At 42.0% G+C, this 144,179-nt stretch overlaps 3 protein-coding genes across 3 annotated transcripts; 1 reads left to right on the forward strand and 2 right to left on the reverse strand.

Moving 5' to 3' along the window:
* Positions 1 to 39,083: 39,083 nt before the first annotated feature.
* On the forward strand, positions 39,084 to 76,910 carry LOC125889457 (rho guanine nucleotide exchange factor 26-like). The gene is made up of 15 exons (XM_049577485.1): positions 39,084 to 39,431; positions 39,942 to 41,514; positions 42,317 to 42,368; positions 42,523 to 42,665; positions 45,413 to 45,469; positions 45,984 to 46,144; positions 50,051 to 50,203; positions 50,397 to 50,526; positions 51,064 to 51,138; positions 53,229 to 53,318; positions 53,709 to 53,863; positions 61,990 to 62,199; positions 74,881 to 74,951; positions 75,143 to 75,247; positions 75,628 to 76,910. Exons 2-15 carry the CDS (start codon positions 40,015 to 40,017, stop codon positions 75,768 to 75,770), a joined length of 3,045 nt encoding a protein of 1,014 aa, XP_049433442.1. The 5' UTR covers positions 39,084 to 39,431; positions 39,942 to 40,014; the 3' UTR covers positions 75,771 to 76,910.
* Positions 76,911 to 78,095: 1,185 nt separating this feature from the next.
* On the reverse strand, positions 78,096 to 115,360 carry dhx36 (DEAH (Asp-Glu-Ala-His) box polypeptide 36). The gene is made up of 26 exons (XM_049577484.1): positions 114,874 to 115,360; positions 109,492 to 109,646; positions 109,213 to 109,326; positions 108,858 to 109,068; positions 108,412 to 108,450; positions 108,053 to 108,223; positions 107,760 to 107,839; positions 100,080 to 100,154; positions 97,854 to 98,020; positions 97,663 to 97,744; positions 97,405 to 97,545; positions 96,352 to 96,457; positions 91,133 to 91,220; positions 89,070 to 89,125; positions 88,883 to 88,947; positions 88,162 to 88,305; positions 87,596 to 87,713; positions 86,469 to 86,567; positions 84,437 to 84,610; positions 84,202 to 84,288; positions 84,033 to 84,116; positions 83,795 to 83,894; positions 83,579 to 83,669; positions 81,754 to 81,874; positions 80,174 to 80,326; positions 78,096 to 78,661 (listed from the first exon to the last, which is right to left on the reverse strand). Exons 1-26 carry the CDS (start codon positions 115,123 to 115,125, stop codon positions 78,428 to 78,430), a joined length of 3,207 nt encoding a protein of 1,068 aa, XP_049433441.1. The 5' UTR covers positions 115,126 to 115,360; the 3' UTR covers positions 78,096 to 78,427.
* Positions 115,361 to 121,089: 5,729 nt separating this feature from the next.
* Positions 121,090 to 135,420, reverse strand: LOC125889459 (probable G-protein coupled receptor 149). Its single transcript, XM_049577488.1, has 5 exons — positions 134,140 to 135,420; positions 132,419 to 132,599; positions 131,782 to 132,284; positions 125,774 to 125,917; positions 121,090 to 123,656 (listed from the first exon to the last, which is right to left on the reverse strand). Exons 1-5 carry the CDS (start codon positions 135,106 to 135,108, stop codon positions 123,144 to 123,146), a joined length of 2,310 nt encoding a protein of 769 aa, XP_049433445.1. The 5' UTR covers positions 135,109 to 135,420; the 3' UTR covers positions 121,090 to 123,143.
* Positions 135,421 to 144,179: the final 8,759 nt, after the last annotated feature.

A 144,179-nucleotide genomic window follows, 5' to 3' on the forward strand; every position in this document is an offset into this window, starting at 1 on the left:
GGAACCACTGCTCTAACAGACACAGGACTTTGACCCTGGAGACCGGTGTTTCAGACCAATACACAGCAAAGTTGGTTGCAGCATTTGCGCCACTCACAGCCAGGTGTTTTGTAGCAACATGCCGCTGCCTTTCTGGCTGTGTTAGTGACATCAATGGCAGGTGTTTTGTAGCGACATCTGCGTTTTTTCCTAACCATAACTAGTAGTTTCTTGCCTAAACCTAACCTTCTGCGTCAAGATAAAATGCAAAACCTGCCCCTGGCCTCATTTTTCACAATGCCAAGGCTTCTGCCCAAGCTGCAAAATATGACAAGTAGGGATGAGATCATGTTGTAAAATAGCTAATTTCTTCTTAAAGCAGTTAAGGTGGGAAACAAGTTAATTTAAGTGCCACTTCTTTGTAAATATAAGTATCACTGAAGTTGTATTTAAGCAGTTTAAAACAGGTGGGAAATATATGATAATGCTAACTTACCTGACATTATCAGGTAGTTTAGTGTCATGTATGTCATAGCCTACATAAGCAAGCTAACGTTAGCATTGTCGGCTACACCTGTTAGTTACGGGGTCATCCCTGTGTTTCCCGGGTTCTATGTTCACCACTTAACCCTGCAAAAAATCCTCTATGTTCCCCGCTTACACAAAAAGGGTTCAATGTTTCCTGCTTGGTTGAGCGGGAAACATCGAACCCGGGAAACATAGAACCTTTTTTGTGTAAGCGGGGAACATAGAACCTTTTTTGCAGGGTTAAGTGGGGAACATAGAACCCAGGAAACATAGAACCCTGGAAACATAGATACGCTCCCCTAACTACTGGCGGTAAATACTTACAGCTGATCTCCGTGTAAGAACAAGTTTCTGTGTTGCGAGCAGTTTGAATTTTGTGATAAGAAAATCTCCTAGTAAACACAGTTATAATAACAATAGGCTCAGTTTTAACTAACTGGTAGTACTGGTGCAACTGGCTTCTGTCTTTCTATGGACACACTGCAGTAGGACAGGATGCCTGGTGTCAGTGGGGCTTGAAACCTTGGCCTTCTGGTGTAAGAAATCTGTCTTCACTCACTCCATTATTATTTTGCTTCCTGCTTCGTTCAGAGTTGAACTTTTTCCACACGTAACTTGCAATCAGCTTCATCTTCCTGCCCTCCTTTCCTTTCCATCCCCCCATCTGGTAGATCTGTGGTCAGAAGAAGGTTTGTGGCATCCTCCAGGGCCTGATCCCAGGTCATGTGACTGCCTCCCACCACTGTGGCGTTGCCTCACTGTCACCACGGCAATGTCAGCATTCTGACTAACGTGCTGTGACATCCGTGACCTTCCTCCCCCATTTGCAATTGCATTTCTTTTTCTCATTCCGTCATATTTTTCCCCATGTACTGAGTTGCTGACTGTTGTCATCATTACTATTTATTCAGTCATTCCTGTCACTTCTCTCTAACAAGTTGGTTTGTTATGCCTCTCTAGGAATTTGTCACTCCGTGCTTTCTCAGTTGAGGGTGTGCGTTTCCCTCGGTGGGGTGAGAACTGACGAGGCTTGAAGAGAGATGCCATGTTTAGGTGTGTTTATTTAGTTATTTACTCCTCTTCTGTCTCTATCCGTCTGCCTCCTTCCTTCCCCCAGTTATGAGTCCAGATTCATCATCAAACTTTTCTCCCGAGGCAGGGTTATGCAACATCTCTTTTATAACCTGAGCAACCAGGGGGCTGAAAAAGAACCTTGTGGGAGAGAGCAGCTACAAAAAGAAGAGCTGGAGTTTTCATATATAGTGAGAAGTATGTGTGTAGCACTTCACTGCCTTACTTATGTGAGCTCTGAGGCAGTATGTGCTTGTCATCTTGTCCTTATCTAGGGACCGATAGGAAGGATATTGCCCACATTTTCAACCCAACATGTGGTGATAATGGCCTTGACAGTGCTAAAGCGTCATGTTCTTAAAACCATGCTATTATCACAATCAACAAATAAGCACATTCACACAGTAAAATACCCACTGGCCTCCAAAAAGGCTCTTATTTTTGTGATTTTCAGATAACATTCAAGTAAAAAAAACCTAGATGTTGTCTGCTAACCAACCAGCAAACACACCCTTACATTCCATGGAAATGGAGAACGTAATATTTCTTCAGAATTTGTTTTTTTTTTTTAATTCTCAAGGGTTTCTTATTTGGATCCTTGCAAACACATTCCAGTCAGGCAGTTCATCTGGGACAGTTCATAAAGTTGCGCAATTAAAAAAAAAAAAAAAAAAAAAAAAGTAAAAATATGATATGATAATTAGATTGTTTTTTGGTATCATTTTTATGGCTTATTATTGTCATTCTTCAATCATACTGCTGGTAGCCAAGGTGTCAGAGCTTGTTTATTTACCTTTCGGAAACATTTTCCAAATATGGTCCTTAAAGGAAGTGCTCACGGACAGATTGGCGTGTGGCACAGCTGACGGTTCCCTGAGTGTGCCTTGTAAAATTACACAGCAGCCCCACCCAGAATGCCAGAGTATCTGTCTCACAGGCCAACACACTGCAGCAGGAAGTGAGCGTGACGATGCAGCATTCAGGACCAAACATTCATGCCTCCACAGCCAAATCACTGTTAACACATAACACTGGGTTATTAGGACATGAGTCACATATTGGTCTCTTTCATTTTCGCTGATACTACTGTGATATTTTTGTGCTGACATGGTACAGTGTGTGCGCTGGGCAATGTGCGATTATACCTGGCTGCGTGTGCTACTTGCTCATTGTTCCTACACAGTAAGAGCGTAATGATCGTACGTGTTTTGTAGTAAAGATGTAGCCGATGCCCCAGATATGACCCTCTACATTGAATTGATTTCTGGGAATTTTGGAGAGGCTAGGCTCTGAGGAAATTGCTCATATCCTGTGTGGAGCTGTGGAAGAGGAAGTCTCCTGTGACACTGGGAATCTCCACTCTACTGACCCACATCACTGGGATCTGGATCCTGCTGCACTGTGGTTACCAGCACCAGTGCTCTGCAGTGTTAAAGTGTTCCAAGTAATTCGAGAACATTTATATGTTGGTGCAATTACGCTTAAAGATGCCTGGTGGAATATTCTTGTAAACAGCAACAGCTGTGTTTATATTCAATGTTTCTACTAATCACATTATTTGGATACTTGAGGCCTATCAAACATGGTAATGTTTACTACTCATGAAACATTTGCAAAGGTGATTTTTCTGAAAAATGATCAGTTGCATTGTTTACATCCTGTAGGCTAGGAGCCCTTTTCCTTCCCTGCCTTTTGCTTGTGTATTGCGACAATTTTTTGGTCAATGGAATAGCATAAAACTTAAAACGTGGGACCTTGTGTGCACCGTAGAGCACAAGAGACAATCAAAACTCACCAAAGCATTGCTCATAATGCTACAAGTGTTCAGAGACTCAAAGGGGTATCTTTAAATGCTCAGAGCTGAATTCATGCAGCGCTGTAAATCTTCCTGTTACCCTGATTTGGAAGCATTCACACTATATTCCAAGACGTTTATCCCCACTGCTACATTTGTAATCATGCTAGATAGCAATCTTGGATTAGCTTGTTTTGCTGTGTTACATATTTGTATCACTTTGTACGCAATTCAAACCAGAAACAAAATGATCAAAATTTAAATGAGCTGAACAGATTCTATTAGTGTTAATACTGGGTTTTATTTAGATTTAAATACCAGCAAAATATGGCTTTGCAGCCCTATTTCCAGCAGTTTGTTGAAACGTTTGTTCGTAGTTCTTTGTGGCAAGTGAGAGATATGGCAGCTGTCAGCAATTCCCAATATCTCAGACTCGGAATTACAAGTCGGAGGCTGACGTGATGTGGTTTTCCCACTGGGCTGCATGTAATAACAGTCTGAATGATATGGTGTGAGAGTGGTATAACTCTCAAGGTTAATTTAAGTCCCTTAGTGCCAGAATGTCAGGCCAGATTGGGTACAATAGTGGAGTAATAGTAGTGTGTGTGTGAGCGTATAGTATCCAATTGGAGACTATTGTCGCTATGTGCCATTTTCCTTCATTACCACAGATCGCACTGTTGGTGGTGTGATCTAACTTAGCCAGTGTCTGCCTGTGAAAATTACATCCCGTCCTCCTCACTTTTTTTAAAAGGTGTCAAAATGATATTTGCAGTCTGTTTGTGCTGGTATGCAAATATCTCGCTGGGCTACAGGCACAATAAGATAACTGAAAAGCATGTTAACAGATGGGAGCTGCACATAAATCTGGAGCTCAGTGCTCCTTTCTGCCTTTGGCACCCTGTGCTTTGTTACAAAGTAATTTGCTGATCAATGGGTGTGCTCAAATTCACTGTCTGGCTGCTGAGATTTCAGTGTGCCCTAATCCTGCTGCCTGTGGGCTTTTACCAAAAGAAAACTCCACTAGGGTAGATAAAATATATACCCCCCCGGAGATCAATTTTTCATCATCACAGGCACTGAAATCAAAAGCAGAAGGTGGGAAAAACCCACTGTTCCCTGAGAAGACTGCACACTGGCTGGCTTCATCTTGGACTCGATGCAGCAGTTTTACTAAACCAAGTTACTATGGGCAACACGTAGCCTTGAGTACAGCTTCGTATAAACTGCACAAGTACAACACATGATACTGTCCACTGTAATAATTGTCACATGTGTCATGTGGTGTGAGACTGAATGGTGTCCAGTGTTGGTGATCAGTGTGCTGACAGGAAGGAAGGGTGTCTCCATCTAAGACTTCCTGTCGTGCTGTGTGACTCAGTGTCGGTCCTTGTGCTGCTCTTTTCCTTTTCCCCTCACTCTTCTCTTCCTCCCTCCCTCAGGGCATGTCTAAGTCTATCCACTTACTTCTGACTCACATTTTTCTTCATTTACTTTATTAGCTTTGGTTGGACCATCTGTCCAGGTTTCACAAAGTCATGTCAACATGTTATTGACCAGCTGCTTGCAGCAAGAGTCATTTCTTTATATATATCTTGCACCTCCAGTTTTTTACAGGAATAATTCAACATTTTGGGAAACACTATGTTGATGATAAGATTGATATCACTCCAATATCATCACAGTAAATATGTATGATAGCGGATCATCCTAACTTAGCACAAAGACTGGAAACAGCTTGGCTCTGTCCAAAGGTATAAATCAATCTATTGGACATTGACAAGACTCCATCAGAAGGCGGGCTGGCTGTCGTTCTGATGGCTCATCATTCTGAAGCCCCAGTGAAAAATGTCCAGTTGGATCTACAGCCCATTTGCCCGGTGGCCTACTATCTTGAAAACAAACCGCCATTGCTCTGTAAATACACTTTCCCAAACAGATCGTTGGACCTTCCTGGGTATCCTCTGCATATCCTCTGATTGGCTACTACTCATTGCCTTCGCTAGTAGAGTTAGTTTTGGCAACCCTGTGTCTTTCAGAAGTTGACGAATACTGGTGCTTGGGCTGTGACTTCCACGTCAGACACCAATCACAAAAGTTGTCCTTTCACGTTGGACTGACACGTGGCCAGACATCAGTGTGTAACAGCGCCTGATGGCATCAGGGGGAAACGTGATCGGACATCAGTGTAAGTTAAGGGGGCGAAAAGTCCGGGAGGAGGTGGTGGATGGGTCCAACAATCCACCCTGTATGAAAGTAAAGTCAAACCCTGTTAAATGTTTCTAAACCCAACTACATGCTTTTGTTGCTTAAACACAACCATGTACGTTTTGTAGCTGACGGAAAACACATCAGTTTACCATTTCATACCAGTGTAGTAGGTTTATTTTGAAAGAGACTGCATGCAAAATGCACATTTCCTGTGAAAACCGAAGTGTAGTTTGAAAAGACACAATGCTTATAACAGGCTGAAGTTGACAGGGCGTCCCAGAATGTCATCAACAGATGCCCCCTGGCTACCTTGCACATCATATGTAGATGTGGAAAGTCCACGATGAAATGGCGATATGTGACGAGCCATCACAGGACAAAGAAATATTGTCGCAAGGCTGATCATAGGCCATGAATCATTGTACTGGGAGAGTGTGTATATTTGAAGCAACGGCCGTTTTCGGGTTCACGTAAACGGACAGTTAGGCTTTTGTTTCAATAGGACTTTTTTCGGACCAGTGGGATTTTGGAACAATGGGCCATCAGAACAATGACAGCACCGAAAGAAGTACTCCAGCACATTCCCCTCATAAAACCACTAATGATCATCTTTACACTTTTCTTTAAGTACATTTTAAATAAATGAAATATAACATGATAATTAGTGAGCTGTAGGTAAAATGCTAGAAACATTTTTAGCCTTTGGGCAGAGCCAGGCTGGCTGTTCCCCTCTGTCTCCAGTCTTTACGCTAAGCTAAGATAACCAGATTATGGCAGTAGCTCTGTATTCATCATACACACTTGAGAATGGTATCAACTTTCTCTCAAATAAATCAAACTATTCATTTAATTTGTGCTCTGTATTAGTTTAACAGGTCTCCATGAAACACCAAGCAAATGCACAACCCAGGGTGTCCTCAAAGCTGCACACGAGCAAGAACTTCAGTGGTGCTAAGAGACTGACATATCAAACACAACAACGCCCTGTGAATCCTCAGGATAATTACTCAAACAGGCACATCGCATCTTCAGTACCTTAATTGCTTCCCTTGATCCTCTTTCAATTTGCAACCACGAGTTGACTCAAATCATGATAACACTGATTGATATCTGGGATGTTTATCACCGAGTGTGTGAATTGTCAGCTGTAATGAGATGTCATCCAATTAAGATGGTGGGTAGGCCTAATCATCGCAGTAACAGTCTGTCTGAAACAATCCAAAACAAATCAATAAACCAGATGGAACAAATGAGTGCAAGAGAAGGAAAAGTGTTGGAGACGTGCTGGAGATGAGAGGAAACGGAGAGGAGGGAGAGAGGGAGGGGAAACAACACGGGGATATGAGGGCCACACTGCAGGTCTCTCATTCAGGCTAATGCCATTAGTGTCACCGTGCAGGCGGATCATATGACACAGAGTCATTATTGCTCTTTATTTATTTACCCTCACACACACACACACACACACACACATACACACACAGACACACAGACACCCACACTCACATAAATTCCACATACCCTGTAGAGTTAGTGTTCCCCTCTGTAGCCTTGAAGCCAGATGAATGGCTTTCCAAACACACACATGGGCTCAAGCAAATGACGCCTTTCCAAGAGTGTGTCACACATGAGCGCACATCTCTGAATGCTCAGAACATGTCACCAGTCACTACCCCTCTCCACCTCCTTGTTCCTGTCTCATCTTCCTGTCCGTGGAGCCAGCCTCTGGGCTCGCCTTCTCATGTCATCTCAGGGTGCGTAAGCCTTCCGACCATATGGGCTCTGAGGGGCTTAGTGGACCTCCAGCCAGCCCCCCTCGGAGGGCCTGCTGTTTGAGGGGTATTGAAGGGGCATCTTGTCATCTTTTCAGATGCTTCAAACATCCTGTCTGGAGAATGAGAAAAAAAAAATTCTGAGGGGTTGTTATCGTTTAGTCAGTCTCACTTTCCCCATCCCCTCCTCTGTCGCCCCACCTCTCTAAGCTAACGTTTTGCATCTTTGTAAGCAAATATAATCCATTGCTTCCTCCAGCACAGTGTTAGCTTGTTGTGTAATTATTATTTGCTTTGTGATCTGTGGATCTCAGCAATCCAGGATGGGCAGATGGCTCTGTCTTGCTCACCAATGACTCTCTGTCTCTCTCTTCCTCTTCTTCTCTCCATCACTTCTTTTTTTTTTCATGCGCACATGTCTGTGTTCATGTGTGAGCCTACGTGTCTTTGTGTCTGAGTGTGTGTGTTGTTTTAGGAATATCTACTCTGCGGACCATATGGTACAACACTGCCTGCTGGGCAAAGATAATTCCCGCATGCAAAGGCAGCAGAGACACCCGTGCGCACACACACATGCGCCACACAATTAGTCCAGCCTCGGTATCATGTACTTGTATTATGCATTGTAATTAGTCTGCACCTTCACGTCTGTTGTTGTATAACAGCAATACCCAACAGGCCTGTCTTGTGTTCATCTGTCAGTCTCTCTGCTCCCCTCGCTGCCGTCCCTCCTCCTCCACCTCCTCCTCCTCCTCCTCCTCTCCAGCTAATTTGCTTTCTACCTGCCTGCCTATACTTGTCTACATCTCATGCCCTTCTTTCCTCTGAAGTAACTTGCCCCCCAGCCTACTTGAGTCGTCAGGCCTTTCCTGAGCCATAACGCGGACTCATACCTTCTTCCCACGCATAACCACCCATATGGAAGTTTGTCTGCCGAGTTTGTCGGTTCAGAGAGCTGTATACATTCTGACTGTTCCTCTACCTCCCTCTCCTTCACTGTATATGTTTATAAGATTTTAACTGTTGCATCGATCTCGAAGGTTCACACCAGGGGTTTTCATGTTTTAGTGAATTAACTGCAAACCATGTATACTTACGATTACAGATTACAGCTCACCATTCTGACAACTACACTGTTGTTTGGATGTACTGTGTTTCAGCCTTCAGTTCCTGGAAAATCATTGGTTTCCTTCATTCCTGCATGGTAACAATTAGCAGGCTCTAAGAACTTGCTCGAGTTGTGTCACGCATCAGAATGAAAATCGAGGCTGCGTTAATTTCTGTCACTCTGGTGACAAAGTCCTTGTGTGATGATGAACTCTCTCTCTCTCTCTCTCTCTCTCTCTCTCTTTTTTTAACAGCCGGGGTCTTATGTTTAAAGATTTGGCCATCACTTCTATCTGATCTGATCGCTAAAAAGGAAGTGTGAATAAGAAATGAAACTGCTTCCAGCTGCCTCTGATTCATATTAAGAGACAGGTTGAAAAAAAAAACAAGTTAGCCACACCTATTTGATAAAGGGAACGGAAAGGGAAGATAAAAATGATTACCCCCAACTGTGTGCAAACGTCCAGCATCCATTTACAGACCAGTTGCCTGGTTCAACTTTGACCTACCATAGTTACAGTTTACTTAAATAGGTTTACATGATTACAGTTTACTACATAAGTCAGTGTTGTTTTTTTAAACAACTTGCCTGATTGTCCGACCTCTCATGTTTCTTTCCATGTTGAACTTCGCTTTGTATTCCTGTTGCTTGAGGCTTGTACTACGAAGCAAGTCCAGCATACCCAGTATATATTTCTTTTGTTATCTGGCTTTCATAACCCTTAAACATTAGCTGTTTGGATAACCAGTATCAAGAAACTGGTTATCAAGTGGTTCAGTCAACTCTGGGTTTCCTGTCCAGCCACAAGAACATTCATGTGAAAAAGACGGGGTTGTTATTTATGAGCAACATCAGAACCATGGATGGGGTACTTAAGGGGCGGCTGCGAATCAGAGGTTAGCAGGTCGTCCACTGATCCTCAGCTCCTCCAGCCCACATGTTGTAGTATCCTTGGGCAAGGTACTGAGCCCCAAATTGCTCCCAATGGCCCTATGGCTGTTCCATTGGTGTGTGAGTGAGAGAGTGAATGGCTACAGAGTAGCAGGTGGCACCTTGTCTGGTAGCCTCGGGCACCAGTGTGTGAATGTGTGTGCTAATGTGTGAATGTGACATGCAGTGTTAAAGCACTTTGAGTGGTCGGAAGACTAGAAAGGCGCTATACAAGTGCAGTTCATTTACCATTTACCATTTTACTTCATGTGATATGAGATGAAAAGGTGATACTAATTACCTGCAGGGGGGACAGCAAAAAGTCGAGTTCATCAGAGTGGAGATAATCTTACTACGGAATAAAAAGTTGTAGAGAAACTAGAAATAATTTCCAAATATTAAAAGTAGGCCAAGACATGAAATACAGGTAGGAATTATTACATGCCTATAGAGTGAGCATTTTTGCTATTTAGATGGATAAGAAGAAACTGAAGGTTACAGTATTGTAACCCTAGTTCTATTAACAAGATACCCTGGAAATCCAGAGTTCTTGCGAGAGTACAATTTAAATTTGCTCAGCGAGTCACTCTGGCAATCAGTAACGATGCTCATTACCCATGCCGTTGGAGCCGAGCTGCACCAACCACATCAGTGTATCTGATATAGGCGGGCCAGAAGCGAGCTAAACAGATGACGACAGCGCTGCAACAACGAAGTCCGAAACCAGTCAGTAAACTTTGCAAGATGGCTACGGATGACACCAGTTGTTTGAAACGGCTTTGGCCACTACAATGAACGAATTAGACTTGGCTTTTTCTCTAAAAAAGGAACAGAAGACGGCGCTCGAATCTTTCCTTTGCAAGAAGGACGGTTTTGCTGTTTTGCCGACCGGATACGGCAAGAGTCTAATCTACCAGTTAGCTCCACTGGTAGCGCTCTGGATACGTCACCCCGTGGATTGTTCTGATTGGTCGTAGTGTTATCCAATTGTGTGCAGTGATATTTTCAAATGCATGCTTGGTGCCGCCCCTCGAGTTGGGCCATTTGCATTACTCATAGCCAGACCCTAAATCTTTCTAGATTTGGGTCTGGATTTCCAGGCTATTAACAAGGGTGGAGCTCTACTGGACTCTGTGGACAATACTCTCCCCCAATTACAAGCATGTATTGGCCCACTGAAATTTGCATACATGCAGCTGGCCGATATGCCTACCCGAATATATATGGACCCGACAGGACTCTGGAGTGGGTAGGGCCCAATGAACCAGTTGTTTTTTAAGTGATATCATTGGTCAGTGGTCAAGGTGTTGCCAGGTTGTTATCTGGTCCTCTGGTTAGCCATACAGCATAAGTTACCATGGTGATTTATCCCGGTAAAGAGTGAACCAGCTTCAAAGTACTGAAAACTCAGGGTTAAACCTGAAGTTACCTTGGTAACCCCAAATCCTACTTGGTAGTACTGCAGTTACTTTGGAGACAATGGTGGTATCATGAGTGATAAAAATTATGGACAAATTCATGAAAATAAGACCTGAGTAGTAATAATCCAAGAATACTTTTTAAGTGCAAGTTAAAAGCCTGAGTAAGTAGACGCTAATGTTTACTGTGGTAGACGACACAGCTCAAGCAGATTTTAGTCTCCTAATAGATTATCATATGGAGATGATTGGAAACAACTGATGCTTGTAATTGGTTGAATCCAAAAATCTGAAATACATGAGCATGAAAATAGCAAGCAAATATGATTTGTAGTGAATGAGCTCAAACTTGCAAAACCACTGCCACAATCCTTTAAACTGTTCTTTTTGCGTGTTCCTGTCTGTGCAGCTGTCTGTCTGTTTTATACCTGCGTAGACTTGCAGCAGAGCCAGACTGCATGAAAAGGGAAGGTCACTGAAATCAAAGTACTCCAAAGCTCCCACGCTTCTCCTGTAGTCAGACTCGCTCTCTCTCCGATTAGACAGATCACACAAAACCATTTACCTCGGCGTCTCAGAACACCGGGGTAAACAATGAACAGCATGGTGTTTTCTTTAGAAATGTGGGGGGAGACAGATAAACCCCCGTGGCACAAATCTTCCCACCCCCACTGCATCTTGTGCCACAGTGTCTGCTAACTGTCGAACGAGGTAACATGGTTGAGGGCACAGCTGGAGGAGAAATGGAAAGAGACGTACAAAAGAGAGGGGTGGAGAAGGAGACGAGGCGGTTTGAAGCTGGTTAACCGGCACTGGTTTTGACTGTTTTTGATGTTTTTCAGCCAGTTGCACAGATACAGGCAGGGATGAAGTGAGAGACAGACACACGCGGAGGGAGGTGAAGGATAAAGAGACGGGCACAGGAACAAAAGCAACGGCATTTAATATGAAACAGAATTTCAGAGGTAGCCTGGTAGCTTAGTCACCATGACAACAACACACTTAAACCAGCATTTAATTGGTGCTGTCTGCACTTGTCTGTTGTATCTCCATCCGCTCCCTCTGTGTACAGTATATAATTACACTGTGATTTGTGGGTATCATGTTCCAGCATAGACCTGCCAACGATATGGTATGTATTATTGTGTTTGGTTTGTTAAGTAATATAGTTCAACTTACTGCGACTGCCACTTTGGATTATGCTTGAATCTTTGGATCACCGAATTGATAGGCAACCAATAAGTGCAGAGGTCAGGAGGATGGTGGAGTTTAAAGATTCAGGAGTGCAGTGTGGGATATTTTTTGAGAGCAATTAGACTCAGTAGATGAGTCATTGGTGATATAATTTAGCCTTAGGCTTCCTGAAAAGTCTGACAAGGCAGATTGTTAGTAAAGATACTCAGGTTCTGTGTAAGTATAGGGAGGGTATGTTTACACTGGCTTGTACTTGCATGTGTGAGAGAATGGGTGTCTCATGTTTACCTCACATCCTATTTAGCTCCTAAAAACCGCTGTTACTGGACATGAGATTAGCTATCTGCTCACGTTCCAGCAAATTCTTTGTTTAAATGTTTGGCCTGAAACTTTACACATAATTTCTCGTCTTTTCTGACATACACATAAATGTTGCATATTCTAGTGTAACAAGCAAATTAAGATCCAAGCAATACAAAACAGTTTTGCTGCAGTTTTTCAGGCTGGGACTTACTTGTAGAGTGATGTGATGCTCCAGGCTTGTGCACAAAATCCAAGTCTGGAGATCTTAAAACAGAAGACAGTGTTTTTGATTTTGACATTTTGCTTCGAGCTTGTCTGCTCTTCAGCCTGTCTAATCATTCTCTCTTCGGGTTTCAGTATTTGGCATAATAACTGTTCACAGGCGTGCTCACTCCAAAACATTTGGGAAAAGTGTGAAGGACGATGAGGCGATGGTACTGTGGTTGGCAAATGGCAATTTATTGTTTCTCAAGGTGCAGAGCTCTGAATGTGTCTCTCAGGCTCCCTGCGGGTTATTTGTCTATTTTCAGAGAACTGTAGGCGGTGAAGAGCAAGTATTCAAGCCAGGACAAGATGGAGATGTTCTCTTAAGAATGTAACAGCTGCAGTGACAGAGAAGTACATGCATGGGGAGAGGACAACAAGCAGATAAGAGTCGCAGTAAATGGATTATGAATGAAGGAGGCCTAAACAACAAACTAATGCTACAGGCTGTTCTTGTATAGCTCATTGTATAAAAGACAAATTTGCAAAAAAAATATCACCTTGATATTTTTTATGACTTTTCCTAATTTCATGAGAATTCCTTATGAACACAGATTTTTCCCTTGAGTGAGTCAGATACATAAATTTCCCCTTAAAGATGAAACATTCGACACTAATGGCTCATTTAGGCCTCTTTCCCACTTTTGTGTCCGTGTTGTCCTGTAGTGCACAGAGTGCGCCTCTAGTGTTCAACACAACAAAGTGCAGGTCTTTACAAATTGATTTTAAAAAAAAACAACCCACAATTGCAGAAATGGCAGAAAAGTTCATTTCAAGAGTTTTTCACCACCCAGTCTTGTGAAATATGTGCATGGAACAGTACAAAGATAAAAAACTGGACCAGTAAAAAGTGAGCAGGTTGGCCTGTCCGGTGTGTAGCCGGTGTTGTGAAATATTTCGTCAAAGGAAGTATGATCCAAAATGCATGCCCTCTTTATGTTACACACCTAGCATGCTATCAATGTCAGAAAGCTAAACATGGAGCTGCATTACATTCATTAGTAAGCTAGCTAATTCATTTTTATTCTAACTTCCTGTGGCACACTGGATACAGTCTGTCCAAAAATCAATTTTCAATTTTTGTCAGCATACTTGAGGCAAATTTAAGACCGAAAAACTGACTCACATACGCACATGGAGCTATGTGGAAATGAGGTTATGCTCGACGTTAGATACGTATAAGGATACAAACAGAGCTTTCTGTTCTTAAGACCTTTACACAGTCCATTTTTTTCATCGAAAATTGTTGCATGTGTAGAAATATGTACGACTTCACGTTGTGTCAATCACGTCTGCACACTGGGTCCAAAACTTTCGTCCGTCATTCAAGTTAGAGGAACAGGGCACACAGAATCATTGCATGACTAAGACAGCTACTTTCAACAGGTCAGATAGTAATATTCAGGTGGATGATGATGATGAAGAGCAGGAGGATGTGGACCGCACACAGAATGTGGAGGACTTCACGAAGCTGCTGTGCCAAATGAAAGACAGGGAGGGAGTGGTGACAGCCAGATAGGTAACTCCAGTGGAGAGATTCAAAGGAGGAAATGTGTCTTTTCATTTGTCACGTGTTGTGGATTTCCATGACTATAACAATGAAACGCATCAGAATCAGTCTGCAAGATTTCTGTGCATAACGATTTTTTTCAGATGACGGATTAAAAATATGCATCTGAAAAAAATGGACTCAGTGTGCAAAGGCCTTTACTCTGCGTTTATTTTGTCCGTATTTGAGTATGTTTTTTTGAAAGGTTTACGGATATGGACAAAACAGAACAGTACCACCAGAGATCCTGGAGTCCATGCGACGTATGCTCGTAGGAAATGTCCGACGTGTTTTAAAAATGGCACAACAGTACAAATTGGTAATATTATGAAAAGAATTCTCCGTCCATGTGTCACGATGTATTCAGTGGCCACTGCCATCTACAGTGCTGCCTCTGTTAAAAGGTACATTATTACGACCTCCTCCACAATTGCCTCATTTGTTGTTGTCCGAAACTTTTGATTCTGCCATCTAGCGCCATCTACTGGATGTATCTATGCCAACATAAACAGTGTGTGGAAATAAGTGGGCAGTGGCATTTACAGCGTTTGAAATAAACATATCTTTTTTCATATGTAAAGGCAGTATAAACAAGTCTTATCTCCAACAGAAACAGGCAGTCAGGCCTCACTGAGCTTTAACTGACCCCAAACAGAATTAACGTCACACTTCTTTATCTCTAAACAGCAAATAACAGCCATGCATATTTGTTCATGGAAGGCCACAATAAGTTATTAAACATGAAATATTTCCTTACAGTTTTTGTAATTTTTTTCTACATAACATCTGAAGAATAGGAGGAATATAACTGGAGGAAAGGGTTGATTTGGCAGTTCATATTATTATTTTGCACATACACCTGCGGGGTCTGTGGGACCTCAAAAACTACAAGGAGGTAAAGTCAACAAAACACAGAGCTAATAGAAAAATGAGGAGAAAGTAGCAACAGTTTATCAAAAACATACAGTAGGTGTTTTGATGTAAAAACACCCAGACTCAGCTGTGCATTCCTGTGAAGTGAATTCATTCCCCATGCCTCCTGGGGCATACACCAACACACTTACTCACACACACATTCTCTCTCTCTCTCTCTCTCTCTCTCTCTCTCTCTCTCTCTCTCACACACACACACACACACACACACACACACACACACACATACACTGCAGAGTATTGTGGCTGTGTCTGAGCCTGCAGTTGATAAGATAGGGTTGGGTTGCACAGCTTGCAGGCAGATACTATTGTAGCCGTTGACAGGAAACTGAAACAGGGTGGGATGGTGCGTCTCCAAATCTACATGCCTGTTTGCGTGTGTGTGTGTGTGTGTGTGTGTGTGTGTGTGTGGTGTTGGTTTGAACGTTGGCCCTCTCCCCTCTTGTCCAACCCTGCCCAAATGATTTCCCCAAATTCACTGTTTTCCCTCGATGAATGCCTCTTCTCACTCGGGGACTGAGTGAGCTCTTGTGCTCTGCGTGAATGAGTGTGTCTGCCCCACATAAGAGTAAAGAGAGAGGAGCCATACTGTAGGTCAGTCTGCATTCTGCCATTTGGCCACCAGACGGGACAGTGGGGCGACTGTACTAGCTGGCACTATTGTATTCTGCTGAATGAGGGCCCTGTCATAGACCAACAAACACACTGACCCAGCTCTGTTTTCTATCCAACTCACTGGGCTCGAGTGCTGCGTCGTGAATTATTAATGATATAGGCACAAGTGATTTTCGAATATTTCATGTGTGAAATGTAGCAAGTGATAACATTTGATATATTTATGAATAGACACATGTGCTTTTTAGACACATGCGAAATGTGATATTGCCACAGCCGCATTGTGCCTCTTTTGTAAGGAGAGTGAACAAGGAAGTAAGGAGACAGTATTATAGAATGACGAAGTCGACATGGGCTTTTTAAGCATGTCCACACCATGTGTTTGTAACTGTAACCATAACAACGAGGGCACAGACAAACTATGCATTTTGGCATTTATTTTGGAGAACTTGTTGATATTGCATTCAGCTCAGATGAGAACTTGTATCCTTCTGTGATCCTGAGCCTCATATGAAGACATTACATACATAACTGCATGTTATACTTCATTTTGTTTAACTTAGACATGTTGTCCGTGTTTGTGGACACTTTTTTGTGTCATCTATGGTCTTCTTCCACGGTAGTGGCCTGGTTTGGTTTTACTTGGTCCGGCTGGGCCGCTCAGTTCGGTGCTGCTGAGGACTGCGTTTCCATGAAAACTGGGTTACCTGCTTTAAGGTGTGTCCTTTCTGGTGACGCACTGGCCATGGGTCTTGTGACATGTAAAAGGAGCATCCTCTGCAACTGTGTTTACTGTTGCAATGATGCTGAGCAGGTCCATCTCCAACGTGGTTTAGCGTGGCATGGCGAGTCTAAACTGCCAATGGAAACAGAAATCGGCATGGCATGACTTTACCCAGCATGGCCAAGAGTGCCAGTGGAAAAGGGTATTACTCATTCATTCATTCATTTTCCATTACCACTCGGTCACGGGGGTGCTGGAGCCTATCCCAGCTGACACTGGGAAAGAGGCAGGGTACACCCTGGACAGGTCGCCAGACTATCGCAGGGCTGACACATAGAGACAGACAACCATTCACACTCACACTTACACATACGCCCAATTTAGAGTCAATAATTAACCTACATGTCTTTGGACTGTGGGAGGAAGCTGGAGTACCTGGGGAACCCACGCTGACACGGGGAGAACATGCAAACTCTGCACAGAAGGGCTCCTTCACCCTGGAGTTCGAACCAGAAACCCCCTTGCTGTGAGGCGACAATGCTAACCACTGCACCACCTTACTGCTACTCCTACTAGAGGTAGCAAAAGCACAGTACTCTAATCTGTGTAATATGGTGGTGGCCATGTCAGCCAAGTGAGTCTTCAGCTGATCCCTACACAGAAATAAAAAAGGTACAAAGGCTGATCAGATTTAATGGTTTAAACTTGTTTATTTATGTTTAATAATATCTTTAGTTTGATATGGCATACAAATTTGACAAATATTAGCAATATAAACAAGCTAAGATGCTATTAATTAGGAAATACTTGTTTGGGACTTTATTATCTTCTTGTCACAGCATTTTACACAGGCTAATTCCTACAGACAAAAAAAAAAATACATTCCTAGTATGGAGTATGGAGCAAAGGAAAATCACACAAAGTTACAAAATGAAAAAAAGGGAAACAGGGATTTTAGATATGTTGCATTACTTGCAATTTTGTTTTTGCTCAGCCATGTTGGGGCATTAAAATTAACAGTTTTAAGCAGTTTTAGACTTGAACACTGACCACTAACCCATAGAGTTAAAAACCACTGAACAAACATAGCACTGTTTGTTGTTTTGTTTTTGCACAGCAATGTTCAGGCATTGAAAGTGCCAGTTTACACTTAATCACACACTTGTGACTATAAAAATAAACCCATTATCCTCATTTTTTTCAGAAACTACTTACTCATATTTGAAGCATTTGAGTGTTAGGAGGACTGAGGGAAAGCTGCGGGAATATCCTGAGGATACGAGGTCAGGTGCTGCTCCAAATATCCAATGAATTTGTTGCAAAACATCAGACCACAAGTATTATGACTCACGTTTAAACAGAGAAAAAAAGGCCCCTCCTATGACATGGTATTATGACGCGCTAAGCAAATCCAGACAAGCCAAGTGGGGGACATTAAATATGGTGCGTGTGTGGACGACTGTAAACAAAGTTTGTTCCAGTTCCTTCTTCCTTTCTCCACATGTGCAAACTTAAGAAAAATGAAATAACACTGCGCACTGAACGTCTTGAATGCATCACTGCTTGCATTCCAGGGGCGACAAAATGAACCACGTGAACTGTTTTACATACTGTTTTCTAATTCAGGTTGATGTGAAAGGGTGTTTTGGTGAAGTATTCCATTAGTCTGTGGGGGTCACAGTCAAACAGCTCATCTGGGTGAGGAGCCTCTCCTCCGATGTGCCATCCTCAGAGAGAGGGAGATAAAGGAGAGGTTAGCTGAGTGTGGATAGATGACTCACAGTGTGTAGGTGCAGGAAAAATAGATTAGAGTTCTGTGGACCCTCAGGCTTTTTTATTTTATCTTGTATTGCAAAAGAGTGAAAGAAAGGTTCAAAAATAGAGACTGTTGCTCGGAGCAACGTGACAGCTACATCTATCTATCTATCTATCTATCTATCTATCTATCTATCTAGCTGAACATTCATTTCATGACTGACATACACACTGACATGCATGTGATAATCAACAATGTCTTCACATATATTGACAGATATATTACACTGTTTTATTCAGAGGGCCACTCCACTAATTTCACATGTCAAAGTCAATTTACCAGCTGGTAAGTAATGCACAGACTGTAAAAACAGTTGTATAATGTCTTCTGTGACTCTAAACCAGCTTTGTTGAGGCTGAGAAAATGTTATACTATATTTTTAGAGACTGAGGGTCTGGATATCTTGGCCTCTGCTGCATTGATTTTCTTATTTTTAAGTTTCGAAGAGGCACCCACTCCATCGGCTTTGTACATGGAGCTCAGTTTACTCGTCATGGGGAGGATTAGTCAGCCCGTGAAAACTGTTGAATAATGTACTTCCTGTGCTGGAGGAATTTGAGAAAGAGTTTGAGGGGAGAGAGCCCCTGGGGATGTCATAAGTGTTATCTCAGATTGAGCTTGTCAGAATTTTTTTATGAATTACTTTGTGTTGCAAACTGGAGATATAAAGTTTGAAAGATGTGCGCAAATAACCATTCAGAGTGGGTGTGGTTAGTGACGCCATAGAGTTGCATTATGGGAGTCCAGCTTTTTTAAAATTTAGCCCATAGGCTACTAGTGAATAACAGAAATACTCCGTCGATTTAGTATCGCACTTCCATAAAGTTGGGGCACTTGTTGAAGACATATTTGTGCAGAAGAGACTCAGATGTTCTCACTTTAAAGGGGCAATAAGTGAAATTCATCATTTCTAGATTGAAGGAATTAAAAAATTGCTATGTGAAGAACTAGAGGTGTAATTTCATCTGGAGTATGGCATGACCTCACACACCCTCTCTCTGTGTTGATCTCCAGCCCCTTGTTTACAATCCGGTCCGGCTGCACATTCATGTGAATCGCCACCTCCTCCTCCTCCTCCTCCTCCCCCCTCTCGGAGCCCTTGGCCCTCCCTCCCTATAAAAGGCTACAGCCAGTGAGCAATGGCAGCGCGTATTTTCGAAGTGAAATGGCAGAGAGCAGAATGAAATGTCCACCTGAAGAAGACCAGGATCCGATATTACCTCTAAAGAAACAACGGCCGTTGGCAAAGAAGTTGTCGGATAAAGAAAGGGACAGAACTCGGATTAACATTGGCCTTGCATTTCCAAGGTGGAGAGCACTGCAAGAGCTAAAGGGGCTACAATCTGACTGGGAGCTAGCTCTTCTTCTCCTGGACGGGTACAACATAAAGTCAGATGTCTGTTTTAATTAGTGTTACAGTAACGTTAGGCACATGTCGCTATGTCGATTCAATTAAATTTATTGTTAAAATTGTAGCATGGGTTAATGTCCGAGTTATTAGCGGCTCGGTCCCAGCAATGGGTCAGGCGTTACGGTTGTGTTAGGTGAGTAGCTCAGCTAACATTTGCAATTAGCATTTTAAAATGTAGCCAGGCTAAAACATCACTCTCACTCACGGAGAATAGTAGGAACGTTAGCGTTAGCTCCCGATGTTAGCACTAGCCGGGATCTGGCAATGGCTCGAGCTGAGTCGGCTGCCACCAGCTACGGGTCGATGTCATTGGTCCGACAGCCCATTGGTCCTACATCCCATTAGTCCGACGGTCCGCGGTGCTGAACGGCTCCCGGCGGGCGTATTTCTGCCTTGATGGTGCGCCGCGACTAGCTCTGGGTCAGCTGGGAAAGGCTTGAGGCGAAGCAGGCTCACAGCTTATGTGTTTGCCACTTTTTTTTTCATTTTAATCCACACCATGATCTTTTCCTGACCCTAACCAAGTGGTTTTTGTACCTAAACCTAACCAGACCTTAACCACAGGGCATCATGATGATTTCGGAACAGCAGAGGTAGAGGGAGGTGTGGCTCATAACACACTTTGCTTTGGTCTACAGGCAGTGCACAGCAGCAAACTTAGCGGTGAAACGATTTTGCTTTTTGCCCCTTTAAGCTCTAGACACCCTGGATCCTAAATTTTACTACTCAACTTATTGCCAAATAAAAGCCTTTGTCTTTCAAATGACCCAGGTTGTCTGTCAAAGTCTCAAGCCCAGTACAAGATATTCCTGATGACATTCCTATAATTTTTTTCTTAAACATGTCAAAACTCCTCCAGAGGCAGCCCTGTCTCCTATATTATGTTTAGCTACAAGTAATTTGAAACAGCAAATGCCTTTTCCTTAACTTCCTTAAGTGCTTTTATTGCCTAAACCTAAGACAGGAGTCTGCATGTGAAACCAGTTGATGTTAAGATCCTGCACTTTGTATAACCGCTATCAGTGCTCCAAATCCTATGCAGTACACAAATGTAGTGTTTTGTTATCCTGAAAGAAACGTCTCTGAGTATAATCCAGGGAGGGATGATGTTACCACGACAGCCCAATCAAGACAGTCATGGGGCGTAAATACAGACAGTGCAGGCAGTGCACTTGCATACAGTCTCTTTCAAAATAAAGGCATTACATTGGTACAACGCCACAAATTGACGTTTGTTTTCCTTCAACAACAAACACACATGGTTAGGTTTAGAAAAAAAGAACCGGGTTTGGTTTATGGGATGCAGATGCTGCTTCTCTCGGGTGAAAGTTGGTGTTTGTTGAACTCATCCAGCACCCCTCCTGCCCACCACAGTCGGACTTTAGCCGCCTTAACTTTTGTCCTTGTCCCGCCGCATTTCCCCCTGACACTGGCAGGTGTCGTTAAACTATAACAGCAACCGGCCGTGTATCACACCAACATTAAAGGATGCCTTTTTTTTGTTGGTTTCTGACACTGCAAGTCACTGCCCAAGCGCCGGATTTCGACAACTTTGGAGTGAGACTGTGTGCAATGTCAAGTCTCTATTTATGTCAAGACAATACATGCATAATAGCGTGCCTGTTGTAACTTCCTTACACCACTGGATTAGTAACATACCAATGTAATTTCTGTGGGACAGGGTTGCCAGAGCTGCAGGGGACCCTTGGGCACTTCTTTGGATTTCTACCTCTGAAGGATGCAACACTGTTGAAAGCTCCCTCTAAAATGTATACTTAATGAAAAGTACAACACTGGCTCATTATAAGACAAAAAGCAATCAAAGAAATAATCTGTAAGTAAGTGCAACTCTCACTTAGGAGGCATGAACATCTCACCGTGACATGTGACACCACACAAGAGTACAACATCTAACCTACTGCTCACTATTAAACTTTAAACTGTTCATTATGTAGGAAATAATGAATCTGGGAGTTAGTTTGGACAGTGTTCTATCTGACCAAGAAGTCGAAACAAAATCAGAATCTGACGGCGTACCGCTTTAACGGCTAAGATATGAGCTCACTTCTTTTACAGATGAGCTCATGCTGCAGTGTCCTGGTTCGCTCATGGCCAAGATTGCTTCTTTATTTAAAAAAAAAAAAAAAAAAAACCTCTACCTGCTCCTCACCACGGAGACTTAAATTTTCAACCATTCACCCTCAGAGATTTGCCTTTATCGTTTTAGTCACACTGCAGTGGAGGGCGTAAAATTTGTCAGTGATGTCAGCCTGTATGCCCTGATGATATCATTGTTTTTGTGGAGGCAGGCCATCTTAAATCATTTATTGCAGATGTCTTTAGCACCCTGCAGACTTTGATTATATGACAGTGACTTCATACCACTGCCTCAGTCTCAGAGTGTACGCTGTGTCAATACATCCCGTAGGGTATTTCCAGAACATCACATTTGGAGAAGGACAGAGAAAAATTTCCGTAGCGCTGTTTTCATGATGTGTCACGAGTGCTGGGAAGCATTGACACAGTGGTGAGTGTCATGTCTCTCCTCCAGCTGTTTGTTTCTTTGTCACAAGATTTGTGTGACAAAAAAATTTGCACTTTTGCAACTTTGCAATTTCCAACACAGACCCTCGCAGGAAAATGGCCGCAAAAAAAAAAAAAAAGATTGACAACAATGTCAGTGTGTAGAGGGAGATCTGAGGCATGGAAACCAGCTGAAAAACACAGGGACGAGAATGTAGCCTGAGAGGAAGACGATGTGAACAGATGAGAGAGAAAGGGATGCTGCCAAATTTGTCAGCGGCAGCAGACGTGGCATGTTGGGCAGAACTGTCATTCAGCGGTATTCTGGGCCGCTCAGGAACAGTGGATCCACGGCAAGCTGAGAAGTGTGGGAGGGAAGACTGACAAGAGACGGAGCGGAGGGATCTATTCAGAGAGTGTGAGAGTGACAGGACAGTGAGGTGTGTGAGATGGCTGTGTATTCAAGTGATTTAGAAGGACATGTAGTGTTGAGTGTGTTGTGTGCTCATGTCAGGCAGATGAGAGTTGTCAAATGGGATGGTTTTTTTTTTTTTTTATGCCTCTCTATGTGTGTGCTGTGGCAGGAATGAAAAGAGCAATTTAGCCTGTCCCTCAAAATACACTCACGCATTTACAGCTTCTTCTCTGCAGCCAGTGCTGTGATGTCAGATTGGCCTTGTAGCATGCGTCAATAATGATCAGCATCAATAGACTTTGACTCACAACCTTGTCACCAAGCAAAAGGGACAGAAAGAGGGGGGAAAAGAAAATATGGAAGAGGGAAAAAACATGCTATGAGGATGGCTGAGGAAACTGGGCTGGAAGAGGACTGAAATAGCCTTTGGTGCAGTATGACTAAGACTTTAATTGCAGAGGGACAGAGATGTGGCCCTCTATTGTGCGTGTGTGTGTGTGTTTGCTTGTGTGCAGTGTGTAGCCGTTTCCTTGTTTATCTTCAATACAAAGATATCGCTTATCATGCAGTTTGGAGAAAATTAGTTTCATGACTGTGTCTTCCCTGATTTACCTGTCAAATGATTTCAAGCTTGTGTGCGTGTTGTGATAGTATTTATTTTTGTTTGCATTATGTGAGAAAACTAAACAATGATTTTTTTTGTTTGCATCCTCGGAGGGTAAATTGCTGTCGCTGTTTGTCGACCTCCCGTCCAAACAAACAATCCCTTTACAATACACCTACATTCCATTCCGCTGTCTCTTTTCACACCTTCTTCTCCGCAAATAAAAAGTTTATGATGTGTTTGGCACCACGAGAGCCTCTTCTTCTTCTCCCTCCTTCTCAACATCTGCTCTTTTTGCTTTGCTTCTGTTCCTGCATGAGTCTGTTGTTGCATGGTGTGTGTGTGTGTGTGAGTGGAAAGACAGTGAGGTGTGAACCTTGGGACTCTCTTGTAGGAAATCCCGAAGGTAAGCAATTATCCTTAATTACAGCCAACATATTGTTAATGGGTCTCAGTTTTTACCACTACTTATCCAGCTTCTCTCGTGTTAGTGTCTACACTGGCTCCCTACAGAATTGAATTTAAGATCCTTCTCCTCACCTACAAAGCTCTTAATTGTCAGGTACCATCTTATCTTCAATAGCTCATAAGACAGTACCCATTTATCCCACTAGAACAATGCACTCTGAGAATGCAGGGTTACTTGTGATTCCTAGAGTCTCCAAAGGTAGAATGACAGTTTTAGTTATCAAGCTCTTCTCCTGTGGAAACATCTTCCGGTTTCGGTGGGGGAGGCAGACTTTACTTTACATCTGAAGCCAGACTCAGGCTCAGTTTTATAACCCTAACTGATTCTGAAACCGGGTTTCATCACGCACTTAAGACAAAACATCACAGATGTTCCTCTTTTTAATCTCAAACATACACACACTACAAGATTTCAAAGCAATGGTGCATCACACACAACAGGATATTAATAAGATTATCAAGCCAGAGGGAGCATGAATGCACCACATGCGTTCACATAGGGAAGCAGATTTTAACAACATGGAGACTGACATGGTGCAACAACTTGCTGTAATGCTAACAGTGCTTTGTGGTGAGAATAACAAAAGCAGAAGGCTATATAGGTCTGGATGAGAAAATGTTTGGGGAGATGCGATTAGCTTGGGTTAGACTTAAAGGGGAACTAATGTTTTTTTCAACCTGGGCCCTATTTTCTGATTTACTTTTGTCTAAATGAGTGATAGGATGTTCAATATTTGACATTTCTCCAGCACGAAGCTAGGGCTGACGTGCCTGCAGCCAGTGAGCACGTGCTATATGAAATAATAGGGCACTGGGACAGCGTCAAACAACGTCAAAATGCGTCAACTAAAAGTGCATTTTTTTCACACAGATAGGCTCGGATTGTTAGTATAATTATCCGACAACATAACGGAAAGGAGAAATGAACATCTGTGTTTACCTTTAGCTGGATTCAGACATGTTCTTCTGCTTGTTGCAATTTTAGTATATGTGCTACCGAAGTAACACTGCTCCCTCTCCTCATCCGCTCTTCAGTTTCAGTGAGCTCTGCATCCATGTTCAAATAAATACGGTCCATTCATCCAGTTAGGACATGTTTGTTGTGGCAAGTCAGAACATCCACTCAGACATAGGGCCGTAACGGTACATGTATTTGTGTCGAACCGTTCGGTACGCAACTTTTGGTTCGGCACGACCCTGTACCAAATTATTCGGTGCAGGATATTATTTTATTTTATTTTATGTTGTTTTATTTTAATTCTGTTTTTGTGAGCCGAACCATTTAAAATATCTAGTTCCCCGACGGACATAATTGAGTGACGGACCGAGTCCCGTAAATCTCCACTTTCACTTTGTGGAGCGCATTCTCGCATTTTGACGACATGGCAAGTGAGCCTGACGAACCTGAAGACCCACCCGCAAACCTTAAGTCCTCCGTTTGGGAACACTTTGGTTTCAGGGCAAAATACGAAGATGGAAATAAACAAGTGGACAAGACAAAAGCAGTGTGCCGACACTGCAGAACAGCGGTCGGGTATGTACTTGGAAACATGTCTAACATGCTAACGCATCTAAAGCGACACCACCCAAGTTTGAACGTTAACCGGCACGACTAGAAAAAGCAATCTGGTGCAAACTACGATATTGTCGTTGTTTAAAAAGAAAGAGCGTTTCCCTGACCATCGCGCTAAAGAAATAACCAACGCCACTGGAGTTGAGTAAAATTGTTTAAGCTACACTTTAGATATAAGCACGTTTTGTTTACTGCACTTTAACAAAGTGGGAAAGCTAAGTAAGTTCCTACTAAAACTGAATCTGAGCAGGCTTTAAAGCTGACCAGCTGCACTATACTTTTTATTTTAATTGAGTAAAACTGTTAAAGCGGGGTGGCACGGCGGTGTGGTGGTTAGCACTCTCGCCTCACAGCAAGAGGGTTGCCGGTTCGATCCCGGGCATGGGAGCCCTTCTGTGTGGAGTTTGCATGTTCTCCCCGTGTCAGCGTGGGTTCTCTCCGGGCACTCCGGCTTCCTCCCACAGTCCAAAGACATGCAGGTTGGGGACTAGGTTAACTGGTAACTCTAAATTGTCCGTAGGTGTGAATGTGAGTGTGAATGGTTGTTTGTCTCTATGTGTCAGCCCTGCAATAGTCTGGCGACCTGTCCAGGGTGTACCCTGCCTCTCGCCTGATGTCAGCTGGGATAGGCTCCAGCCCCCCCGCGACCCTCAAGAGGATGAAGCGGTTAGAAGATGAATGAATTAATGAAAACTGTTAAAGCAGAAATTTATATTTCTATTTTCATTCAAAAAATGTGTTTTATGTCTTTAAAAATGTCTTTAACTGCCTGGACAAGGTGCAGCTCCTAACAGTTTCATGTGTGTTATTTTTGTATTTATCTATTTTTCCTTCAACTAAGCAACCAATGACATCTTGCCGACTGATGACCTTCGTGGTCGACTAACTTTAGGCTGACTATTAGGGGGCAGCCCTAGTAAACTCCTCATATTACCAGATAATCTGAACTGAACATCAGTTCATGGTCCCAGTTTGAATTTTTCCTGCAATAGTCAGGAGGGGTGAATCAGGGACAAATCAGCCCAAAACTCTTGCAGTCTGAGTCTTAACACATTCCTCATTGATAAATCTTATAGGCTGGCTCATGCTTCCCTTGAACCAGTCCCTAGCTAGGCTGCTACAGAGGCCTAGACTGCCAGGAGACTCCCCTGATACACCGAGCTTCTCTCTCCTCCTCCTGTCTCTCTCCATTTGTATGCATTTATGTCCAATTAATGCATGTTACTAACTTGGCTTCCTCCCCGGAGTCTTTGTGTTTTTCCGCCTCGCAGGTTTCTCGGATCCTCACAGCACCTGGACTGTGGCTGCTCCTGCTGCCGTGGTCCTGCTTGACGCCCACTGCTACTGTTATCATTATTAGTCATACTTGTATTATCATTCCTGCTATTATCACTGCTATTATTGCTACTATTAATGTTATGCTATTATATCTACTGCTACTGTTTTATCATTAGTATTTTTTAAAATTAATATAACTGTTTAACTGTGTTATTTACAAGTTTTTCCTTGTTACTGTTGCAGTGTGGTTGCTCTTGGTGGGAATTTGTTTGAATTGTTGGGTCTGTGTAAATTAAAAGAGTACGGTTTAGACCAGCTCTATATGAAATGAATGAGATGACTTTTGATATGATTTGGCGCTATATAAATAAAATTGGACTTGACTAGAAAATGCAATGATAAATTATTAGCTGCACGGAAAACTACTGGGGGAATATTGCACACATGAGTGATCATCAGTTTTCACACTGAATCAATAAAAGAATATTCACTTTGCAGTTTTGTTGAAGCTTCATATAATCCCTCAGTCCCACCAGCAGTGTGAGGAAACTGCAGTGGAAAGTGAATGGGGTTGCCACTCACACACACAAACACATTCACAGCTTCTTTCCCACTGTCACACACTCAACTGCAGACTTCACTCAGTAGTTATCAGGGAGGAAGTGATGCTATCACCTCTTCCTGTTGGAGCTGGATTTGTTGGTTCTTTCAGTGTGTGTATATAGCATACATGTGCTCAGCATGACAAATAAAATCCTCTTTACTGAATACTGACCTCTTCGCAGTGGCGTAATGTAGTTACCATGGGCCCCAGTGCATGCTAGTTACTAGTTATAAGGCACACACACAAACATACACACACACACACACCACTGCCAACTGTTTATAAAAATGTCAGAGGAATCTAATTCAGGGAGCTTTGCTACTTTTTCCTCCTGTTTGTTTCTCTCGTGTCCTTCCTTACTGCCGCTTTAATGTTCAAAAGGCATGACTGTTCCCTGGACTTACATATGTGCTCAGATTGTCAGCCTTGAAGGATTTGCGCCTAAACTAGCTACTGGATTGTATCGTCTTGGCACATGATCAAATAGAGACTTGATAATAGACAACACTGACATACATGTTACCCAACAATCATCATTACATTACTGTGTATGACAAAAATAATGAAGAAAATGATCAATTATTTATTTAATTAAGAAGATTTTTAACATAGTTTATTCATAGTATTTATAATTTATGTAGAATAAGCTTTTTTTAAATTGCTGCTGACCATTTTACCAAATTAAAAAAAAAAAGACAGAAAGAAAAGAAAAGAAAATCATGACGGGGATGGGTTTGCATTTTTGAGGGAATACAGCCCATAGCAAATGGCACTATTTTAAATTTAATGTGAGTCCTTTTTTAAACACTGGTGTAGTTCTGCTGTGACAACCTGAATCATTCGCAAGGCCCCACCCCCACCCCCACCCCACGGGCCCCAGTGCACCTGCGCTGTCAGCGCTGTCAGCGCTGTCTATATTTACACCCCTGCCTTTCCGTCAACATAGAATACATTTGAATTGATGCAAGACAGACGGATGGGTGGTCATTTTATTCCTTTATTTGTTTTCATTTCTTCTCTAGTGCATGAATGTGTAAACTCAGCATGTACTGTATATTAACCAGGTGAGAGCCTCATGTGAGATTGAACATTTCACAGGGATGTCCTGAACAAAATAGCAGCACCACAGACCAATCTGAAAATTAATTTGGTAAAATATTAAAAGAATGATTGAGGAGCACAAAACCAATAAGATTGCCATGAAGGTACACCTACTTTGCATTAGCATGTTAGCATTCTCACTGTGAGCATGTCAGCATGAGCTGCTAGCAAAAGTGTACACTCTCAGTCTTTTCTAAATATCTTTATTACGTCCATGCAAATTATCACTCATATGTATATTACATTATTTTTATTCTCAAATTCCTTATTCCAAGTTATGTAAATATGAAATTAACAAATAAATATGGGCACAGTGGTGCAGTGGTTAGCATTGTTGCCGAGGTGGTGGAGCCCTTATGTGTGGAGTTTGCATTTTCTCCCTGTGTCAGCGTGGGTTTTCTCCGGGTACTCCAGCTTCCTCCCACAGTCCAAAGACATGCAGGTTAATTGGTGACTCTAAATTGGGCGTATGTGTGAGTGTGAGTGTGAATGGTTGTCTGTCTCTATGTGTCAGCCCTGTGATAGTCTGGTGACCTGTCCAGGGTGTACCCCGCCTCTTGCCCAGTGTCAGCTGGGATAGGCTCCAGCCCCAGTTCAGAAATGTCTTTTATGCCATTTCTGCCCATTCAATTGCACAACAGTATTTTTACCTCGTCTTTGTGTGTACTAATCTTAATGGATGCCTCTTGAGCTTTTGATGTATTTCCATACAAATATCTCAATATTCCACTTTAGATACCAGAGAGAGTCCCATTATCACACTTCAAATTGCAAAATCCACGGCAACATAATAAGCTCCACAGGGGCTTATAGCAACTCCACCTTCAGACTGTCATTCATAAGACAACGTGCAGTCAATGTTTTTTTTTTTTTTTTCTTGTACAGCTTTAGAGAAAAGGTTTTGTGTCTTTTGTTGATCAGGGGATCAGAGCTGATCAATGATTTGAGTTTAGACTCCTGAAGCAGTTTATTACACGAAAGACCAGTGGAGTGGCAATGTAGATGATTGTATGTACCACATGTATGATACCTTGTTTAATTATGTGCAAATACTGTCATTATTTAAGGACCAAAATGGAAGTATCTATAACTGGTGATAATACACCTTTGATTTTATCCAACAATAACCTGTGACGGGATTGTTTTTGGCTTCAGGGAAAAGGCCCAATCAAAAGGGAAAAATGACACCTACAGTGTAAATTCAAGCATCTGCGTGTGTTTCTGTCACTGCTCTCTTGCTTTCAGTCTTTCTCTCTCCCTCTCTAAACATGCCCTCTACTGGTTACAGTTGTCATTATTTCAGTTAGTTGAGTAAATCTGTATTTCTAAACCCTCCTGCTAATCTGCAGTTGTATCATGTAATCTGATCCAACCAAAAAGTCACCTGTGAGAACCCTGCACCTCTGGGTCTTCTTCTGCTGTCAGGTAACTAGAAGTCCTGTGAATTATACAAACACAGCCGTCACCTTCAGCTTTGATCTAATTCTGCTTTCTCCATATCTGCCCAGCGGGGCATGTCTCAATGCCACATCTACGGCAACATGCCACACACAGTGACATCATCATCCCGGGGCAAACAGCCAATGAGAACCCACAGGGGGGAAGTCAATCTGGGGTCATTGCAATAACACTGACCAATCAGCACGAGCCAAAAGGCCCGTAACCATGGTGATTAGCCTGGGTTCAAATGCGAGTATGTGTGGCAGATGCCCCCCGTGTTGGTTCCATATGCACTTGTGCACATAGACGGGCCTGCTGCATTAATCCAGTGCTGTGGGAGGGTATGCATGAGGGGGCACAGGGCTGTCAGCACTGGACACTGAGCTGAACTCACATACAATCATCAACTGTTGTCCTAGTTCTGTAACATATGGCTTATGCATGCATAATGTTATCCATACATGTTTTAGGCATTCTTTTCCTCCAGCTTCCTGTTGGTTGCACACTTATTTTTCTCAGCCACCGTAACTTATTGCTATGGTAATTACAGTCGTTAGCTCTCCTCTGTATTGTTCTCCGAGAGGATGGATGAGGAGACGTGTGGGTGGCAGTGAAGGGTGAGGGGAGGGGAGGCAAGGACAGCGAGCAAACAGCACTGCTGAGTAGGAGAAGTACAATGGGCTGTGAGTCAGAGGAAAAAGAGGAGAGAGAAGCGAGAGAAAGAGATAGGTATGCTGAGAAAAGGTCAGTGTGTGGAGGGCTTTTTTTAAAATGCCAGAAGACTGAGAAGGCTCAGGAATGTTTTGCTCATACTATCTCTCTGTTTTATGGCTTTTATGTTAATATCTGGCGAGGTAGGGCTCGAGCAGGTGACTCATGATGCACAGAACAGAGAGAGTGGGGGCGCTACTCAACCGAGGCTCGACAGGAAAATGTATTAAATATCCTAGAATACATTTATGTGGATTGTGTTTGGCAGGAAATGGGGATTTTAATGCAAAGTGTCTCTCTAACAAAACAGTTTGACTTCTTGTCTCTCCTGCTAATCCATTCACTAATTTTTTTTTCCACACACCATCATCAGGATGAGGAATCATCTGACCCCTGCATTCCTGACTCCCAAGACTACACACACTGTTGTTATCCCCATTGTCTGCGACTGAATTATCTGAATTATATGCTACACTGCTTTGCACACCCAGCAGGAAAACACACACCACAGTCATTCAAGCTATTCATATACACAGCTCGGACTTCAACATATTTCCCATCTTCTGCTAGCATGCTCAGTTCTAATGTCACATTTTGAATCTATCTACACAGTTTAGTGTGGTTGATCAAGTGAGCACTTTTGGACCAGTGTGGTACCAACACAAGGATGTCCAACACCAGAGACCAGTGACCATCGTCCTGGTCTGAGTCCACCCTGATTAGACACTATCATACACCAAAATTTATCAGGAATTTTGCTCGTGTATTCACAGCAATAAATGGTTAAGTATTGAGTCTTACGTACCCATGTAGATAGCTGTCTCGCTGAAATGTCAAACTCTTGGATTTCTTTCTCTAGACCAATGCCATGGAAATGAAGGGAATTTTATTTGCGGCGCTCAAGGCCAGTGATGGGGAGTCATGTCATTAAAGTCAGTCGTGTCATTAAATTGACTCTTTGCTAAGTCCTGTTCCCGGACACAGACTGGCCAATCATAACATAGCATCCAGCTGGTTTTGTGGATTTGGAGCTAAATGTTGTGCCTGGGACACGTCGTGTATTAATGATACTCGTTACCTGGAGAGGTTGGAAAAAGATACACGTTTCTTTCCTGTTCCAAAACCAAAATCAAACCCTGAAAAGTGTAGGGTTAGCTAGCTAGCTACTGAAGATATAGCCTACTGAATGTATACACATGCTGCTGTGTGTCACTTCCCCCGGGGATCCCTTCCCATCCGGCGGTGGAGGTCACACACCGTGATGACACAAAGCTGGTTCATCTGCAAAGTTTCCCTTTATATTCATTGTCTTCTGTGGCGATCAGCAGTGATGTGATGGTTCACTTTTACACTGTGATCTGTAGCCTATAGTTTGGCTTTAGCTTTGACTTAACAAGTAGAATGATTTGTATTCTACATGTAGCATATTAAGTTTACATGTAGAATAAAACATTCCCTCTGTTGCTTTTAATCTTTTTGGCATGTGTGAACGCCTTCTTTTGGCATAGGCTATTTCTGACTATTTTTCAGCTTTATTGCCGAGTTTAAAACAAGTTAGAGAGGTAATCAAATGTACTAAGTTACATTACTGTGATGAAGCAGATCTGTCAGAAACAAAAATCATGAAATCCTCCCTGAAAATTAATTGACCCTTTAATAGTCTTAAAACAAGTGAAAACTTCCCTTTTGCAATGACACAAATACACCTGCTCACATTATAGTACATATCTGAATGAAATCAGATGACTGTGCACAACAAAAATCCTGAAGTGAGCTCAGATTCCTTGACAACAGGTATCATAACCTTAATAGATCATTTATCTAAAAATACAACTTAAAGGTTCAGTGCATAGGATTTAGGGGCATCTATTAGAAGAAATGATTTATAAGTATGTTTTTATTAAGCCCAGTTCAGACCACTGATTCGTGATGAGATGAAACTGTTTTAGAACGTTGCAGAGAAAAGTTGCAGCAGTGTGAACTGGCCATCAGAGCTTGATTCAAGCCGGCTGATGGTGTCACCTTCAACTCAGCTCGTCAAATCAGTGGCGGCTGAATGTAGAACGTAAAGCACATCACCTATTTTACAGCCACTCGGCTTGTAGTGAAGTCTGCTGGTCAAGACAAAATGACAGCAGAGGGCGTATCCGCTTGCTGCGGCAGGTGCTCCATCCGGGCCAAGCCCTCTGATTCCGTCCTCGTGTGAGTCGGTGTCAGATGGTGGGTTGCTGCTGCTGCTCGCTGTATGTGCTTTTGTTTGAAATGGACTTCAGTTTATAATCACCTGGAAATAAGAATCATGTTTTCATCGCCTTAGAATGAGTTGTTTATATCTAGATGCAGAGCGGATCCTCGTGTTTCTACAGTAGCCCAGAATGGATTAATCATCCACTGGCTCTCCAAAGGGCCTTTTGCGTGTTTGCATGGGCCACCGTAGTTCTCCTAAATGCTTTGCACACGAGAGAAGTTTCAGAACTCTAGACCTTTAACACAGCAAAATACTGCAGAGATGTCTTTCCACTGGGGTCTGACACAATATAATGCTAATGTGCACAACATCAGAGAACACTTAAGGTTAAACCCTGCAGGTTAAGCAGCTTAAATACAAAAGAATGGAGGCTAAGGCAGTAATCCTTGGCACTTGGTATAACAAGATATTCTTTTCTTCCTGTAATGTACACTACACTCAGGCTTTAAATCACATTAGAACGTTTGTGTTTGAGTTGGTCTATTATTTATTTTTTGTTTTTGGAGTATATATCCATCCATCCATTTTCATCCGTTTATCCGGGGCCGGGTCATGGAGGCAGCAGGCCAAGCAAAGCACCCCAGACATCCCTATCCCCAGCAACACTTTCCAGCTCCTCCTGGGGAACCCCAAGGTGTTCCCAGGCAAGACGAGATATGTAATCCCTCCGGCATGTTCTGGGTCTGCCCCGGGGGGTCTCCTACCAGTGGGACGTGCCCGGAACACTTCCAGCAGAAGGCGCCCAGGAGGCATCCTGATCAGATGCTCGAGCCACTACAACTGACCCCTTTCGACGCGAAGGAGCAGCGGCTCTACTCCGAGCTCCCTCTGGATGTCCGAGCTCCTTACCCTATCTCTAAGGCTTAGCCCAGCCACCCCAGGGAGGAAACTCATTTCCACCGCTTGTATACGCGATCTCATTTTTCATGACCATAGGTGAGGGTTGGGATGTAGATGGACCAGTAAATTGAAAGCTTTGCTTTCTGGCTCAGCTCCCTCTTCACCACAATGGACCGGCGCAGCGCCTGCATTACTGCAGAAGCCGCACTGACCCACCGATCCATCTCATGCTCCATTCTACCCTCACTCGTGAACAAGACCCCAAGATACTTGAACTCCCTTGCTTGAGGCAGTAACTCTCTGCCAACCTGGAGGGGGCAAACCACCAATTTCTGACAGAGGACCATGGCCTCAGACTTGGAGGTGCTGACACTCATCCCAACTGCTTCACACTTGGCTGCAAAACACTCCAGTGAATGCTGGAGGTCACGGTGTGATGGAGCCAACAGAACCACATCATCTGCGAAAAGCAGGGATGCAATTCTGAGGTCCCCAAACCAGACCCCTTCCTCCCCCCGGCTGCGCCTTGAGATCCTGTCCATGAAGATCACAAACAGGATTATATTAAAGTTTTATTTTCTTTTGAGGATCTAGATCAGACTGTTTTTGGATTTGAATGTTTGTGTTTAAGAAATGCATTAACAATATTTATATTCTCCTAGTGTCCTCTTCAGGATGAACTTAATGAACTGAGTGAATGTAATCAGTGGAGCAGAGCTGCCTGAGAGGAAACCAGCCTTCAGGCTATGCTGGACTGCATTTTTTTACCTATTCATAGAGGGTCAGCAGCAGAGACGCTTTATACTTGCAGTAAATACTTAGATGACTCATCTGAAGATAAACTAGACCAGTAAGATATGTAGACTAGATACCATTGTATGACTAAAATGCACCTTGAGTGGGCGGGAGGGATGGAAAGGGTTCACTATAGCTTCTTCCTCTCTCCACCCTTTGTCTTTTTTTCCCAGAAACATAACTCCACCAGAAAAACTGGTTCTTCTACCCTGACCGCTTCGGTTTAAGTTCTGCTGTAAGAGCAGGTAATACCTCCAACAAATGTTTGCTTAGACCAAAAATTGAATCTAAATGTTTTTCCTGTCAGGTTGTTCTGTCACTTTCACTACTTTCGCTTTAGTTTTATTTAACTCAAGTTTGCTGCTTCAGACTCTTTTGTAGCAGACTTTGTTCAGACAAGCCCACACAAACAGGTAGAGCTAATGGTCTTGCCTTATCAGTCTTTGATGTGTGAAAGAATAACGACGGCTATCTGGAGAAGTTGGAGGTGTAAGATCAGTCTGTGGGAGCTTAGCCTACCTGCTCAATGATTGCTCTGTAGGTTTTCTACCGTTTTCCCTGTCGTCTTCCTTCCTTTTTTTTTTGTTAGATTGTTCTACTCCACTGATCCACAAAGAGCAAGTTTGTTTTCTCTCACAAAGAGTCAGGGTCAGTTACAGAACAGGGTGCAGATTCGCTGTCTTGCTCAAATTCTTCATCAGGGCGGATGTTCGCCGGCTCAGGGGAGTTGTATTTGGGCCTTCCAGTCAGAGGTGAATGTCTTGTCTGGTGGCAGAGGAAGCATCTATTTTTTTTTTAACCAAACAAAGTGAGGAAACATAGCTATAGCTCCTCTAAACAATACAACAGGATAGGCTGCTGCACTTCCTCTATAGAGTATAGTAAGGATTGTCTCACCACATGGGATCTGTATGACAGATGCTGACATGAAAACATTGTGGTAATTAATGATTAAAATTATGATGATGATGTTTATAATTGCCATGGATTAATGTGGGAGTGATCTGGCACAGCTGCATACACAAGTGATAAACATCAAGAAGATTTTGATTGTCATATAGTGTATAGGGCTGGGAAATACAGTATATGAACATTAAATTGATATTGTGATATGATGCTGGATGTTGACTGAGATTTTTCTATTATTCTTCGCCCTTATCCAGAGGACGATACGAACATTTGAAGGCATGGTTATCCTGGCCAAAATAATTTTAATTCACAATATTATCCTAATAATTATCAAAATGTCTCTCAGATACCATAGGAAACAAATCATTTTTTTTTAGTAAATGTTAAAAAGACACAAAAAAGCAATGAAATATTCTTAAAAAGCCAAAATTTTGAACTTCTTGATATGAAATATGCCAACCTTGATTAAGATTTTTTTTTTTGCATTTTTTGAGGTTGGTGTGTGTGAGTCTCTTTTACTCTTCGCTGCTCAGCAGTCTGGCAGCATAAATGAGTGATATGCCAACAGCTGGCACTCACCCAGACTGGCTCACACAAGGCAGAACAATACTGATCATTAAAGTTCACCACAAGGGTGCAACACCTTCGTACTACTGGCCGGTAACCTGCCTCCACACCAGATGGAAGCTTCTCTCAGGCATCATAGCAGCTAAGCTGAAGGGGCACACGAGTCGATACATTAGCAAAGCTGAGAAGGGCATAGGAAACAACACCAGAGGGTCAAAACACCAGCTACTGGTCGACACAGCAGTCACCCAAGACTCTATGGCTTAGCAGGTCAACCTGATCACCACCTTTATTGATTACAAGAAAGCCTACAACTCAATGCCCCACACATGGATACTGGAGTGCCTGGCACTATATAACACTAACAGCACACTGATAACATTCATCAAGAACTCAATGCAGCTGTGGAAAACAACACTGGAAGCAAACTCCAAGGCTATCGCACAAGTTAGTGCAGAATAGACCAGGGTGATGTGCTGTCCCTGCTGCTGTCCCACATTGGCCTCGAACAGATCGTCTCCAAGAGTGGCTATGGATCGGATTCAAAAATTGAGCGACCATCAGCCATCTCCTGTACATGGATGACATCTAGCTGTATGCAAGGAGTGAACAAGACATCGACTCACTGATCCACCTCACCAGGTCCTACAGCGAGGACATCAGGATGTAATTTGGACTGGATAAGTGTGGCCGCGTGGTGGCGAAGAGAGAAAAGGTGATCAGAACTGAGGGGCGCAGCTACTTGACGGAAGGATAGCAGACATACAGTACCTGGGTATCCCACAGGCCAGCCAGGTGCCGTCATGAGGACACAAGGAGGTCAGCCACAGCCAAATACCTTCAGAGGGTAAAACAGGTGCTAAGAAGGCAGCTCAGCGGGAGGAATAAGAGCCAAGCCATGAACATGTACACATTGCCAGTCATCAGATACCCAGCTGGAATAGTGTGCTGGCCACAGGAGGAGATGGATGCTGCTGATGTCAAGACATAAAAACTCCTCACAATGCTTGGAGGGTTTGCACCCAAAGTCCAGCACCCTGAGACTCTACATACAGCGAAAAAAGGGAGGGCGAGGATTTATGAGTGTCAGAACCACGAGTCAGAATGAAACAAGGAGCATCCAAGAATACAGCGAGAAGATGGCCCCCCAGGATGACCTGCTCTGAGAGTGCCTCAGGCAGCAGAAAACAGAGGGGGGTGAGAAGGAAGAGGAAATATCATGGAACACCAAACCCCTCCATGGGATGTACCATTGGCAGATAAAGGAAGTGGCTGACATCAAGAAATCCTACCCATGGCTAGAAAAGGACAACACAGATGCCTTGATCATGGCAGCACAAGAACAGTCTCTGAGCACCAAATCCATAGAAGCAGGGGTCTACCATAGCAGACAAGACTCCAGTTCAGGCTGTGCATAGGCCCCTGAGACAGTCCAGCACATAGTGGCAGGATGTAAGATGAAAGCTGGGACAGCGTACACCGAGAGACACAACCAAGTGGCTGGGATAGTGTACAGGAACATCTGTGATCAGAATGGAAGAGTCCCTTCGTGCCAATGGGACACACAACTGAATAACAGGGCTGAGATCCTGACACATATTAGATGATCTGTTGCAGGCTTCCCTCCCCTCAACATCATAGAAACAGAATTCCACAGTGCTGTCAACTGACCACAAGAACAAGCTGTGCAAAGGTTTGCTCTTTTGTACTTTGTACTGTAGATGTCATTTGTTTCATCCTGTACTTTACATACTCTATACATTTTATCACTTGAATACATTGTCATAGACTATCAAGGATGATTCACATATCGTTATGACCATTGTATAAATAATTTTGGTTTCTTTTGGTCTCTCTGTGCTTTCATATGAGTAGTAAACATGACAAGTGCGTCCCCTAGCGGTCAAATAGGTGAAGTACCGGCGCCCAAGAGCCACGCGGTGGCACCATACATTCAGCATACAGCATGTCAGTCTGATCAGTCATTTACAGTAAGTAGCCTGCCAGTTAATCACACTGTAAAAGCTGGCATCTACTCTGGAGTTTCCGTGTCAATACTTCATCTGTGTCTTTTGTTAAAGAAATCGAAAGAGTGTCATTGCATGCGCGGATTTAATGAGAAAATTCTTTTGTCACACAGTATTTCGCAATCTCTATTTTTTAGTGATGCACGAAGTAACCACAGCTTCAAGTTGCACAACATGGATTTTTATTGGAGCCAAAATGAAAAACTATAAATCCTTTAAGTTAATGTGTTGACTTTTTCGAGGCATCTGCAAATGTCACTGCAAAACAAAGAAAGGGATACTGTTTGAGTACTATGACAAGAGCTAAGAGTTATAGTTTTGCATTTTTCTATTTGTTTTTATTTTTATTTTTGTTTTCAATTCAATGTAGTTTCAGTTAGCTTCCAGAGTAGGTTTAGTCGTTTGTTTATTTATTTATTTATTTTTTTAGTTTTAATGATACTACTACTATTACTTCTACTACTACTAATAATAATGACAATTCTTCTTCTTCTTCTTCTTATTATTATATTTATTATTATTAAGTACACAATATTGTTAGTTTTGTTTTGTTTAAAGTCTAGTTTTTTATTTTCATTTCAGTAAAGTAGTTTTTTTTCTGTTTTTAGTTTTAATACTACTACTAATGATAATGATAATAATTGTTGTTGTTATTATTATTATTATTATTAGTAGTAGTAGTAGTAGTAGTTGTTGTTGTAGTAAATACACAATATTTTTTCAGTTAGTTTTGTTTTCTCTAATGTCTAGTTTTAATTTTTATTTCAGTTAACTAATTTATTTATTTATTTTCCCCCACATCTAGTTTTAATTTTCAGTCTAGTTTTAGTTAACTATAATAACATTAGAGGAGCTTAAGTTATGGGCAGGGTGACGGTATTATTTTAGTTGATATAATTATGTGATTGTGAATATTAAGTGATTATTGTATTTATATTTTATTTTATTTTATTTGTGTGTGTGTGTGTGTGTGTGTGTGTGTGTGTGTGTGTGTGTGTGCAAATGTGTGTGTGAAATCAGTTAAATGCCTATGATTTATTCATATATTCTTGAATCACTATTTATTGCTGCAAGGCTGTTGCAATTACTTCACAAAACACACGGTGGCGCACAACAGCAACAGGTCAACTCAGTATCAGTCAACATTAAGGCTTCATTTCAGCAGGTGTGCACGAAACTTGTAAGAATGTTTTAAAACCGACTTTTTTAAACCTACCTGGACAGGTGTACACACTTCATGGGGGAGGAACAACATAATATCATAGCTGATATTAAAGAGACACCAACACAATTATACTTTTCCTCATTGCGCAACTTTATTTAACAGTAAATGTGTTGAATAAACTGGGTCACATCAGCTAAAACCATAACCACGGCCCTTCAGTCGCCCAGTGCTGGAGGTGAGTTCCTGCCCTTTCCCTCTCACTTCTGTTCACCTCCCTCTTCCTCCTCCTCCTCCTCTCCATAGAAACTCTGCAGCTCAGTCAGCAGCGCTTCAGACGCGCTCTCTGCCGCTCACACGAGTTTCAGGTTGATCAAACGCTTCACAGTAACTCCGCGGCCACAACTTTAGTTTCACAAACTTTCTTCTGTTTCGATACAATGTTGGATTAAACCCACTAACCTTTGTGTTCCGACCAGAAAAGGTTTGTTTTACGACAGCGCAGGTACAATGACCGCATTCTGCAGCAGATCGACTGATTAGAGGTAAGTCGAGCCCAACATTTATAAAGCTCTTTAGATCTACTGGAAAAACTATTTTCTTCGACAGGTCAGAGAGATTCTGTTTATCTGTGTTGTGCTGCAAATAACTGGAGCATGCCTGTTTATTTAGTGATGTTTGTAGGTGACATACACACAAACAGAAGCGCAGAAAAGTTTGGATTTTAAGTGAAACGGGGGATTATAAACAACATATGGTCTGTAAACTCAGAGTTACCGCGGACTGTTGTGTCCCTTTTGGGATACTACAGTGATTGCTCACAGCTAACAACATCCTGTCAGCTTTGTGCTTGTATTAGGGGCATTTCACCACAGTGAACATAGACAAAAGGATTATCAGCTGTCTTCACTGGTTTGGCCTCTGTTATGCGCAATTCAACTTTTTTACGCATGTGTTTAAGTTTAGCTGCCAGTGTCTGCACTGAACCCTTGTTAATGAGTAAACTTTGGGAATTTGGGCACTGCACTGAGCTCCTATTTTTGTTTGCCCTTCAGGGAGAGGTCAGTGTTTGCACTTTGACCTGTAGGTTTGGACATATAGAGAAGAGGACACGGACAATCTAGCACCATGGATATCGGCAACGATGTGGACCTGTCCAATAAAAACATCACCCCATTGTGGAAACGTCGCACGGAAAAGACCCAGGACTCAAGTAAAACCAAACCACGACCCCTCAGTTACCACTCAAATGGGGTCATGACAACGGACTTCCCTGTGGAGGACAACAAGTGTTCTTTCACCTTGAGCCAACCTGCCGAGAGGCTGGTGGTCGCACCCCCCAGTTGGGGCAAGAGCACTGTGGTGTTGAAGCATGTTCTGCACAAACCTGCCAAGAAAACCAGAGTTGTTCGAAGCATCAGCATTGGGCACCTCTCCAACGGACTCTTCTCACTGTCCAAATTTAGGTCTGAGGACAGATCGGCTTCACTGGACAATAGAGTGTGTAATGGAGACAGGAAAACCAGCAATAGAGTGACAGTGTGGCAGGAAAAGCATCTCCAAGACCCCCAGAAACACACGTCCAGCTCGTCCAGTTTGATCTCACAGAAGGACCAGATTGCATATGGGGAGAGTTCACCTGACGGTGTTCTTCTTAATTCCTCTCCTGTCATGTGTCCACGCTCTCCCAACAACAACCAGAAATACAACCACCATGAACTGTCCTCCGTTTCGTCTGCATCCAGTCCTTCGCCTCCAGCCCGGCGTACCCCTACCCCCTCCCACAGCTCAACCTCCAGCATCCCCTCCCTCTCATCCCTTACCTCCTCAGACCCCCCGACCCCACGCTCCCCATCGCCAGCAGACAGAGGACAAATACTCCATAGACCGTCCTCATTCTCGCCTGCCTCCTCTCAGGACACCAGACATGCTTCTTCCTCTTCTTCCCTCTCCTCCACCTCACCCTCTCCCTCCCTTTCCCCATCTATGTCTCCCTCTCCTTCCATCGTCCTCAGCACCCACAGCCCTGCTGCCCTGAAGATGGGCACCCAGCAGCTCATTCCCAAGGGTTTGGCATCGGATACTCGGCAGATCAAGGCGCCCGCCTCTGAGCCACAAGGCCACGGTCTGGCAGGGCTGCTGGGGTTGGATCATTCCAAGCGAGCAGTGAAAGCCCTTAGCATGGTAGAAACGGGAACCTACTTTTCTACAGGAGGGGTCCAAAGCGAAGCAACAGACGGGGAAAGTGAGAGCCCGGGGACACTAAGAAGGGGCCTGAGGAGTACGTCCTACAGGAGGGCTGTTGTGAGTGGAGTAGACTTAGAGGTCCCGTCGGTAGATCCTAAGGCCCATCGGTTGTCGCAGCCTGTCATCAAATGTCTGAATGAGGATAATACAGATTCACCAGTGAGCCCTGCAAGTCCTGGCACTGTTAGCCTCACCAGCCCCGGAACAGCCAAGCCTGCGAGCCCTGGAACCCCCAAACTCACAACCCCTGGGACACCCAAACTTTCTAGTCCTGGGACACCCAAACTTTCTAGCCCTGGGACACCCAAACCTGTCAGCCCAAAGATTGCAAAGCCTGCCAGCCCTGGGACAGAAAATCCTACTGGCATTGGAAAAAACAAGGTGGGTGCCCTCAAGAAACAAACACTGGTGCTCTTGAAGAAAAAAAAGGGTTGAAATCTACCAAAGTATGATAATAAATAAATAAAACTTTTAGGAGCAGGAGCAATTTGGAGGTTACCTTTAAGTGAAGAACGTCAAGAATTTTAACTAATGTGTCAAGGTCTGAAGTTTGCTATTTTTTTCCATATTTGGGTTGACTTTCTGTACCTCATACAGAATATGCTGCTAACATACCCAACTGGCTCTATACAGTTTTAAAGAAAGAATTTCAGCATTCACCTGCACTACCTATCACTGCAGATGTACAGCCCTGTAAATACCCTGAAAACTTTTCCATTTAATATTTCCCTTTGCTGTAACAGATTGACATTTCTTCACTTAGTTAATCATAATCTACTTGATGGGTTTATTTTTGATCGTGCACAAAGATTGCTTCAATATGGAATATTCAGTATTTGGAGGGCAAAGTCCAAACTGTAAAGTGACAACACAGACTGAGTATTGTGGAACAAACTTAGCAGCAGCAGCAGCAGTAGGGCAGACAAGGCCTTACAAGGAAACAATTAATGTGGTTGTTGGGAGACATGACGTAATGTGACACCATGCCCACACATACAAACTGACACACACAATGGCTCTGTAATTAGACGGGGGTCAATGAGGAGGTCACAAGAAAGGGCACAGGCAGGTCATGGACAGGTGACTGAGGTATACAAGCCTATTCCATTTAAAGTCTGTCGGTGCACGCTTTCTCAGTCCCTGTTTGTCCAGGTCATTACAGTTGTGATACATTTTTTCCCAGAGTCCAGATAAGAAGAAAGTTTTGACCACTCAGCGGACATTTGACAGTGAGGGTGAGAAACTCCCATCTGTTTTGTTTCCACCTCACATTTTCCTTCACTGTAATCCTTTAGTGTCTCTTCTTTTGGCATTTCTGTCTTTTTCTCAAGAAAACAATATCTTCCTTTTTAAAAACTTCAACATGATGGATCTTCCTGTGAATTTCAGAGGAAGAACTGTACCAGAACTACCAGGAAAAGGCCTTACATAATGATTCGGATGAGGATGCCGATTCCAGAGAACCCAAACCCGATAACGGCATTGTGGTGCAGTACAGACCTATACGTACCTCCTGGAGCCAACTCAGTGTGGTTAGACATACACACACACACACACACACACACAAACTCTAGCTACATCCAGTATACAGACAGACATACAGTATGCACACAGTGGCGTGGCTGTGCAGTCTTGGAATTCTAGTGCTCTGAAGAATGCTGTCATATCCAGTTTGGCCACAGTCCATACCCATCCTCCCACTGTTTCTGCCTTCCTCTGCCCCTGACTCTGTTTATAAGGGAGTGCAGGAGCATTTCTTCTAAGACTCGGGTGGGCCGGGAGGCAGACAGTCAGCCAGACCCACAGGAAGTCTTGCAAGCACTGCTGGGCCTAATGCCAGTGTGTTGGCAAACTCTACATACTCGTCAGACTGCAAATATGCTTAAAATGTTGCCTCTACAGAGAAGTGCGGTGGCTCTTCATTACATAATATAGTTAGGGATTGGAATGGATGGATAGAGGAATAGAGAGGAGGGGAATGGGCTAATTTAGTTTTCTACTTAGGCACTCCCATCTGTTTGTTTACTTGTTGAGGAGGGAAAGTGCCGGAGCAAAAACAGGCGAGGGCATAGATGGAGGCAATTAGGATTAGTTCTGAAATTGCTGAGCTGAGAATGGTATGCACTCAGACTCGAATAAATGGGAAATTGGATTCAAAGTAGAGAACATTGCAAAAATGTCTTGGGTCTTTTTTATTCTTGTGTTAGCCAGGAAGACACAGAGGTGAATTGAGCTGAATCCGACATTACCGTGCTGACCAGGACTTTCTTTTTCCATCACAGCTGCTTTACAGCTGTAGATCTGTGAATGTGTCTGGCCAGATGCGTCATGTAACACTTCTGGATTCTTCCTCAACCTTCGCATTTTGTAGGAAATACATGACACTTTCATTGTCCTGGTATGTCAGGAAATAAGTTTATTTCCTGAAGCCAAGAAACAGATAAAAATGCCGTCATTGTTTAAGTCTTGCCTTCCCAAAAAGTTCCTCTCTGTCCTCCCCGGTATCTCTTGCTATGCAGGGTTTGATAATATGTCACATCCCAGAATTTTTTCATTTCCAGGAATAGCCACCTGTAGTTTCGAAGGGTGGAGCTTCCCTAGAGCTACGTCGTCTCTGGCACTAAAGCTGCCTGAAACTTGTTTGTTTTGTCTGCTTCAAGAAAGGAAATATTGATTCAAGCTTAAAAAAAGCTGTGAGTAATTAGCTTTCGGTTAATGAGACCTACCTGGTTGTGTTTCAGTTACAAATACATCATTTCCATTTGTTCGTAATACAAGTCAAGTTCAACTCTCAAACTAGGCACATTATAACTCTCACTATCACCTTTATCAGCCTGGGTGTCAGCAGGTGTAGTGTTGATTCTGAAATGTCTTCATAAATTGCCTGGTTGCAACATGAATCTTCCAGTTTCTGCTGCACTTACTCTTCGGCCAGAATAGAAATCACACAGCATGTTTTGTGTGTACTCCATCCACAAGAATCTATTTTGCATGTTGTGGCATTTGCTTTTTTGATTGTTGTGGTCTTGTTGTTTTGCACTTTAAAACGAAGCTGTTGGTGTGCGAGTGAGTAAGAACTTCCACCTACCCTGAGGACATTAGCTACATCAGTAGGCAGTCTTTCAGTGTGGGCCAGGACATATTAGTGTACACATTGCTGAAAGAATGTGGCCAAATGCGACCCAGACCACCTCCAAATTTGATCTGAGCGATCACATCTCAAGACACATTGAGGACGTGTTGTGTGCATTCACATCTGTACCCAGAGCTGTGCACTTTTGATCCTGTCACCTAGGACGCGTGTTCATACCAGGTTGAAACTGGACAAAGTCCAGTTGGCATCATGACAGGCACCAAACCCTTACAACTCTAAAATGACAGCTGGTTTTACTGATATGGTGTGGAGGGTTTGGCAGAAGGGAAAACAAGAGCAAGAGGAATAATAAAACTGATGTATGTGTGAAAGGAGTACACAGAAAGAACAACAAGAGATGTTTGGTATGCTGCAGGTTGTTTGTTCTCAGTGTTTGCTTAAGGCTGCAGGGCAGATACTAGAGAGAAGGAAGGCTCCTCCAGGAGCAGTATCACTTCCTTGTGTCTTTACACCGAAACAGGATGAGATGCTAGAGGAAGTAAGGAAAGACGGTCTCTGTGGATTTGTGCCTGCATGTGTGATCTGGTAAAACATACTGTGAATGTGCCCGAGGTTATATTGGATATATTTGGTGGAACAGGAGACGGAGGCGTGCTTTTATTCAACCGTATCTTAAGTTTGTCAGAGCCACAAGCTGATGAATTCAATTGCACTCCACACCCAGTTCATTCCAAAAGACTGCTTGCTCTTTCAGTCGTATTCAAATATCTCTGGACCACATCTTGCCAGCCACATACCAACACGCACATACTTTGCTTTTGCTTATGTAGGGCCTTTGCTTCCTGAAAAATGATATTTTACCTTTAGAGTTTTTTGGTTACAACAAATTCGCTTTTTCTACACTAACCCTGCGCCTCTTTACTTAGTGAAGATCTTTCTTCTTTCCCATTTCCTACAGTAAGTTAATTGGCCCTCAATTCAGTGTGGTATGCAAAGTGCTCCTTTCTTTGTGTGTGAGGACAACAGTGGCACATAAGCACACACCCGTGCTACAAATTCAGAGGGCTCCTGACCTGAAAAAACCCCAGAGTCATCAAACAAGTGTGACTTTGTGTTTGAAATCTTTTCATAGATTTAAAATCATCCCTCTTATTTTTTTTTTTCCTGATTTTGTTTTCTATTCAGGTAAAGAAAAGCGGTCTGTCTGAGAGGATGAGTCAGGAAGAACGCAAAAGACAAGAGGTAGGAATCATACTTTTGTTTGTTTGGTTCAGAGTGAAAATAATCCAATTTTAGGCTGCGGGCACGCTAACCCAAGAGTTACTAGGGGTTTCCAAGCACTGACTGGAGTATTGCTGTCCATTTGGTCTCTGTAAACTCTACTAGACCAATAAAAAAGCCATTAAAGGAGCACAGCCGGACGCATGGATCATGGACTATGATATCTTTAAAGTAGATGCTTTGTAAAGGGGCAGAGAAGGACACGTTCCAATAAATATTAAGTTAAGACAACCTGATGAGCAGAAACATCAAAGTAATTGACAGAAGTGCTTAGATGTGCGTGGTATTGTTTAATAGCATTGCAAACGTGAATGTAGAGCACGTTCATGACAGAGCCCATCTCATAGAGAAGCGAGTGAGTCAGGAAATATATCATCTGACTGTTGTGAAGCAAAAAAGAAAACCCAAAACAAACATGAGTAATCCCCCTCTTTTCAGTCTCTCACTCTGTCCTCCTTCTTCTGCCCCTCAACAGGCCATTTTTGAGGTGATCTCGTCGGAGCACTCTTACCTCCACAGTCTAGAGATCCTTATCCGAATGTTCAAGAACTCTGCAGAGCTCAGTGAGGCCATGACCAAGACTGAACACCACCACCTCTTCTCCAACATCACCGACGTCTGTGAGGCTAGCAAGAAGTAAGTGCACAGTTGTGTTTTAAGAGTTATTATCAGACGTATATAGCTGTGTGTTTTCTTGTTTGGTGTATATTTATAGAACTGTCTTGGTGTCAAGGACTTACAAAAAGTGCTGGTATTGGTTGGTATTTTTAGGCTGCCCTTATATGTTCCGTAGAAGTCAATCAGAATTTGTGGATTCTGGTTTTGGCTAATGAGCTAGATAATTTTCTTATTTAACAGCACTTTAAAGTTGGTAGACCGCACTCATTCTATGCAGGGCGTGTCTGTAAACACTATCCCAGCCTGACGCTCCAGCTTCAGAGTTGTTTTCATTGTGTAACGGATTGTGGGTAGGTGGCACTGAGCTGTTTTCTGTATGTATGTGTGGTCAAATGCTGAGGGGCAATTTGAGTGACAGAACAAAAGAAGAATTAAGCTTTAATTATAGTGGCATTATCAACATGAGCATTCCTTGCTGTTTGAGAGAGCTGAAAAGCAGACTGGATACAATAAGCCAAAATTTGCTGCTATGAGCCCTCTGAGTTTACACGTCCATCATGATTTATAGTGCATGCATGAGGAATGTTTAATGACATTCATGGCCAGGTAACCATGAACTTCTTCCTAGGATCCCATAAACTGATGGAAACACTCATGCATGAGAGGCCATGAAAGTTTAGACTGACTGTGCTGCCTCAGCAATTACTGGTTGTACAGGCCTCCGTTATTTCTACAAATGATTGACAGAAGAATTTCTAAGCCCATGTGTTCTTTGTTAGGTTCATATGTGTTGGTGATTTTAACTGTGGTATCATTTCTCATGTTGTTCTTTATGAGATTAGTTCAGTATGATAATGGCTTCTATTAGAGGTGAACTATATAGCGATGTATCGTGGCTTGTTCCTCATGGGATGTATAAGATGACTATATCGCAAACACTAGTAGAGTATGAATTGTCATGTCTTTGTTTTTAGACTTGCTTTGGTGCTTTGGTTCTTTCGTTCTTTCGCAGACACAAAAAGAAAAGAAAAAAAAGACGCACAATCTTGATACCTCAAACACACTCCCCCACCCATCCACTTCACTAGTAGATAGTCTGTGAGCAGGAGACGTGTGTGCTTTTGTATCTTCAGGACTCCAGACTGCGACCCTTTTGTTGGATTTTGCAACCATGGAGCACCAGTGCAACTGCTCACAGTGAATGAATCCCAAAGTTTGACGGCATGGCTTTAACAGTTTAACATTTGCTAACTGCTACCATCTTACCGCTGACAGGATGCTTCATATTTACAGCAGAAACATCAACACTTACAGCTCGAGACGAAAGCCTGAACTTTATTGTAACATTACTTTATTTAACTTTTATTATAACAGTACTTTGTTCAAATTTATTATAATGTTGCTTTATTTAACTGTAGTATAATAATACTTTATTTTATTTAATCGTAAGACTTTTAGTTAACTTTACCATAACAGTACTTAATTCAACTTTACTATAACTATACTTTATTTAAATTTATTATAACAGCACTTTATTCAACTTAACTATAACAGCATTTTGGGCGGCACGGTGGTGTGGTGGTTAGCACTCTCGCCTCACAGCAAGAGGGTTGCCGGTTTGATCCCGGGTGTGGGAGCCCTTCTGTGCGGAGTTTGCATGTTCTCCCCGTGTCAGCGTGGGTTCTCTCCGGGCACTCCGGCTTCCTCCCACAGTCCAAAGACATGCAGATTGGGGACTAGGTTAATTGGTGACTCTAAATTGTCCGTAGGTGTGAATGGTTGTTTGTCTCTATGTGTCAGCCCTGCGATAGTCTGGCGACCTGTCCAGGGTGTACCCTGCCTCTCGCCTGATGTCAGCTGGGATAGGCTCCAGCCCCCCCGCGACCCTCAAGAGGATGAAGCGGTTAGAACATGAATGAATGAATGATTATAACAGCACTTTATTTAACTTTATTGTAACAGTAGTTTATTTAGTAGTTTAGTATTTTAGTTGTCTACAGTAGTTTAGTGGAGATTTTAAAATATCAACAGATACTACATCATGTATCACAATATAGTCTATAAATATTGCATTATCCTTTATCGGCCATATCGCCCAGCCCTATCCTTAATTCATCATGTGCTGGTATGAAGTCACATTCACCATGGCAGCAGTCAGTTTATTGGTGCAGTGATGTCAGTTTACAAGCCTGCTATAGGGACTTATGACTCCACAATTAGTCCGAGGTTTAAAGTCTTTTTACACTCTCCCTCCCATAGCCACACGTTTACTGAACCCACTCTGCCAAGAAGCTGTTACTAAGTTTTCAGGGTTATTCTTGATAATACGAATTAACTAATCTGAGCATGAATTGAAGTTAAGCTGAGGTTGTGAGTTTACCCAGAGCATTCACTGCCTCCTGTGTGCAACTGTTCATGACATTTGCTGAAGGATCCCATGTCAGGATTGCAGCCCCCTCCTTGGAGAAAGATTTCTTTGTTGCATACAGTCTACCAAACATGTACATTTGACTTATCCTTATTATCATAAACGGAAAAAAACACTTTTACAAATAATACTCCTCGTTGTCCACATGTGGGTTGACATGGACATTGTTTGTACATTTACTTACGCCTCATTCCTGCTCTGCTTGAACGGTGCTATCTATAAATTCCTCAACAATTCCTTCCTGTGCTTAGACCTGCTGCAGCCCATTTCACTCCCCTCTCTCATTCCTGCACACAGACCCCACACAGTAATGCAATACTTTACCCTCCCTGCCTACTTAGACCTGCATAGCCCCAGGGAAGAGAGTGGAGGGCACGGAGACGGTGAGACAGCAGCTCTTAAGATATAAACTGGCCTGCAGCACTGGTTAAACAAGATGTTTTACTTGGAACAGATAGTCAGGCTTTAAGTTAAGAAAATAGTAGAAATCCACCTGCAGGCTCCAGTGTAGTGTGTGTGTGTCTGTGTGTGTGATAGTGAGTGGGAGGGCTGTTGAGTATTTTAAATGCAGAAGTGTTACTGATTGTATTTCCCTTGCAGCCTTGGGATATGACATACCTCATTAATTACTATAACATACTTTATAAGTGGAACAGCATACTGTACAACCAAGGCAAACTGACACGGAAGCTGATAAACTTTCATTCCTCAGTACGCACAGCCTAATTTTGGGCATTTCATTTTTTTCCTCCCCCTGACTCAACTCTCTTCCCTCGACCTCTTCCCTCATGACACCATGCTGTTATTGGGGTCAGTGACTTTTGCCCCAGGAGGGCGTGAGGCCTGAACTTGAGCAGCCTTGACCTGTTAAAGCTCTGAATACACCTTGAGGTCATGGGCCAGCAAACAGGGCAGCATGTGTGTGTTTTCTGTTGCTCATGACCTCATTAGAAAGGCTATAGTTCAAAGAGTGCAGGGTCAACCGAGACACAAGGTTACATGGTCACAAGAAGCATTGTTTCCTGCAGATAGTCGTAGCACAGTGTGTATGTGGAGCAGGTAGGGATAGTGATAAGTGCAGATGAGCTCAGACTCAGTCCAACTGGTCAAGGTCAGCGTCCTGTCTGTGCGACAGCTTCCTGTTTGTCACCTTGGATCGTGCATCCAAAAACACTCATCCTCTTGAAGTGGACCATGTGGCGTGCCGTTAAACCGGCCATCTGGTGGAGCTCAGGAAGAGGAAAAGCCTCTGTGTTATGGTTAATGGTAGGCTATGTCTATTTTAAGAGGCGGGGAGTTCCTCTGTTGTGATCTTACAGTGGGTTTGGAAGAAAGGTGTTGGCAGTGCTTCCTGCCTTACTGACTTTGTATCTGTCATTGTATCCTATATTTTTTTCCAGTGTGGGATGAGTCATGATTCGATGCGTCTGACTCAAGCTGTTGCCATGTACGGTATGAAGCCCTGACATACTAACCCTGATTCATCTTGTGCTTAGGTTCTTTAAGGAACTGGAGGAAAGACACCAACAGAACATCGTAATCGGTGACATCAGCGACATCATGAACAAGCATGCACAGTCCAGCTTTGATCCTTACATCACGTACTGCTCCAACGAGGTCTATCAGCAGAGAACCCTGCAGAGGCTGGTGTGAGTGACCGAGCAGACACACAAACAGATGTTCATGTCGTATCTCTGTTGTATGATATCCAACATGACTGCTCTGACACTTTGACCTAGAGAGTTTGCTCGTCCTCCCGCTCATTCTTTTCCTCTTTCTCTCCATGTATAATCACTCACTCCTCTTTCTGAACACCCAGTCTCCCTCCGTTCTCTCTTTCAGGTCAAAGAATCCAGTCTTTAAGGAGGTGCTGAACAGGATAGAGAGCCACCCAGACTGCAGGAACCTCCCCATGATCTCCTTCCTCATCCTGCCCATGCAGAGGATCACTCGCCTGCCCCTGCTCATGGATGTGAGTGCATGCATGAAGCATGAGCTTTGGAATGACAAGACTTTGGCTCTTACACAACAGTTTGTTTACTCATACTGTCCAGGCTAATTTGACGTGGGATGTGTTCTAACCCTCAGAAGATGTTTGTGTGACTTTACATCATCCCCTGATAACTCTTAACTGATGAACCTCTCCTTTTAATGTTTTTCCTTCTTCAGTTTTGTGCTTCCTTTGGCGCACGATATTCTGTCCCTACAGTACCTCCCTCTCTTCCTCCCCCTTGCCCTACTTTCATCCCCCTCTCTCCCGTTCTCCGTCATTGTTTCCCGCGGGACTCTGGGGTTTATGCTAGTACACTCAGAGGCTTTTGGATCCTGAGAAAGTTTGGTTTTAATTCATTGCTTCCCACAGCTTTCTTCATGCATGAATATTTTGTCAGGCTTTTGGTGGAGTGTGGTGTGCATGGTTACAGTGTGTTATTGTGTGTTTTTGTGCATGAATGTTTTTTACATTATGAATTAGTGTCACTGGTTTGAGCCCTGACTATCTGTGTTGCAGACAATTTGTCAGAAGACACCTAAAGACTCGGAACAATATGAGGAGTGTAAGAAGGCTTTGCAAGCAGTCAGCAAGGTGCGTGGGTTTGTGGAGTCAACCATGAATATTAAACCAAGTCATTGTGGATTTTCTGTTTTTATATTTTCATGAATTTTGACCTGCATATCTAAACATACTATTTTGATACATCCTCCTGAGACTCTGTGTCCGCATATGAGGACATCACATTTTGGGTTTTCTTGACGTTATACTTCGTTCTACTTAACTCAGACGTGTTGTCCTGATTCGTGGACACTTTTTTGTGCCATTTAGTGGTAGCAGGAGCACAATACACTAATCTATGTAAAATCAAGATGGCAGCCATATCTGCAAAGTCAGGCTGCAGCCGATCCCGACACAAAACTGGACAAGGTCCAAAACCTGATACATTTATTTGTTTATTTATGATTGATAACATTTTTAGTTTGATATGCCAACAATTTATTTAATCAGTTTTAGCAACAGTAACAATCTAAGACACTGTTAATTAGAAAGCACTCGTTTGAAGACATTGGGAGTTTATCAATAACTTGTTGAGGGACAGTGGGACTTCATTGTCTTTGACAATGTTTGTTTATTTATACTTATCAGGTCCAACTAATCCCACATATCTAAGAGAATTTAAAAATGTGTACCAAACAATAATTCAGGTCTCAGGAGGATATGTTGCTATTGTGAAACTATGGCTCAAGCGTCTTGCCTTAGGGGGCTGTACACATGCTGCATCTTTACCCGCCTGGAAAACGCCAGGTTGGGCGCTAGGCACTTCTCTTGTACCTACTCTGTGCCAACTTTTAAGGGCGTGGAGGCAGGTTGAATCTGAGGTTGCAACCATAATCAGCACCTTATCATAGCCTACTTACCAGAAATCCTGAGTGCAGAGCTGATCTTCTTCCAGGCGTTGCTTTGTAAGTGTGTACTAGGCCAGAACTATTGTCCGTGGGACAAATGTAAAGCTCCTGGTAGCCCTGCACTAAAATGATCAACTTACGGATATCTATGGAAGAGGAGAAAGGTATTGTTCCTCGTCACATGACATGCAGTGTGCACTGCTGCATTCCAAAAGGGCGCAGCCTTCGTGTCATGAAAATAGACGCTTGGAAGGCATGCACGCCGCGGTGGTGACGCTCTGGCATTTGAGCACACCTGCCTTGCGTCTACATTGAAAAAATTCATTTGAGGGCGCACAAAACGCGGAGATTAGGACTGTGGTGGAATACTCTTTTTTTGTTTTTTTGCTTTGGAAGGTTCCAAACTGAGTGAAATGACTCCGAAGTATTTACGTGGCAGTCAAGCTTCAGTGCTTCCTTTTAGTCTATTAGCAAAAGGTACACTGGACCATCCTTTATGAAAGGAAAGGAGATAACGCTGTCCCACAATTTCTTGCTGCAGCAACATTTAAAGTGACCCACATCAATGACAGTTACTGCTGCCTAATTATGTAACCTAGTGTAACTGCAGTCAGATTCTCTTAGCACTCTGTTATATTTTCCTAAGTCCCTATGTATTCTCCTTCACATCTGTCCTTGATCTCATGCTGTTTTCCATCGAGGTCAAGGAAGAGTGTTTAGGAGAGGATATGGGACATACAGATAAAGAATATGGCTGTGAAAGCATGGTTAAAGTAATCATAATTTAGAAAAAAATAGATAAAGAAGATAACAAGAGTACTGACAGTGACAGTACCCCAGAAAGTGAAGAACATTGCTCTGTGACTCAGCAACAGCATTTGGCAAACGATGAAGTATTACAAAATAAGCATCTAGGAAATCTCAGTTGGCACTAGGCAAAGTTTGCTTCCCCTCAGAAGGGCTACGACCTTTTAACAAAGTTTGTTTAAGTGTAGATGGGAAATGATTTAGGAAAGGGCTCCAGATAACGACAGCACTTGGATTTTTTTTTTTACTGTTTATTCGCAGCCTAAGATTAGGCAGGGATGCAATCACTTCCTATTTAATGCTGTATTTTGGTGAAGAATTTTCCCCTAAAAATGCAAGAAAAATAGTTAATTTTCAGTAGTTGTTGTACTTGATTAATATGAGCAGGTATTTTATGATGATTAATGGATATAAAGTGAAAAGCAGAAGGAATACATTGTGACTAATAGCCACTGTGTGTGTGAGCAGGTGGTGAGGAAGTGTAATGAAGGAGCTCGCACAATGGAGAGAACGGAGATGATGTATACCATCAACTCTCAGCTGGAGTTCAAGATCAAGGTATGAACATGTTATGTAATACACCAAACAGTTGCATCTTGGGTAGATGTGTATTTATTAAGTAATAAAACATGTGCTCATGCAGTCATATACAGACCTCACACATATGGAGACACACCACCGTCACTCACTTGGTGAGATCTACACGCATAATGCACACACGGCTTGGCAGACGCCAGTGTGTCTAAGTAGTGTGGGAAATAGCTGTTGGCACATTTGGTATTCACAGATGTCTCGCGAACATATTCTCAGTCTGCATAGCCAGCTGTTCACACATGCACACACAAATTGCGATTAAGGAATTCCTGATGGCACCAACATCAAAATATTGTTTGGTTAGATTTATCGCCACTTCCTGTTCATCACATTCTCTTTCTCCTTTTCCTGCAGCCATTCCCGCTCGTCTCATCCTCCAGGTGGATGGTGAAGAGAGGAGAGCTGACAGCGTTCGTAGAGGACAACGGCATCTTCCTTAAGCGGACGTCGCGGCAACAGGTCTACTTCTTCCTCTTCAATGACGTCTTCATCGTCACCAGGAAGAAGAGGTGAGAGTGGCTCTGCATTGGGCTGGTGTGAGCATGGTCTCGGTGTGCAGGTTTCGTTCATAACTCACCTGTTCTGACATGTCGAGGGTGAAAGTGTAATCATAAGCCGTTTTTCGTTGTGTGAGTGTGTGAACCGCGTATAGCCAAGACCCTGAGCACAGGGTGTGTGACATTGTCTCTATATCCTCGTGTTTAAACTTGTTGTGGGAAATGAGGCTGTTGAGAAGAAGAACAGTTTTTGAGGTCTGAGCTGAAATGAAAGCAAAACAATTGAATTACAAGAAAGAAAATATAAACAACAGCTTCACAGTCATAACATGATGTCATTATCAGCAGGGAGAAGGAAGATTTTTAAAAAGTTAAGAGGGATTGGCACATGTTGATGCACTGCCCACCCTTCCTCTGCTTTATGGGTGTGTTTATTAGGATGAACAGGTGCAGTTACCTGAACCTGCTGCGACTTGGCATCGTGAATCTGAGCATGGTTTTCTGATTGTTGTGGAGGTTTCAACATGTCCTGGTGCTATGAATCATCTGGAGCGAGTAGGCCTGCTTAATGTCAGCCTTGTCAATGAGTCTGCTTTACCCTCCTCTATTTCCTCTAGTTTTCGACAACACTATGAAGCAAGCCATAAAAAGGACTTCCTTGAAATGATGTGGTTTTCATTTGAATGCGTGCAGCGTGGGTGTGCGCGCACAAGTGCGTCTATTTTTGCCAAAAAAAAGTCCTTTCCCGTCCATCTCCCTCCGAGTCTGGAACTGATTGTCCCGCCACTCGCAAAAACTACGAATTCCTAAGAATCGTTAAAAAAAAAAAAAAAAAAAAAAAGAAAAAGGAAAAGGAAAAGAAACATTCCATGTGATATTTTTCTGGGAATCTGATCCAGGACGGCAGACTCCAGCAGTGTGTGGTGTCAGGCCCGTGTTTGGAAGAGGGATTTGGGAAAGGGAGTGCTCCGGAATCACAGTGTGTATTTGTGCGTGAGTGTGCGTTTGAATGGGAGACGCTGTTATAATATTGGTTTGTGCTGCGGGTGAGCGTTGGAGCCCTGCTGTGGCACGCTACTCTACTGCACTCCATCTGCAGTAATCAAAACAAAAACACACCAGGGGTACACGAGGCTAGTCAGGCACAGCCAGGTCATAAACCTAGACATAATGGTGTAATAGCTTTTTATTATAGCTTCTCATTATAACTTGGAGTTTGTGTGTGTGTCGGGGGGTAGCTTACAAGCTCCCACCCCACCTTTGTTGCCAAATGCAGTACTTTAGTGCACTTGAATCCTCTCAGCTTCTTCTTGTGTCACTTTTTATAAGCTTACATTTTAAGGAATACCATGAAGGAAGGGGGAAAGGTTAAAGCCACAGCACTTACATAGCAGAGAGAAAACATTCCTACGACCTGAGGCCATTTACAGTTTTATAAGATTATATAACTTAATACTTAAAGGAAAGAGAGCAGTGCACAAAGATATATTAGTTGATTTGGAATCCTGAAGGTTAGTTAGACTTTAGATGGGGTTCAATAGCTGAAAATGAATCTAGTATCCTGTAAGGTTGAGAATAACCAGAGGATTGACGATACGATATTATCACGATACTTATTTCACGATACAATAATACTATGATTTTAAATATGTTTGTATGTAGCGAGTATGTATGCTGAGTATTGCAATACAATATATTGCAATATATAAACCTTTTCTCAACTTTGTCAACATCTGTTTTATCTTACAAGATAAAGTTTTCAGTCTGTTCATCTCAATTCAGCCATTTTTTTTTTTACAGCAAAATTAACTTAGTGGACTGAAAAAGGAATTACTTCAAGTATGCTGAAAATCAAATCAGCCATGATACCAGGAATGGCTGATTTGATAATCAGCCATTCCTGGTATCATGGCTGATTATCAAATCTAAATTCTTTCAGATCTGTTATCAGATCTATTTTGTCTCAGCTTTTAACAGTTTTGAAACTGTAGAAAATGGAATATGATTAAAATAAGTATTTGTTCTTTAGCGTATAATCACCTGAAAATAAGAATTGTTGTGTTCGTCACTTTAGAATCAGCCGTTTATCTGCATAGGGAGCGGGTCCTTGTCTGTGGAGATCGCCATGTTGCTCCGCCATGCGTCTGCAGTAGCCCAGAACAGATAAACCAAACACTGGCTCAAAATAGAGCCATTTGCGTTTTGTCGTCCTCTGCGATGAGCTGAACGGTGTGGGGAAAAAAACGCAGATTTTTAACGTGTAACTGCTTTCTTTGGTGGTTTTACTGGTTTAAAGCGCCTGGTCCATTTGTTTTGGCGAGGAGGAAACCTCTGCGGCCCATTTGCAACAAGCCGAACAGGATCGACGAAACACTTTTTTTTAAGGTAACACTGCTCTATTCAGTGTTTTTAACAGTTTTAATCCCCTGGTCCGTAATTGCTAAGCCGATAATTAGGCTCATGGTAAGAACCTCCATAAAAGTGACCATTGAAGGAATCCTAACTGGGAATTCACGCTTGGCACACAGGAGAAGTTTCAGCTGGTTGCAGTCTTCAGTCCTCACTGCTAGATGCCACTAAATCCTACATACTGCTCCTTTAAGTCTCCTTTCATTGGAAAGTATTTTTATAATGGATTAATGGTTTTAAGCACAAATGCCAAATATTCTCTCGTTCCAGTGTCTCTAATGTGGGGATTTGCTCTGTTTTTATAGAGCTGTAAATCAGATGTGTTTGGGTTCTGGAGCGTTGATCAGATAAAAACAGGACATTTGAGGATTTCAACTTGGACCGTGGAAATGTTTTTACTTTTTTGAGTTTTAATAGACCAAACAAACCTTGATTACTCGAGAAAACTATCATGATAGTTGCTATTATAAAGGGAGAGAAGATGAACGATCTGATCAAATACAAGATCCATTAGATTCTCAGCCTATTTTGTCAACTTCGAACTGTGTCCAAAATACAGCTGGCTATGAAACCAAGCCCTTGTCAGACTGGCCTATTGTCACACAGCGGGGAAAGTTTTGATCTGCTGCTCTCTGGCTCACAGGAACACTTACATAACACTGAGTCCACACCAGCTGGCTCCTCTCTCATCTTCACTTCCCCCCTTTTTCCTGTGTGATACCAGGCATCATCTAAACATTCAGTATTGTTGAGGTTTTCATCTCTCCCTCCTCTCTTTCTCTCTCTATCCTTTCTGTTTTTTGGTAGTCATGACCTTGTGGTTTTTTTTGTGTGTGTGAGAGTGCGTGCAAGCCTATAATCCCAACACTTTCTGTTCTAGTTTTTTTCCCCTCCCTCTGTTTGTTTGACTGTGCCATAGTCTCAACACTCCTACTGTACTTTGCACCAGAACATTATGCTCTTACCGTGTGTGTGTGTGTGTGTGTGTGTGTGTCTGTCTGTGTCTGCGTTCATGCTTGACTTCAAGTCCTATCTCAACATCTCTTGGAGGATCTGCGTTAAATCTGCTTGAGTGTTGAAGAACTGGTTGTACACTGGTAACGTGGTAGCTGGCACAGCTGTGTTGACATGTGGTAGATGCCTGCGTTATCTCTAGCGGCAGACTGAATTTCATTCCAGTAAGAGTGTGTGTTTGTTTCTGTGGAAGTAGCCACACAGTAGATGGTTTCTTGCTCTTACTATTTAACGTTTTAACGCCTCTCTCCCACATTGTGACATAGGATATTTAAACTATTTCCCAACTTAATTTCTCTGTTTAGCAATATTCCAACACTGTATACCCACCCAACCATACACATGAGAGAACTCATCCCACAAACACGCAGATTCCCCACCCACCCCATTCCCCAACATCATGTTAATGGCATTCCAGGCATTTCACCTGTAGGGCTGTCAGGAGCCGAAATGCTGACGACCATACAATCCTGCTAACAAAGAGATTCTTATGATACCTGTGAACAGATTTGGGATAATTCTGTTTCTACTTAGGAACCTTTAGGATTTTTTTTAGGTTTACATGAAGGTTTGAACTGTTTAGAGGTGAAAATGGATGATTTCAAAGGGATACGTCACCCACAGAATGAACATCTGTATATCAGTTAGTCATGCCTCACACGCCTTCACGGAAAACAGCAAACATATTGATGCAATGATTGATTAGGCACCATGTCTAACATCAGCAAACTATATCAGAACATCTGATTACAAACTCTCACACAACTTGTTCAGTTCAGCTTTTGGGAAGCACTGCGCATACGACTGGAGAAATGACACTTAGATTATACTGCACAAGTTTTACTGTTGTCAGACTGGTCCCCAATCAATCAGTAAATCAATATATTTGCCGTTTTCCATGGAGGCGGGTGAGGAGCACAAGTTTTCTTAATGAATTCACACAACATGGCATGACTGAGTGATATATAGTACACAAATGGTCATTTTTTTGGGGATATTCCTTTAAGGATTTTATAAGGGATTAGATGCACAGTTTTTAGGGATTAAAAAAAAGTACAGACTTACTTAAAACCCTTACCAATCAATTTTGAATTTCCACCTTAATTGAACTATTAAGACCCATTTAAAGTAAAAAAATTTAGGGGATGTTTTCACGGTTTGGGTCAATGTTTATATTTATTTTGTACAGCACTTTGGTCAACTGTGGTTGTTTTTTAAATGTGCTGTATAGATAAACTTGATTTGGTTTAAACTGTACGTATAATCCATTAAAAAAAACTTGATATGTTATCCCATTCAAATCCTACTGAAATACATTTATTACCCCATTTATTATTAATCAGAATTTATTTAATTTTTAAGATAAAAAAGAGGGGAGTCTGTTTCATAGTGCAACATGCTCCAGATAAGGTTTTGAAAGAAATATACTGTGATAAAGCTATAGGTTAGTAAAGCTGATTAAAAATAGAAGTGTGAGGTAGAAAACTAAACAAAACAACCCCGACCAAAATAAGATTTGTAGAATCTTCTCATGTAACTGTTGGCAAGGAAGCAAGTAAGCGTATTTTCCCAAATGTCACCCTCTTCCCTTGAGCCCCAGGTCAGTGTGGTTAGCCTGATGCACAGAGCGGCTTGTGGTTACAGTTGGATGCAGCCTTAGCGCAGATACTCCATGCTGCCCTTCTCTTCCTCTCCCTCTGCTTTTATCTGATCTGTCTCTCCCTTTCCTCTCTTCCTCCTCTTCCAGGAAGTCTAATTGGTTGTGGGCACCAGGCTTTAACTTGATTGATTGGTGAACAATAGGGGCTGATGGGTAACAGTTGAACCTTGTTGAGAACCTCCCGAGCATGACTGGATTCTCTGACCAGTCATGACCCCAGAGTCCAGTGTGTGTGTGTGTGTGTGTAAGTGAAAGAGCGAGACAGTGAGACATGGACAGATACACTGTTCACTACTGTTTGTTTGTTTAATGACTACCTCTGTCCCTGCTTGTGCTTGTGTGTTCAGTGCTCTAATGGACATGCTGGCTTACGAGAAGCTACTTCCTGTCTGGTAGCTGTTTTAGCTTGGTTGCTGTTTCAATCTCAGGTTGATGAAACACATGTGGGCTGGACCTGAGCTCCTGTTCTTCAACATGTAAACACACACACTTTTTCTCCAGGTTCAGTGCAGCAGCATTAGAGGTACTGTGTTTCACAATCAGTACCAGATGTTTGACTAACTCTGCGTACATGGGGTCATGCTCAGTTAAAGGTACTCATGGGAAATGTAGGCATATAGAAAAGAAACCAGGAGGCAGCTGATTCAGTGTAGGGATCATGTAGACAGCTCGATGTTTGGACTTTTGACTGGCACAGAATCAGAGACAGCGACGGCTGATTTATTCATCCAGGTGAATGTGGTTAACTACAGTCTATACCCTCTCAGGGGGTTGAATAGCTGAGGTACCATGAAACTAGATCTCTACTGCAAACAGTGAGCTAAATTTTAATGTGTGAGAGGGAGTGGAGGCATGGTATACTGTACACACTAATCAGCAAATGTTATTTTAAATATAAATTTGTACCCAGTTTTGATTATTGAAACATGATTATTGGCTTTGGATATTTTGAGTATTTTAAATTGTGATTATTTTATTTGTTCCAAATTAATTAGATAACAAGAAAAAATGTCACCATGGCAAACATTAATTATTTACACTCCTTAATCTGTAAATAAACTTTATGATTTAATATGATACTGCAAAAACAAAGTAACAGTAGCATATACATGGTGACTGGTACATCATGTCCATGTTGTAGTAGAAACAGGACGCAGACAGCATTTGGGGCTGACGCATTACAGCAGTCGTGGTATGGGGCTTTCAGCAGGCTACTAGCTACAGGAACCATTTGGGGACAGAAAAGCACAAATAAGTAATCTGAAAAAATCAAAATAAGGGACAGCCGTTTGTGAAGTGATACTAATGTTTGTCTGCATGGTTAGAAAAGCTGAATCCACCTTTATATTTGAATACCAACCTGCCAAGAGAGTGTCTGGATATCTGAGTAGACTGGGCCTTCATGATCTTTAACTCAAAGCAAACTCAGTCACAGGAGATGCAGTGGTATTTGCGTGCTTTTTTGTTTCTTTGCATTTCTATCTAACTGCACTGGCTGGTGGGATACAGAGGAAAAGGGTTTTGAGAGACTTCATTTGACTGTCAAATTCGGTTTACATCAGTTTTTCAGTGAAACGTGTTTGTGTTTGTCTATGTAAAATAACTGGCTGTTTCTTATTAAGACAAACAGTAACAACGCTCGGGGAAATTAAAAAATGCACCACTGGAAATTCTACTATCAATGATTATGTAGCTAAAGGGATACTTAGATTCTCAACCAGCTTTGATTTATTTACTAGTTTATTTGAGATTGACACATGCACAAGACATTGCTTCATATGTAAAATGCAAAATAGATGCAATGCACACAGGTTTCTAGCCATGGCTAATTTGCAACCCCTGTCCCTGGTTAGGCTTCTAGATTTAAATCAGGAAGTGTAAGATGACTGAGCATGGAGTGATTCCATACAATAATACAACACAACATACACAGTGAAATACAAAGACTAAGTCAAAGAGAAGACTGCAATAACAGAGCCAAAAAACAGTTAACAATGACTATTTTGTGTTGTAATATTGTAGGTAGAATGTGTAATTGAACTGTGGTTATCTTCCCTCCATCTTACCAGTGCTCAGATGTCCCAGCTCAGATCCGCTGGATGAAAGGTTTTGCGTTGTCCAGTTGATTTTCACTGGCTTTTCACACGAACTACAGATTGTACTTGTGCAATTTTGTATGCCTGACTTCACGGACAGAAAGATTATAGAGGCATATTGAGAGAGAGAGACCCACTTCTCTCTGTCTCCGTCTGTCAAACGCAGACTAAACTCTGATTAAACTGTAAAACTAGGCAATGCTGATCAAATATAACCCAAGATTCTCACATACTACTAGTATTACTACATTGACATAAGGGTCCAGCTGTGTTTGTAAGTGTTGCTGTATGTGTTGGATTTCCATGTGGTAGAGCTGTTGTTTCATCTCAATATACTGTCATAAACATGGACAATAAAGCAGGATCTATACTTGTGAGTTGAATCGACGTAGCCTGACGTGCACCTCCCTAGAAATGTAGCTACACGTCACGTCGACGCAGACCTCCTGTCTATTTTTGAAAGCTGAAACAATTTCCCTCAGTGGAAACAAAGCTTTTATCGACTTTAATTTCACAGAGGAGAGGAAGGCTCCGCTAGTCGCTGGGCTAATTTATACAATGTAAAATGCCATAGGCTTGTGCTAATAACGTTAGCATGTTATATTTGATGGAAAACGTGTTGAGTATAAGACAGTTGAATAAAGCAGTAGCCTACAATGTAAGGAGAAGTAAGAAAGGACTAACTTACAGTGCACAAGTTGAAGGAGATGACACGATTGCATTTTGCTTGAGCTGCACCTTGTATTAATCCATGTGACAAATAAATGATTGATTGTGTATCTGAGTCCTCATGCAGTTTGTTAATTATCTCATGCAAGAGCACTTTAATGATGGGTGGTGTCTCATACATCGAGGCCTCCGTCCACAAAACTTCCGCCAAACTTGAATGAATTGGATGGCTGCCACTGCATTAAGTGCAGTAAGTGAAATGATATTAAAGCTTTCTGTCTCTTTTCCAGTGAGGAGAGTTACACTGTGATCGACTACGCTCTGAGAGACCAGATCTGGGTGGGTTCCTGCCAGCCAGAGGATGTCAACCTGTCACCGGTCAGGAGCACCGCCAGCATGCTAAGCTCACGGCAAGCTGGCGCCAACCATCTTTTCCGCCTGCGCTTCCGTAGCAACCACTCCGGTGAAAAGGTGCCCATGATCCTGGGGACGGAGCTGCCGTGAGTGCTTTATTTTGTCACCTTTGTCCCTCTGAAATGTGCTGTTTGTTTCACTTGCATTGCAGATCTTTTGGTTTCCTACATGCTCTAATATGCTTTTTAACTTGGAGTAATAGAGTCCCAGTACCCCTCTCTCCTTGGCTCTTGTTTCCTAGTCTCTTTCTGGACAATTACAGGTCACAGGGATATTTAGTTACATCTATTCTCAAGCCACAGCCTGAGCCTCACTGCTTATTGTTTATGTGACCGAGGAAATGGAAGTTTATTAGTCGTTCTGTAACACAGACTGGCTGTACCAGACAATTGTTTTGTTTACTGAACGTCTTCTGACCCGAGCGTCTATTCTGGGCAAAGCAGCTCTCTTTGTTTAAACTCTGCTGGTTGTAGCTGAAATGTTTTGCATGTGCAGCGTAAATGATTACTCACACATCTGACCTAGAAGTACCGTCAGTACAGTAGAGCTTCCTTGATATTTCTGCCTGTGGCTGCGTTGGTATAGTTCAACCCAACCCAACCTCCTCTCTTCCTCGTCTCTCTTTGTACAGCAAATAGAGTGAAAAGCGAGGTTGTTTAAATAGATTATATAACCCACACAAACAAAGAGGATCTGTCATATATTGGGCTCCATACAGGGTTTATTTGTTCTAGTTAGCGATAGGAGTTGCAGTCCGTGTGCACGCACGCACACACGCTCGGTTTTCACTGTAATTATTTTGTGTGGTCCACAGCTTTGTTGAGGAGTGTTTTCATATGCACGGGGCCTGTTCCTCCTCATTCCTGTACAGTCGCAGAACCTCCCTCTGTATTCTCAGCACAGGTGTGGTTTTCAACTTCACTGCACAAAAAGCTGCCTGTAAATGTCTCTCAGCTATTTCAAAGCCTATATATTGTTATTTTGTGACTTCAAAGTTAAAATCTAGAACAGCTTGAATTCTAATTTTTACCACAGCAGTAAAATGCAACTTGTTGTTGGTAATAGAGGGGATTCAATCACTGATAATTAAACATGCTGAGGTAGTTCAAAGAATAATAGTTATTTTCAAGGCAGGACATAAAGTTAGCCTGCTAACAACAGCTTGGTATGGAGATGTAAAGGTTTTATTGATCACTTCCTCCCATCGGTCCAATTCTTCATCGTCTCCTGATTAGTTTTCTGTGTGAGGAAACAAGTAGTCCTGCACCAGTTTTCAGCTTCAACACAACTGTTTCAGTGTCTCTGTGTCTGTCTGTCTCCTACAGACGTTGGAAAACAGCACTAATTTCATTTTTCTTCATGAAATAGAGCCATGCTTTTGACTGTTTCTTCTTCTTAGACTTGATTCTTCCTTTCAGCAGCGTAGCCTCAGGCGTTTGACGTCATTGTTTGCAACGCACAACTGTCAGAAAAACATGCCAGAATCTACGTATACAAGGAACTGATAAGCTTGGAGGGATAAGACTCTTGACGGTTCTCGACTCCTATTCTTTGCTCAGAACATGGTGCAGTTGCATGGGGGCTAACCGCTAGAAACATGAAAATGACAGTAGTCAAAAACATTTTAAAGAAAACAAAGCACCTTAGCATGATATCTTTATAAACCAATGCAGCTTTCAAACTTTGACTTTACATCAGGATGCAACAGCATTTTGGTAATTCTAGGTGGGCGATGTGACCCTAAATAATATTGTGATATTTGAGGGTATTTTTGCGTTAACGATATTCCTGATGAAATGACAAATTAGTAAAAATAATATGTTATTATTAATTTAAGAACATAGAATAGCAACAAAGTAAGTGATGTAGTTTTACAGTTTGCTGTCAAATATTCAGTAAAAACTAAACAAAAATGATCTCTAATTTCTTAAGTTTGTGAATTACAACAGTAATGCAGGATTTATAGTTGTGTGCAGACCCTACACATGTAGCCTACGCCCTTGTAAGCATTTATACTTCTGCGGTGGTGTGTCTGTGTCACCCTGCAATTACACCTCCAAAACACTAGTCGGCAGTGGACACATTTTCCCCACAAATCCAACATGCTAACGTCATTAGCACAAGCCTATGGCATTTTACATTGTATAAATTAGCCTAGCAACTAGCGATTTTTCCCTCTTCTCATAGAAAAACCAGGGACAACAGCAACATTTAACAAAGGTGACGGCACTCAGTTTGGCTCCATTACAACTCACAACATTCACCGACAAAACAACTGTCTTATATTAAACACGCTTTCCAAACAAATATAACATGCTAACATTATTAGCACCAGCCTTTGGCATTTTACATTGTATAAATTAGCCTAGCAACTAGCGATTTTTCCCTCTTCTCATATAAAACCAGGGACAGCAACAGCAACATTTAACAAAGGTAACGGCACATAATTTGGCTCCATTACAACTCACAACATTCCCCGACAAAACATGCTTGTTGTTGCCATGGGTAACAGTATGATGTCAATGTTAACAAGTCAAAATATCGCGAGTATCACAATATGAATTTTTCATATCATATTAAAAATCATACTGGTATTATTGTGAACGGCACAATATGGCACACCCCTATTGGTAGCACCTTCAACATTAGGTTCCCAACCTGTGTCTTCTTGTGACCCCTCACAAAATGTTACTTCATTTAGAGGCCTTAAAGGGAAAAAAAACAAACAAAAATGAAAGCCAAATTTTATGTTGTACTTTTAATTTCTACCCTGGTTGTTATCCTGCCACTCTCAGGTTTGGGACCACTAAACCACTGTACACCTCCACAGCACAATTCTGTGTTTGTTCCTTGTTGCAGTTGGAAATAAAAACCTGTTTCAGTGTTGAATAGCAGCGTGGACAGTCGGATATTGGCCCCCATGCTGCGACTAAGTGAAACTTGACAAAGTGGCTGCAGTAATAGTGTTAAGTGTGACTGCTGTGGGCCTGCGTGGGAGGGAATCTTTGTGACATGACTTAAATGTGCTGCCTGCTGAGCCTTACATACTGCCCATGTATACATGAGGGGGTCTCCTTGTGTAACTGCCCACTCTGTCTGGATGTGTGTGTCATTGTGGAAAGCCCCTCGACTCCCTCCTTTGATAGCTTGGGTTTTGGGGCCCTCGGCTAACATCTAATAATGTGTATGTGTGAGGAGTGCAGCGCTCCACTCACTGTAGTTACTGAATGAGCTGAGCAGAGGAGACCCTGGAAACTATCCTTTGTTACAGTGGTTGCTAGGCATTGTTTAAGCTGTTGCCTAGCAGCGGCCCATTGTTAAGTGGGCTGTTTCCCACGACTATCTCTCCCCCCGCCTGTTTCCTCGCTCTCCGCGACTCTTCTTCACAGTCCCGTGTCTCATCTTGGAGACAGCAGCCAGTGTCTGCTCTTTGTTTTTGATGACCGGAGAATAACTTCCTTTTCCTGCGGCCATTTATCCCAATTTAGTGATCTAACCCGACATGACACATGGAAGTGGTGTTACATTAGCCAGTCTATTTTGGGCTTCTGTCAGAGTGAACTGAAGGAGAGCGCACAATAAGGAGTATTGATGCTTTCTCAGAGTGAGAGTAGGGTGCAGCTAATGATTATTTTCATTATCGATCAAAGTGCTTATTATTTTGATTACATGTTAAGTCAATAAAATGTCAGAGAATATTTTAAAAACTGCCTATCACAAGTTCCCAGGGCCCAGGGTGATGCCTTTAAATTACTTATTTTGATGGAGTAACAGTCAGGCAGGGCTACCACTAACTATTACTTTTATTATACAGGGTTCCAGACTAACTTTTTGTAATAGGAGCATTGTAGCCCTGACTGAGAATTTTAGGAGCACATGCAGAAAATTTAGGAACACACTTTAAATAATCGTGCGATGCAGTTAATCACATTTTTGGCCGTTATAACTATATTACTGATAAAAGCTTTGGTAATGTTTTATTTCAAGTTTACAACATCACAAATTGAGCGAAATTAATCTTTCACGACTGTTTACAAAGCATGTAAACAAAGTATGTGGTCAGTAACCTACCTCCTGTTATGACAAAACAAAACAAATGCATTAAATTTTATCAAGTGTAACGCACACCCAGCTCCTGAACTGCACACATGCAGTGTCGTTGCTATATGTGGGGCTAACATTTACGTCGTTCTTTTTAGAAAGTTCAATCTGTCCCTTATCCTTAAACGGTAGCTCCTGCTTTGTGATGAAATATGCAGCGTTGAATTTAACTCATCATTTCAGCCGCCTCTGCAAATTGTATTGCAGCTTCCTGCCTGTGAAAGGATGTTGAAAGTGGGGATTCTGTTTCATTTGTAAACCTGTCTTGTCAGATTTTATGTTTTATGATTTTATGTTTTAGTGTATCATGTCTGAATTGTGCAGTACCCGTTAGTGATGCGCAGGTCTGGGTTTTTTCCAACCCGCGGGTCCCGCATTTCTGAAATAATTTGACCCGCTCCATCCCGCCTGCGCTACCGCATCTATTTTCACAACCTGCCCCGATTCTGGTTTATTGTGGCCGCTGCTTGGCGCTTTTGTGACGTCAGGTCGCAGGTTACGTTACGTAACATGCATTTACCTAACCTACAACAGTGTTGTTAACAAGTAGGCTATATCCAACATATTTAATTTTTAATGACCCGCCCCGCCAATAAAGTGAACATTTCTTGACCCGACCAGCGGGCAACCTGGAAGACCCGTGGGTTACGGGTCGGCCCGCGCATCACCAGTACCCGTTGCTTCTGCGAACTTTGTTTCCCCGTATATTTGGGGCTGTATGAAGTGCAGAACACACAGTTTATTGTGTTATTTGTCTGGTTGTATGTGAGCCGTGTAAATCCATTAAGCCATTCCTGTCTAAAGTGTACATTGGGCTTTTTCTGTATAGTTTCTTCGAGTCTATATCCGAGTTTTCCTTGGCAACTTTTCACTGTGCAGGGCCTGGCTCTGACACACAGCTGAAGAACGCGTATATAGTTAGTTTCGCCATCCTTGTGACATTGGACACGAGCACAGCTAGAAACACTGATGAGTGAAGATAACGTGATACTCACAGTTAACTTATCACTCACTCCCGGACCCTCTCCCTCTTACACACACATTGGCCCACACTGGCAGACTTGCTCCCTTGTTTTTCAACATGAACAAAAAACCCTGCAAATCTGCAGTTTGCACGGAAGCGAGTAGTTGTAAAAAATACTCTCTCTGACTCCAAACATGATCGCAAAGTTGGACCATTTCGTAGCAGTCTGGAGCCACCTTATTTATTATTCTGTTGATCTTTTTTTTTTTTGTTACCAAATTTCAACAGTTTGCATATGTAATGGCACAATAGCACAGTGTCATGTTTTTTTTAACATAAATCCTTTTGCCTTCCAACACCAAATCAGAATCGGAATTAGAATCAGCTTTATTTGCCAACTACGTGTGTACATACAAGGAATTTGACTCCAATAGACTTGCTCTTATTATATCACTACTTTGCTCTTATGAGAACCCAATGATCCTCTCACAGCTCATCAGAGCAAATTAATGATAAATGACTAAATCAGCAAAAAAAAAAAAAAATAACAAACATGAACACAAAGTAGGTTTGCAGCTAATTAAAATAAACAAAGAAGCAGATAAAAAAATGAATAAGTAAATAAGAAAATAATAATGATAATAATGATTAAAAGTCAGCAGGTAATGTTCAAGATCAACATGCCACCCTAACCTTGTCTGCATCCAACAAGATCACAATGCAACATGTATGTTACATCTCCACACATAGTTGTATCTATACAGTAAATGCACCATGTCACTGTGTGCACTTACTACGTACCCCAAACGACCAACATTAATCTTTCTGTGGTCATACTTCCCATGCTCTAGTCTAATGAAATAGATTGCATTGTTTCAAAGTGGGAGATAAGAGGCTGCCAGTGTTTGTACAACTTCTCAGCTGGGCCACGCACAGAAAATTTGATCTTTTTCAGTTTCAGAAATGCAGCCAAGACATATTTGAGGGGGGGGAAGTAATTTTTCCAAAAGATGAGGATTCAAGAGGGTGCTATGAACGAAGCAAAAGAGATTACAGCCCTTTGTTTATGAGTCATTTAAACACAATCTGTGGATTATTTTACTGAAAATTTGATTTTTTTAATTTAAAAAAAAAGACAAAAAAATATGAAAATGTCCACTTTATTTGAGCTGTTGGTTTAAAATTTATATTATGTTGTTCGATGAAAAGTCATAAAATAAAAAGGACAGGGCAGGACAGCCAGCTGTTTTGTTCTTGTCACAAGACCACACAAATGCAGGTCTACTTTGTGCAAAATGTCTCTGCTAATGAGTTTGCACAAAGAATAAAACCACTCTAATGCAAAACAAGTGGTTGTATTGCATACACGTCCCTATATTGTTTACTTAACCGCTACATTTAAAAGAAGCCAAAGCTGGGTTACGATGTGAAATTCCACACATTCTGACCAAAGGCGGGTCTGTGTTTTTTTTGTGGTGCTAAAACCATAGAAATGGTTTCTTATGTTGGTCAGTGTGGGCGTCTTTGCTTTCACTTCCTTCTCCACCACCTGCCCCTCTAAGCCAATGGCTTACCTCTATCTGTGCATCACTGTGTGAGGTCCAAGCAGCACATACAGTAGACTGATCTTTGACCACAGCAGTGACATAATACATGTGGAATTCAGACAGGACAGCTGGATCGGAGATGGCACAAGGACGTCTGTGTGCTTGTGATTCTCTTTTCTGTCTGTATCCTTTTTGTTTGGTGTGCTCATGTCAGCTCGTCTTCCCCATGACCCTGATGTTGTGTCCTGTCCACAGTCAGTGAATAGTGTGTCTCTATTAGTGGAACAGAGCAGCTACAGAAGTCTGCAGCAAAACATTTCTGTTTGTCAGATATGCAGCTATAACACAAAGCAGCACCGGTTACGTAACAGCCCCGACCGGAGGAGGGAGTCTCTACTTCTGTTGCACACTCTGGCATCATTTCTGATTTTCTTTCTACTCGGTCTGCTTTTGGTCATCATGTTATTGTTTTCCATTATCGTACTACGTCTGCTTTCATTTATGTGATAACAAGGAGCGTGCTGATGAGAATCATTCCCTCTGCCTGGGAGTTTCCTTGGCTGGTCAGCTCCGGCCATGGAGATTTCATGTTTTTGTCGGAGGAGCAGGAATTGTACCCGAATACCGTTCTGACCTGTGGTTAAGTGGAAACAAGGGAGGGACTTGGTGGAGAGTAAACAGAGTGATAGGAGTGTGCAGAGAGGGTTAGGGGGAGAGTGAGAGATGAAAAACAGTGGTCTGGTGGTGATTTTAAGTTGGCAGAGGAAGGAAGGTTAGATAGAGTCTGTCATCGCTCTTTATCTGCTTGTGAGAAAGAGGTTTTACAGCGCAGCAGCAAGGCCTCACTTCTCTGCAGAGGTGAAACTAGAGCCTCTGACAATAGATTTATGATTCTTGCATTCTCTTGCACGTCGGGTTGAATGGTAAAGGCAGAAGGAGCTTTACTGCCATGAAAAGCCTGATCCTGCACAGACTTGTAGTTATCTAAAGGGGAAGAGGGCAAGCACCTGCTGTTTGTGCATATGCAGTATTCACATGCCTGCATGTAAACACACACTCACAGTTCCAAGGCCTTTTCTTTTTTACCTGAACCTCTTTTGGTATGTGCCTCACATTCCACAGATAACCATTAAGTGCCTCTTAAACACATGTGGTTGCCCGTTTGCGCCTGTGCTCGATATATGGAATACTTGCACACTCATAGCTTGGATAAAGTATTTCAGCTGTTTGCATGAGAAGGCGACCTGTGTGTGTTTTGTATGTGCGCATGAATCTGTCAGCATGTGCGTCCAGCTGTCAAAATCAACGATGAACAGATGCCATTCCCACAGAGCAGCTCGGATGTTAGAAGAACTTTCACATTCAGTACAGATAAGTAACCGGGCCCTTGATCATAGCACTTCTCCTCTAGTGCCACCAGCAGGCTCACATTCATGGTTGAAACGTGAGTAAAATGTCTCAACAACTACTGGATGGATTGCTATGAAATCTGGTTCATGCATTCATGTCACCCTCAGGATGAACTGCAATAACTTTAGTGATCACTTTAGCATCATCTGATTAAAAAAAAAAAATTCCAGCACTTTGGTGGACTTTCCCATCAGCCTCAGCTCTACTTAAGCATTACTACTGTACATATGATGCTAAAATGCTAAACTAAGCCAAGAATCATTAGGGCTGTTGTCAGCCAAAGAAAATCTTTTTTGACTGAAATTCTACGTACTCTTCAAAAAAAGGATTGATCAACAGGGCAAAAATAAATCTGCACGTTATCTCTACATTAACCCAATGGCTGCCCTGACTAAGAATTTTCCTAGTCAACCAATAGTCGTCATTTAGGGCCATTAGTTGACAAGTCGCCTGCATGTTTACGATGTTAATTTAATCATTAAATGATATATTTTGGGCGGGGCAACACAATGGTTTGAGTTGAAGGTGTGAGAAAGAATAGTATCAGTAACATTGTTAACACTGTGCTACATTACAGTGAAATACAAAACCGTACTAATGAACCTTCATTAATATAGGCCTATATTTTAGCTACAAGTGCACGTCATACACTGAGCGAGCCGCCTGTTAATGACGCTGTCGGCAAAGCAGTAATGATTGTGCTAAGTGGCTAATGGGCATGTAGCTACGTACATGTTTCAGATGATACGTCATGTTTGTAGTCGACCAATAAAGATGAGTTTACATATCACCCTGGGTTCGTCCTTCACCTTCTCAAAATGATCCCACACTTTGGATTTCCTGCCCGACATGTTATTAACTAGCCTGTGGAATAACCGCAGGCACCAGCCCTGGAAATTAACCTGACTCCTGTCTGACTGCTGAGTGTGGCCACTTCCTGTGTCTGTCTGACACTTCTGGTTGACTACTGACAAAAAACACAAAGACCAGCTGTCACATCTTAAATGTTCAAGTGCTGAACAACAACAACGGAGGAGAGGATTAATAAAGAAGTAAAGGCAGAACACTTCGTCTGGCCTTTGTTCTGGATGAAAGACAGACTGAAATATGCAGAGAGAGACGACAGACCCGCCAGTGTACAGTACAGGCCAAAAGTTTGGACACACCTTCTCATTCAATGCGTTTTCTTTATTTTCATGACTATTTACATTGTAGATTCTCACTGAAGGCATCAAAACTATGAATGAACACATGTGGAGTTATGTACTTAACAAAAAAAGGTGAAATAACTGAAAACATGTTTTATATTCTAGTTTCTTCAAAATAGCCACCCTTTGCTCTGATTACTGCTTTGCACACTCTTGGCATTCTCTCCATGAGCTTCAAGAGGTAGTCACCTGAAATGGTTTCCACTTCACAGGTGTGCCTTATCAGGGTTAATTAGTGGAATTTCTTGCTTTATCAATGGGGTTGGGACCATCAGTTGTGTTGTGCAGAAGTCAGGTTAATACACAGCCGACAGCCCTATTGGACAACTGTTAAAATTCATATTATGGCAAGAACCAATCAGCTAACTAAAGAAAAACGAGTGGCCATCATTACTTTAAGAAATGAAGGTCAGTCAGTCCGGAAAATTGCAAAAACTTTAAATGTGTCCCCAAGTGGAGTCGCAAAAACCATCAAGCGCTACAACGAAACTGGCACACATGAGGACCGACCCAGGAAAGGAAGACCAAGAGTCACCTCTGCTTCTGAGGATAAGTTCATCCGAGTCACCAGCCTCAGAAATCGCAAGTTAACAGCAGCTCAGATCAGAGACCAGATGAATGCCACACAGAGTTCTAGCAGCAGACCCATCTCTAGAACAACTGTTAAGAGGAGACTGCGAATCAGACCTTCATGGTCAAATAGCTGCTAGGAAACCACTGCTAAGGAGAGGCAGCAAGCAGAAGAGATTTGTTTGGGCCAAGAAACACAAGGAATGGACATTAGACCAGTGGAAATCTGTGCTTTGGTCTGATGAGTCCAAATTTGAGATCTTTGGTTCCAACCGCCGTGTCTTTGTGAGACGCAGAAAAGGTGAACGGATGGATTCCACATGCCTGGTTCCCACTGTGAAGCATGGAGGAGGAGGTGTGATGGTGTGGGGTGTTTGCTGGTGACACTGTTGGGGATTTATTCAAAATTGAAGGCACACTGAACCAGCATGGCTACCACAGCATCCTGCAGCGACATGCCATCCCATCCGGTTTGCGTTTAGTTGGACGATCATTTATTTTTCAACAGGACAATGACCCCAAACACACCTACAGGCTGTGTAAGGGCTATTTGACCAAGAAGGAGAGTGATGGAGTGCTGCGGCAGATGACCTGGCCTCCACAGTCACTGGACCTGAACCCAATCGAGATGGTTTGGGGTGAGCTGGACCGCAGAGTGAAGGCAAAGGGGCCAACAAGTGCTAAACACCTCTGGGAACTCCTTCAAGACTGTTGGAAAACCATTTCAGGTGACTACCTCTTGAAGCTCATGGAGAGAATGCCAAGAGTGTGCAAAGCATTAATCAGAGCAAAGGGTGGCTATTTTGAAGAAACTAGAATATAAAACATGTTTTCAGTTATTTCACCTTTTTTTGTTAAGTACATAACTCCACATGTGTTCATTCATAGTTTTGATGCCTTCAGTGAGAATCTACAATGTAAATAGTCATGAAAATAAAGAGAACGCATTGAATGAGAAGGTGTGTCCAAACTTTTGGCCTGTACTGTACACTGGCGGGTCTGTCGTCTCTCTCTGCATATTTCGGTCTGTCTTTCATCCAGAACAAGGGCCAGACGAAGTGTTCTGCCTTTTTTACTTCTGCAGAAATTCCGCATCATATCAATGAGATGCAACCAAAACGTCTCCGCTGAAAAAAATGCTGCGCCCTTGAAGCACTTTAGCGCCCCTAGCTGGCTGTTTTTGGAAGAGCACCTGGCGTTTTCAGCTGGGAAAAAATGAAAACACTTTGGGCGTTGTGGAAGTGACACCAGCGATTGTCCGACTGACAAACATCGAATGAGTTAAAATGCCAAAGGAATATTCCCTGCCAAAACATGAGTTGAGTTAACCTCCAAAGTCAGTGTTAGAGTGGGACAAATAGCAATGAACACCAAATATGATTATGAAATACTAAACACACAAACTGAATGACATCACTTTACTAACGAGTGATTATTTCCCACTTTGGAAGACACGAGAAAATTAGGAATTATTAAAAACTGCAGTTCATTATTGAACATATTAAAAGGTACCAAAGAGTGACTGTATTGTTGACTCCAAAGGCCACACTTTGTTAGTCATAATATTGCATTGTGGGTGCAATGTGATGGCCGCTACGTTAATGATTTTATCAGAGTAATGATTATAAAGTTTTATGGTGATTCCACACACTCCAGTTACTTATGGAAGGATGACGTGACCCCGTGTTTTACAGCTTATGCGTCCTGAAAGGGATCAAAACAGCCTGTGTACAATGGGAACACTATAATGAGGTCTGACTCATGGGACTTGCCTGTTCGAGGTTCGTTTGAGGCCCTTGTGAAGAGCATTCACACACAAATACTGTTCTCAGTCTGACTGTCTGTGCATGTTGTACCCATCTGCATGATTCAGGGCAACAGAGCTGAGTCACAGGGGGGCCTCAAAAACCCCCTCTGGTTCATTTCCTGAACCCCCCTTTATCTCTCCCTCTCTCGCTCTGTCTAAATCCTCGCCCTCCCTCAGCAGTAGATGAGAACAGGTAAGATGAGAGATAGAGTTTCATGGAATCTGACCTGTGCGACTCCACCTGTTTTTTTTGTTTTTTTTCCCATGAAACACACAGGAGAGAGGGAAAGCAAAAGCAAGCCTGTTCCCTCCTGGGAATCAGCCTTGTGCTTCTGCTCAGTTCTCTGTGACTGAAAACACACTGCTGTTCTCTCATTGATAAGAGACGGTGAGGAGGGAGGGAAGGTAGAACTTGCTGGGCGACTATGGGACTCCCTAAACACCGGGGGAGGCGCCGACTGGGTGATATACCTGTGTCACACAGTGTTGTGTGCCTGATGTACGTTCTTGTCGGCTTGCGTTGGGTCGGCTCGACACTTTTTGGATAAGATGGCCAAACTGTAACCAAAAAAGTTGTGCATCAATCTAATGTTTTCCTTAAAGGAACACTTCACCCACTAATTGTAAATCAGTTAGTTATGCTGTGTTACCTTGAATTAGTGAAGAACCTTTTCTTGTATGCTTTCATTGAACCTTCTGCAGTAAGTCTCATTTATCCAGTCGTATGATTAGCACTTCCCGAACATGCATTTTCACTAAAAACATCAGTATTGGAGCACTGATAGTTTCACTTTCACTCAGTTTTTAATTGTAAAGTTTTAGGAAAAATGAAAGTTTTTGGGAAGTTCTGAGCATAAGTGAGACTCAGAGCAAAGAGTGCACTGCTACATCCTGCATGATATCAGCCTGCTTATGTCTAATGAGGCTTGGTTAAAGTCAGCTCGGACTGTCCTTAACAGCTGTGTATTTCTCAAAAACAGCTGGACCATAGCATGTGCCACATCTGTATTACACAATCAGAAGAATTAAACTCCATCAACCGCAATTTAGGAGGTGAACAACTCTCATAAGGCTGTCAAGCTTTAGGAGTTGTTAAGTCAATAAAAGTCTCCATCTAGTGCCAGAACAGTTTAATAATGTTCTATTATGTGTGCTTTCAGGAATGAGCGTGCCAGATGGATCAGCGCTCTGGGCCAGAATGTCAGCAACAACAAGAATCAGGACAGAACCAGTAAGTTTGCCGCCGACACCTAAAAGGCTCCCTGCGTGCTCCTTTTAGCCTGTAGCACCACCTTGTGGCCATTTGATGAACAGATTTTCTCAGTCTGATTTCAAAAACACTTTGTAAATTCAGATATATTCAGATAAGGCCGGTGTTAATTATCTGAAGTGATTTATGGATGTGTGTTTGTGTTGTTTCAGATGTGATGCAGGTGGAGGTGATCAGAACTTACACAGCCAAGCAGCCAGATGAGTTGTCCCTGCAGGTGGCTGATGTTGTGTTGGTCTCACAGACTGTAGAAGATGGTAGGTTGGCTTTATTTCTCACGTTTACCGCTCTGTCTTGTTCTGTAGCCTTTACTGTAGCTTCTCTCACCCTCTTTAGTATTCCTCTCATTTCTCCACCTTCCTGTTTCAGCGCCGTCCTTTCATCATGCACTTTTCTACCCTCTCCACAACACCTATCTGTCTCACATAATGGACCTTACACCTGTTTGAAGATGTGGTTTTAAAACCACACAAACACACAGAGGCCGAAGGTCACTTCCCTTCCGGGAACCATGGCAACAGACTTTCATGTTAAAGAACAGACAGCATTGAGCATCAAAAGGAGAGAGACAGTAATGGCACAAGGTAACAAAACACCTGCTTCAGTTTTCATGCATCCTTCAATTTCTCCTTTTCAGGCTGGTATGAAGGCGAGCGACTGCGTGACGGAGAAAGGGGGTGGTTCCTCGCCGAGTGCGCCGAACCAATCACATGCCAGGCCACCATTGAGCGCAACATGCAGAGGATGGACCGCCTGCAGGGGTTGGAGACTAATGTGTGAGCAGGATGAGCCAAGTGCTTAAACCACAGAGGGCTTTTCTCACCCTTTGACTCACGAGTGACCTGCCATTTAAGAAGTGAACCCAAACAAATGGGTTCAGTAACAGCATCAGTGAGCTGCCTTCAGGGACTCCGTGGACCAGGCTGCCTGACTCCTTACAGTGGGTTAAAGATGAAGCCATAATCCTTGCTCAAAGTCCACTAAATATCAGGCACTGTGAGATTCAAAGCAAAGACTTTTCAGGACAAACACGGCAGAACTGTTTTTTTTTTTAATCCCTTAATTACTAATCGCTCCCTGTGTGGGTGGGATGGCTTGACAGTGGGATCTGTCACATTCATTAATTCCCCGGTCGGTTAGAAAACTTCACACCCACTGCCGGAGTCACTGCTTTCAACACCCCGCTCTGCAGAGCGACTGATGGTGTGAAATTTGTAAATTTTGTTTTTTTTTTCAAGCATATTTTTTGAGTGCAAGTGATGTGCAATGGAATAATTGACACTACGGTATCGCTATAGGAGGTAAAATAGACCAAATAGTGTGAAAATGACAGCAGCCTGATTCGTGCTCTGTTAACACGGATCAGGCCATGTGATGATGAGGAGCTGTGCCAGTAACAATGTAACTATGAAGATGTTGATAATAAGGCAAGACGGTGGGATTGGCAGCTTCTGTACAGCGTGTGGGTTAGTGCAGAAACTCTTCTGAGTGTTTCAGTCGCATCTGAAGGCAAGTGAAACCATTACAATGATACTTAGAAGAAAACAAAACGGAGTGTGCGTTAAGCTGCAGAGGACAAACATGAATGCTACGTGTCTGAAACACACGGCACACGTGTTCATAGTCATAATTATTTGGATGATGAGGATTACACTACTCTGGGAGGTGTAATCTCGTGTCATCCACGGGTTAAGCAGCATCGCCAACAGTCTGTTCTCTACCTGGCTGTTTGTCACCTGTTAATGTCACCACCATGAATCAGACTCTACATTTGTGTCACACGTGCCATTTTTCTCTCCATCCACTCAATGATTTGAACAGCCTGAAATATCACAGACACTAGATGCAACCCAGGGGTGTGTGTGTATATATATATATATATATACACACACATATATATACACACGTATATATATATATATATATATACACACATATATATACACACGTATATATACACACGTATATATATATATATACACACATATATATACACACGTATATATATATATATATATATATATACACACATATATATACACACGTGTGTATATATATATATATATATATATATATATATATATATATATCCCCCATAGGATTTATATCTGTGATGTTACAGAGGCAAGCAGAAATTAATTTGTGTGTGCTGATGGTAGGATGGGGGGGAGAGAAGAGCCGGCCCTGCTTTTAATGTGATTGTCCAGTGTGAGTCATCTTTTTAGTGTTGCCATGCCCAGCTAAAGGAAATGAATGGCTTGGTCAGAGTGTGGTGATAACACCATCTGTCAAGCCCACTGCTCTGGCTCCAGCCCAAATGACAACCACAACTGTTGAACTACATGAAGCGAGGTATGACGACAGCGGGCGGAAAGGACGCGACAACGTATCCAGACAAAGCTTTGCACTCAGGGAAAAAATTAGCTATGTGATGTCACACATGTAAGCATGAATCGATCTTTATTTCAATCACTTCCTGTACTTGTAACTATTGTAAATCATCTGTGTACATGTAAATATGTAAAACAGCCTGAATTATAACTTGTATGTTTTTCCAAAATACAGATTTATATTGCCGAAACTTGTTTAGTTGACCTTTATGTATTTCACTCCACCATAAATAAAAGCTCAATTGCAGGGGCTTGTCATCTACTCTCAATGATCAATATGACACCTCTTTTCCCCCGAGGACCACTGCTAGATAGACCCAAGAAAATTACTCCACTTTTATTCCTCCGGTAGCACTTGGAACAATAAATTAGCCGTGTGCTCTGTGGAAGTTCAGTGCACATTAATCAGAAATGTGCATAAATCCTTCGTTCAGCAGCACTTTATCAGATATTTATGAGATACCGACTGGTAAATCAGGGGTTTGCAACTGTGTGCCGCTGAAGGTTAACAGCTATGCAGGTGTTCATTGCAACCAAATATCACCCAGGTGATTTTAGAGATTGCTCCCTTAAAGCTCAGAACAAATGGTGCTCTCCAATCATAGAGCAGATTATGGCTCTCCATCATGAAGCCAGCAATATTTGTGAGTAATGGTTATCACTTTGTTTTTCCTTAAATTTCAGCAGGGTAAAGCAGATTAAGATAAGCCAGGTGTGTTTTTGTTGTCAGCATACTTTCTTTATTGTGCAGTCCATTTAGTGACATTGCTTAAGAACAAGAGCGAGAACGTACAAACTGAACACTGAAAAAAACACAACAGCTACTGGGTGTGTTTGAACATGGATTGGTCCTTGCAAAATCATGACAGAGCAGGCAAAAAAATGAATAATGGGAGTCAAGTGCATAACATGTTCCAGTACTCGTGTCCTGGGTTTGGCCTTTAGGAGCACCAACCAGCTGGTTATCATAAATATACCAACTGACCTCTGTGTCCCAGAATGCAGTACGTTATTCCCGCGGCTCCTTTCTGAAAAACCTGGCCACTTCTAATCATCGTCTTCGTCGTCATCGTCGTTGAAGTGAATGTGTTGTCCTCTCGGGCCAGACGCCCACGTCCTGCCATAGCCCCGAGTGTTGCCTGTAGGCTTCTCCTGGGTGGTGATGAGGTCAATGATGGCTGTTATGACAGCACAGTCTTTGGACTGGCGGTTTTGCCAGTCCACAGGAGCAGGGTTACAGATTTTCTCCTCCAGCAGAGAATCCAGCTCTTTCTTTAAACTCTGCAGAAAAGACAGGAATGAGAGGTCAGTGAAAGCAGTCTCATCATGAGCTTCGCTGTGTGTGTCCTCCAGCTTGTACAGGGTGTTTACAGGTATCAGACTCCTGAATTTAGACCAGTTTAAGATCATTTTAAACAAATTTAAGACTGATTTCTCAACAATCATCTGTTTCTTATTCAAGAATTGCAGGTAAGTATAAAGGTAAGTAATGCATATATATATATATATATATATATATATATATATATATATATAGTCCTGTGCAGTGGAAGGTTTTATGTAGGAGTACGGTTATTAGAGTGAATTAGGTTAATCTACATTTTGCCAACAGCTAACTGTAAATATAACATTAAATGATGGCATTAGGTTCAGTGGTAGTTTCAAAGATTTGTAACATCAGACTGGCACTGGCTTCCTGTTACATTTAGAATTGATTTTAAGGCTCCTTGTATACAAAGCACTACATGGGCTGAGACTGAGCTGCATTACTAACTCCCTTGTTAACTATATGCCTCCAAGAACACTGCGATCACCTGCTGCTGGTTTATTGGAGGTCCCCAGCAACAGCCGGAAGATCAGGAATGCAGCCTTTGTCAATTACGCCCCAAAGCTATGGCGCACACTACCCATTAATATCAGGGAAGCTAGATCGATAAATATTTTAAAAAGAGCTAAAACATGACTGTTCCCTTTAGCCTTTAACTAGCTCTGACTTCCTGATACAGGTCTGAAACTCTCTTTTTACACTTTTACTTTCTACCTATGCTTCACACTGCTGCAACTCTTAAATTTTACTTTATCTTATGATTTAAAGTTTTATAATTCTAGGATTTTCTGAATAAGTTCTGTTTTATGTTCACTCTATTTTCACATGAAACACTCTGTGCCCTTATTGAAAAGCACTTGGTGCTGCATTTCCTGTATGAAAGGTGCTATATAAATAAAGTGAATTATTATTATTATTATTATTATCATCATTATTATTATTATCATCATTATCATTATTATTATTATTATTATTATTATTATTATTATTATCATTATTATCATCATTATTATTATTATCATTATTATTATTATTATTATTATCATTATTATTATTAGGCAGCCCGGTGGTGCAGTGGTTAGCATTGTTGTCTCACAGCAAGAGGGTTCCTGGCTGGAACCCCAGGGTTGAATGTGAGTGTGAATGTTGTCTGTCTCTATGTGTCAGCCCTGTGACCTGTGATAGGCTCCAGCCCCCCGCGACCCCTAACAGGATACGTGGTTACAGAAAATGAGTAAATAAATGAATGAGTTATTATGAGTATTATTATCAGAAAAGTGGACTTTCACACAGAAGGGCTTGACTCATTTTGACAAAAAGAAATTAAGAGATGGATAAATGACAGATAAAATGTTTGTGGCAATGTTATAATATAACAATATAATAAAAATATAATCCTGTTTATTATAACACTGGATTTAAGACATTACATCTTTTAAGGACCTGCAGACACCCTGTCATACTACCTTGACAAGGTGAGCGATGCGTGCTGGGGATCTGAAGACAATCCACTGGTCCACGGCGATGGTTTCCTGGTCCTCGTCTTTCTGGATCGTGATATCTCCTCCGAAGAACAGCAGCGAGAACGGGGACACCTCCGTGCAATCGTACAGGAAGATCTGAGGACACGCAGAGAGGTGTCGCTAACGCACAACGACAGCAGCTTTACAACAAACACGCTTACCCACTCGGTGACAGGGAGCGGGATCATTATGACACACCGTGCCCGACAGCTATTCTGTGGTGTGGGCTGAAAGTGTCCCATTAGTGAAGAGAGGCTGTGCAAGTTTGAAATGTGTTTCGCTGCCTCCAGTGTTAGGAGAAATGTCATCTTGCCCTGTCTGTGAATCTTGAAAATGTGTTACACTCTTCTCCATCCATTCTCCTCGCTGTGCTGAACTGACAGATGTTTATGTAGAGGAGCACGACTATTGATACACAAAATGTAAAAATCCTGTTTTCTTACAGAAATGTCAAGGTGAGTAAATATGTGTCACAAATTATTGCAACTTCAGACAGAAAACAGAAGTGATACTTTATGTAAGACACTGATCTGTATGCACACACTCATAGAACTGCTCAGCTCTCAGGTCAAAAGCCACACAGACCACATGAGCAGCAGACCGAGGTCAAACAAAACCCATTTCAGATTTGAAAGTAACAGACAGAAGTGTCGGAAATTAGCATCAGAGAGAGGAAGGGAGAGGTGGAGGGAGTGGGTGGGAGACAAGGAGAGAAAAAGAAGTGACGAGAGAGCAGGGACAACTGCATTTGCCCCATCAATGTGTAATGTAATAGACCACCAGGGGCAAGTGCGTCAGAGGAGATAAACTTTAACGTCATCCCTCACTTTCCTTCCTTTTTTTCCCTTTCTATAGCCTTGCTCTTCCGCTCTCTTCTCTCTCAGTAAACAAATGACCTTGACAGTTTCGCACTCTCGGAACACCTTACCGTTAGAATAGACACAGACTGCGCACAAAACCACTTACACACAACAAGAAAAAAAAACATTTAATGGTGGTGATAATAATGGTGAAATCCAGCACGACACTTTTCTTCATAATAACCACGGCGGTAAAGTGAGAGACAAAGACACAGGCAGCAATCAGAGAAAACATGAAAGGTGTTTTTCTGTCGAATGGTAACATTCACTGCACAGAAAGAACAAAGACTGATGGAAGGGAGGGGGATATGAGAGTGTGAGGAGGGGCAAAAAAAAGGACAGAAGAGAAAAAGAGAGAGAGAGGGCGGCAGTCAGGGAGCCGCATTGACCGTTTTGCCCCCTCCCCAACACCATCTCTTACATTGTGTCTGGAGGCTTTGAAGCACAAGAGCCTTTGAGAGAGAGAGTTGAAAGGCAGCGTTTTAATCAAATATTCATTCAGTGTGAAGCTGGCGTGGCACCACTGCCAACCTTTAACCACCGGTCCTTCTCTCCACTCGCTCGCACCCTCCGCACGGACACATACAAAATCAAACAGACAGAAAAACACACACTCAAATGTAAAAACATTCATACAGCGGCAATAAAACACAGCATACTCACACTGCTCGTCCTCATCTTAAGGTGGTAGATGAGCCACTTGTAGTTGAACTCAGTCTCTTCGGCGTTGACTGATTTCGGGTGGATACACACCTTTCCATCAGCCTGGGTGTACACCTTAACCCTGAGAAGGAAAACATATAAAGTGTGTAAATTTGACTGGCTGACACTTGATAAACAAAAGCATAATAGTTTTTATTACAATCACTGTCTCAATAAATGACAAAAGAACAGAAGAGGAAACATTTTTCATAGCTAAATGTTTTTTGTCAGAGGAGACAAAAAGAAAAAAGACGACTGAACTTTTCCGCAATCAAGAGGAAGACCTGAAGCATTGACAGTTTTATAAAAAGATGACTTATAATGTGCTGAGAATTAAGCTGAAAAAAATATGGTGATTACTTGGTTGACAGAAAATTAATCAACAGTTCTGTTAACCGATGAGTTATTTCATTCCAACCATCAACTTTCATCTGTTGGCCACCTACGACTACAACTCTAGGAAACTTGTGAGTATTTTCCCAAATTTCGGACATTTCATTAACTTTAATAAATATTTCACAGGTGTAAATATGATCCTTTCATTGAACTGTTCTACAAAAACGTTAAACTATTGGTTATCGTATCGGATATCAGCCATGAGAAGCAGGTAATTATCAGGTATCTGTATCTGTTGAAAAAATCCATATCAGTGCATACCTTATTGTAGGTGACATGGGCACCAGATTTATGACAAGGAAGAAGAAATGTGTGGTAAATAAAAGACAATAACTCTGTTTCTGTTTCTAATCTCTTTCACTCTCCATCGTGGGTGTGACAATATAATAGGAGTGCACTGCTAAATCTGTATGAGTATTTTTTTTAGCATGTTTCAGTGAGATTTTCATCTTATTCCAGTGATAACAGATGTATTTTTGTACAATTTTGGCCAAAATAATTGAAGAAATGTATCCACACATGCCTAAAAAGTGTGTATTTGTAGGCATATGTTGCCACCCACATTGTTAAAACTCCCTAACACAATGTGTTGAAATGATTCAGAAGGTAGTTCCAGAAACAACCCATAAGATCTGTCTGGCTTGTTAATTCGACTGCCTCCTGCCATTTTGGTACGGATGGTACCAAAGAGAAGTTGCGATGCAGTCTGCGAATCATCTAACATGAAAGTAACATCATGTTTCAAACTCCTGAGTATCAGCCAGACATAACTGACTGCTTGACTGTGGGGAACAAAGCTGCTTGTACCAGACAGCATTTCTGATTTAGCAACAAAACAAAAAGAAGTGCTTCATCGAGCAATGAATCCATTAAACACTGAGATGTTGCGCGGACATGTGAAAACTTTCGACTGTCTTAGCATCACAAGTGTGGACAATTACTTATGCAGAGGAAATGACCCTGGCAATTTCACTGTGCAACTGGGTCTGAAGCTGTCACTGAGGCCGACAAACAAAAGTGACAGCCCCACTGTGAGAGTGTATGTCTGTCTCCCTGTTGCGTGCCTCTGTCTTTTGCAAGCAGGTCACAGCTCAGGTTGCCCGTGACAGCTGACTGAGGGCAGTTTTATGATGACTGCATTGATCTTCAGCTACAAAAGCGCCTCTGTTTTTGACAATTTTCCTAACACAGTCTCTGCACTGCCTCAGGTAATTGTCACAGGACTCTTAAAGAACTCTTACCTGAGAGGTCTGATGAGTTATCGCAGTGTGAAGGCCATTTTTCTGTCTAAAGATCAATAGGAATGATTGTGCACTTCCTCTATCTTGTGCCGTGCAGCCCTCTTCCTGTCTGTCTTTGTTTATGTCCCTCTTTGAACTGGCAGACTCACCCCGGCCTCTTTTTGCTGTGGGACGGTCTGATCATGGCCACCTTCGGGTAAAGACCGGCAACAATCACCGCCTTGATCAACTTTTCATTGTCTGGGGAAGGAAGTGAGAGTTAGAGAAAGAACAAATGAGCACACGTCCCATATGATATTTTATTTCTGCTACACAGCCAGCTTTTTTGACAGCTGAATGGCAACCAAAAAACTCCCCTAAGTTACCTGAGTTGACGTTAGATTTGGGGTCTTTGGGGTCCTTGCTGCTGACAAAGCCTGCATGCATTAGATGCTCAGCAAACTGGCCCTTCATATTGTGCAGCATCTGAATAATAAAAGGACAAATCAGTTCTAAAATGCTGCATGTCCTTATCTGCCCAGGCAGAAGTCAATTTAAAAATGTAATGTGTTTTTTTTTTTTTCAAAGCACTTCAGCACAGCACTCTCAATCAGCCTGGCTCACCTGGAGTGTATTGGCAGACAGGAAGTTGTCCCAGCAGTACTCCCTCTCATACCTGGCACCACGCTGTTTCGCTTCCTCCCAGCCCTGGACGATCAATGTATAAATTAAGACAACCAATTCATGCAGCAGACGGAGATGAAAGAAAACTGATGGACGTGGGCTGTCTGACCTGGAAGGCATTGACAATAGTGAGGTGGTCACTCTTGGAGTTTCTGGAGAGGGTCCTTCTCCTCATGTCTGCCATCTTCTCTTTGCCCTGAGAGAGACACATGCATTAATAATATCCCTTGAAGACCTACTTTGCACAGAGAGAAGTCAGCAGATACAGCGCAGCAATGTGTTCAAGTGTGTCTGTGTGTCACTGTCGACATGAGCTTTCATGTCTGTGAACTCTGGTGCCCTACCAGGGGTATGAAGAAAGGGTCTTTGAAGCTGAGCGAAGCGGCAATGGTGAGTACGGGGTCGAGGCAGCCCAGCAGAGCTCCAAACAGGATGAGTTTGCCAATGTGAGGCTCCACAGGCAGGCGAGCCAGGTGGAAACCCAGCGCTGTCAGATTCTCTGAACGGTCCAGGGCGTTCTGACACACAACATCGACACAACACCCAGAAAAGAAAATCACACATCTTTAGTCAGCTACAGCTCAACATAAGGTGTTTTAAACATTTCCGCAAGAGACAGAATAAATATCCCAAAATAAAAAGTGGGAGAAAGCCTTTGTAAACACAGCATATTAGTTAATTAAAGCTTTTTAAGGCTCTCTGGAGCAACTGATTTGTATTTTGTCCAACCTCTACATTGATTTTCATTGTGTTTAAACCTTGTTAACATGACATCAGTCTCTCGTTTAACCTTCTTAACCCTTTTAATGAACACTTATTTCTCATTTAGTCCTCAGTTTTTTTTCCTTCTTGCTCCCGCCACTAGAGGATAAGCATCTTTGGAACTGGCAGATAATGATTTCAGACAGCAGACCTTGAAACCACACGCTCAGGTTAAGAGACAGTCTCTCTTTTTGAAATGCTACTGTTTCCCAAAAGGACGATTATGCTTTTGTTGCTTGCAGTGCCTGCGGCTTGGGGCAAGTTAGAATTACAACTTTTTAATACTTTTTTGATGCCACTCTGAATGAAATTTAAGACCAATTTTACAATAACCAAAATCAAAAAGAAAAATCACAAAAACACAACATGAATGACATGGGGTTTGGCCACATTTATTCCAATATAACACAGGAGTTTTTAGGGGAATACTTGGTGTTTGATGCCAAGGTTTTTTTTGTTTTTTTTGTGATTTTGTGTTTCTCACTCTGCTTGTTGGATTCCACTACCTTCATTCACATCTTGTCGACTTTTTTTAATTTTTATTTTGCATAAAATACACCAAACCTTGTGTATTGCCTTACACCAGTTTTAGCCATGGCACAAAATCTTAGTTAAACAGCCGGTCATTGTATTCGCACTTCCCTATGCCGGCCATGCTACAGTTTGAAGAAAGGCATTTGCACATCCAACTGTCTCAGATGCAAGTGCGTTGGAAAAGTATCACTTGAGTCTTCGAACAGAAATGGTGCACAGGCTGGTGAAACACACCCACAGCTGAAATTACACCTGTGCACTCCTGTGATGGTTGGGGAAGTTTCTATTCAAGCTCAGTGTTAGAAATAATGGTGTTGAACACTCGCGACGAAGGTCCAGGAGGACCAAAACATTAATGTTACTAATACATTGTCAAGCTGAACAAAAGCAATGCTACAGTGAAAGCCAGCGAGCAGAAAGTGGACACTCTGCTCTGAGAATCTTGGCCAAAAACAAAATATGAGTGTTGATGGTTCAGCTACCCCAATCTGCGTGACGTTGATGAGAGAGACATTTGCTTCTGTATTTTTAAAAAACAATGTTACGTCAGAAAAAGCTATTCATAAAATCTAACAAATGTCCTTGCATATTAAGACTCTTGACAGATCGATTTAAGATATTTAAATAACAGTTAAGGCCTTACGTTTACATTAAGGGATTTAATGCCTTTTAAGACTTTTTAAGGATCTGTGGTTTGGTAAATAGTGTTAATTAAAGCTAACACAATAAGTTAATTAATTAATTAATTAGGTGATCGGTAGAAAATACTCAAGTATTTCTCAACTCCTCAAACAAAAGGTCCACACATTCCCAAATTTCAGCTGCTTAGTTGTTACATTTTGCTGTTTTTGTTGGTCTAAAACATAAAAATGATCAGTTTACTTCCACATAAGACAAAGCAAGCTATTTAAAGGCATTAACATCAATTTCAAGACACAAAACAAAAGAGAAAAATCAAGAAAATTTCCAGATTAATCAATACTGAAACCAATCACAGTCACATTCTTAAGGTTAAATGTTGTTCCTGGTTTGTTCTTAACCACTCATTAAAATGTTTCGAATGCCTTTATGCTTTCTTACCAGGTCTACGAGGTTCTTGATGGCTAGGTTGACGGCCTTTTCAGTGGGAGGGTCAAGAGCTTTCTCCAGGAACCCAGCGATGAACCCGAGCTTCAATATCTAGGCGGCAGACATCACACCACATTACACACTTCTCAGCAAAAGCATGCAATTATTTTTACATTAAACCCCCCTCTCTTCGTCTAAGTGCTCGTCACTTGTGGCAAACACTGAATTGTGGGCAATATGCAGGCAGACTAAGGTCTGCTGTAGTAAGCTTCATGCGCATCTTCTCATAGTTTGCTTATATCGCTGTTTACAAGATACATCTGACAAAACAACCAACACTGTAGAGTAAACCACATTTATATGCTTCTATCAGTCACTTCAACATCAAGAGAGATTTTAAATACACCAAACATCCACACGTGATAAACTGAGGAGTCAGGATGCGACTACATTTCTGTGTCTAATACAGTGGTGTTGGAGTGCTTGTGGATTATAGAGTCTGTGAAGGGTTAGCATATTGTCAGTGTTTCTCTCACTTTAAGGACAGACTGATGCATTAGTCCACCTCTCACCCACTAGCTTCAAAACCCACATTACACACACAAGCACGCACACACTATCCAATACAGCCAACTCAAGTAGCGAAAGACACACACTCAAACACATATCCAATAAAGCCACTGCTGAGGACAATCATAGCAAACACTAGATCTGAGTGAACTTTGGCATAATGTTCCATTAGCAGGGCTGAAATATGTCTGAGTGGAGTGTGAGGGTTTAAAAAGAAAAAGCAAAAAGAGGAGGGGAGGAAAAAAGTAAGCAACCAAAGAAGAGAGCAACTGTTAATTTAAGAGAACGAGGCCCAGAAGAGAAATGATTATGTTGTCGGCACAAAGAGGGAGAAAGAGCTGCAGAGCAAGGGGCATGAGTCAGCCCAGAATGTCCATCTCTAGTTCTCATTAGGCAGGAGAGGCTGTAATTCAACGTAAGACCAAAAACGGCAGCGCTGTCCTCACACCCCCCTCCCTGCACTCAAACAACTCATTCACAGCAATCTTGTCCTCATCTCAACTCCCCAGGCAACACCTATTTGTCGTCCTCCATCAGTTTGTCTCCCCGTTTCTCGCCACACACCCAACCTTGATTTGCAAGCAGAGCTCCTCCAGTGGTGTCCTCATGATTTCGGGTAATTGATAGGCATCCAGCAGGCTGGCCCTGAGACCATTGTACAGATGATAGCACTTCCCTGGACACACTCTGGGTATAGGCACAGAAGAAGAAGAGCGGAGCAGAGAGGGGGAAAAAAAGGTTACTTGTTACATCAGTCCTGTGACAAGGGCTTAATTTAAAATCAATGGGATGAAACTTCACACAGTAAGCAGCTCCCTGCTAATTGGGCCTTGCTCCACTTTGATGTCAGAGCTAGCTAACAGAACAGACGTCTCGAGTCACAGACTGGAAACAACCTGGGAGTGACTACGCTTTGCCTTTCTCAGTGTTTACAGATGGGAAGGCAGGAAGGAGGGGGCTGATGGGGAAGACTGACAGAGAGCTGAGATGACAAACACACCCAAAAATAATCCTCCCTGATTAGCGCTGCATACCCTGAGGTGCTAATAAAAAGCATGCCCTCATTATAAAAATGCAAAATATAAAAATACCCCGGAGCACAGACAAGTACACACACACGCGCGCGCACACACACCTGCCGGCACGTCCTTTCCTCTGTTTGGCATTGGCCAAGCTAACCCACTCTGCTGTCATCGTGCTGATGTTGTTGTTGGTGTCAAAGTTGGTCTCCTTAATCTTCCCTCCATCTATCACATAAACAACGTCATCTATGGTGATGCTGCAAGGAAGAGTGGAGAGAGAAAAAGAGGGGGAGAAAGAAAAAAGAGGCTGGAGTAAAAACCAAATCAGACAGAAGGAAAAAAAAACACTTCAAAGGAGCCTGTCAAGGATGCTTAGCTAAAACTCTCTCATACACACACACAATCGCTCAGAAGTAAAAATAAAATTTAGCCCTTTGGTAGGTTTAGAGTCTATATTTAGTGGAGTGATGTGCTGGGAGTGCAGGCAGCTTCTTAATTTGCTCGGTTTGTGTGTGTGCGTGAGGCTGTGTGTGAATGCATTAACAAATTGCCTGACAGAGACTCAGTGTGCTCCATCCGAGCCAATATGACAGTGCTCATAATCAATCTAAGAAATGTGTGCTAATTAGCCCCAAATACACTGTTTGTATTAATGACTGGAACCTATTACATTACACTTCTACACACATACACACACACAAAAGTGCCTGAGACAGTCAACCCCCCTCCCAAAACTCATCAGAAAGCAACAACCAAAAATACACTTTCAAAAGGGAGTGAGTACAAAAGCTGGGCATACCAAACACACACAAACACACACACATCCACACATACCTGGTCTCAGCTATATTGGTAGCAATCACAATCTTTCTAACTCCAGGAGGAGGCCTTTTGAACACCTGAGAAGAGTGAGGGAGAGAGATGAGACTGGTCTCTTCTGATACTGAAGAGGGAGTAAAGCATCAGCAGACACAGAGACAGTCAGAGAGACGGGCACGGCGAGAAACAGAGGAATGCTGACCTGCGTCTGATTAACGGTCGGCATGAGGGAGTGCAACGGGATGATAACGAACCGGTCTGAAACACAACAGGACACAAAAGAGAAACTCAAACAAAACACCATTTGCCAACACAAGATAATACTGCTGGTGCGCAAGGCTGAATGATCACGTCTAAAAATACAACCTTGAATTTCCTGGTAAATATCAAGAATGCAGTAATTCTTTATCACCATTATTTACTCATCTTTGGTGACATATCTCTAGTATATTATTATTATCTAATATAGACAGAGAAAAAAAACACAAAAGCAATTCATTAAAAAAACCAATCCAGTCATGTTTTGTGACATGACAATACTCTGCTTAGATAATGATCATTTGTGTGTAAAGGAGCAGTGTGTGGGATGTGGTGGACTGAAGACTGCAAGCAGCTGAAATTTCTCTCATGTGTCAAGCACAAACTCCCACTTAGAAGTCCTTCAGTGTTCATTGTTCAGGAGGTTTTTACTAGGAGCCAAATTAATCAGCAGAGGTCTTTTCCTCTTCAAAACAAAAGGACCAGGTAATTCAAACCGGTAAAAATACTGGACAAAGTAGTTTCACGTTAGAAATCTATTTTTCTGAAGCTGTTCAGCTGCGTCAGCTCAATAACACCTATGGCCTTATCTAGAGTCAGTGTTTGGTTTGTCTGTTTTGGGCTACTGTAGAAAGATTGAGGTGCAACATGGCGGACTCCGTTGATGAGGACCAGCTCCCTATGTAGATATGAAAAGCTCATTCTGATACACTCTTTCCATCAAAATTAGCATGTGAATGCAGTTTTTTTTTTTAACGCTGGAAAACCTGATAAAAAAGGCGACTGACTCCTTTCCCATTTACGGTAGACCACAGCTGTGTGCAAAGCTCTGCAGTGCATGTGTATGCCTTTCTGTATGTGTGCATTTTTTTCTGGTGTGTCCTGTTCCACGCCACGGATAGGCCATAAAACAGGTTAGTTAACAGTAGAAAGCAGCATGGAGGCCAGTGAAAAATGTAACAGTGGTTACTTTCTTAATATGTCTTACTTATTCAGTCTCTCTTTCAAACTTCCAAGCGGTGCTTGGATGGAAACAAGACAGTGTTCTGTTACAGCTCATTGCATTGCATTGGCAAAGGGCTAAAATTAGTGCGTCTACCTGGTGTCATATTTCAATCACTGCCGATCGGAGCTGGTGCAGATCAGTCATTTGACCTGTGAGTGAATGCCGATTGTAAGCTTTTCCAATAAATGGAAAAGCCAGATGTTAGCAGGTGTTAGTGGGGTTTATTGTGCAGTGGGAATGGGGCTTAAGGCAACAAAAACGTGACGATTCCCATTCTTAAGTGATTAATATTATCGATTTCTGCTTATATATCCCCCTAAATCCTACACACTGGACCTTTAATATGTTTTCTCCACAAAAAATTCTGCTTCAATCTGCTTCTTTAAAAAAAAAGAAGCCAGAATGTGTGAATGTGCAAACATTGTTCATTACACATGTTTAGCTACATAGCGCAAGATGTCCGTCTCGTCTTTTCTCAGCATATGTGCTCTGGAGGTTTTATAAGTATTCCCATCACACATCCGGGGCTGAAATGATGTATTTTTTTTCTCATTATCAATGATTTATTCCATCTTTTTTTACTAATTATCTTTATTTGATTTCATTATTTTTTTTAACAAAAAAAAAAAGAATCTGCAGAATATTTCCTTTCCTTTACGTCTATAAAGTGTAAGAAACTGGCCTGTAATTGGCTTCCAAATTGGTTGCGATGTCACAAATCATGCTTACATACATGTGTTAGACTGAGATTTGAGCACAGAGAAACTTTCTCCCTTCAGCACCTGAATGTGAAACAGCATTCTAGTGCCAAACTCTGCACAAACATCAGTTTACACACTGAAGGTCAAACATCCAAGTAAAAATAAGCAAAGCACATTTTGAGTGGAGGAGGACTTGAAAAGCACAAAACAGCACATCCATAAGTCAATAATAATCTCCTCTACTGTTTATCAACCTGCAAGTCACTGGTATGCATTTCCATGTCACATGTGTGTGTGTACCTGATCGGAACATCTGCTGAGCCATGAGCAGGTCATTGAGACTGCTGATGTTGTCCCAACCAGGCAGGAAGACCAAGATTGCTCCTTCCTGTCAGACAAAGACATGACACAACGCTTAGCAGCTGAAAGACATACAAAAATCAGCAAGGCTTTGGAAGAGTAAAAAAAACAAACAAGGAACATCCTAACTGCCAACAGAAACAAACAACCATTAGCCCGAGGAGCCTCCTAAACAACCGAGCCAAGTGAACAAGGTGCCCGTTTCCTCGGAGGAGCTGAGCCGAGGCAGATGGAGATGACTTGCTCTGAGCTCAAAACCTCCACATTCAGTCACACAATAGGCGCTGACACTGCCTGCCAACATCATTATGACAACAACATCTTCCCACTGCAGTACAGCCTCTGTTCCACATTACCACAAGGATAGACTCTCTCAACGCAGCAAAAAAAAGAGAAAAACAATTAGTCACCTGTAAAATGTAGGCACACAAATACAAGCTGAGAAAACATCAGCAGGATAACAGATGATTTGGGCTAACAGAGTTGGAGGTGTTCCAGTGCGAGCAAATCTTTGCACATTCAGTTGTCTGACAATGGAATGGATGACCACTTAACACAGAGTAGGTGTCAGCCCCCGAACATTAAAACAACATCGCATAATGCTGCATTGGATGAAGATACCTTAAATGATTGATGATGAGATACAGATACTTACAGTGTTATTTTTTTAATCATAATGAACTAACAGAGCACACATCTACATACATCAAATAAACAGAACAGATGTAGGAATGTAAATCATGTAGCTGGACAGTTCAGATTCAGCAAAGTCGCACAATAACACAAACAAGCTACCAATCAAGGAAGTGGTAGACCAGCAGCTTGTGTGTTCAGTCAGGTACAATTATTGTTGTCAATGGAGCCTGGCTTTGAAGAGAGCATAGATAAGTGTCAATGTCAGTTCAGCTCAACACGGAGCTCTGTGACTTAAACTCATCAAGTAATTTCTCCATTTTGGATTCTTGGTTCAATGGAGGCATTTCAGTTCTTCACAAAGTCAATGTAACATAGGGTGTGTAAGTGATATAGCCTGCATTACATTGAGAGTAATGCAGTGAGAGCGGAACCAAGCTTTTAACGTCTGAAATAATCAGTGAAGTCACGCTGCTCCTAGTGTGTAAATGCACAGAGCATCTTTCTTAACCCCTTGAAACCGGGAGCGACAACACTTTTCTTGCGCTGCTTTCAGGTGGCTTTCACAAATATTTAAACCTTTGAACGCTGAGCAAATTGGTGTGATTTCTTTCAAAAAATATGGGGAAAAGGCACTGAGCTACTTGGTAAGAAATGTCCCACAAATTGCGAAGAAAACCCCCCCCCACAAAAATATAGAAAAAAAAGCAAGGGAAAAACTATATTTTAAATAATAACAATAATAATAATAATAATAATGATAACAGTATTATTATCACGTTTTAAAAAAGGATTATTATAATTTCTAAGCATTCTTCCAGGTCATTTCCTTGTTTGTTTTTATAATTTTCTTGTTATTAATTTTCTCTTTTTACTAATTTCTTGCTAATTTTTTGGGTCATTTCCTTTTTCCTTGCTCATTGCCTTCTTCCAGTGTTTACAAGAAACCAAGCTGATTTGCTTTGCTTGGTTTCAGAGGCTTAATGGGGAGTTGGATAGCAGCTGCTTCGTTCACATTTTAGAGAATGTAATTGATGTTTTCCTCATTGATGATGTCTTATTTCACCCACCTACAACTAATCCATGAGTCCCCGTGTGTGTAACAAGCAGAGTGTACGCATGTTGTGAACCTGCCTACGTAAGCACATATTACTATCTGAGTAATGTGCCCTTAAATAGCAGTAAAAACACTCCACCATTCTGACTTTCACACCAGTTTTTTGTTGGTCAAGGGCACAATCACTTTCTACTGCCTCAAAATAGCAACGCACCTGACCACACCTCAATTTAACACCTCCACGTCCATGGGTGCACTGTTGAGCACAAGTACATCTGGTATTTCAAAACGTGGGCGCTGACCGTGAAAATAAAAAGCGCGTCAGGGTGAACCCGGCAATGACAACTGTGCTGCACTGGCAACACTTTGTGCCTGGTGTAAGATAGGGCCGTAAATCTTGGACACAAATGTGAAGGCTGAAATTTATGACACTCACATGCAGATCAGACTGTACAAAGCAACCTGAAGCAGCTTCTAAAGACAATGCTGTATGCACCACGCTGAAAAGATCAGAGATAAATGATGTTTTTACCCACACGTACATGCTGATGACAGTAATTTAAGGTAAAAAGTAAAGTTTCTGGAAAAGCTTTCTGGCCGCATCAAAGACCTAAATTTTATCAAACATTATTCTCAGGATAATATTAAGCTGGTACAAAATAACCCACTCTTTAAAAATGACTATTCATTTCCTGAGAGGAAAGAAGGGGAGATGAACAAGCCCTGAGCACCTCTGCCTTTTAATTAAAGCAAATCATTATTACCAGTGCTCAACCACCGACATCCACATGGGACTGTATATGTGTGTATAAATGCCTGTGCATGTGTGTGTGAACGAGAGAGGGGGAGGAGAGAGATGCAGACAGTGTGCCTAGTTACAACCTGACAAAAGCATATGTCCACACACATGCAGCAGAAAAAGAGGCTCTGATTAATTCCAGCAAAAAATCAAGTAAGAGCACAGTGGTGTTGGCCTACTACTTAGCACGCACACTAGCTGCACCACCCACACACACATAGTTGCACCCAGCAGGCATTCATTAATGCCTGTATGTCAACCCCCTAGGTGTCTAATCACAGACTCCTGCAACATAATTAACCAATCATCACAGTCGAAAGCCTGGCAGACGGCCCGCATCCTCGGTTCAGAACGCCGTCACGGAGAATCAGCCAGTTCCCTCTTGGCCGTTTGACAGTGCCACGGCGAATCAGCTGGTCGACTGGCTCAGGGTGGCCGTGACTGATAGAGATATGGCTTCATATGGGAAGGGATAATTATTCTGTCTGTCTGCGTTAGTCACTCCTCATTCGGGGCCTGTCCCTTTTTTTCTGCTCCTCTCTCATATCACAAACGTTTATCACAAACACAGTCACAAACTAACAAGTAAGTTCAACTAGTTCCACTTCATTTGGAAAAATATTTTAAAAGTGAGAGCAGACTGTGTCTTTTTTTTCCCTTCCTCTCCTTCCTAGATTTTTCTTAGTTGTCCTCACTCTCGTTATTCTGCTTTTAATAGGCTACACTGAACGGTATCGATTGCAAGAATTTATTCCATTGTGCAGTCTGTTTTCTAACATGTTGGCACAAGCCTACGTGACTGACAAGAAAACAGTTGGAAAATACAAGACACATGCTGCTAATACAAATTTTATTGAATTTACTGAAATAGCAAACATTTTTCAAAACTTTCTGCTCTGCTTTCATTACATGAGCAGCAGCAGCTCCTGATATGGGCATAGTTAGACTACTGGGTCTACTGAAAGACTAAAACATTCACATTAAAAAGAGAAACGTTTTATCTGACTTAGCTGACATACTCCACATTACCAGCCTCTGAATTCAACATTGAAATTGCATAGAGGCGAGGAAATTTAACAAGAACTAGAAAGGGAAAAAAGGGGAATGGACGTGCACTGGAAGAGCATCTGTTGGATCACTCATTAGCACAGATCAGCTGCCAGGATCTGTGTTGTTTCCTCTGATCTAATATCGCTCAGTGTTTGGAAGCTAGCCCTACTGTTCCTTCCATCTGCTCCACCGAGGACTGTACTGTACTTCACTCCTTTTGTGAGTCTCTGCATCTGTGTCAACTATTCACTTTTATTTGACCTGAAACCATCTCTCTAATGGACCGCTGCTCTGTCGGCATGTAGGCAATCAAAATGTTGGGAGATTTCCAAGTCTAAGAACACAAATCTTAAAATCTACGAGACGAGTTTCCGAGATACAAGCACATTCAGGGCTTTTTAGACTGCTCATGAGAATATAACAGGCTCCCTGGAATCCCTTTTTATTTGGCATGCTACAAATGTAGGGGAGACTGGGGTTGGTTGGCACATAGCTATTCTGTGGCCCTTTTTAGGACACTGAAATAAAGAAAATGTCACTGTCTACTAGGTTAAAACATTCCAAAGTCACTTTTTTGGTGAGCGTAGCATTTAATTTTTATAGTATCGAAGAAAAATGTGGTCTATAGACTGAAGCATTATGAAAACTGTGTTAGAAATATTAGGAATGTGTTACTTCTGGTTTATAGACAAAGCATTCGGCTACATTTTGATAGGAGATTTGAATGTCTGTGATTAGTGATTGTAGCCAACTTACAAAATTTCATCACAAAGTTGGGTCAAAGGATGTTTGGCATGCTAATCTGGGGAATAAAAATCAAGAATTGTAACTGTATTTTAAGAGATTAAAACTGTTTTTGGAAGTTTAAAAACAACGTTTATATTGTCAGCTAATTATTATTATTTTGAAAGGTCAGTAGCAAAATTTCTATACAAAGTAATTAGACAATCTTGCTGAAGAACTGCTAAAAAGTGTTGTTTGTTTTTTAAAAATGGAAAGATATTCTATTAAAAATGTATTGTGGTTCTTGTTTAAATGTTTCTTTTGGTTGCCTTATATTTTGTAACTATAGCATTTTATCATTGTGCCCGGTAACGAGTGCCAACCAGTCCTGTGATGGTGCTGGTTTGGCACAAATGCACAGCATACCTTAAATCACAAGCCATGTCATTTTAGAAATTTTTGTGTACATAAAAACATATTTATTTTTAGTTGAGACCTCAATCTTTCAATTTGCTGTTAGAATATTCTAATGATCAAAGTCAAGAACTGAGCACCCTTCTTTTTGAGCATGGATGTCCTAAATAAACTGACATTTTTTTGCACTGATCTCAACCCGTTGACCTTTTTTGTGGCTGTCCAGCCCAGTTGCACCGGTGCGCAGGTATCTCCTTTGTCGTCCTTTCTTGGTTACCCATTGTACCGATGCACCCAAGATAAACTTTTCTGTTGCCCTTTGCAGTTAGAATATTCCAACATAAATTATGCCAGAGAAGTACGGCTGAGAGTGAAAGTGTGCCAGCCAACCCCAGTTGCCCCTACTTGATTAAAAATCAAATTTAAGACACCAGAATTAAGCCACAGACAGCTGACCTGAAACCCACGCAGAGTTAAACTCACCTCCTCATTGAGAACAATATGGCGGATCAGTGCCAGAATCAGCTCCAGGTCAATCTTGTCATCATTGTCCAACAGCTCCAGAGTCTCAATCGTGTTGTCGGAGTATCTGTACAAAACATTGCACATAGACAACACATTACTAAATAAATAATCCATCATTATCCGTGATTTAACATGGACACAAACTTCAATGTGATTGCTACAATCCCTCCACTGCAGCTCAGCGAGGCAGTGCAAAGAGGGGATTATGTACCACAACATTGTAACTTCTGGAAATACACACTTGATTTGTCTCACTGAAACTGCTGGAACCTCAGTGTGAACAGGTCTAATGATCACAGAAATAACACAGTTTCAGTGTTCATATGAGAAGTGATATAGCTCTGCTCAGAGTTCTGCCTGTTGATTATCGTAATAAGATTGTTGCGCCATGCATTCAGACAATGTTAAATACACCTTCTACAAAGACAGTACACTGGCAGTAATCATGTTTACATTCTCTCGCTTTCACATTGTGACACAGAGCAATAATAATGGTTGCATAGAAAAGGGACTGCGCCACAAATAGCTGCTGCACTAACTGAATAAGGTAAGTTAGGTGTTAGAGGAAAGAGGATGACATCTACAGTGGAGCTGGTCCCCTAAAAAATGTTGAGGTAGTTGCAGGAAGTAAAAAGCAAGTAAATGACAGTAGTTGCAGTGTTTGTGTATCTCATGTTACCTCTCAAAATCTGCAGTTATGATGTTGAAGAGGAGCAAATAAGCTACAACATCAAGAGACACTACAGTAACCTAAAGGCACAGGTACAACACTTTAATGTTTATGTAACAAATCTATCCAAGGGTCAAGTGTTCCAGAGCACTCTGCTCTGTATTCAGCTTTTATACACGTCGATTAACTTGAAGTTCAAATTCACAAACACAAGGAGTTATTCATTTTAACAATCAAAATGTTACAAAGCCAAACCTTCCTATTCCCCACCTAAATAACACATCTATCAACCTGGCAGCTGCTCCACCAATCTAACTACCCTGCTGTTCTCAGCAACCCACCTGCCCTGCAGTGTGCGTGCGTAACAAGGCCAGCTTTCCTTGTACTCAGCCTCCTTCTCCTCCTTCTCAGGTCTGGAGTGGCGCCCTTGCCAAAAACCTCTCTTCCATGCAGGGCGACGGTCCTGATTCTGAGAACGGTACCTGGCAGACACACCAATCAGTTTATATAAGACCCAATTAAAATGAAAGGGATGTAGCAGTTCTGGTCATGTTAGGCTGTGACTGTCTTTGTGTTTGGGAGCCGTGTTGGTCTTATACCTGGTTATTTCCACAATGTCCTCAAGTAGGAACTCTTCTACTGGGAAGGTCAAACCAGGGATGTGGATCATTGGACAGTTGTCTGAAGGTTTGACACAGGGAAATGGTTAGAGAAAAAGGAGGAACAATACAAAACAATTAACCTGCATTATTAATTTTGAACAAACTTTGTCATGTGGAGGGCTGCATACCAAAATATTTAGAAAACTTTTCTGCGTTGAGGGTGGCACTCATGAGGATGACCTTGAGATCATCTCGGAGGTTGAGTAGGTCCTTCACTATGACGAGCAAGACATCAGACTGCAGGTTCCTCTCGTGGATCTCGTCCAGCACCAGGTGGCTGATACTAGACAACAATCTGATAAACACAAAAACAAAAAAACAGGAGATATGGTCCGTGGTTGATTTTAGGTCAAGTGTCTGTAAATCCTCATTAAAACTAAAAAAAGAGAGAGAAATTCTGTGTCAATTATGTCTGTATTTGATACCTTTGCCAAGAAGAACATGTTTTTAGCTCTCTTTATTGAGCTGTAAGCCTGATAGGGATTATGCATTTGGTTGTGTGTGTCTGCAGCTTATATAAGATATTACTAAACCAATTAGCCAAATATTTTGTGTGCACATTTATGACTATGCTCAAGGACCTCTCATGGTTGCGGTAAGTCATAATTGTTTAAAAAAAACAAAAAACAAAACTGTTTTATTGACTGCTCTGTACCTTAATTGACTGCTGACTCCGCACTCCTCTTAGCCGGCCAGTAGGGGCCACAAGTTTACTGAAATCAGCTACTGTTTTTAGCCAAAATCAGCTTGGCTAAAAACAAGCCTTGGGCCTACTTAGTTCATTGCAGGTCACATTTTGGCCTTCATCGTAGCTCAAAAACTGACAACCATAGAAAAGTTTAGTCTCGTTTTGGCAAGGAGCGTCTGAAGATTAATTCGGTACCCAATATATTATGAATCATTGATATGAGATACGAGTTCAATTAGTACCAGTTTTGTTGTTATCTTCACCACCATCCTGACTGTAAGGAAACTGGAAGGGACGTGTCCACCAGCCGCAGCTCTTCGCAGTCTGCCTGTGACCTGCTTTTGTTTGCTCCTCTGCATGGTGTCATATCACACCAGGAACGTTTCAGAAGTGGACGTGTTTGCCTACCTAATTTTGTAGACTTGCAGATTTTGTTGATTTGGACATTTCTCCTTGATATCTGTGCTTCTACCATACATCAGTAAGACAGTTATGTAGTTAAATAGTTTTTCTTTTGCTCTAATTTATTTGTGTTTATTGTTGTTATTTCTTACCTTGTTGTGCAGTAGCCTACAGATAAAGTGAATACTGTTCGAAGTCCAGTTAAGCCAGAGCTCCCTCAAAAATAATCAAGGGGCATATTTTTCTTAGCTTCTGGGAGCTTCTGAAATGCATCAGCTGGAATTACAAAAAATGTCTGGAGTGGCTGCTCAGTCGATTACTGAGTGCACTTTTCAAGTTTCTGTTTCACATTTTCGAAGCATGGCCTGTAGATGTATATTTCTTTCATTTTTACATTCTCTGGTTCAAGGCATTTTTTCCACACCTCATCTAATCTTCCCTATCTAAATCTTGGTATATTAGATATTCAGAAAGGCCCAATAAAAAGAAATGTTCACACAACTTTGTTTACAAATTATACATTTTATATACACATTTGTCTGTAGCACCAGTCTGGCATATTGGATAACTGAGCTCTGTGCTCATCTGTACAGCACCAGTCTGTAACGATGAGTCTGGAGGAGTCTGTGGGACTGGAAATGTTAATGCATCATTAATGTGATGTCTGGAGACAAACAGTCACACCAAAACTGATAAGTGTAAACATAGCTGCAGTCCATACACACCGTCAGCTTGTAAACCAGCTGCTGCATAAATATACATAATGCCAAAAAGTTGCAGCATTTTGTCAGACGACTGTAGTCTTAAAATGACTCACTTGAGTCGTGCCAAATCTGAGACACCATGAAGCAAGACAACAAGAAATGCTGGCACCCTCACTTAGTCCCTGTGTTTTTTTGTTTTTTTTTCCTGAAGACTCTCAGAATGCAAGATGCAGGGATGAGTCAACAGAAGCTCTGTGTGTGTGTGTGTGTGTGTGTGTGTGTGTGTGTGTGTGTGTGTGTGTGTGTGTGTGTGTGTCTTCATTTCTCGGCCTATGAGAATGGGGACCCATACTAATGCTCCTTCCACAGACAGCAGAGTTAACCACAAATCAATGGGGATGAAAGAGAGTGACACAGATGGAATAAGAAAGTAGAGGAAGGACAGCTGGAACAGAGACAAAGTGAAAAAACAGAGAAGAAGAAAAATGCTAAGGGAGGATGTGATGAGGATGAAGAAGCAGGGCAGGGGGTGTGGGTGGTGGGGGTGGGAGAGGACTTACGGGTCTGAGCGAAGCCACTGAAGAATAATGCCTGTTGTACAGTACAGGACCGAACCTTGTCTCCGTGGTAACCGGCTGAGAATTAAGAGGAGAAAAAAAAGACTTTACATTTCCCAAATGACACAAATTAAGACGACTATCAAGTGCAGACAAAGGTTATATGAGTGAGTCTCAGGTCTCTGTGTTAATGTTCATACATTTCCATGTGAGACTGTAAAAGACCCTATTGTCATTCCTGTATTTCCTGCCTCCTTTTCCATTTTAGGTTTCCAGACACACTGCACTTTGCACAAGCATTAGTGAAGAAAACTTTCTCCGTTAAACAGAAATCATGAAACAGCGTCTCATTTATTTTAATCCAAAACCAAGCAGAAACTGCCTCTCATCTGACACATCTGAAAAACACATTTCACTGACAACTGAACCACATTAGAGGCTGATGCAAGTTTCAAATTTCCAAAAGAACTTGGCCTCATTTCAAGATACACAACACTAATAAAATAAAAATTAAAATCATTTGAAGCACTTTTTGAAAGAGGGTTGCAAAATATTTCACAACATCGACACACAATTTAAACCATAGAAAATAAACAGTCGGCCTAATTAAACCTCACTGGCAATAGCAATAACAGAACAGCATATAGAAAATAAATAACAGCTGAGGAGAAGTTTGCCATGGGCCAGGTGCAATGGCAGGGTTAAAACTGCTGAGGGGCCTCAGGGCGAATAGGAGCTGCTGGGCCTCCATTAAACGATCGTTCCTCACACGCTCTGTGGAGTTTACACAGTTTTTCAACACTGCAATACTACCCGGTGGCAGGTTTGCTGTGTGGTTATTCTATTAATCACAAGTTAATTTAGTAATATGCCGCATGTAAGCACAAACTTGCAACTATGTTTTATCACAGGGACCCTTTTCCAGACACAGGCTTCAGGTCAGGAAGCTTTGGGATTTTGCAACCTGGACCCAATTTTCCCATGTTAAGTAAGTGATGGAGACAACAAGTTTTGACATATGTCTAGTACTGAGAGACACTGCAGCGGCAAAACAGGCTGCAATGTAATCCCTACTGGCAATTGTGCACTGTCAATTAACGTCCATTAAAGAGCTTATTTTTGCCACTGACAGGCTCTGACTGTTGTTTGAAGTTTCGGGAAGGACCCTACAGAGAAATGAAATGTGTATCGTTATCTTTCACTGGTCTGTTTGTTATTGTGATAACGCCTTGCTCAAGGAGAAGTCTTGTTCTGGTGATGGAAATAAACACTACTGGGTAACATCAGAAGGTGCCATGATAAAATTAAAGCAAGTTATATCAGCCTGTGACTTCAATTTTTCACCTTGATTTCCGGTGTGATTTTGAATCCAGCCCTCACTGGGTTGATAACTTTGGTTTCCATTGACTGTTATGTCATTTTCGTCTCAACAAAGTACACAATGTACATCAGTAGAGATTTTCAACTTGAAAAATCAAAATCTGATGTGTGATTTAAGTATTCCCTTCATTTTTTTCAGCAGTGTGTTAATGTAACAGGGTCAATTATGTAAGGGGAATAGAGGTTTTATTCCCCTGAAGGGAGTTGTTTTCCCAGTATTCACCGGCCCATTATACATTATCCCGCTTATTACACGGCTAATTATCAGTTAAATAAATAATGTTGTCTGCCTCCGCCAAGTGCATTAAAACCGACCGGACTCGACAACTTTTGGTGAAAGTTTTGTACTCACCCAGGCTTAGTGGACTGAACCGAGGCATAAAACTAACGTAAAATGTCATTAAGCATGACTGCGAGTGTGTATTCAAATCCGTGTTCTTTTGTTTTTGGCAGAGAAAGTCCGTATTCTTATTCTTCAGTGGCATCCCATTCCTCAAAATCCTTGTAGCTACTCTCCAAATAAGTTAAAAGAAATGTTAAAATCAACCACTTCTGTTTGTTTTTTTCCTTTGAAGTTGTTTGACAGCTGCATTGTTGTAGGACAGCGTCCCTAGCAACGCTGGGCTACATAGCAACTGTGTGTAATGACCGCTGCTACTAGCAACGGTCATTACACAGTAATATCAGACCGCTGAATGCCGCGACTGACCAATCAGAACACAGCACTTAATAGAGCCGTGTAATAAGTAAGGGATCATGTATAATGAGCCGGTGGGAAAATAACTCCTGACAGGGGAATAGAATCCTGACGCGCAGCTGAGGTCGGCCGCTGTCTTCAGTGGGGTCAGAGGCATGCAGCTTGGACGGCTTAAAAACCCGGAGCCAAGCTGGTCTGCCGCTCTCCTCCACAGGACCAGAGCCATCTATCCTGTATGAATATGGTGCACAGAGTTACACCATACGGCCACTCATCTCCATGACACCAGAGGGGTCCAGCTTGGACGGCTCTGAAGCCCGGAGCTGAGCCAGTCGGTCGCTATCCTCAGTCAGGTAAGAGGCGTCCAGCTTGGACGGCTTAAAAACCCAGAACTGAGCTGGTTGGCCGCTGTAAAACCTTAAAACCCAGAGCCGTTCTTGGATGGTTTAAAAACCCAGAACTGATCTGGTCTGCCCCTCTCCTCCACAGGACCAGAGGCATTTGTCCCAGATTGTTTTGGTGCACACAGTTACACCATACGGCCACTCATCTCCATGACACCAGAGGCGTCCATTTTTGACGGCTCTGCAGCCCGGAGCTGAGCCGGTCGGCCGCTGTCTTCAGTGGAGTCAGAGGCGTGCAGCTTGGACGGCTTAAAAACCCAGAACTGATCGGGTCTGCCCCTCTCCTCCACAGGACCAGAGGCATTTGTCCCAGATTGTTTTGGTGCACAGAGTTGCACCATACGGCTGCTCATCTCCGTGACACCAGAGGCTTCCACCTTGGACGGCTCTGAGGCCCGGAGCTGAGGTGGTCGGCTGCTGTCCTCAGCGGAGCCAGAGGCGTTCAGCTTGGACGGCTTTAAAACCCAGAGCCAAGCTGGTCTGCCGCTTGTCCTCCATAGGACCATAGGCATGTATCCCGGATTATTTTGGTGAACAGAGTTGCTCTGTTAGCTCGTCTGAATTTGTGCTGTTATATAGTGGTGGAAAAAAGTTTTCGGACACACTTAAAATTTTACACAATCTCAAATATTATCATGAAATATTTGTGGAAAAATCTTTTTTGTGTTTCAAAAGGTGTGGCTGCATTAGACAGATACAAACAAATACAAATTATATATTTTTTTGTTTATTGTTTACAAGAAAAACTAACAAAACTAAATTCTTGACAGTTTCAATATGTCAGTTCTCAACATTGTCGGTATCAAAGTCAACAAATAACAGAGAATGTGTTCAAAACTGAACAAAAAATAAATAAACCATCACATCATCAAATTAATATTTAGTAGTCCTGCCATTGGCACGTAGTAGAGCTCTAATCCTGGCTGGCATGTTCCCCACGAGCCTTTCACACTGTTGAGAGGTAATCTTGTCCCATTCTTCTTGAATTACTGCTTTTAATTCTTCTAAATTCTTTGGTTTATGCTTTGAAACAGACCTTTTGATAATCCACCACAGATTTTCAATGGGGCTCATGTCCGGGGATTGAGCTGGCCACTCTAAGACCTGGATACTGTGCTCCAGGCTGTTGGTTCGTCTGTATTTCTGCAGAGTGTATCCGACTGCTGAAGGACTGCATCTGCACTTCCTGGCTATCTGGTGGCAGCTGTACCCTTCCTGGCTGAGAATCTTTATCTTCAGGTGTGTTTCCTGCGTTAGGTTCCTTGTTTTAGCCATTTTTGTGTCTGAAGAACTTTCAAATGTGCTGGCTTTATATAGACACGAAGCTTGGCAACAAAAATTGACTCAGAATTTCTTATGTATTTTTATGGAACCAATCAATTTTAAGTTTTTAATGGCTTTTTTAGGATTTATTTAGTATTTTGGCTGTGACTGTATTAAAAGAAATTGCACTTGAAGACCTAAGAATGATTCTTAATGCAATATTTCACAAATGCATGGGTGTCTGAAAACTTTTTTCCACCACTGTACGTCAATAGAGGCGTTGTGGGCCCTAATTCCTCCTGGTGCAGGACAATGGTCGGCCTTGTGGCCTGAGTGTGTAGGAAGTTCCTGGATGATGAAGGCACTGATACCATTAACTGGCTCTCTGTTTCCCCTGACCTGCATCCAACTGAGCACCTATGGGATGTTATATATCAGTGCAGCCAATGCCGCTAAGTACCACCACCGACTGTCCAGAAGGAGATCCTCCATGACACCATCCGCCATTGATTTGGAATTTGGTTTCCACTGACCGTTGTAATGTCAATTAGTTCTTGATAAATTACACAATGTACATCAGTAAAGATTTTCAACTTAAATAATTTGTTCATCAAGATCTGATGTGTGATTTAAGTGCCCCTTTAATTTCTTTTGAGCAATGTATGGATTGTGGCTGAAAATCTTGGCCTGTGCAGCTCATAAGAGATAAAGACATCTAGGTAGGTGTTAATTCAGCACAGTACTTCAGTGATCAGTACAACTAGATACACTGGGAAATTCAACCAAAGAAGTTTTAAAGTTTGTCTCATTTTTTAAATTTATTTTTTAATTATTATGAATCAAATCAATGTTAATCACTCTAAACAGTTGCTTTGTGTTTATTATAACTGCCCATTCTGTGTTGCACTTCACCAGCACCAGTCAGAGCACATTTAATTCAGTGACTGTCTGCACTGACTGAGTTGTGCAAACTAATACACTGGCTCCCTGCAAATGTAACTGCAGTTGCCAAAGACTAGGTTCAATGTCTGCTGGCAAATTTGTATTCAGCTTTTAAAGAAGCTGATTACCCACCGAAAGACCAACATACGAAGTGTGTACTTTTTTTTTTAAATTAGCTGTTATGTGGGGGAGCTGGCACATCAATAAAAGTTTAACAAAGCTTGAGACACAAATTACCAGCTTTTGCATAAACCCACTGAGACACCCATGGTCTCCATCAGTGACAGTGACACTGAGCAGTGACAGCAAAGCAACGAGCTTAGAGAGATCCTTCCTAAACTGTCTATACTTTATTAAAGTTCTTTAATAGAAAACCATGCTTTAGTAACTGCTTTATCCCTTCAGGAGAGCTACAAATCACAGTAACTTGATACCATTAAAGAAAAAAAACAGCACCACATGAAATTTCTTTGACATGCGGTAGAAAAAATGTGTGCATTTTTTTAAACTTTTCATCCCCTGTCTCAGTCTCCCTGAGTTGCCTCTTTTCCTCTCCTCTTACTGCATCCATTTCATCCTCTCTCATACTCCATACTCTATTGTATATAGTTCACTTTAGATTGCTGCACCCTCTTATCTCCTGTAACTGTCTGCTCCCTCGGTCTGCACACCGCTCAAGTGCATCTCTCCCCAGATTCGTCCACTTCTTTCAATGTGCATGGTCTCAGATCACCGTTCCCATCTACTACATCTCTTATCCTACAAAAAAAACTAGTTCCTTGTGGAATTAATTTATCCCACCTAGTTAACTTCTCCATCTTAATTTTACTACATCCACCAAAACCTTCCTTTGAGAAGTCTTGCACAGTTTCAGTACAGGGATGGATCAATCATCAGTGAATCCTCAATGAGAATTCATAGCTTCAATGGAATATGAGGTTCCTTTAGTGTTTGTATTCATCTGTTGGGGGCTGTGTATTATGTATCACAAAAGACCAAATCACAATTTTTATTCACAATAACTACTGGGTAGAAAACCCTCATGTCACGTACATAAAATAAAACATTGCTAACCTTAACTGGTTAGTTTTTAGCCACCTAGAAAAAGGCCCACAAAAAGAAATCAATATCCGATACATGAAACTATTAGAACATTTTCGCCACTTTATCTGGCCATCAAACAGCCTTTTATAAGGTAAAATACAGCCATTTTGCTTAGTAGAAAAAAAAACAAAAAAAAACACCACTGGAGTTACTGGTCTACCACGGCCTCTAATTGTTACCATGTAAGGTAAAGTGGAGCAAATATTCAATTATAGCGTGCGCTTACACTGATATTGATTTTTTTTTTTTTTTAAGTTGCCAAATACATTTTGCCGCAGCCCCCCTCCATAGCAGTATGTTGTTTAGCTTCCATGCCGGTAGATTTGATTTATCAAAGATGATAGCAAAGCAACAAAGTACAGAAAATAAGCATAAAAAGTCAGAGTAAAAAGTAAATGTCATAAAAAGTAAATGTCAGAGGGATCAGACCACAGTGTTTAACTATACATCTTTAAATGTTACAGTCACAGTTGAATATGACAACAGAAATTAACAACCAATTTTACAATCGCCAGTTGCTGACCGAGAAGTGATAGTTGTTAGCATGACGTCAAGGTGATTTGGTCTATATAGGGGTTACAATTCAATACATTCCAATATATTGAGATTTTTTAAAATCTTATTTGAGGAGCTCTATGATTCTGCCTGTTACATAGGCCTCTATTTCTAGAGCCTCGTATTCTACCAAACACTTGCGGTACCTTTGGAACCAAAAGTAACCCTTCAGACATGGTACCTAGACCCTAGCATTTCCACCGCAAACAGTACTCTTACAGTAAATGTGGACAGGGTTGTTGTCACTCACTGCTCCGTCCAGCACTCACTGTATTACCTAATTACAAGTGACACAGACTGACACAGTCTGCGTCTTGTCCACAGAAGGAGGCTGCACGCAGACATTTTCAGAACAAAATAAAACAGGCTGCAGTGAGAGTCTCTCTCCATGGGATATTTAAAATTAGTGGGTTTGTACATTCAGTCCTTCTGAAGCTCGGGGGTTTAGTGTTGCCGGAGCCCACAGGAATGACACTCGGACACACTTTTTTTTTTTTGAGGATAAGGATATATGCTGTTCACATAACCAGGACGAAATTAATATATATATGTAAACACTTGAAAATTCACTCATTACTGAAAGTGCATGTCATATAAAACGGTCAAAGTTGTTAAAGTTAAATTTATGGTGCCAAACGTTCCACCTTAAAAGTTGCTGGCAGTCGGCCCAGTGATGTTTTTTTGTTTTTTTCCAGACCACAGCTGCTGGCAGAGGCAGCAAAACATCCTTCCATTTTATAGTTACAGTTTACTAATAAAACTCTCCACAGTATGAACAGTGGTCACATGAGCCTCAAAACCAGCCACAACTCAGCTCTGAGCAGAGTGACCGTCTGCTATTGACCAGTCAACAGACTGCAGTGTTCACAGCTCCACCTTTTAGTACCAGATCTGTGTGCTAGGTACCCCAACAGAGGAGGGACCAAAAATGGAAACAAATGTTTCCATTGGTACCATCCACAACTTTTTGCAGTGGAAACGGAAAAAAAGGGTAGCACACTGGAGTGTAAGAGTCAAATGCCTGAAGATAGATTACAACACTTAAGGATCTAGCAGTCGGGGTTCAAACAAAACACAAAATAAACCACTGGCGCCAATTTTTGCATGTAAATTATTAATTAAAAGTCAGTGCAGTGTTTCTGATGCAGTATTACAAACCATAAAATCGTGATACTCAAGTGTAAAGATATATTCTCACATCTCTATCATCTATGATTACATGCTGATTAGCCATTGTATCATGAGCAGTGCCTGAGACTCAGCAACCCAAACAATAGTGACTTTTCACTATCGGAGTACTTCATTTTATACAACATATGTGTGAAGAGCCTTCCTTACCTCTGCAGGCGGATTTGGTAACCACAAGAATTTCCATTCCCAACACTTTCTGCCCTCTCTGCTGCTACACGCTCTGCTACCTGAAAAGAAGTACACACACACAAAAACACCTCAGAACACAATCAGCGTTGTGAAAAAAACAGCTACGTAACTTAGAAGACAGATGCAGAAAATCACATATACACATCATAAACATCACAACACACACATAAGCAACCACATCTATCATCAGTTGGCACACTGTCACATATAATCCAACACAACGGCACTCCAAAAACCAGGAGAGTACATACCGAGATGGCACTGATGCGACGAGGCTGCGTGCACACCACACGACACATGGAGCCCACGCCTCTATTGATGTAGTCATCTAGGATGAACTGGGTGACCTGAGTGGTCTTTCCACACCCTGTTTCCCCACTCACCACCAGGACACGGTTCGAGTTGATCAGCTCCACCAGCTCCTGAGAAAGATGGGAGCAGGTGAGAGGAAGGATTATGAGACGAGGAGTACAAACAGAGTGATAATAGAGGATACCGCTAACAAGACTGCAAATTCAAAAATCTGCAATTCAGCTTCAGCAGAAATGGTTTGATTAATGATGAGGAGGAGAGTATGTGCTTATGAATTTCAGTCAAATCAAAAACCCACCTCTTTTTTCCCATAAGATGGTAGCTTTTCCCTGAATTTCTGAAGACAAAAAAAATAGCAATTATTTGTAAACACTGAATAAATCAATGAAGTGAAGAGCAGACGTTCCACCCTTATAACATGTTATAAAGTGTCAACACTCACTCTGTGGAATATGATAAAACATTTCACATTATTTTTCATTTACAGGGAATATTATGAAGATATTTTTGTACTTGCTAGATATTAATTCACCATATTGTCCAGCCTTACTCTGTATTAGGCTCGTGTATTAAACTATTTAGGTCTATAAACATAAACACCTGTTCACCTGTAAATCTCAGAGCAGCCTGCACAGCAACAAATATTTGCAAACCAACTGCCACGTGTTATTAATTATTAAGGTATGTTAGAAGATTTAACTTTCTGCTGTATATAGAAAACTTGATACTGATCATTGTACTCACCAGCATTTCTCTGTACTTTGGATCTGATTTCTTGCTCTCCAAATCTCTCTTTAAACGCTCATCCAGTGAACTGTCTCTGACTACTTCCTGAAATAAGAACTCCACGTCCTTGTCCTTCCTTCTCAGTTTCTCTTTCTCTTCCTTTTCCTGCTCTTCTTCTTCATCCCACGTGTCTGGAGGCTCATCCTTAACAGCTGCCTGAGAGAAGTAACTAAACAAAAACACAAAAAAGTGTGTTAATATTATCAATATCGTGAATCACCAGACAATACTGGTTGTTCTGTTATTGTGGCAATGGAGCACAATCAAATACTAAACTATATTTTTGGAGCATCAGATTTGCTTTCAAAGTTACCGTTGTGATTTGTGAGTTGCTTTCTTCTGGCCTGGAGTGACTTCTTCCTCCTCTTCCTCAGATTTGAGTTCAACCTTCAGCTTTTCCTCTTCAGGCAAATCCCCATCAAAGTAACTGTATACACACATTAGAGTCGAACTTGTGTCAGCAGCCGCAGCTGAAAGAATAATTGACACTCCAGGCACATTGATCTTATCTAGGTTGCCCATTTTCTTTACTGTAAGCTCAAAATTACACAGTGCAAGTCGAAAGCAGAAAAGCTATGCAGGCTGTTCTTACCAATGACCACTGCTATTGGCAGCCGCCCGCCAGCTGTCAGACGTGGAGGGTCTCGCATCCCTGCTGTCCCTCCTTGGACCAGGCTCATTTTGGACAGAGTTAAGCAGCTTGGTAATGTGCTGCTCCCTGGCCTCATCCATCTGGACCACTGCCCGCTGCACAAACATGGAGAGAGAAAAGTTCTGCCGTAACCTTGTAGTTAGCCAAACCAAAGGTGACACCGGGGCTTAAAGAGATGTTATTAGTGTTCTATTCATTCATTCATTATCCGTAACCGCTTATCCTGTTAAGGATCACCAGGCAGGGGGGCTGGAGCCTATCCCAGCTGACACTGGGCGAGAGGCAGGGTACACCCTGGACAGGTCACCAGACTATCACAGGGCTGACACATAGAGACAGACGACCATTCACACTCACATTCACATCTATGGGCTTCAGTTAGAAGGGCTAGTTTGAACCCTGAAACCCTTTTGCTGTGAGGTGACAATGATAAGCACTGCACCACTACCAGCAAATTTTATTTTATCACAATGAAAAATCCCACTGAATCCCTCTCAAACTGTGACATCTATGTAACTGTGACAAGCATTATTACATATTAATTTTAGTGTCAGCTGAAGGATTGCTTGCTCCTTTAGCTCCATATAATGTCTATTTTAATGTCAGTGCTATATATTTTAACTTTATTTGCTTTAAGGGTTGAAAATAATTCTCACCTCAGACATAAGATCAGGGGTGTCAAACTCATTTTAGTTCATGGACCACATATAGCCGGGTCAATGACGTGACGCTACTTTTTTTTGTGTTCATATGGTTTAGTCAAATTTAAAACAGTTAAAATTTGAAAATAAATGTAGTGATTAACTTACAAACTTTAATTTTGTGTGGATCCAGTATAAAATTTCTGCTTTTAATACATTTTGAGAGAATAGAGGATAATGGCAAAAATGTATAAGTGGTTTAACCATAAAAACTTGCACCAAATAATTAAACTTGCTTAAAAACACTAAAATTCTCAATAAAACACCACATCAACTAGTTTGGCATGATCTTTAAATTATTACTTTTTTATATTCAGTAAAGGTAATGCAATGCAATTGTTCTAAATATGAAATTTAATTTGTGGAATCATGAAAGTCAAGTAAACTACATGAAGTGTCAAGTGGTGTAACCACCATTTAAGAGGCCGTTTTGTTAATATTGTAAAGAAGGCCATGTGACAGGAAATGGTATTACAGAGAAGGACCTCTGATGACAACAACTGCTGCATGACAAGGTTAGAATCTCTTAAAATTACTAATAAATTGACGTTTTTAGACTCTGGTCAGGTTTGGCAAGTTTACATGTCAAATGCTATGACCCTAGAAAAACATTAATAATTCATAAAAATCATTAAAATGAATATTTACTTTAAAAAATTGTGTTTGAAATCTTGAGACCAAGGCCATGTGCTTACAGAGGTGTCCATGGCAATGCCTGTCAAATTTGATTTTAAAATGAAATGTCAAATGGTGTAACCGGTTATGCCAATTTGACTCCTATTAAAGGGCCAGTGTGTAAAATGGGTTGAAAACAGTGACATCAGTGGCCAAATTCTAGATTGCAGGGCTCACTCACTCACCCCTCCCGTCGGGTAAATGACGGTGGCCTCGTAGGGACAAAAAGCCTTGCGCACGAGTTTTTCAGGAGTAGGTCTATTTAGCGACGAGTTGTATGTTTATTTAGAAATCTAAGCCATGTTACGATATTGTAATGAATCCCTCATGAGCAGGAGACCAGAGGAGCGTTCGGGAAAAAGGCCAGTTTATTTGAGCACTCCAGAAACTCCGGTAACACTCCAGGGGGTAAAAGACTCTGTCCCAAAATCTGACTCTTCTAGCGTAACAGACACGCTGCAAAACTTTACACACATACTCGTTTACCATACTGAGTGGGGACCCCCTCCCCTCTCTGCTCCACCAATCTGAGCCCGCACACTGACTGACAGTGTGGCCGGTAAACAGAGCTCAGCTGTTTATTTAGCCTAGCAATATCTCCGGAGCTGCAATGGACGACTTTGAACGTGATTTTGAAGAGTTTCTTGTAGTGGACACAGACCCAGAGCCATACCTGTTTGAGCCGGAGCATACAGATGAGGAACTCCATGTGTTTGATGCTGAGCGGGCGAGAAGAGAGGCTGAATGCACAGAATGGGATTTGGTGCTACTGCTACCATCGTTGGGGAGATATATCATCAGGGGGAAAAGCGCTGCAGAGAGTGCATCACAAGGAGTGAAGTTGCGTCTTCTTTTCCTCACAGATGACGGTTCGGGTTCATTCTCTCCTGTTGCGTGGTAAGTGTGGGCCATTCGTAAACTTTATAACTTAAAAAACTTTTCACTACTCTCTATCGACGAACTACTAACACTCTCTGCTGTTTCCTCCTCCTTCCTTCCTTCCGCTGTCTTCGTTGGTTCATTTATACATGCGAAACGCGTTCTCTGGCTGGCTGGATTGTCCGCTCGGTCTGCCATACATACATGGCGGCGCAAGACGGCGACCTCTCTAAAGCAAGGCCCTTGCTATATATATATATATATATATATATATATATATATATATATATATATACATAACTATAAGGCTACGAAAACCAAACAAATTTTATTTTATAGCGATTATACACTTGTATAAACATATTAATGGGTAGAATATTCAGATTCAGATTCAGACTGACAATAAACCATGCCAAATATTACACACTGGCCCTTTAAGAGCCTTTCTGTTATAGGCCAATTATGTCAAATATCAGCAGTTTATGATAGTAATTTGTTAGATATCAGTAGTTTATGATGCTAATTAAAGATGTATTATAAAAAAAACTACTTTTGAACTTGTACAGTAGCTTTAAAATACCTAAAAATCCAGTAATTCATTTAAAGTAGAAATGTTACTCAAACATTAAAATTTCTGTCTGTAAAATACAATTATTTACATTTCTGCTATTTCATTACTAATGTATGATACATTTATAGAAAACTAAAGTAATCAAACTAAATAAATAAAATCAATTTTCCCCATTAGATGCCAGTTTCTAGGAGGGCCAAGCCCTAAAGGTTTTCTTTTGGCTCCTCCCGCACACTTTTTTTTTTCTCTTTTAAGTCATCGTTTTTTATATGTGTCAATACTGTATGTATTCTGTTTCTTCTTATTGACATCCTATACTCTTTTTCTTGTGTGCAAATAAAAAAAAAACACAACAACAAAAAAAAAAACCAAGGAAAAGGTGGCTCGTCATAGAGTTCTAATGCTAATGAACGCTAATGCTGCAGCAAGGGCCAATTACGTCCTTACAAGTTGTTGTTGTCAGGTGACTTATTCCCTTATCAAAATTTAAAACACAAAACATGAAACATGAATTAAATTTTAAAATTAAATGATTGTTGTTAACAAAGAATTCACAGTAGAAGAAATTAGCTCACTGTTGTCAGATGTTCTTTTTTCTGAACTGAAATAACATGAAAAAAACAAGTTCACTTAACCTTGTTGACTGTCATATTTTATTTTCAGTGTCAATTCCTTCACCAAGCAGTGGTGTTTGACTGTAGAAGGAACATGGTCAGGCAGTGTATCATATTTTTATGAAAAATACCAGTTACACCAATTGACACAACCCAGTGTCATTTGGTGTAACTGGTACTTTTCATAAAAATATGATTATATACAGGAAAATAAATGTGGAGTAAAATGTGTAATAAATGTAATCCACTTTTGCAGTGCAACACTGTGGGCCGAATTCACAAAGAATGAACTGCGGCTGCTGATAGCACCTTGAATTGCACTTCACTTGCACCCGCAGTTTGCTCCGTCTTAACGTCCTATTCACAAAGGATATTGCGCTAATGATATACCAGCGCAAACACGCTGAGGCTCATTTGCATAGAAAGGGGCAATTTTTCCGCCAAATATATGCAAATTACCTTATTTAAATACGTGCAAATAACACCGGAGCACCGAGACGCAATCTGCTTGGCAGCGTAGTTAGTGGAGCATTTCACCCTCTGCGCGTGCTTTGTGAATTAGACGGTATCTGTTTGCTCCATTTTTACCGGTTTAGCGGCCGCAAAAGCCACGCAATCCTTTTGTGAATTCGGCCCTGTGTTTTTTAACAAATTTTACATAATTTGTCACGCGTTATTTAGAAAAAAGGGGTGTTTTTAGGAAATGTCCTGCTCAGTATTGCCAAAATGCATTAAAATTTAAATATAGAAATACTCCAAAAATATCTCATTTCAATTTAATGCTTTTGAAATAAAGGGGTTTTTTATAAGTACACTTAAATCTACTGTAGGTGGATAAAATATTTCGTGGTTACGTCATTTGACATTTTCAGGAGCATTCAGTCTTACTTTTCATAAAAAAATGGTGCAAATGTCATTTCAATTGACATAAAACCAACAAAAATACAGAATGTACATTTTAACAAATCTGATGCATGCTTTGAAAACTATTTTTGAAGATATTTCTGAATTGCTCATCTTGCCAACCCTTATTTGTCACTGACCCAGCCCTATTTGATCTGAAGTGGGCCGGACCAGTAAAACCACTGCATTATAACCTATAAATATCAACCTCTTCAAATTTTTCTTTCATTCTCAAAACGTTCATCCATTTATCAAACAAAGAGGACAGAAAAACTATGTGCAAATTCAACAGTACGTCTTAGTTTTTCCACACTCAGTCAGTCTGCTACTCATTTTCATTATGTGATTTTTTTCATTATTTCCAACTAAAGAGGGTGCTATTGAAGAAGCAGGTTAAGTCATCCCCTGCCTTACAATCTGAAGTGTTGTCAGTGCCGTATCAGCAGGGTACTTATTGTTATTTCAGAGAGCTGTATTCAGGTCAGAGTGAAAAAGCCTCTGAGATTGTATTCTACATGAAGTATCTGCTCACTGTTTAACTTGATCCTGAAACCTCTTAGCCTTCATGTGTGCATCAACAGTAGGTGTGCAAAGTCATCTAGAGGGCCAGATTGGACCCTTTGACACCCCTGCTTTCGATGGTCATTCAAAACCCACTAAATGTAATACACTTTCCCAGTTTTCCCACGGTGTGTTATTGTTGGGATGGACCACTTAAGCTCTGATGACATCATAAAAACAAAACAGTTAGATGAAACCGAGCCAATCCTGCACATGCAGTACACTTTGTATTGGCATATGCCCCACAGTTTGCAGGTTATAGCAGACATACTTTTAGCAGAGGTTAATACCTCAGTGATGAAGGATCTGTCACCTTCTACGTAGCCTAACTTTACTGTCTCATATCTGTCTCATATCTCTGACACCCCGCCCAGCTCAACACATGGTGCAACAGCATACAACCAAACACAATCCTTACCGATCTCCGGTCAGCCTGCTTCTTCCTCACGGCTCCATATCTCGCGTACCACAGACCAATCTCACGTCCCTTCAGGTGAGGAGGAGGACGGTCCCGTTGTCCTCCTCCTCCTCCTCCTCGGTCCTGGTCGAAGTCGGAGCTCTGTCCTCTCGACCCTCCTCCTCTGTCCCATCTCTCCCTGCTCCCATCCCTGTGCCCCCGACCTCCTCTCCTGCCTCTTCTCCCACCTCCACCGCCATATCCATAACTCATACCGCAGTCAGAAACAAGCTGTGGTAGCACCGGATGCTAACGTTCTAGCTTCTCACTAATGCTTGGGCGACTTTATGGACCAGGAAGTGTAGTTAAATAAACGAGGCTACACCTACGTAGCTACTGGCAGTTCATTTATTGATGAACACATACAATTCAAATGTTGTCTCACTATTTAACTCATACGGCTGCCACATTCAGGGGATGCTGTCGTCTCTCCGGCATGTCGCACAGAATCGACGTCACAACTTTCAGCAGCTTGAAAACACCGTTGCGCTCTGTGATTGGTTGTTCGCTCTTCCTGTCCCCGCCCCCACTTCTCCTCATTCATGTAGTTCAGAATCCTTACTACAAACATCAGGAGACGTGCTAGTATTCGTAATTTTGATATTTAATTATTCTCAGTCCACAAGTAAATATTAATATTTTGAAACCTTACTTAAAAGCATAACATTAGTCATCATTAAATGTCTATTTGGAATAACAGATAGGCACACACTGCTGAAAAGTGAATCTCTTAGCAAATGTAACTGGATGAGTAATCCTCTTATAGTCTTCACTAGGACAGTCCCAACTCCTCGCTTCAAATGTTTTATTAATTTAATTAATTTCAATTTACACACTTTAGTGTTGTGTTGGCTCATTAACTTCTTATTGAACAGGTCTCAGAGGGTCTGTGTTGACAGGACAGTGTCCAGGACCCATTTTTCCTCTTCTGGGTCCCCTCAGTGATGTGTTCTTTCTTCTCTTTTATTATATATAAACAAATGTCAGGGTAATAACACATCAAGATTTGTCCGTAAGTATACTGATGACTCTGCTATTGTAAGCTTTCTTCATGGATCAGAATATGATAATGGCCCAGTACTGGATGAATTTGTTAACTGGTGTGACCAGTCTGTCCTCCACATTAATGTGTCTAAGACCGATGAGATGTTTATTGATTTTCAGAGGAAGCCCTGCCTTCCTGCTCCTTGTTTGATCAAGAGGGAGCCAGTGGCAGCCTTGCAGCAGTACAAGTATTTGGACACTGTAGATGAGAAGTAGAATTTTAATGTGAACACTGACGACATCTGTAAGAAGGCAAACCAACACCTGCTCTTTTTAAGGACGCTGACGAGTTTTGATGTAGGTAGGACAATTATGATATTGTTCTAGATGTGCTGTAGGATCACTGGTGTTACTTTATATAATCTACAGCATCTATATGAAGAGAGGGTCACCTCTAATAGCTCGGTCTGTTGTCTCAGACTCTCAACATCCTCTCCATGATGAGTTTCAGATGCTTCCATCAGGGCGGAGGTTTTGCCACCCTACATGCAGCACTAAGCGTTGCAGATCATCCTATGTCCCGTCCGCTATTGCTTATCTTTACCAGCAGTGACCTCTAATTGTCCATGACTTACCCCTGACAGTGTGTGATACAGGATTCTGTGTGTTTGTACTGTATTGTCTGTTAAACTGTACTCATGACTACTGTCTGTATCTCAAATTGCCCCTCTGGGACATTAAAATTTACCTTACCTGTGTCATAATAACAAGATCATTAGAGTTTCTGCAATTGTGGAATGGCTCTAACAAAAAAAATCCTAGAGTCAAATGTATAATTCCTTTTCCACCTAAAGGAAAGGATCTCCATTTCAGAAGAGTTAACACTGCACCTGAATAGTGTTACTGACACTGTATTTAGATTAGTTCCCAGTATACCCAATTTATCACCCTATGTTACTTTTTACATGGATTTTCTATCAGGCATGTTTCTCTCTGGTGTTTTATTATGCCGCACTGTATTGCCTGCGTTTGGTTTCTATACATAGATCATTAAACAAAAAGAAACCTCTGGCTCCCTCTGTTTGCCCTTGGAACCTAATCCTGCTTACGTCAATAGTCAATGGTGTAACTCCATTCTGAGTCACTAAAGAAGCAAAGTTTGGGAGACAAAAAAATATGTGACTTGTTAAAACACATCCTCAAATGCTAAAAATCCACACAGGGAAATATACATGCACAGACAGAGACAGTCTGTGCTGTCCGTGTATCTGCTGTGCCCGGCTCATCCTGTTGACCTGTTGTCTGGGCCTTAAAGGTTACAGCCAAATGAAAAAGATCCACCATGACTGCTATGGACTGTATCACCTAAGGGTTTTGCTGTATTGTGGGCATTGTGTTGGGTATCATCTATCAGCAGAGGCAAAGCATTTACTTCACATTTATATAAAAAAAAAGTATGCAGGTTTCCACTGGATTAGTAACACTGCAAATAAGAAAACTGCCTCTCTCTTGCATGATATCAGGACCTTAACACTACTTGACCTTCTTCATATCAAGCTGAATCTTTAATAAATCATGACTTAGTGAAGACAACATGACAATACTCATGATAGTGAGGCACAATTAGCAAGTAAGATTCTATTCAGTCAATAATTGCAACTACAGCTGGTATTATTTTCACTTTCAGAGTCTGTGTGTGTGTGTTTTTGTGTGTGTGATCATGGCAAAATGTGCTCCTGGAGACACCTATTGCAAAGGAAGAACTACAACAGATGCCGTTTTGAGTATTTTGCCAGGTGTCTGTAAATCTGTCTTTCTGTCTGTGGACAGAATTTGTTATCGCAATAGAGTTGCAACTGTGCAAAATCTTTTTCAGCAAGATTCAAGTTACTTCAGCCTGTGTGCTTTTAATACCTGAGTGTGTTTGCTATGTTGGATCAGTTTAATAGATTCACATAGTTCAGTTTCAAGGTAGTTAAGTGAAGGTTATTAAGGTCTTCCACAAACTCTGCAGAGACAAGAAAGCTTTTTATTTCCTTCAGTTGGATGGAAATCGTGATGTTTATTGTTGACTGTGCAGAGTTTATAACTTAGATCTCTTTCGTTTTTGATACGTCATCCTCAGTGGTGTAGTGGTAATTGATGAGGTGGGTGTACTACTAGGTAGATAGGTAGGTTACCAATGAGGAAGTGGGCATACTCTCCTATGTATTACAATGGCTTTTTAGCTGATAGGTGGGTATACTGTAACTGGATAGAACAAGAAGCGGGTATACCCTGTATACCTGAGTATATCCTCCACTACACCACTGGTCAACCTGCCACTCCAGGTTTAAGAGCACAGGCAGCAGCCTGAGTACAGAGTCACAGAACTTTACGGATGTGTAGTTGAGATCGAAAGCCCTGTTTCCACCAAACACTTTTTGGAACCAAAAGTAACCCTTCAGACATGGTACCTAGACCCTAGCCTTTTCACTGCAGACGGGGTTGTTGTCACTCACTGCTCCGTCCAGCACTCACTGTATTTCCTCATTAGCAGTGACACAGATGGAAGTCTGCACCTCATTTATCGTCCACAGAACGAGGGTGGACGCCAATATTTTTTAGAACAAAATAGAACAAGCTGCAGTGAGAGTCTCTCTCCATGGGGTATTTAAAAATAGTAGGTTTGTGCATTTAGTCCTTCTCAGGCAAGCTCAGGGGTTTAGTGTTGCTGCAGCCCACCAGAACAGTGCTCCGCGATGCCTTTTTTCTTCCCCCGAGTGAGAATTAGAATATATGCAGTTCACATAACCTGTACAAAATTAATACAGATAAATTCTTGAAGATCCACTCATTACTGAAAGTGTATGTCATATAAAAACTAAAGTAATGGTCAAAGTTGTCACCATGAAATTTAAGGTGTGTTGATTGAGTCACGTCTTCACCTCATGCATTGAGTAACATTACAAGTTAACGTTCCATCTTAAAAGTTGCTGGCAGTCAGCCCAGTGAATGAAGTTATTTTTTCCTCAGACTCCAGCTGCTGCAAGAGGCAGCAAAACATCTTTTCATTTTATAGTTACAGTGAGTTAATCTCTCCACAGTAAGTATGAACAGTGGTTACATGAGCTTCAAAACCAGCCACAACTCAGCCCTGAGCAGAGTGACCGTCTGCTATTGACCAGTCAACGGACTGCAGTGTTCACAGCTCCACCTTTTAGTACCAGATCTGTGTGTTAGGTAACCCAAAAGAGGGGGGACCAAACATGGGGACGGTATGGAATGGTTCCACTGGTATCATCCACAACTTTTCACAGTGGAAAATAGAAAACAAGCAAAATGAACAGAACTGTACCGCAGTGCTATGAGGAAACAGGGCTAAAATGAAGGCCAGTTACCAAGGTGGGTATGGTCTGAGCAAGGGCACCAAAAAAGGGAGGACAGGAGGCATAGAAGAGGTCACTGGCCCTCCACTTTACACCCCTGGCAACATTAACTTTAAGTTGCAGATTGCTGAATTGCAGCAGGAGGTATGCCATCATAATAGTGTCTCTAGATCTTCTTATTTGTGAATTTTTGGGTTGTTAGCAATTACACAGTTTTCTCATTTCTGTTCTTCGTCCTTCATTGACTCTGTTTTTTTCTGATGTTCACACTTACAGTTAACTCTAATTGGACTGTACTCAATATTCTCTTGTTTTAAATGAGCTGGTTTATTGAATGAATGAAAGATGTGTTTGTTCCCTCCCTACTTCTGTCGTATAAAATACACAGCATTATACACCCAGTTAGTGCCGTGTGATGCACATGGCAGAGACAAGAGAACAGATAGAGGAATGAAAGGTGTGAGTGTCATTCAAAGAAGTTTTGCATGACACCCATGAGAGGTTGGAGACTCCAGCTCTGTGTCGCTGTCATAAAATTATCATGCATCACCACTTTTAGATCAACTTGTCCTCACACGCTCTCCTGTTCTGTCGCCATCGTAGCAATGATACATTCCAAGATGTGAAATATTCCATTTTTTATAAACTGTGAAATAAAAATGTGTGCAGCGTTTCCACATTCATGGTGTCATCAACCATTTTTTAATTAAGGAAATCGAGCTGCCCACACTGACAGCCACAATGGAAGACGATAATTTCCGGATGAAATGAATTATTGTCACTTTGTGTGAAAGATAAACCAAGTGAAATTTCTGTTTTAAGAGACTGTTTTCATTAGCTGTCCTGCCTTTTTACTTCCATATCTGGCTCTGTTTTTTTTTTTTAAGCTCAATTTTCAGCTTTGACAGAAATAAAAAGTCTTGTCTTTGAGCAGGGCTCAGCTTGAAACACAAAAACAAATCAACTGTGATCAGCTAAACTTTGTTTGAATTAGGAGTGACTCACAGGATTTCGCCTCAGCTGCCAATGCTTTCATCTGCGTCATTATTTTTGAAATCTGTGAGAACAATCAATATCTCAGGTGGCGGCTCTGAAGGGAACAGGTGTTGGACTGAAAATGAGCTGGAGTCAGAAAGTAAGCAATGCAGAAAAACAGCAAGAAACTAGGCGAGGAAAGTGTAAGAAAACAGCGTGAGGGAAAGCCTTGTGAGTAGTGACAGGGGCTGTGAAAGCAAAAGCATGCAAGAAAAGAAAGGACTACTTCGTATGCGCTGGTCCCCCTCCCCCCTACTCCTCTCAGCGCTGTTGCGGATGTGCGATTCTTTTGCACACCTTGTTTTCATACCCTCAGGGCTACCTGTGATGCATACAAATGATCTCTGACCCTAATGAATCATTTAACCAAGTTGAAAACCTCAGATGAAAAGCACCATGTTTTAAAATTGGCTGTTTTTTTCCCTCCTCTTCTGGCTTTGGCTTACATTCTAAATAATATATGCTATTCATTGATGATGAATGTGTTGAACCAGAGATCTCAAGCAATGCCACTGATGCTACATTTTCATGCAGGCTTACCTCCACCTTATTGCTTCAGCATAATCAGAGGTTGTGAGTGGGAGGTGAAAGACCTTGGATCAGAGAGAAATGATAAAACATTAGGAATAGCTGCCGGCCCAGGCCTTTGATAGCTACATTTTTAAAACATTATTTTGCTTTTTCTTTTTGCTGCCAATGGCTTTTCCACAAATTCTGTCCTACTTTCATTTACTTTCCTGTCTCTCTCCCTTTATTCTCCTTCCAAACAGACTCTAAATGTCTGCACAAACACACAGATAAAATGAGAAAAAAACGTCCTAAAACACAAGAAAATATGTCTTTACTGCCGATTTTATGTCGACTCTAACACAGATATGAGCATTATAAAAAATATTACACAGCTGCTGTGGATTAGTCACTTTACTGTCATCCTAGGGGCACAACAACCAACAGCGGTAGCTGACTATGTGGGTCAGTGTCTATAGTTAATTACTGCACTTTATTTGCTTTTATTATGTAATAAAGAATCCCATTTGAGTAGTTTGTGTGTCACTGAATCAGTCCAGATCGGTAACATGACATGCAAACACTTACAGCTTATGTAATTCCTAGTCGTTCACAAACATGGCAAAAACCAGTTTATTGATCACAATGGTTTATGAGAACGCTTGACCAGAGGCTGAACTGTGCTCCTGTTTAAAACTGAGAATAAGCAGATGATCGAATTACTTCCACTCTGCTGCCGCAGAGCTCGAGCTGTGCTCAGCTGAAAACCTTTGGCACCATTAACAGCTGAAATGGTTGACCATGAATACAACTTTACATTCATTATGATTCATACGCCTGTACATTATTTTCTTTAACATTTTGCCTGGGAGCTTTCAAAATAGAAATGCATTGCAATCCAGTTGGAGGCAATTTTCTGGTATGAATCTTTAATGACAACGTTCTTCAGGAGGATGGAACATGCCGCAACTGATGAGGTGGACTCGCTAAAGGACAATTCGAAAGCTGGCAAATGAAGTCTGCAAATTGGCGATGTTGCGTTGAAGATCAAACAACCAAATGGCTGACAGCAAGGGAAACCATCATAAAACAAACTTAAATAAATATATATTCTAAAGATAATCGGAAATACTTATTTTTTACACATTACTGCATTTGTATACACACATGTACATGTAAATGTGCATATCAGTCATGGACATACTGTGAAAGAGAATAAAGATCTATATGCTCTAACAGATGTTCACAGTCAATGTAGCCATTCAAAACTAAAATACTATCTTTGAAAATTGTATCCCAGTCCTGAATTTATGCATGTTTCTGATAGAAAGTGAGAGGCCCTGATGGCTCACTGATTGGATGGGCAGTGAACTGAGCAGGCAGAGAAATGATCCTCTAAAGTGGCTCTGAAATGTACATTCATATGCTGCCTACTGTAGTAAAATATGCACACTGTCACTCATTTAAATTGCACTAGATGTGCATGAGGCAGGAAACAGTTCTGCATAACTATCCCCTCGCCCTCTTCTTCAATCAAAAGCTTGGTCTCTCCTTCCCTTTCTCTTCTCCTGCTTTAGATTTTCACCATGATTTGACTTGACATTAACTGTATAAATACATAATGGACAGAGCACCTAGATGCAAAGGAAAAAAACACATTTAAAAGAAATAAATGCAGATATAAATACATTTGGATATAGGAAACGTGAATACTTTCGGTGGCTGACATCACAAACCATTACTCTCATACCCTCATCCTTACGGACAAGGCCACTTCTCACACACACACACAAAAAAGCACAACACACACTGCGATGAGTCAGACACATGGGTCAGGTGACCCCTCCCTTCACGGCTGAGTCACCAGTGACGTAGTCTACAGGAGCAGCTTCATATCAGACTCCTCCTTTTCCACATCTAAGTGAATTTCTCGCCTGCTGTATCTATTTTAGATATATGACAGATTGCCATGTGGTGAAGGTCTTGAAGAAATACAGATGCTGTGTGCTCTCTCCTACCTTTCCTCTCCTTTGTCTCCCCCTCTCTGTCTTTTATTTACCCCAGCTCACTGCCATCTCTCTCTAATCTGTCTCTATGTACTCTACAGACAGGTGATGCATGTGCTCTCATGATGCTATCTTATGAGGAAGTACAAGAGTAGGCAAACACTATTATGGCAGTCTTAAGCTAAGTCTCTATTTGGGTCACCTGTCAGTTCTGTTCGGGCGGTGATCAGAAAGAAGTAAATGTGGAAAGATTAGGAAATTTGTCTTTCATCCTTTGCTGTCAGAGTCGCTCTCCTCCTGAGAGACACCTTCTTGTTATCCTGTATGTATGTCACTCCTCCCTCTCCCCTGCTTGCTTTCTGTAGGCCTCATTGAGCAGCTGTATCTCCTCCTGATACCCTGAGCTCTCCTGCGTCTGCCGTCGGCTGTTCTGCCGGTGAGCCTCCACAGTGTCAGGTATAGTGATATTGATGGTCTCCGCCTCCTGGTTGCCACTGCTGGGGATGAGCAGGGAGTAGGAGGCCGTCTCGCCCAGGTCGCAGGAGACAAAGCGGTTCTCCCTTCGCGAGTAGCGCAGCGACGGCGAGCGGGCGTGCGTGGAGGACTGGCTGATGTTGGAGATGATGGAGACGCTGTCCATGGCCTCCTCGTTGTCACAGATCTCCAGAACCTCGAGGTGGATCTTGACGTTGGTGTCACCCACACCTGCTCCTATGCCCATCCCCATACCAATCTCCATGCCCATCCCAATGCTGCTGACGTTCACGTCTCCAGCCTGGCCTCCAGACGCGGCGTCGTCTGCACTGGGCTCATGGCCGACTGATTTGGAGCGATACACTTCCACCTTTGAAGCAGAGGGAGATTTATAACTCAAGCCTGTCATGAGCACATCAGTTACATTTTTTCTGAGATGGAAATATTTGCTTTGTTCAGTAAACTGAATTCACGTCTTCTCATATTTGATATTGGACTAATACAAAGTGTGACTTATGCCATGTTATGTCCTATATAAAATCATCCCACAGATTTGATATAAAGCTATTTGCTTTCTCAAAAATCATTCCAACTACATATCTTCCATTAATCTTTTCCCCAGATGCCAGTGGGACATTTACAAAACCCATGTAAACCCATTGTTTTTGGCAGCGCTGAAACTGAAGACAGCTGTTAAAGGATTAGTTTGACAATTGGGGAATACGCTTATTTGCTTTTTCCCCTCAGAGTTAGATGATTTACATATCTGCTGAGTATGAAGCTAGAGCCAAGAGGAGATTAGCCTAGCTTAGCATAAGGACTGGGAGCAGGGGTAAACAGCTGGTCTGACTATCCAAAGCTCAAAAATCCACCAGCCAGAACCTCTTCAGCACGCAACTCCCCGTCAAATCGCAAACTTGTGGTTTTTGGTTGTTTGCTGTTTCCTCCTGTTTCCAGTCTTTTTAAAGAGAAGCTTCGGTATTCTTCAACCTGGACCTTATTGTCCCATGTTTTCGTGTCAAAGTGACTAATGGAGACAACGATTTTTGAAATTGTTATGTAATGTAATCCCTACAGGGCAGGCATTTAACTTATATCCATTAAAAGTGCTTAATTTTGCCACTAACAAGCTCTGATTATTATTAGAAGTGTATGACAACATCATGAAAAGGACCCTACAAAGAAACGAAACATTTTTCCTTACCTTTCACTGGTCTGTTTGTTATGTGATCAAGTCTTGCTCAAAGAGATGTCTCGTTCTGAGATCTCATGAGAGGTGACATGTTGCAGGCAAAACAATAGTGGAAAGATCAGTGAGAGCTGGAGAGAGGAGTGTCGACGTAGCTTAGTGCTATCTAAAAGGTTTTCAGTGTCATGGGCAACCCGGGCTGACTCTGTGGCTGTCGAAATGTGGTGCTTGGGCAACGACTTGCTGCGTCAGACACTGCACAACAAAAATGTTGGAATGATAGAAATGATACACTGGTCGCCGTTATAGGTCAATAGCGCTCGGCAGTGTCAGTGGGAAATGCGGCATCACACGAACGATAGTTAAGGTGATGAAAGTCAGTGAGGCGGATGGGAGGGGTGGTGGATGGATCCAACAAACACAGACTTTTATCCGGGAGAGTGGTGTTCACATCCTGTAAGACTATTAAGCCAAACCCTGTTCTTTTTTCCTAAACCTAACCACAGGTTTGTGTTGCCTAAACCCTACCATGTGCGGTTGTGGTGTTTTACCAACTCAGTAAACGTTAAATTTCCTGTGAAAATGGAAGTGTATTTTTTAAAGAAGACAATACATGTAACGGCAGAACTTGACACGGCGTCCCAGAACGTCAACATCCAACGCACCCAGGGTACCTTTCACATCATATCTGGACGTTGAAAGTCCATGACCAAGCATCATATAGTATGTATAGGTCAGAGTGAGAATGTGTTGTCATGAGTCTTTAACTGAATTCGACAATGTGGAAAAGATTTAAAAAAGAGACTTCTCCTTGAGCGAGACCCAGTTACACACTCAGAAAAAGACCTCATCAGCGAAAGGTGAAGAAAAATGTCTTATTTGGTCTTTTCCGTAATGTTGTTAGACACCTAATAACAACAATCTGAGCATGTTAGGGGCAAAGACGAGCACTTTTAATTGATGGTGCACAATTGACTGTAGAGATTACATTACAGCCACCGCTGCCGCTTTCTCAATACTGGACCAACAATTGTCTCCATTAGTCATTTAGGCAGAAAAACATCGAAGAAAAGGTTCCAGGTTGAAAAATACCAAAGTTCACCTTTAAGTCAAGCTATGTCCTGGCTCTAGAGTCACACATACTTAATGCACAGACATGAGAATGATGTCAACCTTTTCATATGTCTCTCAGCAAGCATCTTCCTAAAATGTCAAACACTTCCTTTGATAAAATTGCTTAAAACTGTTGAGAAATAAAGCCTCAAAATTTTAGAAGAGACTGCACTAAGGGCTTTTACCTTCTTGGCGTTGTTGGGGGAGATCTTGAGTCCATCACTGCTGACCTCATAGGTGGAAAGAGAGAGCGTCTTGCCTGTGGGCGCTTGCAGAGATACGGTGCCCTGAAAGGCACACAGTGGGACTGACAGACCACCTGACGACCGCTGCAAAGCAAAGAGCAAAATAAGGTTCAGCACATTTTTATCTATGTATTAACTTGGCATTAACTTGGTCTGACTTGAGAGTAATATCATTCATATTGCTAAATTCCAACTTGGCTGCTTATTGGCAAGAAGTAAAAAGTGTGCAAGGTCCTTTTGCATCTTGTTCCCTTTGTTCAACTCGGCCTAATTGAGCTCAGATTGTGCCCATGATTTTAAGCGCGGGGAGATGAATGTGTTGAACGACCATTTCTATCCCGAAAGTTAATGAGGCTTACATGTAAGAGCCCTGTCAACAGCACTCAGCTGGTAAAATGACAATTAAGGTTCAGAGCACAAATAAGCTACCAGAGAACTTTTAGGCTCACAGCAAAAAGATCTATGAGCTGTTTAGCCACTATCAGAATTTTTTATGAAGTAATTTAATCTGGATAATACAATTTTAGTGTGTAAAGCATTAATCTTTTTTTCTAGGTTTCTTATCACTGTGCCATAATTTTTCAATTACAAGGCTCGTTTATATCACTCATATTTTAATCATATTTCATATTTTCCAATCATATTTTCATGTTGTTTTGAGAGAGATTAATTCACCACACAGAACATCAAAGTGAGCCTCTGTCGACATGACGTGTTTGAGAAATGCATATTGCTGGGAGGGGGGGAGGAAAAGCATGGTGAGGTTCAGCTGTGGCAGGTCTCATTAAGCCCTCTAAATTATTTAGATGAGTTCAATGTAATGATCTGATTGTGACTATGACGCACAATAGAAACAAAGAGGATGTCAATCTCTTGTCCTCCCTGACTCTGTCTGTTTTCCTGTCATTGTCTTTGCATCACTGTAAATGAAGAGAGACACAGAGGGGGAGAGTGACAGAGAGACGGCCATGTTGAGCTGAAACACATTGTCAAGTAAATCAAATAAAGCTCAGAAGCCATCAGTGTGGGAAGAGCATTGATGGATGTGTGTGTGTGTGTGTGTGTGTGTGTGTGTGTGTGTGTGTGTGTGTGTTCTGGGCATGTTCACGTTCATGTTTTTATTACATGTAATGGTGCTGTTCTCTTAATCATTTCAATATATACAGTATATAATCCTGCCTGACATTAATGCAAACACTTCACTGTGCATGATAGACAGGAATACCTCAATAATATTTTAATTGATTGCTATGAAATTTGCGTCTTATTCCCCAGAGGATGAACCATTATGATGTTGACATTTAGTTTTCTTGGGTGGTCTTTTGATAGCGTAAAAACACGGACCATCATCCAATCAAAATTTAAATTTGTTACCAAACACCTGCAAAACCAATGGCATTCCCACCAGCCTCAGCTCAACTAAAGCACTCTTCACCAAATGTAATGCTTTTTAAAACTAATATTATTTGTTAAGACGTTAAGTTTGTCTGAAGTTGCAAATTAAACCGTCTTTCGTATAATTTTTTCCAGCTGGCACTGAGTAACATAAATGAAGCTTTGCGTTGGTTCATGTAGGACATTTAAGTCATACACCGCAGCTGTAACCATCTGACAGCCAGCTGATTGGATCATCGCTTCTAATCAGGCAAACACCAATCACAACCCATTTTTACAAGGTGGTCCAATTAAATATGGCCTCCTACTCACTGGCTCACTGATACCACACACTACAGCTGCTGCTGCTGGCAAAGCTTCTCCACCCCATCCTCCACTTTTCTAATTCAGAGTCCTAACATGGCTTAAAGGGTAAAAGAGTATTTTATGTCTTACTTTGGGCCCACTCTTGCACACCCTGGGGGGGTTTTCTGCATTATGCTTCCTGTATTGATTTAGCATGCTGCTTGTCTGATCCAGAGAGCATGTTAAGAGTGGAGCCATCAGTGCCAAGTATAACTGTATTTCCATTTGTTGCAATAAATGGTTAAATCTATGACGAGAGTGTTCCTGACTGAACTGTTGTTCTTAATGATTCTCTCCTGCAGCTTGACTGAATGCTGTCGGATTGGTTCAAACAAAGTGGATGCAGAGAATTAGAAGTGTTGACTTGCTGAGAATGAATAGTGTTAATATTAGTAGATTCAGGAGATTAAAGCCCCTACAAGGAACTTTCATTGTGAGTTGATTTTGGCGACCCTGTGGACAAAAGCGGTAGTGTTTTGCCGGAATGAAGCCTACATTTCCCATGAGCTCTAGCGCGTATTGTCGTAAAGACACTTACCTGGCTTGTGCATGTGTTTGTTTTGAGCATGAATGAAACAACAAGAAGGGAAAACTTTGCCCCCGCTCCTATCGGGGATCCCAGCTCACCTCTGCAGTGCCCCAGCTCCACCTCCCCGGCGTAAACACAGTGGTCGGCTGGTAGGCTGAAGGCCTGTTTGGTGAGCATTTCCACAGCTTTTTGGACTGAGTATGGAGCGGTGCCTCGCCTCTTTATTTCTCGGCACTCGCTGGACCCTGTCGACGCCTGGCTGGTACCTGTGGTCGGCCCGGATGACGTGTTCCAGCCCCGCGGCCTCTGTGTGTGGCTCCCCGGACAGCTAACACTGTGGACCGGCTCCTGCCAGGATTGGGCTGGTAAATGCTAGATCGCTAGCGAACAAAACGTTTATCCTGAAGGATTTCCTGACTTCCCGAGGATTGGATTTTCTCTGTGTGACTGAGACATGGCTGACTGTTGGTGAGTCCAGTGCTTTCACAGAACTTTTACCCGATGATTGCTGCTATTTTAACTCCCTGCGGACGTTGGGTCGAGGAGGAGGAATAGTGACTATTTGTAAATGTAAGCAGCTAGGTAAGATGACGTGTGGTGCCTGAGTGCCATAAATTGTTTCGTCCTGGAAGCGACCTGGGGCGGACCCGGACACAGTTTCCTAAAGGTATGGATATTCACTATATAGAAATAGCTTATCTTCACACACCGATGGTCTCATTTGCTGTTGTAGGTCACGCACAGACATCAGCAGAAACGAGAGACTTTTGCATATCCAGTTAAAAGTTCCTTGTAGCGGCTTTAAGGAAAATTGATTTGTGGCACAGTTTTTAAATAACATACATTGAAATCTTTGGACGTGGGGAAGGTATCGAGTTATTTCAAGTCAAAAGTCCTTAAATCCAGGTAAAGACGCAATCCTTTGGTGTTAAAGTCCAAGTTGAGTTGCAAGTCTTTTTTGATTTTGTCAAGTGGTTGAGTCTGAAGTCAACAAATTTGTGACTCAAGTCAGACACAAGTCCAAGTCATGTGAATCAAGTCCACACCTCTGCTAATTACAAAAATGTTAACATGCTAACACACCGAGGAAAGATGATGAACATTATAACTGCAGCATGTTAGCATCATCACTGTGAGAATGTTAGCATGCTAAATGTAGCATTTTGTTCAAAGCACCCCTGTGCCTAAGGGCATTCTCACAGAGCTGCTGGCTCTTTATTGTACCTATATTTAACATATGAATTAAGCATGAAAATATACAACCTATTTTATACAAGCAACACCGTCAGCTATCTGTTGATGTCTACCAATCCTGGCATGTTACTGATTCTCATTTTGTTTTCTTCCCATTTTCCTGTCCATCCCAAATCAGTCATCTTTCCCCACTCTCCCCCGTGTAGCCTATTGGCAAGAACAACGTTTATTTACAGTTTTGGATGTGTTCTCAGAAGGGTAAACGGGTTACAGCTCCCTGCATCTGAATGCACATTAGATCTGTGTGTCGCCTCTGGGAGCGAACTTGTGAATGTGCCCCCAGCTCTTTGCTCGCTAGCAGAGAGCATAAAGTCACGGAGAGGGTAAAGATGTCTTTAAACTCTAATTCCACCTCTCGCTGTGGATGCTGAAGGCCAGAAGGACTGACAGGAAGGAGGACAGATGCTGGGTAATGACATCTACACCCTGCTAACGAGGAACAAAACACAGCCAGGGAGCACTATAAATCCTAAACCATTTAGTTTTGGCTTTTCGCTGCCGCTTGTCTCTGTTTGTTGGCTATATACAGTGTGTGTGTGTGTGTGTGTGTGTGTGTGTGTATGTGTGTGCTAATTTCATGTCATTACAAAGGGGGAAGATTGAATTAGTGTGGCTAAGTTATTCTTTGTCTTTGCTGCAGTGTAAGACTGCGCATACATACTGTACACTGTACTGACCCCACTCAATAAAGACAGCCTAAGGGAGTTTAATATCCAGAGTTTGTCACTAAGTAACTGAGAAGTAGGACACACACACACACACACACACACACACAAGTCGGCAGTGAGCATCTCAGACTTATACCTGATGCAAAGTGAGTGCCAAAGCCAAACTCTAGATGCATGCTCCATGGATTTTCCACCCTCTGGTGATTTTCAAACCAAAACATTTCAGATTTATAAGTAGAGCAGAGACAGAGAGGAGGAGAGACAGAGATAAAGTCTGTGCATGTGTTCCTGTGCACATATATGCAATGCATGTTTCCCCCATCTGCTCATGTCCCAGTTAGTTTAAAAGCGAGCTCATGGTGTCATTGCTCTAAAAGTCACAATTACTATGCTGTCAGTTTCAGAGGTAATGCCTGTGGCTGCTCGGCTGTTTCGCTGAAACAGAGTGAGGCTGTTCTCTCATCTGTGTCTGGTATCTACAATGCCAGGATGCATTAATCATTAAGGCTTTAGCGTTTTGTCCTTGTTTAACAATTCAATTGAGTCCAACAAAGCACAGAGAGAATTAAGCTTCTGGTATTACAAGAGCACAAGATGTCAACAAGAAAGAAAGAAATGGATTAAAAACGGATTAGTGGGCAGTGATTCATGTGGTTGCAGCAAACTGTCTTGAGCCGCATTGTTTACAATTAATGCTGTTTCACTTTGCATCTGCTGCATAGAGCAACTATTGAGAGACTGAGCAAATAATACATTTATGAGCCTAACTTTGAGTCTTGGCAGACAGACAACGCTATGCTGGATTGATATAAAGTCTGTGTTTGATTGAACTTGACCTAAAAGATGAATCAAAAATGGAATGTTTGAAAGTTTCATTGCAAATTCGTACCGAATCACAGCCGTGCAGAAAGACATGCACTAACCTTCAGTGGATAAAACTCATTAATAATGATCTTGAAACTGTAAATACTGCATTTAAAATCCCATTAAACTGCAAGACTAAATCAATGAGTTGAGCTGAGCCTTAAGAGCTGCTCTGATTTTGGAGTGGAGCAGCGCTGAATGAACATTTGGTTTTGAAAGACAGGCTGACATTTGTTACTAAAATGGTGCGCCACTGATAGTATCTTGATCAATTGCTCTATTAGTCAGAATCCACTGATGCTTAGCACAAACAAAGATATGCAGAGAGAGCAGAGGAGAGCAGAGAGGCTAAGGGAGAGGGGGATTTTAACCATTTTATCCAAATCACATGCGCAGCCTCCACTCTGTCAGCTTGATTATAAAGAGGCATATTCACAGATGCGGAAAGAAAAAAAAAAGCCAGAGATACAGAGCAACAAACAGAAAGTCAGACAGGCATTCACACAGACAAATACACTCCTCCAAAGCCTGCTTATGTAAAGACTGCATCCTCGTCCTACTGCTGTGTGTCTCTGTATCTCTGTACAGGTGCACTACAAGAAGACAGCGTTTAATTTCCCCTTGAACAAAATGTAAACAGAGAGAGGGAGATTGAAAATCCATGAATGATGGTCCTGAGACACTAATCAATCCTAAATGATCATCTCTTGAGTGCATCGCCATATGCTGCATACTAAGGCAGCAGTTGTTTGACTAGTTTAGGAAAGCAATAGAGTATGAGTGTGGAAAATCCATTAATGCCAGCCATAAACCACAGACTGGCAGATACAAATGAGTTAATTTACTGGTTCAACATCAGACTAATAATCTGACGACTCTGGCGAGCGGTGTACCTGTCTGGGTGTTCTCTCTGATTTACTCCTGCACCACTCCCAGTCCGTCAGCTCGATTTTCCGACACTCCTCATGCGACAGCCTCCTCTCAGGGCCCTCGAACACAGATGACGTGTCAGTGAGATTGTGATCCTGCTCCCGGTGATGAGAAGGCAGGGAGGGGACGCAGCGGAAGTCATCGTCATCTCCATGGTTCTCGTGAGGGAGTGAAGGACAGTCAGCCAGAGTCTCTCCTCCACCGGCCACCGCCTCCAACAGAAGGTCTGCATGAGAGGAGCTGTCCACAGGGCAGGTGGTGCTGAAATCAAAATCGGGCCCCAGTCTGGGGAGCCCACCACTTTCTAGTGCATCAAGGCGAGCGTTTGGGAAGTCACAGTTAAAGAGGCTGTGGTAGGCCGGCTTCTCAAGGGGTGGACTGTTCTGAGACATGGTGGCATGTGACAACTTGTAGACTCCATAGCCTTGTTGGAAGGAAAGGTTGAACTCAAATCGTCTTTTCATCACTGTGAAGAAAGTGATTGGGAATAATAACACCTCTCGTGCCCTCTCATCTATATCACAAACTTGATCAGGGGTTCATTATGTACAAAGACATGATGGTGCATTGTTGATACATTTCTGTAACCTAATTGTTTACCTGAGGGTTCCTGCGCTGGGTCCCGCTTGCAGTTAATGAAGCAGCCGCACGGCATGTGGATCCAGCGCTCAGACAGCACGAATAATGGAGTGACCGCGGGGGCAAGCAGAGTGAGAAAGAAGCTCAGGGTCTCCAGGGACGAGCTGCGTGCATTCACTGCATGGCGCACCAGCACCAAAGTCTGTGAATGAAGGGGAAATTAATTCACTGAGGAGTCGGCGATTCAATATGCATGAGTGTGGGGAGGGCGACACATGAATGGAAATGAATTATACAGCTCCTTCACCCAAACTGGGCTTGGTTTGTTTGCCTTTTCAATTAATTTTGTTTATATTCAAATACAAATACGTAAGAGCAACATAAGAGCGGTGCGCTGTGTGTGGGTGCACTAGACTGAAATAAATGTATAAAGTATGAATAGTGTTTATACGACTCTATTGTGGCCCTGCAACAGGTTCAGCATTGTGCGGTTATGCTGATATTGACTTCTCCAGCTCTATGGAAAATGATATAAAATAAATAACAGACCATCTTATACAAGAGATGTTTATTTTGGACTTATTTGTCTCCACAGAAAGAACATTTGGTATTGTCAAGTTGTGTTCTGTGTTTTTTTTGACATTTTCTGTATTAATCATATCCACTGCTTCAGCTCATTTTCAGTATTGCAGCTTTGGTATGCCAATTCTGTTTGCCCATCATTGTCTGCTGGCCGCACAGCATTTATCACCTAAAATTCTTTTTTTTTCTCCTCTTCCTGTTTGAGCACGAACAAATGTTGGAACAATGGCGCTCGCTGTGTGGCAATCATGTAGGGGCATTTCACAATGCAACCCAGCCAATGCTGCCCTTTAGGTGTTGACTAAAACCTGCCAAATGCTGTTCTCAAGGCCTTTGGGGAATGCTAATTTAGTGGGACATTGGCTGTAACTAAATAATTGCTTGTTATTTTAAATGTCAGTGCTTAAGAAGTTTCGTGAGACCACAAACCATGGTGAGATGTCTCAACACTTTTAAAACTTTAAAGATAAGAGACTATTAAAGAACTGAATAAAATATTGTAGTGTTTAGTTGCCTCAAGAGACATTCAAGGCTGCTTAATGGGGCTCCAATGAAAATGGAAGAATAGCTTCATCATTTTTTCACCACAGAAAAGGATTTTAAGATAATCATACAGTTCTGCTCCAACATAAAAGCCCACATTTTCTTACTTGCGTCACTTGAGAAACGTGTACAGCTCATTCCTGTGCACAGACTACCACAGAAAATTGTTTGATGTGGATGTGAGGCATTAAAATGTTTGGCAGTCAAGCACTTTTCTGGTGCTTGTTTGACATCTTACTCTTAAACAACTTCATTAGTAGTTTGGGTAGAAAGTACATAATTGGCTGACCCCCCAAAAATCTCAGTCCTGCTCAGCTTCCACATATATAACTTTTATATATAACTTTATATAACTTTTGAACTGGAGCCAGGATTAAGTTAAAATAATGTTATTTTAAGATTCAGTGTTGCAACAGGTAAGAGATTATTCCAACATAATGAGACAGCTCCACTTGTTTGGATTGTAGTTTAATTAATTTTATGAGTCTGTGCCAAATTGGATGAACCATTCCAGCTAAATAATGCTTAAAAATCTGTAAACAAGTTGGAAAAAGTTAAAATTCTTTTCCTTTTTTGGCTTCAGTTACTGTATCATTTGCTTTAATCACACTGCTTACCATCATTGGCATCCATAAAATCACTCGGACAACCGCCAGGATCATGGAGAAGCGCTTCTGCGCAAACACAACTGGTGTGTCCCCGACAGCAGCTGTCCTCTGCCCGCTGACAGACACTGGGGACAGCCCGCTGTCCTCTTTCTCCCTGAGCTCCGTCCCGCATGAACTTGGGCTCAGCTCGTTGTAGACCCCGAAACTTTTGTTGAGAATGTCCCGGGAAAAGGAGGGAAGATCACAGAGGGGCGCGGAGCCGCTCAGTCCCCTCGCCATCTCCAAATAGCTGGGGTACAGCAAAGTCCTCTGGGGCTCTCTGGAGCACAGCAGCTGGTAGGTGAGAGGGATAAAGAAAAACAACAAGCCGCAGAAACACATGGAGTATAAAGTGAAAAGCAGCACGATGTAAAAACTGTCGCTCTCTGGGAAACACCCGAGAGAGGCCGGCGTAAAGCTGCCCCATCCGCACAGAGGCAACACGCTCACGGCGAGGCTGACCGCCCACACACCGGCGATGGCCCACATCACTCTCAGGGGCCGGCGGACAGACTGAAGCACTCCAAATCTCTTGGTGACATAAAAAGTGTAGGCTGCTATGAGGCAAGCCTTCATATTGCTAGAAACACCCTGGAACACGTACAGAAGTCCAGATAAAGTGCACAGGCTGCCCGACCCTCCACCTCCATCTGTCTCCCACTGTATGAGCATGAACAAGGAGAGAGGGACCACACTGAGCAGGTCGTCCACCGACATGGAAGCCACGATGAGACACAGGGAGGTTTTTCTCCTCATCCGGAGGAGGGAGAGCAGCGAATACACACCTCCGATAAAGGTAGCAGCGGCGATTATTACGCACAACCCGAAAAGCAGCCGATGGATTTGCCTCTCAACCTCCGACGGGTCTGTCTTCTCGTAGGTGGCCGTGGAAAGGTAGCTCTGGTTGGGCGCCGAGGGGCTAAGGTGCGTCGTAGACATTTTTTCAGTGAATAAACTTCTCTGTCTCTTTTGGCACTTTAAATTGCTCTCCTTATCCCGTGAAGTTTACCGCGTTGCAAAGATGTGAGGTTGGCACACAAGCTCTAAAAACCAAATGACACAGTGGAGATGATGAGAGAGACACTGGGCAACATCCCTCTCCGATCCAACTGGGAACGCACGCGTAATCAAAGCTTTCCGGTGCCTTGGATGTGGAGCCTCTGGGCTCCTTGCTGGCAGGCACTTGTGTTCACCGTTCAAACCGCGCAACCAGGGAACCTCTCGTTTCCAGCTGCCGATTTACGCGCTGTCGTCATCATCGTTTCCTCTCACGATAGGCATGTGGGGTTGGGCCAAACGCTGCCTATACTACTTTGTCTGTGTAGCACTGGTCCGATGCATCAGGCTGCGTTTTCATTTGTGGCTTGGCTCGACCCCCTCTTCAGGTCATGCCAAATACTAACACCCCTCCCCTCCATTCCCCAGTGTCTTCCCCCGCTTCTCTTCCTCTGAGTGAGGGACATTTAATCACTACTGAATACAAAATGAGCAAAAAAGAACCTTTAAACGACTCTATCCTGCCAGTGCAGATTTGTGCGTGCGTGTAAGGGGCCCATCACTTTGTGGTTAATTCCATCTGGAGACCACACACTCACCATCTACTCAGACAGGCGAGCCAGCTTCATCAGATTGGCTTTCATTGTTCCATTTTCAAAACCTTTTCGGCCTAATGGAGTCAGAGAACTAAATGCCAGGGATTAAAAAAAAAAAAAAAAAGTGAAACACAAATTAAATAAGACTTGAGTCTGAGTTGAGATGACCGTGTAGGCTGGATGCTCTGTGCCAGACTGAGAACACAGTGAAGCCAGTTTACTGTAAGTGCATGCGTGTCTGTTTGTATTTAATCCTGTGTGTAGAGTGGAGCAGCCCTCATGAGGAAGGAGGGCAAAGGACACATTCAAGGCAACAAAGAACTTTAAAAGCTTGCTATCCTTGCTTGACTCATCCAAATGGACACTGTGGTGAAGGAAAACATATTCACCTTGCTTGCCACCAGAGACATGTGTTTAAAGGGTCCAGCGTGTAGGATTTAGGAGGATATATTGGCAGAAACTGAGTATCATATAATAAGCATGTTTTCTTTAGTGTTTCATCATCTGAAAAAAAAGAAGTGGCATGTTTTTGTTACTGTAGAAAGAGCCGTTTGTATATCTACATAGAGAGTGGGTCTTCACCCACAGAGTCCACCAAACCAAACACTGGCTCCAGAAAGTGCTTTTCACATTTTCATGTTGGCTGCCGTAGTAAGAATCCCCTCTGCGACAAGCAGGGTTGAAAAAAACACCAGTGTTTTGATGTGAAACTCATTTATTCAGTGCTTTTACCAGTTTAAATGGGTCCATTTGTTTTAGAGAGAAGGAGACCTCTGCGGATAACCCACCTCCCGGTAAAAACCTCCTGAGCCACTGAGTCTTAAGTTGTCAGAGAAAAAAGGTGAGCGCACATTAGCAGGTGCTCGGCTATATCTCATATGTGATGAGCCAAACAGCATTGGAGAAACACAAATTTGTAACGTGAAACGGCTTTATTCAGTCTTATTCAGTGCTCACCTGGTCTGTTTATGTGGGAGAGGAAGACACCTCTGTGGATAATTCGACAGCATGGTGGGGCAGTGGTTAGCATTGTCGCCTCACAGGATTCCTGGTTCGAACCCTGGGGTGGGGGAGCCCCTTTGTGTGGAGTTTGCATGTTCTCCCCATATGTGGGTTTCCTCTGGGTACTCCGGCTTCCTCCCACAGTCCACAGACACGCAGTTAGGTTAACTGGTGACTCTAACTTGGCTGCATAGGTGTGAATGTGAGCGTGAATGGTTGTCTGTCTCTATGTGTCAGGCCTGCGATAGTCTGGCGACCTGTCCAGGGTGTACCCTGCCTCTCGCTCAGTGTCAGCTGGAATAGGCTCCAGCCGCCCCCCGTGTGACCCCTAACATGATAAGCGGTCACAGAAAATGAATAAAAACCTCCTGAACAATAAACACTGAAGGAATTCTAACCAGGGGAAGTTTCAGCTGGTTGCAATTTGCAGTCCTCACTACTAGATGTCACTAAATCGCCCTTTCATCTTACTGGACCTTTGAATGATACAGTTAATGAAAACAGTTTGATAGTTGTATCAGATACAGCATTAAAGCTGGTTAATGGGGCAACATTGGTAGATGCAAATGACTAAAGAAAAACTTAAACAGTAAGTGACCCTGTGGCTGGACAGAGGCAGATAAGTGTAGCCTGTGTGTGTCCATGTCTTTCTGTGTGTGTGTGTGAGTCCTATACTCCAGTGTGGAGGTGGCCTTGTGCCATCCTTCCCTGTAGTGTTCAAGGATTTTCAGGCTGAAGGACTCTGCCATTTGTTTAGATGGTTCATGGGTGTTCGTTTACCCTCACAGCATTCTAGATAGAGATAATACTCCATGGGTAGTAGTGTGTTTGTCACCGGTGATAGATTTTTGGACGCGTGCCCTTTATTTTTGGACTCGTGCCCTTTATGTAAATGCAAACATGGCTCTGCATGATGACAGCACATGCTTATTTATTTATTTACACCCCTCTGTCATGTTCACACTGACCGTATTATATCACTACACGGCATCTGCGGATGCTCAGCTCTTTTAGCTTTGTGCAATATACAAACATGACCGTAAATGCATCTGACTTCAGATCTTGTGATTCAATTAGAGCTGGAGCTAAGTGACTTACAACCAATCTAATGACTAGACTCTCTCTGGGGCCACGAGGACACAGAGAGGAACATAAGAGGACAAAACACAATCCACAAGGGTGCATAAACACAAGCACACACACATACACAGACACACACACAGCTGAGCTCAGCGTCACACATCAAGGTGACCTACTTTGTGTGTGTGTGTGTCTGTGCATATTGCATGCAATGTGTGCATGGAAAAGCACAAGGTGAGAGTGCAACACCGTAAAGGCTTGCATAGACAAAAGCATCTGTGAGGAATAGAGAAAATGTATTGAAACAGCATCTGTTGGGAAATATGATAAGCCAAGGTTCTGTCAAAACACATCCCATCACCTATTCATGGAGGAAAGACTGACGATAAATTTTATATCAAGGTAGTTAGATGACGAGATGGAAGGGAAGAGACACAGCGTCACTGAAGAACATTTACCATGTGAGAATCAAAAAGAAGGTACCTGCCGTTTTAACTAAAATCCTGATTTGTGAATAAAGGTTTAGTTTAGATGTGCACTGTCAAAACAAAACAACACATCTTACATGCATTATGAATGCATAATGAGCTCACTTCACTCTGGATAAGATGCAAGCATGTGTCCTGATGTGTATTTCTCATTCATAGTATAAATAATGAAGCAGATTTGACGATAGCTTTTATTCATTCAAACCTTTGTTTAAGACTCGGGAAATCAATTCAGGGAGATACTGATTTCCAATGATGCTGAGCATGAACAAAGACAAAAAACAAGCCTAAAACAAGTTAAAATAAACAGATAATCAATATAAACGTTAGTTATAACAATTCATATGACATAACAGACATGTCATGGAATGGATGCAGGGTTAAAAACATTTACTATACTCCATAGCATGTTTATTACCCTGTATTTTAACTTTTAGATTTTACATATTATTATCGTTTGCTTTTATAAAATGTGCAGTGAAATTATAACACAAAATGTGCACTTCATTTTGTTACAGTTACGGTAAATTTGCCACAGCTGCCACGGTTAGCCACAGCTGTATGCTTCTTGCAAACATGACAATCCGAGTCCGGCTTAAATGGTAAAATTCCAGACACTGCTCACCTGTTAACAGCAGAATCACAAACAAACATACAGCATGTTGTTTTCTACCTTTAACATCCACTTTCTACTGAATAAAATTAGATCAAAGAAAAAAAATTCTCCATCTGCAGACTGACACACATCCAGATGTTCCTGCCTCCTGATACAGGATGCTCCAACGATAAACAGAGTCGCTCCGGTGCAAACCTGTTCAGCAAACACTAACAGAATTTTCCATTGCTTTCAAATTGTGCAGCCCTTTGTAGAGAGTTATGGTAAATTAAATGTGTCAAATGAGGCCTGTTATGACCGATATTGTTCTCGTGTTAACACAGAAAAAGGTGTTTGCTAAAACCTGACATTTTCATTATAGTGTCGACTCTCATTGTCGTGTCTACTTCAATAAACATTTAATGGAGTCTCATGGAGTCAAATGAAATTACATTAAAATTAATGAAGCAAGGGTTTGATTTGAGAATAACAGTCATCTTACAACATCTAATAAATCATTCATCCGTAATATTGGCTTAGAAATGAAAATGAAACCACGGGAATATTATGACGTAAAACCTCATTGTGTCTCTGCCTCAATTCATCTGGACCATGAAATGGAAGCAGCTAATCAATGATGGATGACTGCGATATGTTGCATAAATACCCCTCAAATTCATTAATAATATACAGCGTTGAACATGTGCTCACATATCTGCATACATGTGTGCACAAATCACACCGCCATTACTCTGTTGCTTACTGGCCTCTGGTGGTGCATCCTAAATTCAGCACAGCAGCACAGTTTATAACTTCAAATTGTAGAACTGCTGGAGTGTCGCCCCCCTCCCTCCCTCTGCCCACAAACACGAATCCACCCACACCTGCACGCACGCACTCACACACACACACACACACACACACACACACACACACTCAGCATGCACACACAGAGTCTAAGTGCATCATTATCCTAAGTCACATCAAATATTAATGAAGCAGCACTTGACACAGAGATACAGAGACAGAAACAGAATGGAAGATTATATTTGCATAAAAGAGAGAAGTAAAACTGAATGAGGACAGGAGACTGAAAACAGAATAGTTGGTGCCATGAATTTATAATGACTCAAGCCCTCTCTGCTGAGGTGCTCTTTGGGGCGCAGCACGTTAGTGCATGTTAGGGTTATTTAAGCGCTGTTTTTAGAATTAGATTGACTTCCAGAGCCAAAATATACTTGATGTGATGGGGAAATAAAAAGCATGGTGCCGTGCTGTGGATCCTTTGTTATGCTCAAACACCAGAAAATCATCGTTTAACTCTTCATCAACCCAGGACTTAATGTTGCTAAATAATGGTGGAGAATCTAATAGAACCTAACTAAATAAGGACACATTTTCTATGAGTTGGTGGAGACCAAAACAGAGCTAATAGTAGAGGAAATATTGGACCTAAATTTACTAGGTGAATGCTAATGTGCCTCTGGTTCCACTGAGTGTGAAAGCAAGCACCTGTTTTCAATTCACCAGCCATATCAACTTCAGTCTGTAAGTCATATGGAGGCTGTGTACTGTATCTCCCAGTTTGTTTAGATGTTTTCTGCCCCCTAGTGGCCAAAGGTTGATTCATGCAGCTTCAGGTTGCTGTGCCATTCCACAGGGACATAGGGGGACTGCATATGTATATTTGATCTGTGGAGTATATGCTAGACTACATGCAGCATACTGTGTTGGAAACAGAAACAGGAGACTTAAATTATTCATGGTCAAAGGTATTTCTTAAAGACTCCTGGAGAACACTTTCGAACATTATGGGAAAAAGAGTTTGACTTAGAGTAGAAGTGAAGATGAAATATAAATGAAACTGAGCTGGGAGTGAAAATGCCCAACTAAATAAATTCTGCATTTGAATTTGACCTTGATTCAAGTAAAACAAATTTTTTACGTGTACACGTACTTGGCCCATAAAGCTGATTTTGAAACATCTTTTAAAAGTTGTATGAAATTGACCTCTGATATAGCCAATAGAGATAAAGGCAGGAAATGCAAGATAAGAGAGAGGCGGCTGACCTGCAACAAAGACCCCTGCCCAGAGATTACCCAGAGGGCTCTGCATTTGAGTATGCATCTTAACTAACGGAGCCTCCAGGACACCCTCATGCTACAGCATCAACATCTCAAACATGAATAATAGCAGGTGGATATCTCAGTGGTTAATGCTACTGACTTTGGCATGGAAGATCGGGTTTTGATTCCCAGTCAGGGTGGTATAACACACAGCCAGTCTGGACCCTTAGGCAAGGTCCTTAGTGCTGCTAGCTTATCTCAGGATCAGTGAAACAACAAACACAAGAGTCCTACCGGCTCAGACGTTGCCCAGGTCAACAAAGTCTATGTCAGGTGTTGGGAAACCAGGGCAACCTGATGAGAAATAGGCCACTGGAACAAGACATAGATGGACTACAGCAGAGAATGTAACATATGAAATTAAAATTTTGTTAAAATTCTGACATGAATTCAAATATTTAATTTCACAGATGTACAAGGAATTTTGAGTGCATAAACCAAATAAAGAACTTAATAAACTTCTAACTTAGTTACCAACTTTTAAAACAAACATTTGGGCATGAACACTTATGTGCATGGGTGTGTGTCCTCAAGCGCACATGCACCTGTACGCTTAGTAACTGATGATGATTTTGAAAATGTGTGTGTGTGAGTGACTGACTGACTGTGTGAGAGTAAGCACAATGTGCACATTAACAGCTGTCATCTATAATACATGAGGCAGTGTGTTTGGAGGCCATGCCTTTGAGCATATTTCCATTATGTGCTGATGTATTTATTACACAAAGATAAAGAACAGCAGGAGCAGAAAAGGTTAACCAAGTCATTTTGAGTGTAAAAATGTGTCTTTGTGTGTGTGTGTGTGTGTGTGTGTGTTTGCCATTCCAAGCCAAGCCACTGCTCGAAAATAGTTTTAGACCACAAATAATACACAGCACCTGTTTCCACGGAAACACTGACCAGAGTTTATGGTCATACACAGACACCTTTTGCCCTTTAGTCTCTCTCTCTCTCTCTCTCTCTCTCTCTCTCTCTCTCTCACACACACACACACTTTTTCTCTCACACACACGCACATACACCCACACTCATACACAAAGATCAGTTTGCATCACAACAAACTGACTCGATTTGAATATTCATTCTCTACCTTTTCCAAAAGAGTTTCACAGAAGTGACTAATGGTGTGTTATGAGAGGAAGGTGACATCCTCATCAGTGAACCAAGCTGCATCCACACATGTCTCTCGGTAACATTGATTTTTAGGTGAAATGAGTGGGGAAATAGTTGCAGTACCCATGGAAACGAACATTCGCTGCCTACCTACCACAAACACTCCAACAAATTTATTCAAATCTAACCAAGGTGAACAACAGCGCTTCAAGATTTTCAAAGTTTTTCAAAGAGATTTAGTTTTGTGCGCTGTCATAGAGCTGTTAAACCGAGAAGCTGGTGAAAACAAAGAAGGTGTCAACATGTCACTCGTGACCCCTGGTTACGCACATCACTTTTTGACAAAGAAAAGTGACTAAATAAGAGGAGGAACATAACAAAGGCACATACACAAGGACAGGGCACACCAGCTAATGCAGGGATAAGTTCTGAAAGAATGGTGTACAACCTTTCAGTAGAGTTTAAGAGACGTCAGTGCAGAAGTGGTTTTGTCTTGTGGTAGCACATCACCTTGGGATGGCTTTGCCTTTAACTTGTCACCCACTGCAAATTCTCCTTTGGACAAACATCTTTTTCTGTTCAGTATGTGACACTTTGTACCCACATAACTTAAAATGAATCATGAATGGGATCTTTTTAAACTAACACTGAGACAGTTTTGAAAGAGATCAGTCATGTAGTCATTAATGATCTGGTGCTGTTTGTATAGAAGCCTATCCAGGGAGGGGAGTGCAAGCCTGTTTATTGGGAGTCCACATTAAAATGGGCAGGGATAATCAGTGAAAGCACAAGGCTCATTGTCACATGGGGACCTTAATTAGTCTTTACAGAAACCAATACTGTAATATGTCTCAAAGATATAAACAGCTGTCTGCTGAGAAACAACAACAACAACAACAACAACAACAACAGCAACAGAAAAGACTCAAGTTTGTCTTCAGATAATATCTTTGATTAAAGTCTGGGATGAGACTGGAGGTGGCTGATGCAGCTAATGATGCTAACTCAATAAACATCACTAACAATGGCAACAGTGCTGACAGAGATAAGATTGTTAACCGAGGGAAACCACAGGATTCTGCGATAACGCCATCCCAGTATTAGCAGTATCAGTGTCGTATGAATGCAGTGCAGAGTGGTGGCGATCAGCTAGCCAGTGGGATACACTCACAGGGACTCACATGCCCTAAAATGCATAATTAGTGGGCATGGCTACCACAGCTGCTCACAGAAAAACTCGAATTACAATACACAGCGTGAGCCACAGTAGAGGGACGGACACACAAAAAATACATTTGTTACATTTGCAAGTTGATTTGTGAGACTGCCGAAGCCCCCATGTTAGCTTCTAATTAACTTAACACTTCGGGGTCTGTATGAACATGATAAAAGATTACAGCAAACAAAACCAGTTGTATGTGTGCGGGATGTTCTAGACTATTTTTCCAACACAGACTTGAAAAATGGTGAAACTATCCTTTAAATATTACTTGGTCAGAAAATGTTTCATATTTGTCCACCAGATGGACCTATTGCACTGTGGAACAGCTGGCCTGTGTGATGGACCGGAGTCAAACATAGTCCAGGATAACAGGTCATTCAGGAGGAAGCAGGTAATCCAAACTGTTTCCTACAGTCAGAATAAACTCAACAAAACCAGAGTCAGACAACAACATATCTGTCCTCTAAGCTCATATCTGATTTCCTGCAGGACTGTACCCTCGCTAGTGTTATGTGAGGACGCTGCTGTCACTCTGCAAGTCCTGACTGCAGAGGAACCGGTGCAAGCTTAAGGTGGGTCACTGCTACGCTCCTACAGGACCAGAAATTATCAAGGCATCTGACTGTGAAGAAATGTGACAAATTAGCTCTCCCCTTTTTTTTGACCATCTCTCTCAATGAAACCTCCATCCCATCAACCTGCGCCACACTAATCACCATAATGAATTCCTCCAGCATGCCTGGCTTAATGGAATCAATTACTTGGAGAAGAAGAAAAGATCTGGCAAGAAA

The sequence above is a fragment of the Epinephelus fuscoguttatus genome, linkage group LG5 (genome assembly GCF_011397635.1).
Source record: "Epinephelus fuscoguttatus linkage group LG5, E.fuscoguttatus.final_Chr_v1".
In the NCBI taxonomy this organism is placed as follows: domain Eukaryota; kingdom Metazoa; phylum Chordata; class Actinopteri; order Perciformes; family Serranidae; genus Epinephelus; species Epinephelus fuscoguttatus.

What these genes read in the sequence shown, in the direction of transcription:
- LOC125889457 (XM_049577485.1), top strand. Translation starts at nt 40,015, where the DNA reads ATGGATATCGGCAACGATGTGGACCTGTCCAATAAAAACATCACCCCA. An exon ending in GTCTGTGAGGCTAGCAAGAA is followed by an intron (nt 46,145 to 50,050) that starts GTAAGTGCACAG and finishes TCTTGTGCTTAG; the next exon opens with GTTCTTTAAGGAACTGGAGG. An exon ending in ATCGTCACCAGGAAGAAGAG is followed by an intron (nt 53,864 to 61,989) that starts GTGAGAGTGGCT and finishes TCTCTTTTCCAG; the next exon opens with TGAGGAGAGTTACACTGTGA.
- dhx36 (XM_049577484.1), bottom strand. Translation starts at nt 115,125, where the DNA reads ATGAGTTATGGATATGGCGGTGGAGGTGGGAGAAGAGGCAGGAGAGGA. An exon ending in GACATTGTGGAAATAACCAG is followed by an intron (nt 97,546 to 97,662) that starts GTATAAGACCAA and finishes TGTGTCTGCCAG; the next exon opens with GTACCGTTCTCAGAATCAGG. An exon ending in GCACGCACACTGCAGGGCAG is followed by an intron (nt 96,458 to 97,404) that starts GTGGGTTGCTGA and finishes TGTTTTGTACAG; the next exon opens with ATACTCCGACAACACGATTG.
- LOC125889459 (XM_049577488.1), bottom strand. Translation starts at nt 135,108, where the DNA reads ATGTCTACGACGCACCTTAGCCCCTCGGCGCCCAACCAGAGCTACCTT. An exon ending in CCCAGCGCAGGAACCCTCAG is followed by an intron (nt 132,285 to 132,418) that starts GTAAACAATTAG and finishes CTTTCTTCACAG; the next exon opens with TGATGAAAAGACGATTTGAG. An exon ending in CCCCCAACAACGCCAAGAAG is followed by an intron (nt 123,657 to 125,773) that starts GTAAAAGCCCTT and finishes TCTGCTTCAAAG; the next exon opens with GTGGAAGTGTATCGCTCCAA.